Below are 139,235 nucleotides of genomic sequence, written 5' to 3'. Positions count from 1 at the left end.
CGTGGCACGGTGTATCGAATGGCGCGGAAGAAAAAACGTATGCAAACGTGGAACAAAGAATGGAAGGAATGCACGTAGCGGTCCAGATACCTGTCGGCGATCGAGCGAGTCGAGAGGTTCGCGGCAGCCCCTCTTTTACATATCGGCGAGCTATACGCTCGCGATAGATGCGATGTGGCGATATCGCGGCGCCAACCACCACCGTTCACGTATCGCACCCGCATCCTTCTTTCCTAAAACGTCCGCGCGCCGAGAAACCGGAGGAGAGCAGCGGAGAAAAACGGAGAGACGCTGGACCGACGAACCACAGAAGCCAGCCAGAAATGGACAAGGACGTGGAAGAGGAGGAGGCGAACAAGAGGGAAAGAAGACGAGGAAGATGAGGAAGATGAGGAGGAAGAAAAAAAAAAGAGAGGAAGAAGAAGGAGAAGGGGAGCGGCGGGGTGGAGGCGAAAGAAGATTGCAAGGGCAGATGGTGCAAAGATCGTACCATTGTTTGCTTTCTGACAGCGATAAGTTCACAATAAAGTTACATTCGTTTCCAAGTAAATGTCTGTCCTCTGTTTGCGTCTGCTTCATCTTTCTTCGTTTTAACCAGTCGAGTATCCTGTCTCGGTCGCATTCTCGACTCCTCTGCTCGGTACCGCGACCGCGTCGAAGCACCCTCGCATCCGACGATAACCATAACTCTCTTCGCACCCGCGCGTCTTCCGCTTCTTTTTTACTTCTTCTTCCTATGGGCTTGCCTCGCTTCGTTCCACACGGTCCTCCCGCGTTGGGACCTTTTTCCTTTTTCCTCGCGAGTCTTCCCCTTAATCCTTTTCCCTTTTCCCTCCCTGATCTTCGAGCAGGCAGCATTTCGAATCGAAGTTTTCTTAAAGTTCGCGTTTCGCGTCATCCAAAATGACGCGAAGAATAGCGCGTAACGAGAGGGTGAAGCACGACCGAAACGACTGACGGAAGCTGTAAGATCGGAACACTCGGTCGTGCGTCTGATCAACGCGTTGCGTCGCGCCGCGTCGCGTATCTAACACTCGTACGTGTATATACGCTTAATATCGCTCGATTAGCCTCAATTAAACGAACAGTTAAATACACATTCCGCGCATAGCGAAGTGTTCGCGAAGGCACGCGTGTCGAATCGAGCCTCCCTCTTGCCACCGTTCGAAACCTACACCCTTCCGTAAGTTTCTTCTTCCTCTCCTCTCTTTCTCTCCCAATATCTTCTCTACCTTGATCTCGTTACTTTACGCTTGTATTTAAGTACGTGGGACACGCGTAAATGTCTCCCAACGAGATAGCACATCGACTCTCGCAAACCACTCGATCGTAGTGCGAATTCTAAGGCGATGATTACGTTGGCGATTCAAAGCGATCGATTAAAGAACAAGGAGAACAGGAAAAGAAGCTATTAGATATTAGATATTAGATCAAGATTTGACGATCAAGTAGCGATATTAAGGACGGAGGAGTGACACAGAAAATGTTTTGAGGTCGTTCCAGAGGACAGAAAGAAAGAAAGGAAGGAAGGAAGGAAGAAAGGAAGGAAGGAAGGAAGGAAGGCAGAGCGAAAGGAAGAATTGCGTACGAAGGATGCATCGGGTGGGTAAGGTGGTCGCGTAGCGGTTGGAAGCCTGTTTCGAAACGTTCGACGCATTCCGAGAAACAAGCGGTCGTTCGTGGGAATAATTTAAGAACGGCTCGCATCTGCGCCAGTTATGACAGACCGAGCCATTAAGTGGTCGTGTTTATTTTTAGAGGGAGCCGAGCTAGCGTAAAGTGGAACTCCTAATTGTTCTCGTTAACGCTCCACTCGCATCTGTCTGAACCCGTGAACTTAAGACGAGGATCGAGTAACCTCGATGTTGCGACGTCGTCGCGGCCGATCACGAGTTTGCTCGCGCGGTGACGAACAGGCGTCGTTGCGTTAATCGATCGACGAAACGCCGAGCTACTAGAACAGCATAAAAATATGCGCGTATCGCGAGCCTATACGCGATTTTGCAATCGACTCGACTGTTTTTCCTTTTTTAGTCTAACATCGAAGGATCGCATTTACGAGTTGCTCGTTCTACGCCAGAACGTACAAACAGACGATTTGTCGAACGAAAAGACATTTTGCGTAGACGATATCTAGTTGCGAATCCGGCGAATCGTCGTGCTCCTTTGTTTTGTCCGACGCTCGGTATATAAAAATGCGATTGTCAGAGACAAGAACGTGCGAACGTGTAATTAATGCAACGGAGTAGCAGCGATCGTGGGGAAAATAATCGAAATACGTGTGGTAATCGGTACTGAGAAGGCGGTCAGCGCGAGGTTGAACGACGCGTCGATTCGTAACGCTTGAACATATCGAGAATCTATAATACGAACATAAAGGCGGCTCGACTTTTGAACGGTAACGTATTCGTTCGCGTTCTCAGGGGTCGCGCGGTCACCCTAACTATAGTCCGGAGAGCTTTACGCGTGGCGCAGAAAGAACGAGAGAGACTCCGTACGAATAAACTCGGTCGCATTTCGCAGGCGCACCAGAGGAAAAAACGGATTTTCTATTTACGATGACCATTTGGATTTTCTCTCCGCACGGTAGGGAGGGGTCCGCAAGAGAAGGGAAACACGCAGCCTGTGATTTCGTCAGCTTTATACCAAAATTCCTGCATAAAGGGCCGGCTGGCTAAAGGACAGGACACCCCTCAGCTTTATGCCATTATTACGTATGCAAGTGTGGCTCGATTCTCTACCCTAGAGCGACGGTAAAATATCTGTCCGAGTCTATGCTTTCTCCTCTCTTCGTTCGCTCTTAGTCGCTCGCCTATGTAACAATCCTGCTATACCTATCGGAATTTATCCACTCATCGAACGCTTGCACGATCGGTCACCAATGACGTACACATATTTCTTTCGGTTTCGCGTACCGTCGCTGTTCCACTAGCCGAAAAAAGGATGGAAAAAGACTGATGTTCGAGAACGCGTTAAACCATCTTTCTCGCTCTTGAACAGTTTAAAGTCGCGAGTTAATTCGAACGAGTAAGGCAGAGGTTTCTTTTATTTATTCTGTTTATTTGGTTGCGTTGTTCGGTGACTCGTCACGCCCAAAATAAAGGGACAAGTTGGCTGGGACATCGCGCGAGGAGGTCGGGTTAGTCTCGTCCTCGATCGTCGGGTCGCACCACCGCTGCGGAGAACTTTCCGATACAAAGCGTTCACCGTGCGGAATATTCGACGATTCGACGAGAAAAGAAATTGGGCCAAGGGTCGAGGAGGAAGGGAAGGGCCTTTCGGATTGAATTTTCGACCGAGTTTGAAAAGGACGATGCCTCGACGATACTTCGAACACGAATGAAATCATCGGTCGAATCGAATCGTCGAAAGCTCGATCGTTCGTTGTCGCCGCCGAATTACGAAAACAGGCAAAGATAAGCGTCCTCGATTATTCGAGGTGCTTAAACAAAGTGTTCATTCGAGAGTTTCTTCCGATAGTTTCTCGGGAGAGAACCGTCGACTCGTGTGTCCACTCGAGAGTAACGTCGAGAATACGAGCGAGATATACTTGGCCTGAAAATAGATATTTTATTAAAGGGCCGACAAGGCCTGTCAATGGCAGAGATGTTAAATTAACGCAAGACTGCGGTAAATCATTCGCGAAAAATGTGGAGCGACAAAGAGCATGTTCTTTAAATTGTAAACAACTACCGTCGAGAACGCGTGCTAAGTTTCCCGAGAAAAAGAAAGTTAAAGACGAATAAACAATTTATTTTCCATCAAACCTCATCAGCCGTCGTTACAACGAATTATAAAAATCAAGTTTCAAGTTTACGTTCTAAAGAAATAGTCCTTTGGGATGGAAAATAAAAAATACGTATGTTTTTCAGTCCTTTATTAATAAAGAGCGATCAAAGCACACTTGATAATTTAGAGTATAATCGAATACAATCGACGATATTATGTGCGTTTAAACAATTATTTTAACGTTCGCTGCTCGGTAGTGGTAGGAAAAGAAATATTCAACAGACGAAAATAAGAGCCACCCTATTTTCGTTGCTTTCCTCGAGATCGAGGGAGGTTTGCGGTTCGAGCGACAGCTCGCAAGTTCAGTTGCGAGTTCCGAAAGTAACTGTCCGATAGTAATACGACTTCGTATCCATTGGAGAGTAAATCGCGCGAGCATCACTCGCAAACGATTCAGCGATGCTCTCGGACAGTCACTGTCGACGCAATGAAAAATGCTCTCGAGAATAACTCGCGATAGTTTTACTCTCAAGTGGATACTTCGCGTTACGATAGCCGTATCAACGGTTAATATACACGTATCACGCGTAACGTTGGTTTCTGTTGGTCGAGTTTGAAAGAGCGAGTCGGTTGGTCGAACGGGAACCGTTGGGGAACCGGTGGTTCGTAGGATTTTCGAAGGAAAGGATTCTCGAAGGAAAAAGATATAATTTCGTGCGAATGATAAACATTGTAGTTTACGAGTGTGTCGGCGATCGAGTCAGGACGCGGCGATCGTTTACCAAATACGAGTATTTCCGGCATAAATATGCATGACGGTATGTTAAAAGAATCGAACGTGTTTAAAACGCTATGCAGGGTCACGATGTTAACGACGCGCGATGCACGATTATGTGTATCTACGACGCGACGACGAAAAGATGAAATTATTTTTAAAGGAAGAATTTTCGCCTGGATCTTTCCAATTAAAGAACACGGTAAAAGAAAGATAGGTGTGTAACGCGGCACGATACGAGCAGACGTACATACATATGTATATCGCGTTAAACGGAAGAAAAGCGGGAAACTAATGTCTCGGAAGCAGTAGAAAGGAGAAAAAGTTTGGTAGGAAAGAGAGTTCTGGTTATTATTCGAGATTTCGAGCTGGTCCGCCGAGATATCGTGAATTATGCATGGTCAGGTCTGGGACGCACCGTTGTTCTCGTGTCGTCCGTTCCCATGCATACCATGCATATGTCGAATGATAGATGGACGTGTCAATTTCATCGGGATCTGGTATCGATGCGGGCTATCTTCATCGGCGGGAGATTACGATACGTTTACGAGTCTAACCGCGTGCGAAGGCTCGCGTTCGGCCTATCCAGTTCCAAGTAGAAATCTAGTCATCAAAAGGTTCTTTCTCGTAAGGGGAAGCAACGATGGAGTGAAACGGAATCGAGGCGGGAAATGCGGGAAAACGGAGCGACGCGGCACGACGCTCGAAACAGCTCGATGCACCGAGAAGCCGGTCAAGCTCCTAGCGAGCATCGAACGGCCGTCACACAGCCCGAGGATCCTTCTTTGGGCGCAGACACGCAATTAACTACAGGCTATATTCCTTCGGCGAAGAAGAGAAGGATACGAAGAGAGGGAGAGAAAAAGAGACGGGCGCGAGTACGGTCAGGCCAAAAGGGCAGCGATTCTCAGGCCGGCCGAGCGGAGCATGTCCGATTCCTGCTCGGCAAAGGATCAACAGTGCGATCCGTAAGAAAGGAGAGACACGGCCGAGCCTGACGGGTCGAGAGATACCACCCATCCCCCATAAAAGCTTCCATGCGTGTCAAGCGTTATACGACCACGTTACTATTAAATACGTCAAAGCTTCGTATGTTTATTGCATATTGGATGCCGTGCACTTTGGCTTCTTTGCCGGTCACTATAACCCATAACCCGTAACCCATAACCCGCAACCCGCAACCCGCAACCCGCAACACGCAACTGGCAACCCGCAACCCGTAACTCGAACCGATCGCCGTTGTCATTTTCGAATTTATAGGCAGAGCGTTTCTCTTTTCCCTGCGTTTCCCTTCTTTTCCGATCGTTCGCGTACCTCGACTCTGCTCTGAATTCGCGCGACGCGATTCCACGTCCTGTTTAATCGGCGACAGACGTCCGGCAATTGGTCGGTCGATAAACGGCAGAACGCGATTCGTTCCCGACGATTCTCTTTGAATCGGAGTAAAAAAACAGGGAAAATCGTGCGGTTGTCGCTGTAGGTGCACGCTACCTCCAATGTCGTTTCTCTTTATTCGCGAGATGATTACGCGGAGCGCGAATGAACGAGCACGCGAAACGAAACGAAACGAAACGAATCGGTGAGCAGGGGAATGCGAGAGGGGGGTGGGAGGTGGGGTAAGGGAGGGACGAGAAGGGCGGAGAGGGGAAGGAAAGGAGAGGAAAGGAGAGGAAAGGAGAGGAGAGGAAAGGAAACGAAACGAAGCGAAAGAAAGAACGAAGCGAACGTGTTACCGAACGGTGTTTCAATCTCCATAATGACCGCTCTGTTCCCTTTCGGTCGGAGTGTGCGTCACATGGATACAGACACAAGGAAACCGAGTAGATGCTAATAACGGAGAAGCTCCATACTGTCCGTAGGCATCGCTCATTCAGAGACTTCTTTTGCATCCGCGTTTGTTCATCCTGAAAGAGAAAGCACGAATACGCGCACGCGCGCCTTCTCCTCTCCCTTTCCTTTTTTCTTTGCCTTTTCTGTTTCGGAACAGTACGGCGCAGCGATGTGTATCCATCGACGAGTAACACACCGTTGCCTTGTACGAGCAGCGAATGTCTTCGACACCGTCTTTCGAATTGCCTAAACGTATTTCGTCAAGACAGGTTGCACCTCGTAACGGCTCGTCGTTTCGTACTTGGCGTTTCCGCGACTCGAAGAAAGCTGAAAGAAAACTGCGAGGAAACTGAAAGCAGCGAATTAAGCCCGCTGGCGATCGTGCGAATGCGCGTTTCGTCACGCGCGCCGATTGTCGAGCAAGGACGGTGCGGTGCGGTGGAGAAAGATCGACGCGAGCGGTGCGATCGGCGACGAAGAAGAAGGGAGCGATCGTCGCGTACGCGTGGCAAACGAACAACGAAACGTCGCGACACGGTTCGAATTCGCGTGCTAATCGCGTCCTCTTTAGACGCGTTTCTCTCGATCAACGCGATACCGTATCTAATAAGTAGCAAGTACACGCCGATTCCAAGATAGAGAACAAACGCGCGTCTTAACTTGCTTTTGAATGGATCGGAGGGCGGCCGGTGAACAGCGAAGAATAAAGGCTATAAACGTGCGTTCTCGTTCGCGTTACCGCAGCGGTTAGGACGCGTTCATCTATCCGCGTACGGGTAGGAATTCGCGTCTCTTCCTTTCCATTGAAACGAGCAATTCTCGAAAAGCGTACACGCGTAGACGCGGCGGTAAACAGAGGACGACACGGGCCGGTGAACGCACAATGTGCCGGGGAGCCCGGAAAGACAACGCGAATCCATCATCTCTCTAGGAGTAGAGGCTGAAAGGGCTTTGCGGCACCGCACTCTGTGTAATTGTGGTCCCGGCCCCTGGTGGCCCGGACTACCCCGACCAGCACCCCCTTTCTGGCTTACCGCGATACGTATGGCTGCCCGGCAACCTCCATCCACCTCCGCCAGCTACTCAACCCTGCGCTGCCGTCGTCCATCGGCCCTCGTCTCGCGCTACTCGTCTCTCGCCTCTCGCCTCTCGTCTCTCGCCTCTCGCCTATCGCCTCTCGCATTCGCGCGAGCCTGCATGTTATGTTCCCACAGCTGGTCGGTCAACCATCTTTCCGATTCTAGCGTAGCCAGCCTTTTCGTCGTCGAAACGCGGCGATCGCCGATTCCGTCTCTTTCTTCCAATAATTTGCGACTCGCAGCTGCGTTTCGTTTTGGCAAGAAGGAAGGTCGATTAGGCTAGGCGAACGCGCGACGAACCCGATCGGGGAAAAGCGTTGCCGCGGAGCGGTGGCGGCGCGCGGTGCTCGAGAGATTCTCTCGCCAGACTACCGATCGTCGATGACGCGACGCATGGTGGGGTGTCGAGGTCAGCCCGTTCGAGATACACCGACGACCACTGCGTCGCGGCTCGACCGAGGGCCACCGGGGGTTAGACCTCCGTGCCCTGTAGAGGTCCGGGTCCCCGATTAAGAGGTTCTTCCTTATAGTCGTACCGTTCGCGTAACCAGAAGAGATTCGCTTCGTCTCTTCTTTTTCCTTCCCTCTTTCTCTCCTTCGTTTCCTCCTCCGAGTTTTACTCCGTAGACGGCGTGGCTGCGAAACTCGAGATAGGAAACCACCGACCTCGGCTTCCGTGCCTCTCCTTTTTCCCCTTACTCTAACCCCTTTATCGCATTCGTCTCTCTAACGCGATCTCTCGCCTTATTCGTCGCCGTTTTTTACTCCCATCGAACGATTCCAAGATGGAAAATGTTAAAGTTAAAATTTTTATAATAGAAGTAATAACAATAACGAACAAATAAGTATATGCACCTATCGAATAAAATTTGTATCGTCAGCTAGCTTCAAGGACAGTTTCGTCCAGACGCTATTTCGGCTGCTGCAACCGCGACTTGATCCGTCTTTCATCTTGTCGAGTCGAACGGTTGTCGATACCGACATTGATCCCGTCTTTTATCGGAAACTCTTGGCGATACCAACGCCTCAACTCGACGATCGTCGAACGGAAGTGGCAACGAAGTCAATGGGTTTCTTCGGCTCCACCGTCGACGAAGCGTCGCTCCTACGAAGCTTCTACGATGCTTCGCGGACGGCGGGCCTTACCCTTATTTCCCCTTTCGTTGTTTCTTTGTTTCGTGCGTTTCTCCCGTTGCGCCGGCTCGATCGTTTCTTTGGACGGTGTTCTCGTTCGTTGATTCTAGCGTGGTGGTCGGTTGGCAAGGTTCGGAGTGGCGCGTAGTGTCTGGATGTGCAGCGGGGTTGGCCAAGCTCCGGAGATAGATGGCAGAGTTTCGCGGTACGCGCCCACATAGCGGCAATGTAAGTCATGCTTCTTTATGGGCCGGCCCGTGACCCCGCTACTTGTAAACCGACTAAAGATACAGAAATAACCGTCGCACGGCGCCGTACAGCTCTTCTTCCACCGACGGTTTTTCATCCTCCTTTTCATCCGTCTCTCGGACACCGACAGAGAGATCGTTGCCGTAACTTATGTAGCGCAATACGATCGAAACGACGGAGTTGCGAGGGGCAATGTCATCGGCGGTGTAACCGCCGTTAGCGTTATTTCACCTTATTTGTCGCGCGACGATAATTTGTCGTTTGGCGCAAGAAGGCGCGTATTTACGCGGACAGGATCGATTTACGCGTATCGATGCATCCCCTGTCCGTGGAACAGAGCGTCTCGTTCCGGAGAGCTAAAAATTTAACGCGACCGTAGGAACGCGTTGTCGAGTGGATCGAAGGGCTAGGAAATCGAAAATGAGACAGTCGCGTCGCATCGCTCAAAGAATAGGGTCGCTTGTCTCTTGTTACGCGACAACGAACCTCGGCGGTGCGTAGCGCGTCGGTGCATTCGGTGGAAACGTTCGTTTCTCGATGGAGCACCGATACGACCGAAAGAGAAAGGACCTGGAATCTCTCGGCGCATCGTATCGCACCGTATCGAGCGGAGCCGAGTGGAGCCAAGTCGAGTCGAATTGAAATCGAATCGGATCGAACCGAAGCAAGCCAAACCGAACCGAACGAAATCGCATGGACGATAGCGGACCGAGTGGACGCGCGGTACGATATTACTGGCTGCTATCTGTGTCACGCGTCAAACCGATACGCGATCAATGATATCTCTTGCGTAGAAATGCCTAACGGATCTTGACTATTCATCGCTCTTACAGGTATATCGGAATCGAAGCATACCGTTTCTGTTGTCTGTCGCTGGTCGGGAACGAGTGGAGAAATTTCATCTTCGCTCGCGTGGATGGGAAGCGAGCGCGCGAAAACGTCGAGAGGCGAAGCGGGGCCGGCGTAAGAGCGCGATTCCATTAACATCGTGAGCACCGATATAGGATTTCGAGCGCGGTTACGTGGCGAGGCTTTCGTCGAATCGATTCTATCCAACTTCCCCGTGAAATCTGTCGGTTACATCGCTACTATCGTGGTTACTTCGCGGCCTCAAAATAGTCGACTCGTCGACAAGATCAACGTCCGCCTGCCGCTTGCTGGCTTTTTGGCACGATTTTCAGAAAGGGGAACCCGATGTCACGATCGACGTTCGACGCTTTCGTGGCAAGAGCCAGGTGAGCAGCATCGATGGCTCGTTGTGGTAATCCGCGCCATCAGCAGGGTTCGAGTGGTGCTCTTCTCGGGGGTACGTGTCACCGTAACCGAACGTACCATCTTCAACGATATCGAGCATGCGGGCCACATTCTCGTCGACCGCAAACTCCTCGCTCGGACGTGCTCTTTTCGAGATACGAGAGGAAACGCTGTTTCTCCGACCTTCGAGAACGAGCCTCGTGTATTCCCGCCGCGACGACGACGAACGAGAGAATCGCGAATTCCTCGGCGTTCTTTCCTGATCGTCGGTCGCGGTCTTAGGTTTCCAGCTTAGGCTGGAAATCGGGAATCGCGCGTTAAAACGTTAAAAGGTAAGAGACGGCGAATACACGGAGAGCGAGAAGAAAGGAACGGAATGGAACGAAGATGGAAAAGAGAAGCCGAGGGAGAGCCGACAGAGATATCTCGGCGATTCGGCAATATCGCGCGGTCGACAAATTAGCGCTAATCCTAGGTCGTTAGCAAGATTGATGCCAGGATTTCACTTAAGGGCGCAGTCGAAGGGAAAGTTTCGACGGATAGCGGTTGGTCGTATAAGAGACGTAGCGGTAGCATCCTCGTTGTCATTGTCGTTCTCCTCGGGTGGTTGTAATGAAGTGGGTGGACCGGTGACTGGCTGGTATAACACGAACCGAAGAACCCCGAGTGCTTCTAACCGACATACCTATATATGTAATGTATGTATATGTGCGTGGTTTCGGAGACGTTGGCCTCGGAGACGAAGGAAGCGAAACGAGCAAGGTTCGGGCAAGAGGGTCGTGAAAACCGAGGGTACGGAAGGAAAATGAGCAAAGGGGAAAGAGGGAGCGGAAGAGAGACGGCAAGAGCGAGAGAGGGGATGTATCGAGAGAGTCGCACGATGACCACGGATCAATCCACCCTTGGTCGTCCACTACCCTCGGTCCGAGCTCGGTATCTTCTGTGACACCCCCTTCTCCCCTTTCCACTTCTCTCCTTCTTCGTCTCTCTCCGAGAACCACGGAGGAGGCTCGCGTCTCGAAAAGTCGGTGTACGTTGCGAGATTATCTATACGTAGCTATCGACTTCGTGGTGGAATATCGAGCGTGCGTCACTCCCCCCTCCCCCTCCCGCTGGCAACCTTCTTCGACCACGGTTTAAACGCAGATCCGGGAACGCGTTCGTCTAGAACGGAACTGAGAATCTCGGAGAGCGCCACTGGAATCGAGAGACACCGAAACGTTTCGGAAGTTGGTATCGAATCGCGTCGGCTGAACGTCGAAGGAGAGCGCGGTATCGTAGAATTTGAAAGTCGGAGGTTCGGGGAATGCGAACGGCTGACAGGCGATCTCGATTCGTTCGATACACGGCGAGCGGGTGGGAGGGGGGGAGGCGCGTCCATGAATTCGACACGGTTCGATCGAGGGAGAACGAGAGAAGAGCGAACCGATGACACGCCGCCTCGGGCGAAGATTTCCGAGAGGCTCGATCGGCCGGCCTCGTCTTTGCTCGCTCTGCCTCTCTATTCTCTATCTCTTCTCTCCTCCTCTCCTCACCTCCTTTTTCCCTTTTCTCGCTCTCGACTTTCCTCTCTGCTCTTCCGTTTTATTCTCATCTCGTCCCTTTTCTCTCCTCAAAGACCTCTCTTCTCGTTCGTCCGTTCGCTTTAACTTTTACGAGCATCTTCTACCGAGGAGTCCCGTAATTGCCTGTTTAGCGGTAACCCTCCGGCCGACTCTGCCTCCCGGTACCGACCGACCGCGTTTTCAACGAACCGTCGTCGCGTCGTCGCGTCGCGTTCTGTCGAGTGCTTCTTTCTTTCCCTGCTCTCTTTTCTTCCTTTCTTTTCATCCTTTCGCCCACCTACGCCTCTCGCTCACCTCCTTCCTCTCTTTCCCCTTTTCCGATCCGTCGTCACGGTTATCGACCTTTTGTCAAATTGCTCCGAAATTGTCTCAACGAGATCGGAACGGAGAACGCACGGATAACACGGGAAAAGGTAAAAACGAAGGCCGTGGTGCGACAGAGGGGTCGGGTCGAGGCAGTTTGCGAGTCGGTCGCGCAGTTTGCACGGTTTATTACGGCTAATTAATGGAGTGGACGGTGGTGCTAGGGGTGGTTGGCGTAGGAGAGAAGGCGAAGCAGCGTGGCGCGCACCGGATCCGCGTTCGAACGTGCCAGTTGCTCCATATCTGTCACGAGCGCTTTGCGCGAGTCACGTTTACGGCCGCCAGTCGTAACGGTTGTACGTGCCCACCGCGTAATTGATTCGTCTTGGTGCAACCTCTGGGTCTCGGCGAGCTCTCCGAGAATAACGATGATACTCTCTCCGACTCTGTCGACCGGCGAACTCGTCGTCCCGTCAAACTCGATTCGTCGAACGTCGGCCGACTCTTCCACTTTCGGTTTGTCCGCGTCGACGAATCGAGCACGGCCGTTAAAAGTCGTAGCGGAAACGCCGGGAGGCGGGATCGTCGTCGCGCGAGAGTTTGACGCCGATTCGTGGACCTTGTCATATTCTCGCGACTCGCGGCGTATCTCGACGGAACGCGTCGTAGCGGATCGCGACGAGACGCGAGCACCCTCTTTTCGCGGAAGCAGTAAAAAATCTGACGTTAATATCCGGACGAGGAAAGTTGCGAGGAAACTCGGAAGCCTCGTCCCTTCGGCGAAAAGCCGTTTACGGAGCGAAAGATACGCGAAAGCTCGGAGGCCTGAGCGAGTCGCGTTACGGCAGCGAAATTCGCGAACGTTGAAAACTGGTAGGATCGTTGGACGATCGGCCGGGTAGCGACTACGACGAAGGCTCGATCGTTCCGAAGATATTAGGCGAGGCAACGGGGTGAATATGCAAAGTACGTTTTTCCTGGAACAGCTTTCTCGGAGAGTCGGAGGGAAGAAGCGCGACGGGGGTGGAGGGGCGAGCAGCGGCAAGCGAGAGAGATCTCGGCTCGGTCTTGGAATCGGTTTACGAGGCTCGTTAAAATATTAGTCAGGCGTAAGTTCTTGGTGACACGCGGCACGATTCGCGCTTCCAGCCTCGAGCAGGCTCTCGTCTATGCAAAATAATCGTTTCTTAATTGCAGAGTAATTGCAAATTCGAGAGGGAAGCCAACGCGCTCCTTCCTCTCCACGAAGCTCTCTTAAACTGTCGCCGTCTGTCGCTTCCATTATTCTCACGAACTTGGACGCTTAACCTCTCGAACGTTGGAAAAACTACCTTCGACGCGCCGTTCCTCGCTCCCGCGTCCTACGACGATCTCTCGCTCCTCCTGTCTCACTTCGCCTCGCTTTGCTCGCCACCTGTAAAAACTCTCACGATCCACGCTCGAAGCGAACGGTTTTTACGTACGCGTACGCCGATTCGTCGAATCGAAGCGGCTTTCGCTCGTCGGCGTTTCGCCGTTTGCATCGCGAGAAATCTATACGACGACAAGGCGATCTACGTGTGCCAATGTTTTCGTGGATCGCGAATACGAAAAATTCCATCAGCCAGCTTCTTCGCTCCCACCTCCCGACGAGAGAACCGGGTTGTCCCCTTCGCGAGGAGTGGCGTCGCTCTTGCACCCTGTTCTTCTCTCTTTTCCTGGCGCGGATAACACGTTGCAGTCCTTCATGCCGGTCGGCAGGAACCCCGTGAACAAACGGGCCGCCAGCCAGCCTTATCTCAAGACGCTTTAATGTGTTTAACCCAGCGAAGATAGTGGACAATTTATTGCTCCCTATTTTAGGCGTACTCTCTCCCTTTCTCTTTCCCCTCCCTTCCGCTTCTCTCGTTCCTCTGCCAGCCGTACTCTCGCGCCGTTTCAGCGTCTTTCCTCTTCGTTCGCGGCTCGCCTTCCTTCCGCGATCTGCTTACCACTTTTTGCCTCCTAGACACTCCTTTTCCTACTCGTCTACTCCGTTCCGTTCCGTTCCCTTCCGTTCTCGTTCATTCCACCTTGCGCGGTTTCCTTCCACCTCTACTCCTGCAATCTCGTTGGAAAACTCGTTTCGTTTATACGCGAACCTTTGTACGCGTTCGTGTTTCGACTTAACGGAGCATGCAAAAGACCGAACGAAATCGAAGGCCTGCCTTTGCTGTATGCCACGAACGACAGATGTTTTTCATCGTGCAGCGCAGGTCAAGGGGATTCTAAGCTGTCTCGCCGAGATTTACTAGCCAATGATAACGCTAGAAACACGTGCACCATCCGATACCAGTACTCCCGAATTGGAAACTAAAAGTTCCTCCTATCGATTTCTTTTTCCTCTTCTTTTTTCCTTTCTTCCGTTACCTTTTTCGTTGTATCTAAACTTTGCACGTACGTGCGTACGTACGTAGAAGAATGGAACTCGGTTTTCCATTCACGACCGATACACGGTTCGACAAATATACGACAAACTTTACGTCGCCTTCGCCTATTTCTTTATTTACGGGTGTATAAATTCCAACCTTGAAATACTTGAACGCTTCCAATGGAAAACGCTAAGATCCCTAACAAATGCACCCTGGTTTGTCACCGACGAAGTAATACATCGTGACCTCGATATACCCACAGTCAAAGAAGAAATAACTAAATATAGCAACAGATATAGCAAAAGTGTCAACAAACATCGGAACTCCCCAATAACTAAATTACTTAACACGACGGACCAGTTCCGCAGACTAAAAAAATACTACCCGTTAGACCTAAGCATAAGATTTAATTAGATATTTATATCAAGTAACAATTACTTATTTATAATGCTTATCTATGATTATACTTGTCTATAATAAGTATTAACTTATTATAAATAATCAACCGTGTCACTGAGCCACGCCAGAGAAAATTACTGAAAATTCTCAATGCGAGAATTGATCGTAAATTAATAATAAATAAATAAATAAATAAAAAAACGAATGTATAATTTGTCTTTGTGTATTTTATTATATATCAGCGCAGTTACAAGCAGTCGTTGTATACCTATATTGCGTGCCTCGTGTGTTCGTACGAGGGGAATCGAAGCCAAAGAATTCCACCGATTTACGAAATTAATTCGCGTTCATCGTCGTACGTGTGGTAGAAATGATTACAGAAATGCTTCGCATCGTAGAAACATCGGTTACGTAAGAAAGAATAAAATTTTGTATAATCGCGCTTTATCGATCGGTCTTTGTAAACCATCTACGTCGAACGTACTTACGTATATTTCGAAGATACGTATGTTTCTATCGGGATATGTTGGAAAAATAACGATGGAAACTAAGAAATGGACGGGAATAGAGACGAGATAAACGTTGTTATATGTAGCACGATTCTTACGTCATACGACGAAGCCGAGTTTTGGTTTCCGAAGTGTCGGAGGATGGTAAGTAAAGTCGAAAAGAAAAAGACGCGTACAGGTCAAGTCGATAAGCGTTACGAGGTCGCGAGCGTGATCCGAACGAGTACCGCATAAATGGATGTTTTTGCGTTAATCTCGCGCTACTTCGACACACGTCGCGTCGTGTCGCGACGTCGTGGCAAACGCGTCCGCGACCTTTTCTCCTCGATTGCGCAACCAGCCGCGTGGTCTCTATGCGAGATTTCAAATCGCTGCGCTACTCTGTTTCTCTCGTCCGCCACGATTATACTATGTCGTCGCGCGTTCCATTTCCTTCGTTCTCGAGGCGATGCTTTCTTCGCCGGATATCCGAACGCGAGTTTTTAATATCGCGAGTTTCCTAACGAAGGAAAGAGAAACGAAGGGGACCAGCCGACGCGACAGGTCCGAGTAAGCGGAATCGGACGAGAGGCAACGCTCGTCGCACTTTGACCTGCCTCGTAAAAACGTTCGAGTTACCGACCGGTTGCAGCTGCGACCGATGCAAATATCTCGATGAGAACACGTTGGATGCGATTCAGCGATGGATATCGTTGTCGGGAGACGACACGCGACGCGCGACGCGATACACGGCCGATTTGTTAATATCCCGATACGTATAGAGCTTTGGCTCGGCAGATGGCATCGAAATGAGCATCGCTTGGAAATTTCTTTCGCCAATTTGGAAAGAACGCGGCCGGACGCGTTGGAAGAAGAGAAAGGAACCGCGAGGGTAAACGAGATGCCACGCAGCTGTGCGTTAACGACGTTGCTCGCCAAACGCGAAATTAACGTCGAATCGATTGCGATCACCGATCCATGGCGGAAATCCGCCGCGTTTCTTTCTTCTTTTTCCTTTCGATACAATTTATTTACTTGGATTTTATTTCACATCCGCATGAATTTGCTCCATTTTGATCTATTTCCAACTGATCGTAATCCAGATGTCATCCGAGTACTCGCACATCGATTACATCGATTTCGATTCGAAGCTTTCCGTGGACGGATTTAGCAAGCTTAAAGGTAGACAGCGATTTTTGACGATGATCAGATATTTGGTCGTTCGAGTTGCCGCATTGTCGTGGCGATCATTACGTTTAAAAGATACGAAACGCGCGGCACGTGACTCGGCTTGATGAAAATGTTAATCATCGGTTCCCCCCTTTGTTCCGTTACGCTCTCTCCCTCTCTCTCTCTCTCTTTCTCTCTCAAACTTTGCGTCTCTTTCTCGGTGCTCCCCTCTCTGATCCGATACCCTTTCAATGACTCGGTCCAGAGTTTTGACGATGAATGAGCCGTCGGTCCGCCCGGTGGATCCCGGTGCGCCCATACGCGTCTCCGGTTACCTCCGCGGATTAATTATGGGGTAGATCAAAAGAGCATGGCGACCACAAAGCGGGTAATGGAACGGGTGGTTCGTTTTCGGGCGGGCGCGTTCGTTCGCGTTTAAACGCCCCGGCCGAAAGCATTTGGTGTACGGCTGGTTAAAACGCCGACCGCGATTTACCGCGAGAAAAAATATCTACATCGTCTGGAATCCTCTTCGAGCTCGTCGAGCAGCTCGAGTTTTTCGTTCTCTCTCTCTCTCTTCCTTTCTCTCCCCGCTGCCGCTTCCTCTTCTTCCTTCGCCCTCCCCTTTACCAAAGATTATCGAATCCTCGGGACTTTGGCGCGAGCGAGTACCCTTGACTTTTAGGTTATCGCCGAAAGAGGTCGAAAGGTCTACCGATAGGTTAGAAGAGTGGAACGAAAAATCGGAAACAACACTTTTAGTCTGTGCGCATTAAGCTTATTTACGTAGCGCGCGATGTACATATTTTCTGCTCTCCGCTTCTCCGCACGCGTACACGATCGTGTCAACCGTGTTCCCTCCAAGTATGTACGTTCGATACTTGGCTTTTGTCGACAGGTAATACCCATTGTCGGCATCCTCGTACGCCATCGTCGACGAAAATAACGCTGCGATCGCGGCAGATAGTTTATCGGCAAAGATCGTACTCGAAGCACGTTCGGCGATCGCGTAAATTTCTAATCCAACGATCGATAGATGCGATCGAAGTAAAGAGAAATACGAGAGAACGAAAGTAGGGTGGAAGCCGAACGAAGCCGGCACGTTCCGTTTAGAAGCTAGCTCTAGCGTCGCTCACGGGCTCTTAATCCCTGCGAATTTTTTTGCCAAGCTCTCTAGGAAAAAGGGAGAGCCGCGCGAAGGCGGCCGTTTGCCGTCTAAAACTCGGTTTCGCTGGCGAATAGGATTTTCAGTTTTCGGATTAGAACGTGGTATTATTTTATTTACAGTCCACTGGTCTCTGCGAGGACGAAAAGTTTCACGACCGTATTTTCGGGCGTTCTTTTCTTCTTTTCGATTCCGTTGTGCCGGAACGTGGTGGCTTCGCAGCTTTTGTCGTCGGGATTTACGCGCTCGCGTCCAAAAACGCCGATAAACTCCGGTGTCGGACGATCGACGAATACGCCGAGATTCTATCGATTCTTCGCCGTAATCGCTAAAGAATAACGTCGCCGTACTTGGAAAACCACCGTATAATCGCGCTCTTCGTTTCCCCCGAGTCTGTGGCGTTCGTCGAACACGAACGATAATGCGAACGAATACCGCGTTACATCGAGCTGGAGATAATTGTTTCGTAAGGACGTTGAGAAAGATGGAAGAACGAGGAACGAGGAAAAGTCGGTTACGTGGCGTATCGCGATCACGCGTTCCTCGATATCCGTCCGAGGCTGTAGGCGTTAGGTTTCGAACGGGGCTAACACCGGCGAAACCGAAATGGTTCTCGGCGACCGCGACCGCTCGGAAACCTCTCACTTTCGATGGATATTCATCGGGGAGCAAAGGCGAGCGCCTCCAGGCGTATTTACGAATTCATACCGCAGATGCGCATAATGGCGCTGATTCGTGACATTTGATTAGAGCATTGTCGCGACTCACCCCACGGTTACTCCCGTCGATTTCTACCTCTTTTGTAACCGATGGTGCAGTAGTGGCATGGTGCGCGACAGAGCGGCATGGTAGCGTGCGGTGGCGTACCGCAATCGCGACCCTTGTATCGGCTTCCGCTTCTCGCTCATTCAATAGACCACCACCGGTTATTATTTTCCGATTCACCGATCGTGAAGATTTTCATCGTAACCTTTCGCCTCGAAATCACGCACCGCCCACTGCTACCGTTCGCTACCCCTTTCTAACGTATCCTGTCACGCCATACCGCATCGACGCGATACCCTGCAGCTAGGGTGCAGCCAATCGCTCTCCCATTGCCAACGCGAATCGCCTTCCCACGTAATACCTACGGAGTAGGTTGAAATCGACCGACGTTTACCAAAAATCGTTGGCGAAAGTCCTAAAGGACTGCGTACTTTCGACTAATTATTCATCGAACGGTATATACCCATTTCCTCGAAGCGTTCTTCCCCCCCCCCCCATTTCTTCTTCCTCTCTCGTACTCTCCTCTCTATTTGTCCATTGTCCATCCAGTCGTTCGTCCATCCATTTATCCACTCGGACGGCTGGCCGTCCTTTCGTTCTCTCTTTCTCCCTTCGTCTCGATCTAGTTCGTTGATCTCCTTCGGTTCTCGAGTCTTCGTCTTACGCTATTCGGCGTCGACAGAGAGGGAGAGAAGAGGAAGAGCGTATCCTCGCGTTATAGTTAGGGTAGTCGCATCGCCCGCGGGTTGGTAACGAGGTTACGGACTCATCTCCTACTCGACCGACGACGACTCGAGCCCTCGGTTCATCAGGCCACAATATTACTAATCAGCGCGAGAATTGGCCCGGGCGGATAAGTGCCCTTCGGATTGCCAATTCACGGTGCTAGTCGGAACGTTCGCTGCACTGCAGATCGGCACGGCCGAATTTTCGCTTCAGGTGCATTCGCTTCGTTTCTTCCTCTCGCGTGATCTTTCCACGGCGTCCCTCCGTTACTTTGCAACGATAACCCGACGAACGCGGCAAAAACGAGAACGGTGTACCAGGTGTCGATTCGACAGGCTATCGATTCGAGAGTTGCGTTTCTCGGGAACGTGGCACAGGAAACGAGCAAAGATACGAGAGCAGTTTCGTGACATCTTAATGTATTGTTGCCAAGGGGATCGTTAGGCGTAACTAGACGTGCATCAATTCCGTTTGCTGATCTGATTACGCGTCGGCTAATTACGCCGAGTTACGGACCGTAATTAATAGTCGACTATGGCGAGAACGTCTTGCTTTCCGAGTCACCGAGGGTTCGGCTATCGACGCAACGCCAAGGAAGAAGGTTACGCGTTACGGTTTTACACGAGAAATCCGACTACGAAACTACTGTTTCGCTTCACATCGACGCTTTAATTCAATCCCTCGAGCTGTAGATTATTTCCAGGAACATGGTGAAACGATAGATGTGTTTATTAAATTTCTACTCTCCCATTCGTTATTGCTAACCATTTCGTCAGAAAATAAGGAAAATTACGTTTGGCATTGGCAAAGACGTCATCGGAATTTATTTGGATACTCGTTCGCTGACCCGGCGAATCGAAACGTGCTACGCTTCGTAGTTGGGCTAATTTCGTGATAATAAACGACGGATGAAATACGAATGTTACGAGCTCTAATCGGGATAAAATAAATAAACAAAAATACGTATCTTGTGGAAACCTTCTCGATTTTAGATTTCATAACGCGAAGAACGGGAGAGATAGACATTTGAGAATAAGCGATAAGCGATTAATGGAAATAGGACGGAGCACTCGAGACGGAATGGCCTCGTTCGTAAAACTTAAGGGGTTAAAGAAAAAAGTCGTGAAGCGGATAGGTCGACGGGAACGTCGAATTTTTATCGAAAATCCAAAATCTTCCAAACTGGATACTACACGTATATCGCGCTCATTTGCTAAGAGAAAGAGATAATCTTCTAGCCGATTGGTAGTTTGGTTTCTACTTTACATACGCGTTTCGTATCTCGCTAGCCGGGATTTTATCGACGCTCCCTGTTCGGTGGCGTTCGTCGTGGAACGACTCTGACGAGATAAGAAAGTAAATTACGACATCGATAAAAATCGATATCGCACACGCTCGTAAACCGGTAATCCGGCTTCACCGTTTTCAAGACTACAGTCCGATCGTAGATGGATGATAATTAGAAAGCAAGGAACAGTAAGAGCGCGCCCTTTTCTTCGCTCAAGTTAAGACGACTGAAAATACCATGGAGATCGGTTCGATGGACCGAGTTTGTCGCCAAACGACGCGCCGCATGTGGTTTGCCAGCGAAAGATGTTTCGCCAATGCGTTCGATATGCAGTTGGAAATAAATAAAGGAAACGAAAGATAGACGAGGTAATGGTCACGTTGCTCGCGACGAATTCTCTTTGATCGCATTTACTCAATTAGCATAGCCGCGCCAGCTAACGCACATTTCCTACGATTACCATTATTTCCTTCATCGGGATGCTCGTCATCGGCCGACGATCGATCGCCTAATAAATTCTCCATGTGATTACGAATCGCTGTGAAACGAAGTCCAACGAAGGAGGAAAGTTGAAAAGGAAGATGAAAAGGTCGTTACGTTCTTTGCAATTACAATATGTATATATATGTACGCACGTACGTACAATAGTGTGCGAACGAACGTAACCGGGTGTACGGACGTGTGTATTAAATTTCGGATAATCCAGAAGGATAGTCTTGGAGCGAGGTAATTAATGTGCATCGGGTATTCGACGAGGAAAACGGGACGAGCCAGAAGGAAGGAAGACAAAGAGGAGAAAGGCAACGAAAGAAGGGACCCTAAGGATTGGTTTTCTCACAGTGAGTCGTCGTCCCGTGGCCGAAAACCGGACATCTGGGCATGGGACAGCTGCGTGACCATAGACTCCTCCGTCCCTCTAAAGTATAAACTCTAAATCGGAGGAAGCTTCCACGGGGGTGAGACCGTTCCTTCTTTCGCTCTACCTATTCTCTGTGTTTATGCTTATGATTATTTATTACGGCGTATGTATATGCGTGCGCGTGGAAGCTAACGTAGCAATCGAGCCTTTGCTTCCTTCTACTCCTCGATGTGTATTTTATTCATCTATTCATTCATTTAGCCAACCACCGACACACGCTCTATGGCACGAAGAGTAAAGAAAGTTGCACGTAAAAGTAAAAATAAGAAGAACAAAATGCAGATATGTAAGAGAACGAGGAAACACGAATATGCGTATAAGGAAAAAGATGGACGAGGAAAGTCAAATTATAATTATACGCTAGGAGTTAAATAATTACCACGCTGATCGCAAGTTATAGTACGATTCGGACTATAGTCGTCGTTTCTTCGATCGTTTTGAGGCCGAGCGAATCGTAATCCGCGAGACCTTCTGCGACGTTCTCGCCCCGATGAAATCGTGAAACATTTGTTTATAATTCGTAGGTTTCCCATCTGCGCAGCCGACTCGTTGTCCACCAGCTATTCGTTTAACGTAGTCTCATGATTTATATTCTCGTTCTTCCGAATTCGAGACGACTCCGAAAGAGGGGAGAACCGAAATACCCGTGAGACCGCGTCTTTCGACGCTTGTAAATATTCTTCGCGCGCAACACACACCCGTCGATTTGTTCAGTTTCGGACGCCTTTCGCTGTCTCCTCGGCTGGTCGAAATAATAACGATCCATCCATGTTTTCACTTTTTTGCGAATGCGATTAAAATACGTCCAAAGGATGAAATCGCGAGTTTTTAATTCGAGCCGCTCACGGTGAATTCGATTCGAAATTGAAGCAAAAAGCCTATCGACTTCCCCGAAAGGGAAAAAGAGAGGGATGGAATCCGAAACCCGAGACAGGAACACATGCTGGTTCGTAAAGTGGCACTCGGACCCATCGACACCGCCAGGGTTTCGGTGCTCCAAGTGCGCGTCGTCTACAGCCGGCTAGTTCGCTCTTAACCACGAGCTTGTCCTCCTACGCATCGCCACCACCACTGCCACCGCTATCGCCACCGCAAGGTGTACGATTACTTCCTCCTGTTAGTTTACCTTCCGCTGTGCTCGCGATTCTTCGCGTGCGATCGACTCGTCCATCCAGCGCTGCGTGAATCTCGAAAGGGAAAGCGATCGCGCGCGCGCGCGCGCATGTACTCGAAACAACTCGTTCCATCGCATCGGGGGCAACGAAACGAGACGCACAAACTGGAATATCAAACTTTTTGTCAACGACGGTCGAAAGACTAGACGAGAACGAGTTCTTCTAGCCTTCGAGTCGGGATGTCCCGGACGCGGCAACTCGTTTGCCGACGTTTCGCGTTTCGTGGGATTATGCGCGCTACGAACAAACTTGATTTCGTGGCCAGTTCCCCGAGCAAAACTCGTATTCCCATCCAGATTCGATTTCCGGCTGAGAACACGCAGCGACGCAACCACGCGATTCGATCGCCACTGGTTCGAGAAAAGCGTTGGCAAACTCGTACGCTCGTCCTGGCCGGCGCGGCTATTAAGCTTACTATCACGTCAAGATAGTTTCGGAGCTTGGAGTTGGCCCCGGTCAAAGCCCGAAACTCGTCCGGAGAATTTCCGCGCGTTTCGTTATCTCGGAGACGGTAGAGGAACCGGCGAGACGATTTAAACGGCATAAAAGTAACGGCGAAGCTCGAAAATCGCGATTCCCGATTGGCAAGATGGACGACTTTGAATTTACGTTTACTCTCGATCCGTTAAGAGGTAACATAACGGACGAGTCAGAGGTAATGTCGCGGAAGAAAGTCGAGCGGAGTGCGGCAAAGGAGGAGAAAAATGGAATCGAGTCGATCGTGGGAGTGTATCGTTCTCCTATTTAGCGTCGTGGTCGAGTTCTCGAGGGTAGCGCCCTCGGATTCGTTTTACTCTCTCCCTCTCCCTCCGCCTCTTCCCATTTCTCTCTCTCTCTCTCTCTCTCTCTCTCTCACTCGCTCTCTATACGTACAGCATTCGGCCAGCAACATCATCGGCACGACGACGGCCCGAGTTTTCGAGAACGAAACGCAACTAGAATAGGCGGGGGATGTTTGGAAGAGGTTCGCGCGACCCGCAAACTTGCGGTTGTCTCGCCGCTGGTCAACGCCAGTTTGTCCTGGACCCTTCTAAAATGGACACGATGTTTGTTTGTTCCGGTCTCGGTGTCACAACACACCCACTACAGACCACAGTAGGGTGCTAACTGCCCATTATATATACTATTACCTGCGGATCCCTGCTGGACGCGATCCAGCTATCTGTGAGCTTTGTGGTCGCACGGCCCGTGCTACGATTCCTACGGCACAAAAGGTGCTGTCGTTCGATCGATTAACCACGCACCGCTTTTTCTTCGATCGGTCGATCGATCGCGTTCCCTTCGTGGGAAATCTTCCTCTTTTCGCGACGTATCTCCCATTCGTTTTCACCTGTTACACGATTCACGATACATTCGTAAGAATCATAAGTAAGTAGCATAACCTACTTACTTTTAACATTTACACCATAAACATCGGCATACGCGCTTCTGCGTATTTGATATTGATGGCTTTCCGCGCCACTTCCCTTTGCGTCGGAGCTTATGTATCGAGTATTAATCGATTTCGATTACGCAGTGGGAATTCCCAATCGCGCGATATCGACGACAAAGGCGGATACGATCATCCGCGACTCCGCGCTTTCGTTCGTGCAAACTTTCTCTCGTAGATTCTTTAAGCCGTGGATACGTCTGCTGGCTTCTTTTTAGCGATAACGATATCTCTCGGTTGAACGAGGAATTTGGTTCAGCGCGCGTTCGACGTTCGACTCGAGCACGAAAGAAGCAAAGGAAGGAGAGAACGGTTGGAAGGAGGCGTTCACTGTCACGCGACGTTCCTTCGTACTAGGGAAGGAATTTTATTTGCATCGGAAATAAATTTATTAGGTACGCGCGGTCGGATATGGGAAGGTCGATCGAGTGTCCAGTCGGCCTGGTCACCGGCTCGTCGGTCTTGCGCTGGAACTCGTTGTCCGGCTGCGCAAACTTGGGGCTCGGACACCTCTCGCTCTCTCGTGGGATCGAGCGACCGACCCTCGGACACGCATCATAAACGTTTTAAACGAAATTCGGGAAAATTTAAATTCGACGAAAGAGGGTCTCGTGGAATCGAAGAACGAAAGACAGAGGGGGAAAAGAAATCGCGGTCAGCTTACGAACAGAGGCAACCTGCGGTTATCCACTGGCATCGGCACCGGCATCGCGCCACCGGAACCAACCGGGGGTAGTCACCGATTTTAATTCCAAGCTCGGTGACCGCGGTCGACCCTATTCTATCGAATACACTTTATACGGACGTTCATCGATGCGAGACGAAACGAAGCGAAACTCGTATAAAATTTGGAATCGAACGTCCCGCTCCGATCGTTGTCCGCGTAATTTTCTCTTAGAAATATATCGCGAACGTTTCTAGGGGTTCGTCGTTCGAAACCTTCCCTACGATTTATTTCGCACAAGAAAATATCCTTGGATCTCGTCGTTTCGTCGTTGCATCGTGCTATCGTTCGAGGTATATGACGTCGAGTAAATCGTAGGTTTTCGGCGGCCAGTTTAAGACGTCTGCTCTCCTCCGGATAGAATTAGTAAAACAATACGCCATTATCGTGCCATGTCTCCGGAACAAGCACCGGGAATATCAATTCGACGAATCGCTAGAAATCTTTCGTGGCTCGTCGCTCGATTAAATTCCATTTCGTTGGCAATGGCAATCATCGCGGTATTCAGCCGAATCGAAAAATCGAATTATTTTCCCTCTCACCGTCGCGTCTCTCTCCTTCTCTCGCGCTATTTCGTTAATGCGCGTATTCGTTTCTTTTCGAACAACGATTCTCTCGCGACCGAGGTTTCCACGTTGCACCGTTGCGAAGAAACCCAACGATTAAACCGTAGCGCGCGTCGACTTAATTTTTTGTATCCGCTGGAACTCGTAACCCTCTTTGCTTCGGAACCTTCTCCGTTCTTATCTAAACCGTTGCGACAGATATACGTATCCGGATAGATGGACCGCAACGCAACCATAATCCATCGACAACGATGGACGGGGTAGCGATCGAAGTAATTGACGTCGACAACGAACAACGAGGCGTTCGTAATCGGTCGACCGATTTTTTTCAGCAGATCAGACCGTCTGTACCTGTGCAACGATCCGATCGGAAAGACGAAAGTCGTCCGTAGCTTCGTTTCTCGGCAGCTGCCGCTGAGAACGGAAGAAAGGGAGGAGAGCAGCGGACAGGCAAAAAGTAATTAGACAAGTCGATAAAGATCGGTGAAAAGCAGAGAAAACGCTTTTAAAGAAAAACCGATGTCCGTATCGAGGGGTGTCGGTAATTTGGTTAAATGAAAGAGATAAAATAGAATATATAGCTCCGAACGTCATCGCAATGACGGAAATCAGTCGCGCGCAGAGATACAATTTTATTGTTCAAATAGATTTATAACAGCAATATATTCGATACACAGCTGCGTAAGCTTCGCGTGGAAATTTGAACGAGCGCAAATAAAGAAAGAAAAAGAAAAATTGGCAATGCTTTGAAAGAACGAGACATTGTTCTTCGTAATCCGTGGAAAGCGTTTAGATTGGTCGAACTCGATCGTCGTTGACGATGAACGCGAGACTAGTACACCCGATCGCTGCTCAAAGACGGAGAAATTCTCGGATTCGGAAGACTTCGCGTCGCGATTTCGACTCGCGTTCGTAGCGGCGACGATAGGTGGTTGGGGGACGATCGGAGACGGGCGAGACACGAGGCAACGCGAAACGGCGGGAAGCCGATTCGTGGTAGGGGGTAACTCGTTACAAAGTACTCGTTCGGCTTTTAATAATGCACTTCCGTGCACGCTGGGAGATCTCGAACGAGAGCCGATCACCGGAGAATGGAACCGAATGGTTTTCGTGGTGTCGGCCCTCTCATCGCCGTAGCAACCACCGCGTACTCTCGAGCAGCACGGGCCGGCCGAGGGAGCGGGAGACCAAGGGGGAGAGAGAATTTATCCGGGGTTGAGGTTGCTGGCAGAGTGGGATACGGGGGTGGGAGAGGCAGGCATTATGTCAGATCCCGCGGCATCCCGCGCAGAATACGCTACGTTTCGAGTGGCTCGCATCCTTGTCGAGAGGCGACCGACCGAGCTCCGGCAAACTCGCTTCGAACTTGACGCCCCGCTGTAAACGAGCCGAGTCGTCGAGAGCCGATGTTTCGACGGAGAAACCGAGACAGTTGCTGCGTTCGTACGCCGGACGAAGACGAGCAGATGGCGAACGCGAACGAGCGAGCGAGCGAGCGAGCGAACGAGCGACAGGGAAGCCGAGAGAAACGAAGAGAGGACGAAGCGAAGGGACAAGCGTGCGAGCGAACGAAACGTAGACGAAGACGGCGCGGCGGCGGCGGCGGCGAAGGGGATGACGGGGTCGGGGACGGAGACGAAGACCGAGTCAGGAGTCGGGACGAAGCGAAACAGGATCGGTGTCGAGGTGGAGGGAGGTTAGAGGGGTTGGTCGAGAATCAGGGGCCGTGGAGAATCAAGGGCCGAAGCTGGCCCTGTCCCACCGTACTCCCGGCGCTTCGTGAACGACGACACATTGATGGAAAGCAACCGACCGAGCTGGATTAATTCTGCCGGATTAGCGGCTTTGCACCGAATTAGGCACCGTTAACGGCTAATACGATCGTCGAGCTGTACGACCGTTGCCTCGCGAACGACGTCGACCGATTCTTCGCGCGGCCGTTCAGCCCCCGTCAACTTGCCGAACGACGACTCGGCGGTGGATTTCCGGCGCAAAGTGTCGCGCTTGAGAACCGTCTAATTGTACAGCGGTCGACGATCGATCGGCTCGCGATTGGACAAGTTGCGTGGCAGTGAAATCGCCCGGAGAACCCTCGGACGTTCTTCGCTTCGCAACTACGAGGAAATTCGCTTTTTTTTTGCTTTTCTCTGCGCGTCTCGTTGCGTGACACTGCAGAACCTAAACGAGATCCACGCTGGTTTTTGTCGCGCTCGAGACCGGAGTCGAGTCCTACCACGGCCCCGTTCAATTTTCCACTCGATGCCTCAACGATCCGTAACGACTTTGTTACTCGGAACTGCGCTCCTCGACGCGACGAAAAACGGTCGGTCGACGAACTCAGTTCCGTCGTCGATTCTAACCTTCGAAATCTTCGATCTCCCTGTCATCTTCTCAACGCGTCGTCCGATCGTAGCGTAGAGAGACTCGGCGAGATTACACGCGACGCGCTACTCGTCCAGCGATACGTTTTCCGGTATCGGACTCTCGACGAGCGATCGTGGTCGCGCGATACGCGACGCCGTTGCACGCGGAGCCGAGAGGGATGCTGAAAGAAACTAACGTAAGCGGAGGAGTCGGAAGAAAAGGGAGAAGCGGAGTGGATAAAGCGAGAAAAATGGTAAGCGTCGGAGAATCGAGGAGGAAAGAGGGGAAAAGAGGGGAAAAGAGGGGAAAAGAGAGGAATGAGGGAGGGAGGGGAAAGAAGGAGGGCCTCGTTTTTCATTTCTTTCCGTGAGCACGGCGGACAAAGGCCATTGTGGAGGATCCTATTGTGGAGGATTAACGTATGCACGCGTGTACGCATACGTCGAGCCGATATGGATGTGCGCGCCCGACCGATCGCGAACGCTCTCATCGCATCGTCGAGGAATCCGGGCTGACCCATGGGCGACGCGTTGCATATTTATACGCCGGAGGAAACGATCGCTGCGGCTTCCTATCTTTCCGGCTAGGTACGGTCTTAGTCGCCTTTTATTTTTTGCAATTTCACCGGTTTCCCCGTCTACCATAGTCGTTCGGCAGGTGTCGAATCTCTCCGACGAGAGCATCGCGCGTGCAACGTCGATTCGGTGCAGACAGGTACGCGAACGACGACGATGTATCCGATGGCCTTCCGGTTCTTCCGGAATTCGACGCGATATCGTCGAAGGATACGTTGCCGGTACAAAGATTCGTGAAATTTTTTCGAACGATACTGAGGCGCAATGTTTCGCGATAGCTATCGCTCCGTTACGCCAAAATTACGCGACAGATGCTGCGATTATGCTTCGTCTAATACCGCGGCGAGTATAGCGTGCATCGCGTCGTGTCGTATCGGATGGAATCGAAAGGAGGATAGCCGATCGGTCGGACGGAGAAGCGGCGGGGCGGAGTGGCGCGGCGTAACGTTGCTGGCAGGATCGCGCGAGCCCGCTGCCGCGATGCCGGATGGACGGAGGAGAACGGACAGACAGGAGTGCAGGTCGCGATGTAGCGTGGCACGGTGTATATGCCATATGGTTAATGGCTTCCGCGTTGCTAGGCATCATCGATAGCACCGACGCGACGTAGCGGTGTCAAGGATCGCGTTCGTGGCCCTTGTTATGGCAACGGCACTTGCCTCCAGACGAGCGCGCACGCTGCACACTCTCTTCGGAGACTCGCGGAGAAAGAATTTCCATCTACGACGAGCGAGTACGTACCTACGAGAAGGATCTCTGGAAATCGCGATTCGAGCGACCGACAGACGCGTTGGTCGAGGACATTTCTGGGACGAATGAGCGAGACGCCGCGCCTCGCTTCAACGGGAATATGGCGGAGGGGAGAGGGAGTATGCAGATTAATCCACCGGCATTAATCCACGTTCAATTAATTACCCCGCTGTGACGCAAGAGCTTAGCTACCCCTAATTAGGCGTGTCCGCTAGTCTCGCGCGTTCCAGAGTCGAAACCTTGCACCGGTTTCGTCGCTTCTTGTCCGCTCGCGCTCGTTTCGTGGGACGGTGTCAGCTGCTCGCCAATTTGCTAACGCGAAACCACCGACCGAGCGACTCTCGCATTTATAACGGTACAGTTTCAAAGCGTATTTCGTGGCGCGCGAGACTCGCCGTTGCTCGTCGCGTCCTCGAAGACGTTAGAGGTGGCCAAAGTTGACGAAGTTAACGCGGAACGCGATCGAGCGAGTGTTCGAGGGGATTCGAGGACGAACGCTTGTCGCCGACGAGCAAGAGAGAAACGGACGCGTATTTCGGCGTCTAGAAAGACGCTGCGGCGATGCTCGAGACAATTTCGCCGCACGATACGCGCCACGTCGTATTTATGGTAATCCCGTCGATGCGTTTTATCGACAATAGAAGAACGATACCGCAAGTATTAAAAGCCTCCTCTGTCAACCCTTTCTTCGAGCCCTTGGTCTCTCGGGGGATGCACCCTATCATCGGTACACTCTCTGTCCTTCCCGGGGGAGACAACGATGCCCGTTCGTTTCCTCCCCTACTCCCTCGGCACTCTGGAGCTTGCTTCTCCGTCTACCTCGCCACCCTACTCACCGCACTCGGATCTCAATCGCTCGCAAAAAATCTCATTTATCCATTGTGCGCAGGGCGTTAGTCGTGGCGCGAGAACGGAAAGTAGCAGAGAAGAATCGAGAGACGAACAGGCAGTAAGAACGGAGGCCTACCTGCCTTTCCGTCGTTACCTGCCCGTTTCTTTCCAACTACGTATACCTCGTCCCATCTCGCGTGGCCGACGCGACGCGCTGGCTCGTGCGGCTTTCGGAGTCGGCCCGTGTTGTAAAACGCGTCTATTAACGTATCGCCTGCCGCCTTTCATTTTCACCGGATCGGTGGCATCACGCTGGGTCGAAGGTCGATCCTTGCTCCGGCGTCGAACGTGACAGGACAAGCGCCAACGACAAACGAGAACGATGGAGAAACGAACGCCACCGCGACGTTGGACGATCGTCGACGATACGATACGATACGATACGATACGACACGACACGACACGACACGTCGAGTTACGCGCTTTCACGCATCGAACGCGGACTCGCGCTGAAGGAAGAACGTCACGTGGTACGAAAATATAACAGGATGGAAAGAGGATGGTAAGGAGATTGGAAACGTAGGAAGGCCAGAGACAGAGCGTAGGCAGGAGACATGGAAGGAAGCGAAGAAGGAGACACGGAAGAGGAAGGGACGAGGTGAGGACAGCAGGTGGGGGAGTTTTGGCACGGGGTGCGAGTTTCGAAATCGCTGGTTCGTAGCGCGTCGCCTCTCTCCGCGCGGTTGCACCGCGAGAGAACCGCAGGGATGCGAATGAACAGATTAAGGGATGATCCTTTACCGCGGTAGGGCGTCCTGTCGGTGTCGCTAACAGGATTGACGATTAACGTGTGGGTGGTTAGTATGCAACCGTTTTCACCGTCCCCATTCATCGCCGGGACAAAATCTTGGTCGGATGGGAAGCCGCCGATGGTCCGTGAATATTTAATGACGCTCGTTGCGCCCGTTTCCCGAGACAGAAGTCGCGATTGCCAGCTAAATTCCGAATGCCTGGTTCGTCGAACGATCGTAACGAAGCTACGGTATGGTGATTTTCGACGAGACAGCTTCTCCTGCCGAGCTAGCTGTCACGGTTATGGCCGATTTCGACGCACCCTCGGGGAACGCCGTTGATTAATGCTTATGTAATTCATTGGGTAAGACGTTGAAGGTACGATCTCGCTGTTTCCAGTGACCCTCGCTCTCCATCCGTTACCGTGAACAGGTATACGAAACAGGCTGGCCCGGCGAGGCCCGACGCGACGCGACGCGACGTTCCAGCTAACGGGGCGGTTTTTGTTTCTCACACGAACCAAAGGGTACGATACCTATTGTTTGCATCTAGCACAGAGTAATTACCTTTCAGGATCTTTTCTCGGTCGTTCTCGGCACTCCGCATCGTCGCCGTGCCTCGGTATTCTCGCAGTCGGTCGAACCACCGGGGCATCCTTTATTCTACACCGTTGCCCGCCGCTCCCCTACCTACCTCCTCTTCGGCCGATCCGCTTTTCTTCCCTTCGGCATTGCCGGGTTGAGCGCGCGCGACCGTAAATTCCGAGTCTGTCCGATCCGTGCGTCGAAACACGAAAATTAACCGGTAGCGGCGTAAAATATCGCCTCGTCGCGTCGCGTCAAAGGCTTACGAACGAGCATGTCGTTCGTTGCCGCGATCGGCGGCACGGAGCAAGGAAGAGCGAAGAGCGGAGAAATTGATCGGTAGAGGAAGATGGACGAGGACGAGACGCGGCGGGTGCAGGAGCGGCGGCGAGAACGAGCGGATCGCAGAAGCGTAGAAGCGTAGAAACGTAGAAACGTAGAAGCGAGCACGGGTCACGGTAGCGGATTTTCGGCGTGGAAGGTCATCGTATTGCCGGCTCTTCCTTTGAGCGTGGCGCACGTTAATCAGTCGAGTCGGAGACGAGCCTCGGAGGATTAATTAAGCCGTAATTACTGGACAGCCTCTCTAGTCGCTAATGGGCAACCTGATATCCGTGAAAGGCCGCGTAACGCCGCGTGAATAGGCCCCCGAACTGCTGACCGTCAGTCTCTCCGATGATTATCGAGTCTGACTCGATGCACCGGTGTACATTCTATCCGCAGACTCTCGATTCGATGGGTTCGCCCGCCTCCGCGAACCTCCCCCGAACGACTCTCTGAGCAACGCAACGCGGCCAAACGTATCAGCCAAATAACGGACGAACACCGGTGCTAAACACCGTCGTCGACCGTTCAACGTTCCACGTTTCCGATCGAATTTTCCGGCTACGCTCGTTCGATCGTTATTGGAACACGCGGTGGTGCGTCGGGTCGCGGTAATAGTTGCCTTCTTTTTCCACACCGGTCTTTTTCGCGTCCCCTTTCGGTGTCGACGTCGACTCGCGTGCTCGAGAAAACGTACAGGTGAACAGGTAGATGACAAACAACCGTATCCGCTTACCGTTTTCTACGCGAGGGACTCGCCTCGACGAACGAACCGTGCTCGGTTAAAAGATTCATGGACCAGAAAAACAGCGGAGTTCGGGTACAGGTACGGGTTGTAGTCTGTCTTCGGGTTCGCGCCGTGACTCCCGTTTGGGGAGCGAACATGGACAAAGGGTAACGCGCGGCCCTGTTATCGCCGCCGTTGCTAATTACCGCGTCGAGTGGCTTTTAACTCCGCGCCTTTCAACCGTCCACCGAACTCTTTCTCGGTCGTCCGACCGAATTCAACTTTCGCTTTCCCGTTCTTCCGTTTTCCGTCTTTTCCACCTCGTCCCTCTACCTCACATTTCGCGTACAAGCAGAAATAGAAATATTCCGCAGCGAAGTCGAAAAAGCGTGTAAAACGGGGAAAAGAAGAATATATATCTACATATATATATCATCTATATATATATATATATATATATATAGATGGTCGATTGTCCGTAAACGAATCGCACCGCGGTATACACACGATATCGCGCGGTACACTCAAATTTTAGGTTCGAGCGAGTTTCTAAAGCGCGTAACCAGGGAATGGGTTTTTAATCAGGGTATTCCGGACAATAGGTCCCCCAGGGGACTCCCGCCACCCTCGTAGTACCTTTCTTTGCCGTTGCTGCGCGTAGGTGCTTTCGATCACCCTTCCTCCGGGATACGTTTTCATTCTCGAGCGCATCGTATGTCATTAGTGTCGGGTATTTCCTTTCCGCGCAATTAATTCGTCGTAGCGGCGCTTTATAACGCGCGCCTTCCAAGCGTCTTCTATTTCGCGATATCCGACGTTGCTTCGCTGTTGCACGACGACGACGACGACGACGACGACCTCGTTCCACCGGCCACCGTTTCCTATACATCCTTGTAGACTCTCCGTTCGACAAATCCTCCACGACGTCGAATTACGCATTTCGAATTCTTATTCCGTTTGCAGCCGCGGTCCGCCTCGTTCGAATTCCCATCGCGTTGCGCTGGCTAGAAAGCACGGATTGAAAATGGATACGAATCACGGGGCGTTAATACGGTCGTCATAGAGACGAATTCACGACAACGATGTCGTCGGTGGAGAGAGTAAAAACGCCAACAATCGGTATCGGCCATATGTCAGGCGGGTAACGCGGTTGACGCGCGTGTGCACGCGCGATCGAGGGGAAAACGGTGCTCGTTTCCTTTTGTATAGTTCGATGCCATTGCCGGATGGAACGCGTCCTCCCTGCTAGTCGGCTTCTTTCAAAAGAATCGAGTTTCGACCGTCGCTATCGGTCTGTTGGAAAAAACGTACGTACGATCGATTAGCTAAATCGGCATTTGCCAATTTGCCAGGTCTACTCGCGAAGACGAAGAGCGCTGCTTCTCTCTCAGCTCGAATGCTATTTCTTTCGCGAAAATACGCGTCGAGATTAGATAAAAGCGCGTAACGGGTGCGAGGCACGGAGCGCGATCAAAGCCGTGCCGTACCGCGTAATCCGCAACGCGTTTCGCCTGGCTGTTGCTCGGATCGGGAAAGAAGGAAGAGTACGGCGATGAAACCGGCGAAAAGAGGAAATCGGAAGGAATAAGGGAGAAGTAGGCGAGCCGGTCGGGCAGACGGCATCTGCGACTGACACGGTCGTCGATCGATACGCGAAAGCGGGTTTTCCGTGAAATTTTGCGACTCGGTGAGCTCGCACGATCCGAAAATCGAGCAGGCTGTCAATAAAGCTGTTTACACACGAGAAAATTTCACGGGAGATTAATGAAACGACAGAAAAGTTTGGCGAGCCTTTAAACGGTCAGTCGATGTTTGACACGAGACCATTAGCGTGCCACCTGCGTTACGTTCAGCGTATCGCTTCTCTTTCTTCCGACGGGATTACGAAACTCGCCGCCCGACTTTGAATCGTTAACGATCCCACGGACGTTGTTCGTCTCGGGCTTGGTTCGACGGTTACGGGTAAAATAGAATAGGCTGCAGCCTGCTTAATGGATGATCGTCGCCGACCGATTTCAGACATTCTCTGCGACTCTCTGTGAATTGCGAACGATCCAACGGTCTACGAATTTTGTCGTCTTTTCGACTGGACGTTGCACGCCGTCCGTTCGAAGGATCGTCGGATCGCGTCCACTTTCAATTTTCATCGTGTCGCGAGACTTCTCTTTCTCCCTCGTCAATCCACTTCGTTATCGGTTACGGGCTGGGCAACGAGTTTACTCGACGATCGACCGAGCGACGAATAACGTGTGCGAGCGAGAGTGATCGACAAAAGAGAGATCGACCATAAATAATTAAAGGACAGTTGGCGATTTGAATTTTCGCGTGAGACCGGCTACGAAGAAGGTCGACCCTCGAAAAACCATTAATTTATCGTAAACTCGAACGTCCGGAAGACATCGGTGCCAGGGGGCCGTTCCCGGGGTAGTCCCTCTCTCAATCTTGACCCCGGATAATCGTGGGACAGGTGATCCCGAACCAGCCAACTGACCAGCGTGTCCGGTCGAGTTGCAAAGCGATGCTTCGCTCTTTCCCCTATGCAAATGCTTCACTCCCTTTCCGGAGGGGTTTCTCCCTTCGGGGGAATCGTTTGATATATCGCTCGATCTCCGATAGAAACGATCGGCCGATTTTCCACGATAATTTCCGCGCTTTTCCAAAGACTCTCACCATCCTGGCTCTACCTCGGCTTCCGATATCCTTCGTTCGATCGTCTCACCGTGCGGCCGGTGCGAGCGAGACGACGCGTTTCCAAAAGTACGTCAGTACACGCTTACGCTCGTAATCGGAATTTCCGACTTCGCAAGATCCCCGAAATGTTCGTCTTCCGGCGTTCCTTCCGTCGGACTTTAACCCGCCTTTTACGTTGCTTCGCGTATTACGCGTAATCGCGATCGCGCTGTGAGAAAACGTACCCTCTCGGTCTGTGTCACCCTTTGCGAGGTGTTTCCCTCCTCCTTCTCCGACAACGACGACAACGACGACAACGACGACGACGACGATAAAGCGAAGAGGCAATAAAGGAGGAAGCGTTATTAGAGCCCTGTCCTTTGGTCGAGGAAGAAGCAGTTCGCGAGCAACCCGAGTCGACTCGCCTCGCCTCGCCTCGCCTCGCCTCGCCTCGACTCGACTCGACTCGACTCGACTCGACTCGACTCCGCGCGACTCGACTCGACTCGACCGCCAAGGGGTTGAATCGTTGAACCTCTGGAGACGAATCTCCTAGCGGGACGATTCTATTCTTTCTCCGGTTTTCTCTGGCAGTTGCACACCCTCGACCACCCTCCTCTCGGCATTCTTCGTTTCTCCCGGACGAATTGCTCTGCCGCTCGTTGTGCCGAGTTCCTTGGCTGGTTGGTTCGTTCGCGTCGGCTCATAAATAAATTAATTAAGCGGCAGTCGACTAACAGATAATGTTAAAATAATACGCCGACGGGACAATGAAGATCGCCTTCGGGCGCTCTTTGGACGGAAACGGGAGCGCGTATATACCTTGTAGCGGTTCTTAAACTCGCTCCTGCCGGAGTTAATTTCGCGGCATTAACAGTCGAAAGAGTGCGAACAAAAGGGCTCGGGGAGGGTAGGGAAGACAGATAAGGGAAGGAAGGAGGCAACGCAGGAAATATGAACACACTCATAATGCAGCCGGCTCGAGCGGCGCGACCGCGACCATAACCACCGCTCCGAGCGAACAGGGATTCTCCCCTTTGTCGCGTTCTCGCCTTCCCATTCCCGTTACCTCGTAATCGTACCCGAGCCCTCGCTCCCGTGTTTTTTAATCCGATTTTCAAACTGCCGCTAGTTCGCCCCCGCCGCGACCGAGACCCGTAGCTCGGCCAGCGGCAACGACGGCCAATCGCTAGTTTCGCGAGCTGCTTGCTCCTCGACCGTTCCTACCATCACCTTGTTCGTCGTTTACCGCGAAACACGAAACTGTCGACGAAACGACGAAAATCAGGCGGTCGCGCCGTTACCTTGGAATCCCCAAAAACGTACACCGAGACACGGAAGTAGATTCTCTTCGTTAAGCGACTACCTCCGTCGTCCGTTATCTACGATTATCAACGAAACGAATGTTTCGAGCGGCGTTTCGTGCGGCGTTCGGTTCGCAACTTTCGAAGAAGGTCGGCGTTCGCGAGAATTTGCTGGCGAGATTCGGGTAGCAGGGAGGCCGCGGTGGTCGGTCGGCGTCGCGTTCAACGCAACGATTTCGATAAATCATGCGGAGAGCGGCGGCGTTAACGTTGGCTGGCACTTTAAAAGCATCGCGCGTGTCAGGTTGAAACGCGGAGAAGGCCGCGCGCGCGTTCCGACTGTTTTAAGGACAGCGACGTGAGGAGGGGAGACGAGCCGACAGGGGGCAACAGAAGGAACAACGGAGAGAGGAGACTGGTGGTTTTAACGGTGGAGAGAAGCAGGGACGACGGGAAAAGGGGCGAAGAAACGAAACGAGGGGGCTCGGTACGTTTTCGACGTACAAAAAGTAATTATGGGATGGTTTCCGGTAATCATATCTAGAGCGCATTGAACGAGCGCATTGTTCGGCCACCCCTTCACCGATATGCACTTGTACGCGGCGCCAACCCCCACCCCCTCCCGCTCCTCCTCTGCCCCCTATTCCCAGTACCCAGCCATCCAACCCCGTTCCCCGTTCCCGTCCCCCGTTCCCGTTCACGTTCTCGTTCCCCGTTCTCTGTTCTCTGTTCGCGCGACTCTCGTTCCCCGTTACTCGCTGTTCGCTCCTGCGTCTCTCACCCCCGCCCCGCAGCACGATTCCGTGCGACCACAGATTTACCACCCTCGAATCCTTCTCGCGATATACGCGATACAGATTCGCCGACGCGCGAATCGCGACCATTAGCCTAACTCGTAAGCACACCTGGTCGTCTGTATCAGTGCGCTCCGTTCGGATTTTTCCTTCGAATCTCTTTGCTCGGCGACTGTCGTGGAAATGTACGCGCTTAATCGAACGGTTTGCGCGATAGGTATCAGAGAACGCTCGCGTTCCTCGCGGAAGAAGCATAGTTGCCGACCTATCTGCGCGATTTTTCCCGTTCTCTTCGGTTTCCTCTCGATTCGCAGGTGGAAAGAAGCGGCAAATTCGAAGACGTGGTAAAATTTAGATGCAACGAAATAAATTCGCCGGGCCCGAAGAACGACGAGGACGAACCTCCTTGAAACAGCGCCTGCAGAATGCGACGTCGTTGACCTACGACAAAGGCGAGTTTCATTGGTTCGATGGGCCCGACCGAAGGTGCATCGCTAAATCGATCCGAGAATATCGTAGATAGGCAAGTACGTAAGGTATTGGACGAAACCGGCGTACGAACTTTCGTTCGAAAAGGGTTGAAAGAAGAGGAGTCATGACCGACGTGCGTTAGGCCAGAAGCAACGTTGCGCGAAAGGAAGAAGGCGGAAGGGCAGGCAGGGAGGAGCAGAGGGCAAAAAGCGGAAGAACGGCAAGAGCGGAAACACGAGGAGACAGAGACGCGAAAACGCAAAGGTGCAGGTCCGCGACCCGACTGACCCTGCGTCGAAGGCCCGGTCGTCTTCGAGGCTGTCGGTCTACCCTACTCTGCCGTCACCCTTACCCTCACCTCTAGCCTCGGGGGTGGATTGAAGCGGGCCGGCCCATTTTTCGCGCCCCACTTGACTCCTCGTCCCCATTGGTCGCCGCCCTCTTGTCCCGTGACCTCTCATCCCTCGCTGTCGTCCTCGTCGTCGTCGTCGCCGTCGTCGCCGTCGTCATCGTCGTCGTTGTCGTCGTCGTCTTCGTCGTCGTCGTTTGCCGGCTCGTACCGCGCTTTCTATCCAACATGCTCGTCCGTAAAACAAGTATCCAAGGAAACCGAAGGAAATTGGCGAGAGACGACCAACGGCTCGGTTATCGTCTCGGCGTTACGCGACGCTCGATGGCTCCGTTTGTCCTAGGACGTTGGCGCGTTTCCCCACTTACCGACCAGCCAACCAACCGATCGTCTTCCGTCCGATCTTTCACTTGGTTTTTCAACCTCGAGCGACTCGCCCCGTCGAAATCGTCCGGGGATGAAATTCGACGTTAGAAGGTTTCGCGACGACCTAGAACATTCGACTTTTACCAAAGTCCGAGTTGACAGGGATCGCGAGACGAGACGAGAGGGACGTCGCGCGAATCGATCGAGATCGTCCAACAGATAGGTAAAGAGATCGAGAGTCGATTTCGGTTAGAACGGATTCGTCGCATCGATCGGGATCGCGAGGGCGAGAGGGAGAAGACGCTCGATTTGCAGCGATGCGTACGAAGAGATCGGCGTGCAGATTCGACCGGTGGTGTACCGGCTGACGGAGAAAAGAGTCGCGGGACCGCGCGATGACCGGCGAACAGCGCGGTTAGAGGGAAGAAGGAGAACCAGAGGTTGGCCGGACGAGGGAGAAAGCGAGAACGAGGTCGCGAGAAGAGAGCGAGAGAGCGAGAGAGAGGGAGAGAGAGCGAGCTGGTCGGTGAAAGGGAAGAAGAAGGAAGGAAGGCGCTCGCGCGCGCGGTATGTTCGAGCCTCGAGGAAGCAGCGACGAGAGAGAGGTGGAGAGGAAGAAGAGGAGGTTGCGTAGCCTCTTCGGCGGCGAGCGTACGCGGAAGGACGCGCCGGCAGGGTGAAGAGGGAAGGAGAGCGGTCGGAGGGCGCGAGGGTAGGGCAAGTCCGCAGCCAATGAGAGGCGCATCGGGGCGCGCCCGGGACTCGACCCCACCTTCGGTAGTCATGGCAACCGGCGAAACCCGCGAGAAACCCGCGAGAGAGTTCGCGCTGGTGGGGGGCAGGTCGGTGTCAGGGGTCGTCTTAGTCGGCAGTCGGTCTCTGGTCGGCCCCAAGAATAGTCGTATCGAGGCGGTAGTCGAGTATCACCTCTCTTCTCCTCCTCCTGCTTGTGCCGGCACGAGCGCACTCGTCGACCTACAGGCATACGCGCAGCTTATCGACTGGGTTGCGCGCGCGCGAGCGCGTTCCTTCTCCTCTTTCTCTCTTTACCTCCTTCTCGTTCTATCCTCCTCTTCTCTCTCTCCCCATCGCACCACTTTACACGCCAGCACGCTCGTTCTCCGTTCCTCTCTACCGCGGTGGCTCTCTCGCGGTTCCGCGTTACCTCGTGGCTGCCCTCCGTCGCAACCGCCACCGCCACCTCCACCTTAGCCTCCTCCTTTTTCGCCTCATCCTCCCACCCTGGTTCGCGCGGTTCGCGATCTTCGTCCTACCGCGGTGCTCGATACCGCGATCCTTTGGCCTCTCTGCCTCCGTTCTCTCCGCGTGTTTCCTCCACCTCTCCGGGCATCCAGCACCCACCCTGTGGCGTGCGTGGAGCACACACCCTCTCCGCCCTGTGACTCGGTGGCTCGTGCCACCGCGCATCCACCCAGCGTCGATATACCACGATACCGCGGATACAACGACGCGAGGATACGCGGCTGATCTACCGCGTGCGCGCGATCGCGATCTCGATCTCGATCCCTGATCCCCGATCCTCGTCTCCACGACTCGACCCTGCGCCGTTGAGACGCGCGACCCGCTCACCCGGAACGAGTCGGTGCTCGGTGGTGTCCAAGTTGCGTGTTTTTCTCTCTTCTTCCGGAATACCGTTGCTGCCGCGATCGTCGCCAGAAACAGTGACAAGTGCGAGCGCGTCCGCAGGATCGCCACGAGATTTCGCCGATCGCCGGGCTGTGGATCGCGACCTGGTGACGCGAGATCCTGCGAAATCGAATCGCGGTCGATCGGACCAACGCGACGGTAGTGATCGTTCGATCGGCGCGCATCGCACGGTTCGTCGCCGTGCCGTTCCGTCGCCGCGTCGGAACCAACGACGATCGCGCCGCAGTCGCGACGGTGAACCAGCGAGGATGTCACGCTCGGGATTCAGATTCCCGACCTTCTCGAGCAAACTCTGACCAGTGCGCGTGTGTGAGTGAGCAAAAGTGCGTTGTCGTGAGTTGTTTGTTGGACCGTGATACGTGGTCGAGGTGGTGCCCGCGCATTCGTCAAACTCTCGTTCGAGGAAAATCGGCGGAGGAAAGCAGAGCGGAAGAAGGGACGTAACGAGAAGGCAGCGAAGGCGGAGAATAAGAAGAAGAGGAAGAAGAAGAAGAAGAGGAAGAAGAAGAGTAAGAAACAGCAGCAGCATCAGCATCAACAGCAGCATTAGCAGCAGCAGCAGCAGCAGCAACAGCAGCAGCGAGGAGAGCGAGTAGGAAACGGCGGCGACGAGGGGTGGTCGGCGGTGGTCGCGGCCAAGAAGAGGAAACCGGCAGGGTGGTTCGAGGCGGGACAGGAGGCGCTGACGCCCTGGCGACTGCCGGGGTGGTTTACCCGGCCGCGACAGCGACGTTGTTCCCTGGCCGGGTGTCAGCTGGACACCACCACCCCGAGTTCACCACCACGTTGGAGGTGGGGTTCCCGGCGCGCGGCACCACCGCCTCTATGGCGTTGGTAGCCGCGCCGCCCTCGTGGCCCTCGCGGGACCCCGGGGCCAGCTTGGCCGCGACCGGTGCANCCGCGTCCGCCGCGGGCCCAGGCCCGATACAAATCGCTCCGCCGCCCCCGATGCCCCCGACTCACCTGACGCCCTCCGCCACGCCGGAGGACATTACCTGCCTCGTGCCCGCCGGAGCGGTTCTCACGCCCAGGGACCCCCTGCCGCCCAGCACCACCCCCGGAAGCCAAGCCAACAGCTCGCAATCCGGCAGCTCGCAAACCGACAAATCGCCCAACATCGAGTGCGTCGTCTGCGGGGACAAGAGCAGCGGCAAACACTACGGCCAGTTCACCTGCGAAGGTAAGTCGTCGCGCCACGCCCGCCACCGTCTTTCGTCCTTCGCCTTTCGTTCGGCTTTTTCCATCGCGTCCGTGCGGGTGGTTGGTTCGCGTCGTGGAGCGCGGCCCGCAGCCCGTTCCGTGTCCCGAGCCACCGACCACGAAAAAACAAAGACTCGCCATTAATAACTCGGTAGGGTGTTCCCTGGACACTGGACACGCTTACGCGCATGTTACGAGCCTAATAACGATGTAATAGGGCTGAGGAAACGCGGCAGGAGGAACCGACCTCGGCTCGCAAGGGAGTACGAGAAGGAGACAGAGAGGGGAGGGGGGAGAGAGAGAAGAAGCAACGAGAGCTTGCGACGGTAGAGAAGAAGCGGAGGCATAGGCGGAAGGTTCGTTTCGTTCTTTCTCGGTATTTCGAGGATCGTTTGCGGCATGGTTCCCGAACGACAGCGTTTCGCGCTCTTCGATTACGACGTTCGTCGCGCTATCCGTTTATTCGGACGACCGTCGGATTTCGACCGCGTCGGTGTTTCGTTCGCAGAAAGGTCCGCCGAAGAGAAATATCGACCGAACCGATGGACGAGGGTTAATCGTAATGTATGGCACTGTCTCGGAAATCAGAAGTTACGCTTCCTCCCCACGGGCTTAGCTCCGACCGACCATCTCGTCTCGTCTCGTCGGATCGCGTCGCATTTTCCTCGTTCGCCCCTCTATTCCTGTCTATTACTACCTATCGGGGTAATTTTTACTCGTGCGAGTGATTCAACGCGTTCCTACGAGTCGAAAATTCGCGAGGATGGACGTCTCTGTTCCCTGAACGCACTCGGGGAACAAGTGCGTGGCACCTGGTTGCGAGGTACGAGGGCTCGGGATGATTAGGGTGCCAGCGTAGGTACCCCTTTTACCAGTTACCGAAACTATCACGCCTCGTTGGGTTTTAGGATCGACGGATCGCGCCCAAGTTCACGGAACCTGAGAAAGGCCTGCGTTTAAATACATGTAAACGTGGACGCGGAAACGAACGAACCGAGGATAAATCTACGAGATCGCGTCGATCCGACTACCAAACTCTCGTTAAAATTCGCGTCCCTCGATTCATTCGTCCCTCACGCTCCTACGGATACAAGTTTGCGCTTTCGTATTCTAGGAAGGCGAGCAATGCCACGTCGCGCCGCGTCTCGTTCGCTCGCCGCCAACGAAACATCGTGTAGCTGTTCGAGTTTAACGTATTTACATCGTAAACCGAGGAAAAAATTAGTCACGACGACGCGTTTACGAGTCTCTTTACGGTGACGCGGTGCCCGTCTCTCGGAAAATATCGTTCCGAGAATGACCGAGAACCAGTTTGGAAATAATCTTTCCGCGAGATCGTTTCCTCGTATCGAACCAGCCCCATCGACCCCGATCGTCCAACGATCGATACGACGGATCGACGCAAAGAGACAACGACCGAAGCCGATCGCTAGCAACGCCGAAGGTCGCGTGTTTCGCGTGCGACGAGTACGAAAAGCGCAGTCACGCGACGTCGCTCCGCGTAAAGCCGGTGGCACGGCGGCTTCTTGCCTTCTTCGTCGACGTCGAGCCATTGCGAGCGATCGGATCGTTGGAAAGTTATCGGCGACAGGTGTAAAGCGTCAACGTTATAGACGTTTGTCCGATCTTCGGCACGACTATCGAACATCGTATTGGCCACCGATTGCGAGGTTAAAGAGTCGAACGAGCTCTCGCCTTCCGGGATATCGTAATGCCGTGCACGTTGACGTTAACAGGGGCGCGCGCGCGCGCGACGATCCCTCGGCGATCGCGCCCAGACGAGATGGAAGCAGGGCGCGCACACGTCGACCGTCGAATCGGGCTCGGAGACTGGTTCGTTAATTGGCTCGGCATGCGCGATCGGCGTTGGTCGCTCGGTTGCCGCGAAAGGAGGGCCCGATGACGCGTTTAACGTTTAAAACGCTACTAAAAATAATGCTCTAATGGGGATTAGCTGTCGCGCATCTGGTAGCTATCCCCTTTCTCCTGCCCTTTGGCTGTCCGCGCTCGTTAATTTCCAACAATTTGTGCCGGCTCGAGCTGCGCGAAGATTCGACGCGTGGAAACGTAGGATTCGAGCGGGTTAAGAGTCCGTCTGTTAATTGAACGGTCGAGTTACAGCGGCGAGTCCTCTCCCTGCCTGGTGTTCCAATTACAGTCGCGCTAACGATATTTACCATTGTTAGGCCGAGGCACTCGGTCGGTGCCGGCCGCTGTTAGCGGGGGCGCGATAACGCGCTTAATCCGGCGATAATTTCTATTCGCGGTAATCTTAATTACCCACTACCACCCTCTGATTTTCCCCGTGGCGTCGATTTCGCGGCCAACCTTTCGCGATTTCCTTGCCGTTTCGCGATGCTTCGCCCCCTGCGTCCTCCTTCGTTCCCGAACTGTCGCAAAGTCGATCGGACCGAACGCTGCCAGCTAAATCGCTCTCGATTCGCCCGCAAAGGTCCTTCCTCGTCGCGATCGCGAACAAGCCGCGGCCTTGCCGTGGGCCTCTCAAACTCGTAACTCGCATCCGGTACTGCGGTAACGGGCCAACCGCACGCTGTTTAATTACGGTGTCCGCCGATCGTTTCGCTCGATCGCAACTCGCACGGAACGATCCTGCCCGGGACTTGGACGGTCGCAAGGTCGCGCTCGATTCGCGCTCGATTCGCGCTTGATTCGCGCGGACGCTGCCGAGTGTACCTGCACCGTTACGAGCGGCAATCGTAAATCGCGCAGCAATCGTAATATCAACGAGCACCGTTAGCGATCCGCCGCTGCTTTCACTTTACATGCTTCTAGCTTTCGTAAAACTTTGGTAGAACGGGATTGCCTTCGAACCTTACGCAGCGTAGCGCGACGTGTTTCGACGTTCAATCGCGAGTGTTCCGTTAGAGCGACGAACGTTCGAAGCTCGTTTTTCTCAAGTTTTCGTCGACTGTTCGTCTCCTCTCGATTCCATTCCGCCGATTAACCAGATATCGACGCGTCGAGGGACGATCGCGCGACGATTTAACGGCCACGCGATTGGCCCCGACCATCGACTACCGCGCTGTTTATTGAGATTCATAGAAACATCGATGGACCGAGATACGCCACGACGCAATGCCTTCCGCATTAGACGTTCATTGGCGTAATCGCGGTGATTGTCGGCGATCGCTTTATTACGACGAATTGATTTTGATGTCAACCGATGTCAAACGGTCGCGAATTATCGTCAATTTGTCGCGTCTGTCTCTGAACGCGATCGATCGAAACGATCGAAAGATCGACGGCGGATCGTCGTCTCTCCTCCACCATTCGCCGCTCCTACGGCTTCGAAAACGATCGTCCTGCTGCACGCTCACTCGCCCAACTCCGCCAGAACGTTTCTCCTTTGTTCGGATACGCGTAAATCGATGGACCGTGGTGTTCCGTGGCGATTTCGACAACGGACGATGTTCGAACGGTTCGCACGATTCGCTGCCTCGGACGAATCCGTCCTGTGGATTTCCCGAGATTAAGTTGGAGCAACGGACATTAATCTGCCGATTACAGCGGCTCGGGAACCTCCCATTCGCGGTACCGCGTCTCGAACAAGGTTCTTCGTCTTTCGTTATTGCGCAATAGTCGTTCGCGGTTCGACCTCTAAGGCTACCTCTGCGATCGTCGCACCCTTTCCGCTCTTTCTTCCACGATCTACGACACTCGCGTTCCACCCTTGTCCGTCGCGTCCGTTACATCTCGGATTTCGCTAACCGACCAACGCCCGTTAAACTTGCCTATGTATCAGTGCTCCGCCAGAGATCAAGAATCCGATATACCCGGCTTAAAAACTTACCCCTCCTAAAATCGACCACGATCCATGCACGTTCCAGTTTCATTCGACTCGACGAATCGTGACCTGTCGTCGACCGAGGATTCGAGACGGGCCGATCGGTCGCGCGAACGCAAGCGAAGCACGTGATATCGGACAAAGTTGGATCGGTCGGTCGATCGGTCGGGCAAAAGATGACAAACGATTCTCGTCGAGCGATCGAGAACGACGCGAAGCGATCGCGCCGATTCGAAACGCATCGGAAAGGCGCGTTTCCATCCGTAGCGAACGACAATTACGATAGAATAGTCTAACGTCCCCTGTACCCTAGAAACGCCACTTTCATCCCGGTCAACGTCGAACGTTACCTCGAACAAAAATGAAGAGGATACGCGTTTTACGCGCTGAAAATCGGAGCAAATGGACAACGACGCGAGATTTCCTATATGGAGATACACTAGTTAAGCGATAGGTAACGCGAGATATGTAACGGTAGTGACAATAGCGATCCACAAAAACCGATGAATTCGACGAGTCCGGCGAAAGAGGCAGGGAAGCGTGGTCGAAAACGGGCAAATCAATTCGTCTGTGTCGTCGTGGTAATCGCAGAGATAATGAGAAGCGAACGACTCGAACGCGGTTCAATCTTTGTGCCTTGCGATATAAATTTGGTAGCGCACGCTCAACAACGTTCTAAACGTCCTTGGTTTTTTGACTTCCCGTCGATGACGGCGCTAATCGCCGCGTCACTCCAGACCGTGAAACACAAACGCCGTAATATAACGCATGCTTTTCACGCGTCACGATGATAACGTTGATTTTTGTTGGCCGGAGTTCGAGCTCGTTTCGATCGAGTCATTTCCTTTACGTAACCGAACGATTCTGGCGAATCGTTTCGCTTTTGAATCATTCGAGATCGTAAAGAGAACGTAAACGCGTCGCCTGTTTCACGCCACCGAACTTCGCCGAAGCCCGTTCATTTTGCCATCGACGTCGTAATTTCGGGTCAACAAAGACGCGATTCCTCGGACCGAGCGTTTCCTGAAAGATGCTCGTTGTCTGGATCGCAGTAATTGCTCGCGACATGCGAGTAAACCAGCGTTTAAGACGAGCCTCGCGTTCGTCGCGAATTGGACGTTGAAACGGGTCGCGTTACGGGCTGGACGAGAGGAGCGAGGAGTTAGGTTTAGGAGGAAGAGGGAGAAACGAGCGATCGACGAAAAAATCGGATCGCGCATCGTTGGGTTGGTGCTCGATTTTAGCGAGTTCGCTTTAACTCGGTGGAAACTATCGCAGGAACGTGCCGCGTTCCCGTTGTTGCGGTAGGAGCAGTGCGGCAGCCAGCGACAGATTTCATTGACTCGTTTCATTAACTTCGCAAAGCGGTGTTTTGCAAAATATATGCAATTAGCAAATGATGAGAATAAAATCATTAACGTTGAAATTTTCTTAATGAATTATGGATTATCGCGGGATGAAAATGCGTCTGCCAGTTGAACAAACACGCGAAAAAAGTCAAGCGGTTTGTCTGAAATCGTTAACGTCGAAGCTTCTTATATTAATCGATCGCAGCACAGGACGCGAGAAAAACATAGCCTTTTTGTGGTTTTGCAGCGGGACAAATGCAATCTGCCGGCCATGCAGCGAACGTCGTCGCGTCACGAGCCACTGGGAAGCGCGCGGTGATCTCTTTCCTTTTCCCCGCCAAACGATCCAACTGTTTGTAACTAAATACGACTCGTATATGAAGTTTACTTCGTGGAACGTCCAGAAATTTTTGTTCAGGTATCTTTCGTGTTTTTTAATAACGATCCTAATGTCCCGTGTCGGCCGTCCGGGATTAACGCCTTGCACTTGGATTCGTTTAACTTTATTCTTACGTCACAGTAACGAAGCACAACTTGTTGCGGGCGTGTACAGTTTCAGCCGATTAATATTCGCGAAATGCCGTTCGTTTGCACGCTACGCGAGTTAAAGAAATTGTAACAAATAACGGTGGAATAGGATACTGTACTGTACTGGAGGGAAAAGTCAAACAATTTGTAATTGGTGGGAAATACAGAGTGGCAGAGGCGTATACGTAATTCCGATCGTTCTGTAACGTTGCAACGATCGTGACAGAAACGGAGCTTGGCCATTCGAATCGTTTCGAATATAGGTGGCTGGCGAAATGAGAACGAAGAAGAGGAACGCGGTTTTCACGAACGTGGTCGTATTTCTGATAACGATAAAAGTTCCAAATGACGATGTTGATAACGACGAGGATGACCGGTATAAGGTCGAGAATGATTACGATGAGAAAGCTGAGGGAACCCGGCCGATAATCGCTCTGAAGGGGAATAAGACTATCATCGCTTGTTGTAATTTACGCGTAAATGTTTCATTGCTGTAATATAAGAATAAATTAAATCAATATAAAACCGAGCCGTTAATCCCTCCCGGTCGGCTGACACGGCACATTAGCGTCGTTAAAGAAACTTCAAAAATACCTGAATAATATGTTTTCAACGTTTCAAGAAGTAAAGTTCGGAAAAGGAAAGTGACAATCGCGCTTTTCGTACGGGACGTGACGTACAAACGTTCATTCTTTCGGATGGCCGGATTTGCCCTGCTGGAAGACCGAAAGGCTATATCTATTTACGTTCCGCGCTACAAACGATTAACACGAGAAGCTGTAACGTCGATTCGTCAAAATGTCCAGTGTCAACGATTTTACTTGATCGAAACGCCGCTGTCGAGTTTGATTCCGTGCGTACTATATATGGCTGAATGGTAGTGGACTAATGTCGATGGAAACGACGATGAAATTGGCGAAGCATTTCCGTCGCTGGTTTCCGGATTAAGAAGCGATCGGTTGGCGCACGATCGTCTCGTTTTTCGCGGTTCGCGGAGAGATCGAGCGATGGCAAGAGGAGGAGTGGGGAGGGAGGGAATTTCGGAGGGAAAGCCCGCCGCACAGCGCGGATGAAAGACGAAAAGGAAATTTAATTCCGGTTTCGCGGTCTGAGGTGTACACCCGCAAGGGGCTTCATGTTGGGGGTCTCTGGTTCTCCCTTCGAGTCTTACGGTTACTTACAGACTTACGGTCTTATGCTTGGCATAGCCCACCGCGTGCAGGAAGAAGCCAGACATTCTGCAGCCCGTTCCGCGGGCTAATCGCCCTAACGAGATCATATTATATTATTCCGACTTTGCTAATCTTTATTAATCTCATTTCCCTGGAAGTCGCGTTTACTTCTCGACCGTATTGTTTCCCGAAACAACGACGACGAACGCGAGTGCGATCTCGTGCCACCTGGCAGACGCGATGGCGGACCGATCGAGAGAACTCGACGGCGCTTTTCGTTTTCTCTCGTTGGTGCCGACCGGTCGACGCAGCACGACGATCATCGAAAGTTGGAATTTGGCGTAACGCGAGTGCACATCGCTGGAATGCGCGTGCACGCGAGCGACGGCATGTACGCGGACCGAAGCGGAGCAGAGCAGAGCGCATGCATCGAGCGTAGAATTACGAACCGCGACGCATCCCGAACGCATCCTCTGTGACCAATTATCTCGCTAACGAAGCTCGCGCTATCTACGCACCACTCTGCTCGCCGAACAACGCTCCGTCCGACGACTAATTAATTATAACAATGTCGTTAATTTTACGCGGCCGACTCGAAACGTTACTGACCGAATCGTCCGGCCACGCCGCGCCGCTTGCCGTCACTCTCTTCATTCTACTCTATCCGCTTCCTTTGCTTTAATACCGCCTTTATACCGTCTTCTACGTCCTTCTCTTCTCTCCTCTACCCTCCTCTTCCATTTCTTCGGTTTTCTTCCTGTTTCTATCTAATCTCGATTGGTTTCGAACAGCCGTCAGCGAGGCCCTCGCTTTCCGGACGTAGGCACGCCATTTTTGCGCGGTTCCAATCGAGCGGTTAGTCGCGCGAACGATCGATGATAGACCGGCAATCTTAAAGACCGTTCGCGAGGATACTTTCTACCAGGCATCGTACGAAGGAACGTCGTCCGAAGCCGGAGTACACGGAATGAAATGGCAGCAAACGAGTCGGAGCAATGAAAATTCAATGACGCGAGCAATTTGAGCTCTCAAGGGCCGCGGCGAGCTACAATCTGAAAGTATAAACAGTGGTTGTTTCATCCTCTGTCATCCTCTTTTTCTTCCTCCGCGTCTCTATCTCCTCCCCTGGCCTCTTTGTTGGCCTCCCTTTCCGAGAGCTGCTCAGTTTCACCCTTTCGTCGAACCCGTTCCTCTCACACGCGCTACCACGGTGCGCATGTGCAATGTCTCTCGGTGGTTGACTCGCGTACCGTAATCGCGTAATTTGCGTGTAACGATGCAATTTGTAGTTACGGCGACCCCACAGTCTCTTTCGCAACGTCGTCGACGACAACGATTACGGCTACGACAAAGATGAGAGTAGCAGCCGCGACAGCGGTATCGGCATCGGCGATTCGCGCGATCGCGATCGTGCGTCCTAACGTCGAAAGCCATATCTTCTTTCGTTCGACTCGTGCGAAATCGCCGGATTCCGTGAAACGCGACGGCGAATTGTCGTTGTTGTCGTTCTCCTCCTCGATCAGCGCATGGAAAATCCTGTTCCTCGATAAAGCTGTAACAAACACGTCCAACGTTTATCCACCAAGCGAATAATCTAATCGTTGTTTTTTTCCTAGCAGCCGTTGTCTTCTTTTTTTTTCAATAGCCATCTCTTTCCGATAAGAATGCGACGACGCGTCCATCGAAATACCGTGCTTGTTACGTTTAGACGAAGGCCAGCAGGATAGAGGCCGGTCGATTCGATCGCTCGATAAATCGACAAATTTTGAAACATAGCCGCGGGCTGTCGTCGCCGCGTATCGTCAACGATCGGTGCTTGGGCTATGGCGGAACGAACCTCGCGAGTTGCTCGGTTAGGTTTTTCTTTTTTGTTTTCGCTTCGTCAAAGGGAAATCGGCGGGATCGAGTCGTAGAGAGAATTTTGCCGGATCGGTCGAGCAAAACGCCTTGACCCAGTGACACGAGAGCGTTAACCGCGATCCTGCCCCTTAAACGATCGCAGCGTCTCGTCGTCGAGCCACGAACTTTTTAAAGCTAGGCGAAATTGCGGAACCGGTTCTACGAGTAGGCGCGAATGCCTCGCTAATTAATTTCCTCGTTAATACGCGTTGCCTCGATAGCAGCAACCTCCTTTCCTCCGGCGAAGAAAAATTAAAGCAGCTGCTATCGCGCGACGTGCATTTTCGTTGCTTTTCGTTGGCTGTAACGAGCAGCGTCTACGGAAAAATCGCCGCCGAAGAAGACGTCGACCATTCGAAGAATTCGTTTCGAGCGTGCGCGTAACGGATCACGGTGAAAGTCGATTTACCTCGGAGCAAAGGAAGAACACTCGTCTTCTTCTAATAGTCGCGAAACAGATTTCATGGCGGGAGTAAATCGAAGATTCAAGGTAGATAAGCGATTAAGCGCGAGGTCGCGATCGCCGATGAGAATCCTCCGCAACGGCAAGGGTAGCCTCTTTATCGCGTGGTCGGCCGTTTTCACACAGAGAACGCTTTGTTGTCACGATATGAATTGCCTCTTGATTGCTTCCAAGTACTCGCGGTGCGTCTGTCCGCTCGTCCGTTCGCCCGACTGGCCGTTTGGTCGCGTCGCGTCGCGTCGATTTCCTCTGTTCGCGCTATTCGCTCAAATTCTCCGATTCCTATCGCGCGCGTGTATCGGGAATCGAAAGCTACGCTTCGATAGCTCGATACGCGATAGAAAGCGCGAAAGAGGACGGAAATTCGATGGAAAGGTAAAAGATGATTTGCCGAGAAATTGCGATGACTTTGCGCGGAAGGGCCGATGACACGGGCAAGCGCGGTTCGATTTAACGAGCAGCAGCGGGCAGAGGTGCCGCCGCGTGACAGATGGACAGGGCCGTAGTCGCGCGTACGCTAAACAGGTTAAAAGGGTGATTCGATCAACGGCTTCGACGTTGCTTCTCCGACAGAGATCGGCCGATATCGCGTAATTTTCGGTGTCCCTGTCGCTGTTACCATCGTCGGCGTTGTCTTGCTTTCTCGTTCCGGTTGCGCGTCATCGGCCGCGTAGATCGAACGCGAACGCGCTCTAGTCGCGAGTACAACGGGAGGGGACGAACGACGGAAAAAGAAAAGAGAGATTTTAATTTGTAACTTTGCCTCTTTTTAGGATGCAAAAGCTTCTTCAAGAGAAGCGTCAGGAGAAACCTAACTTACTCGTGTCGAGGAAATAGGAACTGTCCCATCGACCAACACCATAGGAATCAGTGCCAGTTTTGTCGATTGAAAAAGTGCCTGAAGATGGGCATGCGCCGGGAAGGTACGTACCGAATGATTTCGATCGCATCTCGGTCCGATCGAGTCGCTCGCTCCCTTTGGAAGCGATCGAGGGAATTCCGTCGAAGCGAAGCGACGCGCGCGTTAAAATAGAGCAACGGCTGCGAATCGCGCGCACCGCTGCGCATCACCGTCCGTCCGTAAGATCAAAGTTCAACGAGGCGGAAACGTTTCTATTTATTTGCTAGGGATTCTCGAGGCATCGAACGAGCGGCAGCGGGTGCGAGCGCTCGAGCATCCTTGGAACTCTGGTCGTTTTAACGCGGGACAAGTGCGCGTATTTATATCCGGACGCGTTCTCGATTCGGTCGCGCTCGAGTTCCTCACCTTCTGCTTTCGGGCAGCGCGTCGATACCGATCTCTTCGTCCTCCCCTCTCTTTCTCTCGAATGCACGCCGGCACCGGACGGTTTCGTCGACGCGACTCCACGTTTTCCACCTCTTCTCCCGTTTCTTTTCTCTCTCGCTCTTGCGCGCCTTCCGTCCGATCCAGCGAATTAAAGAGAAACGCGTAGATCGGGATCGCACGATTCGCCCGATCGCAGCCGCGATCACGAAAACCCCGGAAAGATTCCCACGCCTTTCCCTTTCCGAGATTCTTCTTTTTTTCTTCTCTTCAACTTGTTCGTTTACGTGGCGATAACATCTGACCTTGCTGGAGCACGCACGAGCTGGTGACCGACGCGGACGGACGGACGGACCGACGGACGGACCAGGTGTACTTATTTCCGTCCCAAGTTCTGCCGTATTCCTCTTTCTCCCCGCGGCGATTCCACCGCCCCTCGCGACCCCAACGGCATCGCGACCCGGCGCATCGAGTCGTCGCGTCGCCGGCCATCGAATCTATCGCCGAATAATTCGGACAAACGATTATCCCACGTTTCCTACGTTCCTCGCGGTACTTGTGCGTTCGCGCGATCCCGGCTCCTCTAGCCGGTGGTAGATACCATCTGACCTTGTTCGAGACGTACGTGAGCGAAACGGTCGTCGACACGAACGGAGTCAGGCAGCACGGTCCGAAGGAACATGCCGATCCTAGGACACGTATATGTAGCTGTATATCGCGCCCTGAAGCGGGCCGCGACTGTCAAACGAATCCGCGGTGCAAGACCTCGCTGCGTTCCGACGGTCGATCTCGAATCGATCGCGAATCGATCGCGATTTTATAGCCCTCAGATCTGTTGGTCGAAAGTATGGAAGCCAGGATCGCGGTAACGTGGCGAGTAAGTGGCCGAGAGTGTTGGTCGCGTTTTTCCCACGAGACGGCGACCCGAGTTTTCTGCCCTGTCGCGGTAACGTCCGCTCATTATCCAGGATGATGCCTCGGCTTTTGATAATAATTCGAGACGACGTTCGCTAGTTCGCTCGCAGAGCACGCAACCGTCTACATCTACCCACTCCACCGACGTTTCTTTTACCTCGTGATTCCTCGCGAGCAAAGGGAAAAAACTGCGCGAGGGAGAACGCAGAGGTTAAACGAGCGAGGAGGAGCGGTGGCCGAGAGGAAACGGGGCAGTCGTGGCGAACGGTATGGGACGGGGGAACAGAGTAGAACGGCTAAGGCGAGTATCCAAAGGATGAAAATGAACGAAGACGTGGTCGTCGTCGTCGTCGTCGTCGTCGTCGTCGTCACCGTGACGTGATCGTCGTGATCATGACGCGAAAAAGGAACCTCGTCCGAACGTTGACGATGGATCGGTTAACAACGACGATGCAGCGACGTCGAATCGAAAATCGAAGAACATCGTCGGCGAGAGCGACGTGGACGAAGACCGGGGCGAGAAGAAAACGCGGCAGAAGAAAGAAACGAAAGACGAAAGGAAGGAGAAGGAGAGGAGGTAGAAGAAGAAGAAGAAGAAGAAGAAGAAGAAGAAGCAGAGAGAAGAAGCGTCGAAGGCAAAAAGTACGCGCGCGGCAGAGGCTGTTTCGAGCAGCGAAGCGACCCAGCGAGCCTTTGGCGCGATGCGGCGAGGAGAGGCTAGGAGAGGCTCGGAGAGGCTCGGAGAGGAGAGAGGAGGCGGCGCGAGGCAAGACGCGGTGAAACGGGGCAAGGTAGGGGGCTAGAAGAGGTTGCGGCCGAGGGGGCTGGCGGGCAGAAGGGGCTTCGCCGGGGCAAGAGGGGGCGAGTCGGTGGTCCGAGGTCAGCGGGGTGCATGACCTTACCTCGGGGGCCCCTTCCTTCCGTGGGGCCCCCGAGGCAGACAGGATGCGCTCAAGATTACCCCGCAGATACTGTCCGCGATGATTACAGAAATCTAGGAAGCCGCTCAATTTAATTAACCCTTAATTGCGACTGGCCGAGAAGAAGGTACGTTTAGTGGAACTGTGTCCGTCCGTTCTTTCGTCCTCGGTCTCGCGGTAGCTTGGAAAAGGGATCCTGGCCTCGCGCGTACTTAACTTACTCGATATCGTCGTACCGCGGCAAATTCTCCAGGGAAAGCCGAAAATCGGAAAACGCAATCGCCTCGGCTCCTTTACGACTAGGATTAGTTCGTAAAACGCGACGACCCGTGGGAACACGGAACGGCTCCTGTCGAGCGTCTTACGCCGTTTAAACGTACGGCAAGAGCGCGAATCGCGAATCGCCTCTTCACGTTGCCCTTTGCCGCGCGTTTCCAAGATCCTCCGCCGGAACGATGTTTTCGCGATAGTTTTCGCCAGGCAAATATTTATCCGTCGCCGGACGGATCGCGAGGATTCGCGTAGAACCTCTATACAGAGTAGAGTCGGGTAGAAAGCTCGGTCCCGGAAACGTCGGACGCGAGAGTACAGGATCGTCGATCGAGCGATCGATTAAACGACGCGGTAATTGCGCGCAGGGATCGCGGGTGAATCGGTGTTGTTAGGAAATTCTCGATAGAGGCCGATATATCTGGTGAACGACTCGCGTCTAGCAGGAGATACGGAGTCGGGTATAGGTATAGAGACGCCGGTGTGCCAAGGTGGATTTCACTTATCTCTCAGCGTCGAAGCACGCCGCGCGCGGTATGCCGATGCAACGACGATGCCCATTATAGCCGCATTAACTGAAATTAGACATTGTTTCCCTTGCCGGGTTGGAACGATGCAACAATGGGAGGACGACGAAGGCGGATGGTCGGGCTGCTCGAACGAACGTTCGGGGCAAACCAAAATGGATGAGAAGGAGGAAAGGACGAGAATGCGAAAAGGTTGGAGAGCGAGCGAGACGGAGCGAGATGGAAAAAATTACGCGAAGCCGACATACGGGGAGGAGAGAGCGTGTGCAAAGTCTACTCTTTTATCTCGTGCCGTTTCTTTTTCGTCTTGCGCTTCGACTCTCCTTCTCTCTCTCTCTCTCTCTCTCTCTCGCTCTCTTCCTCTCCCTCTCTCTGCTTTCCTCCCTGTCCCTATCCTCCATGTACACCACCTTTCTCCCCAGTGTGCGCCGAGAGGAGAGATTGCCGATATTACGGCAGGGTCAGGATCGTGACTTTAATCAATTAGCGAGGTTTCTCGGACCCGGGAAATGATTAGTAATCCGACTGACGGTCGATTCTTGATCCTTCGCACACGACGCAGAGGGAGATTCTTCTTCGACCGCCCTGCGCGCGATATCTTCGGTGCTCGAGTTCGCGTACGAACCTCGGACCGCGATAACGTCGGATATAAAAGCCTGGTCCCTAGGGAGTCCGAACGAAAGATCGTCGGTTCGCCGGCCATCGAGCCGAGTTTGATAAATGCCAGCGTTCGCAAGATTTTTCCTCGACGAATCAACCGGGCCGATATCTTGCACGGGAATAGCGAACCGCGATAACGGACGCGAGCTAGCCTATAAACCATAGCTGTATCTACGGTTAACTGCTACTCGCCGCTTACCTCGCTCGATCAGACTCTTCCCGAAAGTTCCACTATACTTCGTATCTATCGCGTTCCATTTCCAAAGAACGTTTCGACGCGGCGTCAGCTCCGCCAACCGATCGATCCGCCAGATTCCGCGAAGCTACGTGATTCTGGTTGGCGTGAACGACTTTGACGGGATTCCAAACCGGTGACGGTTCCTCCGATCGACGACCATCGCGCCTCGTTTCCCACGCGAAATTCCCTTTTCACGCTCTTCGTTTGCGCGTCGATTCGAATCGTTAGCAGCGACGCAACGGTGGTGGGGTGCGAGGTTTGCAAACGTACGGCGGCGATGCGCGAATTACGCGATTACGCGATCCGAAACCAAGGAAAAACATTACGAAGCCGTTACCTAGAGACGAAGCGAACCGTTCGCCTGGTCGTATTTGCCTACCTGCATAATCTCTTTGCGAGCATTAAAATACAAAGAAGGCGCATTACCATGATAAAACTATCGTTGGGTCAAGAGTACCTGACACCATTCGTGGGGGATTGCGATCGGAACTCGAGCTCGTTATGCATATTCAGAACGGTGCAAGGTCCACACCGTTGCGCCTATTACCCTTTGTTCCTTCTGCCTTCTGCTCTACTGTTGGGGAAATTTTCCTTTCGTCCCGCGTCTCGCGCGGCTCCCCTGTTTTATTTATCGTCGCGCGACCTAACCAGTCTGCAGTGGCGTTTCGACGCGTTTGTCAAATTTTCACGACCATCGTCCAGTTCCGTATCGTCTGTTTCGTATCGTCGAGCGTCTCATTCTCGCGGAGAAAAACGCGCCCGCGATCCGCTTCGAGCGAGGAGAAACGACCTTCGAGACCGGCAGAGCTCTCGCGCGATCAGAATGTGAAAGTTCACTCGGAAAAGGCGGTCAGCGCTACGTTAGTCAGCTTCGCGCACACCCACCGACACGCTCGGCTCTCTGCTCTCTACGTTCTATCTCTTTCGCCCTCCGTGTATAAGTGTATACATATATTCCGTACCTTTGACAGCCAGAACGGAGACATCGACGCGTCTCTATTCGCGTTTCCTACTCCACTTTGCATCTCGCTCGCTCGCTCACTCGCTCATTCCTCTCGCCTCCTACTTTCTCTACCATCTAATCAGGACCGCTGCGGCGCGATGCATTTTCGTACGCTTCCCTCGCTTTTCTTTCATAGGCGAGCGCGAAGAAACGCGTAACGTACAACGTAAAGTTAGCTGGACGGACGAGCAAGACCGTGGCTAGAAACGGACGAGCGGAACGTGGATAACAGATTTTCGATCAATCGAGATACTTTTCGCCAACGCGTCGTTTTATTCGAACGAACGTGCGTAAGCGATGATCGATCGCGAGTCGCCAGCAAGAGGGACCCGGGGAAGGAAGGGGAGACAGAAGGAGCGAGAGCGGAGCGAAACGATCGAAGAAAACCTAGGAAGGGGGATCGGTACGGGCAATTATGGCCGGAAAAAGGAGCACGATGCAAATATCAACAGCCGTTAACTCGTAAAACTCACCTGCCTTATACCGCGAACCAGTCCTCGATAGACGCGCGCGGACACTCGCCTAGCCCAGACGTCTACGAGGAATTTCAGCCGAATCGCGCGTTAATCGTAATGTTCCAGTTGCGAAATCGTTTCGCCGCCGAGGAAGCTCGTCCGACGACGACGAGCGGCCAACGAAAGGCTGCTCTTCGTTGAAAGCAACGAAGTAGCACGACGCGCGTTCGTTCCGGATAAAAGTCGCAGGTATCAAGGATTTCCGAGGGTCACGAAGGGAACGAACGAAGGAGAATCGGAGTGAATCACGTTCCGAAAGTAGTCGCCACGAGACAAGACGAGAGCCGGTCGTCCGCACGGGGAAAGGGGCCGATTTGAAAGACAGTAGGTCAAAAGAGCGTTCTGTCGGCCGCGAGCCGGAACGAAAGAAGGACATCGCTCGAAGAAATTCTTACGCCGGGAGACTCCCACGCGATCGACCGCGCGCCTCTTCCACGGGCCGATTCGAGTGCCGGTCTCTCGGGTCTCGAAACGTAAACAGAGCGGCACGTACCGGAACGTCGCGAGTTTCTCGCGAGAAAAAGACCTTCTTCGGCCCTGATCGATCGCTATCGATTCCTTCCCGAACGAATCAGCGAAACGGACGATCGTGCCACAAGGACCGCGTTAGGTGTTCGTTGCTTCGCGAATCGAACACGAGCGAGGAAAGACGAAAGAGTATAACGAATAACGAGGCGCGTACGCGATTCTTCGTCCGCGAACGGGTCCGATCTCCGGACGTTTCCCGTTTCGATCCGCTCCCGCGTTCTCATCCCGTTCTCGTTCGCTGCCCTTCCGTTTTCTCTGCCACTCGCTCGTTGTATGCCATCCTCGCGAACTTAACGTTGCTCGCATAACGTAAGATCGTACCGTCGAATAGCATGCAAGCGGAGGCCTCGCCGCGAGCAGGCACCGTGGGAATGTTAGGCGGGCCCACTGGCCCCGCGTGCTGCCCCCTCTCTTTCCTCTCCTCTCTTCCTTGCCTCTACCTCGACCTTTTCTCCTATCCGTTCTCCTATTTCTTTCCTTCTTTCCTCCTTCTTTCCTTTCCCCTTCTTTCGTTTCTGGATGCGTCTAACCCTTTTGTAACTTTGTTCCATCCTTTCCCTTTCGAATCGTTCGTGGCCAGAATCCGTGTCCATGTCCGTGTCAGCGTCAGCGTCAGCGTCCGCGTCCGCGTCAGCGTCGGAATCTCGACCCTTTTATTCGTACGTTTATCCTTGCCGTTGTCGCCGAATACCTACGCTCTTCTGCAGCCACCAATTTTCTCCATTTCGGTCCTTGGTCCGTTTAGCAAGTTCGTGGAAACTCTCGGTAACGAGCGACTTTGCGTTTTTACGATCCGGCTTTGTCCTAACGAGGCTGCGCGAAGAGGATCGGAAATTTGGGAGATGGCGAGATGGAAAGCGCGTTGGTCTCGCGCGGGTGGCTAACCGTTGATACGGCGCGGCGCGCAGCGGCGACGGGAAAGAGAGGCGCTCACAAGGCCTAGGGTAGTCGCCGACGGAGCAAGGCGGTAACCTTCTTTCCGGCGAAATTATCATAATGGCTCGGAACAGAAGCATGGCCCGAAGCGACCTCCGCTCGCTCGAAAACTGCCCGGACGATGCATGCTCTCTGGCTATCTTCCGCGCGCGCTCGCTCGCTCGCGCTCGCTCGCGTACACGCGAAGCGCGAAGAGAGGGAGAGAATCTAAGAGACGACTCTCGAGAGCATCGAATATAAGCGCGTGTGCTTGCTCCGACTCGAACCCACCTCGGTTAGTCGGTTGCCGTTGCCCTGCCGGGCCAACGTCGACTATACACACACTTCTATACCTCTCGCACGGTAATTACGTGACGTATTAATACCAGTTATTCCGCGTCGACTGGTTCTCTGCCCGTCTCGAACCGCAGGTGTATTTCGGATCTCTCTCTTTTCTGCCTACCTTTGCATCCTCTCTCGCTCCCTCTCTCTCCCTCTCTCTCTCTCTCTCTCTTCGCGTCCTCGTCCCTTTTCCTCTTTTCTTTCTCTCGGCCTGACTTCGATCCTTTTTCCCTTCCTGTAGCGGCAATTCGTCCTTCCCCGGATGATGCCCTGTTTGGCAACGCGTTCGTATCCACCTACGGAGAGTACGCGGCCATCCTAGCTATTAACGGGATAGTTTGGAACGCGAAAACGTCGGATCGCACCGTGAGGGAAAGACGATCGCTCGAACGGAGGAATATCGGTAGGGTTTCGAGCAAGTTGGAGATTCGAGCAGATCGGAGAACGGCGATTCGCGCGGCATCGCGTTGGAGCGAGCGAATACCGCGCAGCGGCGTGCGCGAAGAGGAAAGACAGAGGAAACGAGCACGCGGCGAACAAGCGGAGGATCGAAATTGAACGAGGCGATGCGATGGAACGTTAGGCGAGCGGTGAGCAGCAAGCAGCGAGCGTAACCTCTCCGTATGTTGGCCGGTCTCGGTAACGGGACGACGATACGGAAATCTTAATAGCATCGACTCGCGGCACTTCTCACCGGCCGCCTACTCTTCGCCGTGCCACCTTCGAGCCGGAACTGTTGCCCGCGGGGACCAGCACCCGCTTATTAGCCGCGTAAAAATCACTGCACGAGATGTTGCGCGTTTCGACCCTTCCGTTTCCTCTTTCTTCCGCCTTCCGCTTCTCGCTCGGCACGTTCCACGCGTTCCTTCGTAAGCGCGTGCAGACCGTTCGGTCGTGAACGCTTTTCCAAGGAAGAAAACCGACCGTGCAACCTCGTTGCGAAGATCGCGTCATCGCCAAGGAGGCGAGGCGACGCGTCGAAGGGTATCGCGAGAAAACGTAAAAAATAAGAGAAAAACGGGTGAAAGGTGGAGCGAGAGTGGGAGCGAGCGCGAGGGAAAAGGAGAGAAAGAAGTAGGCAGCGAATAGGTAGGTAAGAAGCCGAGGTAAGGAGCTCTCTTCCCATCATTAGGCCGTTTGGTTGCGGGACCGCCGCAGGCTTTTACGTAGGTGTTTATTTATCGTCGGAGGCTGCACGCGGAGAATTAGTACCGGTCCGTATAATCTCTATTTGGAGTAATTATCTTACAAACGTTAATGGATCTTCCGCTCGATCGAGTCGGAACGTAGGACGGGTCGTTTCGATTCCGTGCAAGTTTCATGCAGCCGTGTTCAAGGCGGATAAACGAGTGCACGAGAGAAATTGTGCTGCGGACGAGAGCAACGAGCGCGATGAAAACGCCAACGGAATGTTTCGAATTTTAGCAGCGTATAGGCGTGTAAATATAATCGGCGACCCAATGACCTCGCGGCGACGTTCATGTAGGTCGATATCCTGGCTGTCACCGCCAGCGTTCCCGTCTCCGCGCCAACGGTGCAGCGACCGGACGGGCGATCGCGTCGTTTCCACCGGCACGCGTTTCCACGATTTTACCGCGATCTCCGTCGGTGAACTTGGTTCCGAATCGCTGCGAGTTTACGCGGAACCGCGATTCGTCGACAGTTCGCGAAAGAAGCTACACGCGTATGAATGGAAAGTTGGAAATGCGGCGGTCCGCTCGTCCGAGTCGGCGAGCTGGTCGAGCGTGACGCGCCAAGGATAGGTCGTATCGTTGAATCGCGTGAAATTTCTAAGCCGTATGTCATAGCAGGTAATGAAATTCCTTTCTGCGCGCCGTTCCGTGCGCGCGATCGTCTTAATCAACGCGCTGTCATGTCGCTACGAACGAGAAGAATTAGCATTTTAAATCACGCGCTCCGCGGGTGCTCTTACTCTCCTTTTTCTGCGAAGCGGCCCGCTCCCCTCGCGTTCGCATCCACGTCCAGCTCCGAACCCTTACCCCTGTCATTCCATCCGTTTCCTCTCGCGCGCTTTCATCCTTCCATCCCTCTCGGCCTTTCGTTTTCAACTGTGCGTCGTTTTTGTAATTCGTTTATCATCGAACGCGTACGGAAGATTGATCGTCGTTTCTCGATGTTTATAATTATTTTGAACGATGCTCGGTGCTCGACGCTCGTTGCGCGTCGCAACGCAGACGGATATTCTTCTGAAATACGGACGCGCGTGCTCGTGTACGCGTTTTCAACCAGCCAGCCGATGCATCCTCCTCCTTTCCTCCTTTCCTCCTTTCCTCCTTTCCTCCTCCTCTCCCTCCCCCCTCCTTCCCCCTTTCCGCCTTCGCCTCTTCGCTCCGTCCTCGTCTATTTCGCTTTCCTAACCTACCTCTCCCCGTTCCTCTTTCGGCCGTCACGGGCCTAAGCGCTGACCGTTCTCCGTCGAACCGCGCGCGTCAGCATCATCAATCCACGTCCGACGATTTCTCTATGGCCGCGCGGTCGTCTCCGCTTCTCGCGTTTCGTTCTCGCGCACCGTCTTCGATTTCGTGGAGATCGCCGGCTCTCGCGAGGCGAGACGCAGCGCGAGAACGCGCGACCAACACAATTTTTTCCAGCTCTCGAGCCGCGATCACGGCTTTTAAACGCCAACACGTTCCTCGATCGTCCGATCGACGTGGACTTTGCTACGTGACGAGCACCGACCGTCCCGTTTACGATAACTTTATCGAATTGTTGCCGAGCCGTTTTTTTCCGTGAATTCGCGTCGATTCTTCTCTGAAACCGTGGCGAAACCAGCAATTCACAACGACGATAACCAACGTTACATCGATATCGTTACACCGATGCGACACGAGCGCTCCGCATTCCACGTTCGATCCGACGCGTTCCGCATCGTCTAAACGCCGTGGTTTCTGCCGCTCTCCTCCATTTTCAAACAAAAAATCCACGCTCTCGATAACGCGAACGAACGTTCGCGACTGTTCGCGCCGCTCGTTCGACCTTTGACTAGCTGCGGGAAACTGCGAGCCGTTGCCACGATACGAAGAATTTCGCGATCTCGATAGACTTCATGGACGACGTTCGTCCGATCTAGTCGTAGGAGGAGCAATCGCGTACGCGTATACGTTACTTGATGCTTAACTTACGAGCAAAGTTAAGTCCGTAGAGGCGTTATCATTGCGTTTGATTTGAAGTTTGCCACACGTAGTTACGAATCTCTTGTCCTTGTCCGTGAAGTTTTCGAATCTTTTTGCCATACTAATCAGTACCCTTGGTACTGTTGGTACCGATCGGACCAATTTTAGAACACGGTCGTCTCAGCCATCGTCGTCGCCAACGGCGTTACCGTTATTTCTCGTCCAGATTCGATTGGTCGATTTTCCTTCCGCCTGCCGCTTTCGCGAGATCGATGTACCGACGATAAACGAAAACCGGCGTGGCGTCCGGTTAACCGGCTGGACGCGCTCTGCGAATTTTCCGCGAATTCTTTTCCGCTCGAGCGAGCCACGAAACGAGTATCCGTGTTCGGGCCGGCTGGTAACGGTATCGAGTCGGCGTAACATCAGCGGACTGTACGCTGAACTCGCGAGCCCTCTGTGCACTCGGCGATGGATCGGTAAACGAAATAACAGAGTCTCGCTCGTTCGGATCGCTGGAACGATTCAAGCCGGCATTTCGCTAACTGGAAGAAACCTTCGGGTGGTTTAACGATCGTAGAAATCGGTGATTCGGTACCGTACGAGTGGCAGAGCTGTTAGAACTCGTAAACGATGTCTCGAAAGGGTCGAGCCTGAAGGTCTTTTTAGTCGGCGGCGAAGCAGGGTGGCGAGAAAAGGAAAGAAACTGGAGAAGAGAGAAGCGGCCGAAGAGGAAAAGATAGGAGAGACGGTATTCGTTAGCCGCGGGGCGGAGGTTGGAATTCAGGCGTTGCACAGCGGGGTGTCGTTGCTCGAACAGTCCCGAAGGAAAAATAAAGACGCAGTATCCGAGAAAGGATGCAAAGGGGCAGAGAGGGAGAGAAAGAGAGGGGTTAGGTGGAAGGCGGGCAACGGGGGGAAGGGGAAGTTGCGCGAGAGCGCGATCGTGCGTATGCACTTACCGGAGGAAGAGAGAAAAGCAGAGAAAACGACGAAGAGACAGTCACGCGTACTTAGGTACGTACCGTGCAAGACGATCTTCCCATCCGTCCGCCTTTCCTCGTCGATTCTCTTTTCATCTCTTTCGATGCCTTTCGCAGCGAACGGTATTCCACGGACCTTGTTTGCCTAGAGTCGCGCACGGCCAACGAGGCTTCGATCGAAATTCCTGCCGTGCCGAACTCCGTCCTTCTCGTTTCCTTGTTTACGCTTGGCTACTGGTACGCCGGTATCTGGTCCCGCGCGTTCGTCTTTGCGCGATATTCGCAGGCTCTTAGAGAGGAACATGCTCTCGCGCGCGTTACTCGCCACCAGGGATTTGCCAACAGGGTCGTCCAGCGACAGCGGCGTTAGATGCTGGATCGCGCGAGATCGTGACGGGATACGCGGAAGCGTCGTCGGTTTATACGGGGAAGATCGGCGACGGAAAGAGGTCGCGCGAAGACGAAGAAGAGGATCGAACGATTGACGTAGTTGGTTCGTTTGTTGCAGCCGTACAAAGGGGTCGAGTGCCACCGTCGCAGCCATCGCTACCAGGTTTGCCGGGACAGTTCGCCCTGACGAACGGTGACGCGGTCGCGTGTGCCAACTTGAACGGTCATTCTTACCTCTCCTCGTACATAAGTTTGCTGCTGAGGGCAGAACCGTATCCGACCTCGCGATACGGCCAGTGCATGCAACCGAACAACATCATGGGAATCGACAACATCTGCGAGCTCGCGGCGAGATTGCTGTTCTCGGCGGTCGAGTGGGCCAGAAACATCCCGTTCTTCCCGGACCTACAAGTCACCGACCAGGTTGCCCTGCTCAGGCTAGTTTGGAGCGAGTTGTTCGTGCTAAACGCGAGTCAGTGCTCGATGCCTCTGCACGTGGCGCCGCTGCTCGCCGCGGCCGGTCTTCACGCTTCCCCCATGGCGGCGGATCGCGTCGTCGCCTTCATGGACCACATCAGGATCTTTCAGGAACAAGTGGAAAAGTTGAAGGCGCTACACGTCGACTCCGCGGAGTACAGTTGCCTCAAGGCCATCGTCCTCTTCACCACAGGTAAAGCAACCGCCCTAACTCTTTTCGATATCGACGTAGCCTCGATTCGCGGAGGTTTCGATGCGCAGATGCCCGTCCCGGCGGAGTTGACGGCACCGGATCCAACGACACCGGATAGGCCGTCTTCGTCGTAACTGGCGTGGCGTCCGCGCGCCGCGATACCATCGGCGCGACACGGAGGACGGCCCTGTCGCGACGTATCACGCGCGACTCGCGCTGCTCCATCCTCGACGAGCTTAGAGAAGCTTAGAGAAAGGGGACAATGCTCGGCGCGGCGTGGTTCCAGCGGCCGATGGCAGGGCCGCCGGAAGAAGTCCGATCGCGACGGTCTCTTGACGCGCGCCGCTCGTTCGTAGCTTCGTCTAATCGACGGCAACAGATGTTATCGCGACTCTACGGCTACGGCTGTCAGCCGAACCGCGATTCCCGTTCCAGCCCCGGACGAGATTCGCCGACGCGAACCGCCGACACAATACCCGCCCGCTCGTCCACGTTGCGTCGCGCGATCCTCGTCCAACGACCGAGACAATGCTCGCTCGTACCTCTGCGCTGTCCCTTCGATCGTCCCGTCTCTTTCTCGCGATACGTCTTCGTTCGCTCTCGTCTGCGATTAGCCGGAAAATCGCTCATCGATCGTCAGTGTCGCTTACGACACGCGAGCAAAGAATCCGTTGCCGTTAAGTTTCACCGTCGGACACGTTGCCGTCACCGCGTTTCCCATTGTCGCTTCCTAATTATCGTCGCGTCCGTTCGCTTATCGTTTCCGCCGTCGTATCGTTGCAACGCGTAGTACTCTCTCGAATTCCACAGCAATGGTTCGTCGAAAAATCATGGAAATATCAAGGGCGAACGAACGCAGATTCTTCGCGGACGGAAACGCGATCGCTCGCGGGAGCATCGCGCTCGTTCGATGGACCGATAGATCTGCGTTGGGTGGGCGAACGCGTGTGTCCGCGAACGATCGAGCAGAAGGACGAGCGGAACGAACGCACACGCGTTCGGGTTTTAGGGGGAGCACGAGGTCGGCCCATGCTAAACCGTCTCGTTGTAGATACGGGACAACCGACTATTTATTATCGTGCTATATGGCCGCGCTTACCTCGGTTTAGCTTATGCTAATGTCCCGTTTCTCGAGCTTTCCCCTTCCACCCCTGCGTGCTCGTGCTGCCCTCTTTTTCTTCTTTTTCCTTCGCCACGACGAAGGACCCGCTTCTTCTTCCCCCTTTCCCTTCCCCAACGACTCTTGTTTCTCTCGTACGACGGACCCAGCGTGGATCCCTTTGCGGTTCGTGGCACGCGGGACCCACTTCTCTCTGCCATCCTCCGGTGTCCGAGCTCCGCTCCGGCTTCGAGATTCAGCGAGATACCTACCCCAGGCTCCGACGCTGCACGCTCCACGCTCGATGCATACCGTTGCGTAACTCAGGCGAAATCTCATCCGGGCCGAGCCGGATTTCTTATCGCGATTCGCGATTAGTTCCGTTTCCATTCTGCAACGCGCCGTTCCTGTCTTCGCCAAACGGTACGCGTATTTTCTCGCGATCAGTTGCCATTTCCACGTGGCTCGTTCGTCGAATAATCGTCGGGATCGATGACTATTTCGAGGAGCAGCCAGTGCCTTTTTTGTGCCTCGTAACCGCGAATCACGCGTCTAATTGTTCGAATAAAACGGTGGAACGGGGGCACGCTACATAAAGTACGTTTAGTCGGCTAGATCGACTACGTTCCAACGGTTCGGCTTTCTCCCGTGCATACTCGGTGACGCGAAAACGCGTAACGGGCGCATCGATCTGGTCTCGGTCTCGACGCGTTCCAAGAGTCATTCCTGGCAGACGTTCTTCGACGGCCAACCGAATGGCACGTCGGGGCGAAGGAACGGCGCACGGCCGGAAAACGCAGCTTCGGTACGCTTCGCGTCGGATCTCCTCTCGTTCCAGACCACCCCGTAGAGACATGCAAAGTCGCGGCGCAGATATATTTATGCGGCAGGGCATTGCGGCGAGCTACGATACCTACGTGTATCTCGATGGGAAACACTCCCACGATTATGCGGCGTACGATGCAATTTTGCCTTTGCCTCGGCGAACCGGTGAGCAATCGGCGACCCACGTATTCGCTACTACGCGCTTTTGGCTTCTACTTGGCGTCTCTTACGATGACCGCGGCGGAGCTTACCTCCCTATCAACGACATAATTAACCAACGGTACACAACTTTCGACCGCAAGGAATCTGTCGGACGCGATCATAAGTACGCGAGTACAAGTTGCTCGCACCAGGCCTCGATATCCGTGGAACAGCGGGCGAAACACGCCGCGATACGTCGGCCGTTGTGCCACCGTTTCGCGTTCTAGAAACGTTCGAACCGATGGAAATGGCGAATAGATTTCCGCGCGGCGCGTACGCGCGCGCGACAACGAGGAGGCTAAAGAGCACCGCGAAGCGGACTCGCAAACGGGGACACCGCGGAGACGACGCGAGGAGAAAGTAAGAAGGATCGTGGCTCGCTGCGACTCGGCGAACCGATATAAGCAAGCGGCCAAGTACGAGTACGTTCTCGTTGGACAAGACGGTCGGCGGGGGGTAACCGGATTTCGAGCGGTTAGTCTCTCTCGTTGAAGCCATTCTAGCGACCTGGCATAGAGACGCACGACGGCGCTAATCACGCCGAAACCTGGAACCATAGACCGACGTGGCTGCGAAACGTCGAAAACGCTCGGAAACGGATCGCCGAAACGAAAGGCTCGGCGAGGAAACGGAGGTGGACCCGATCGGAATGTCGGCCGGCGGCGGATCAAAGTGGAAGCGAGGAGAGAAAGACGAGAGAGAGAGAGAGAGAGAGAGAGAGAGAGAGACCGGTAACCCAAATCGAAGGGAAATCCAGCAGCGACGGGAATAACGCCCGTGTCGTCGGAACACGAGAGCGCCGATGATCGCCTAGCCGCGTTTCCGTCACTGTAGTCGCGTCCCCGATCCTCCCGGCGTATTATTGACGCGTTTATCGTTGTCGTTATTATCGCCGTCTGTCGTTCGCGCTCACCTGTTAACCTCGGATAATTTATCGACGCGGCGAAACCGTCGAGAGAGCGAGAGGGCGAGCGAGAGAGAGAGAAAGAGAGAGAGAGAGATGGGCTAGAAATGGAAGGGACGCGACTCGACTCGATGCGATTCCGCGTTCTTCGCATTCTCCGCGTCACGGTCTAATCAGCCTCTGTCACTGCGGCGTCCGGGCTTCGCGAGAACCGTTCGACTCAACTTGGGGGCCGGTCGATTCCCCATCGAGAAGGCGTGATAAATTCATCTAAAATTGCGAAACGACTCTAGCGATTGCGAAAAGCCACATATATATATTGTATGTATATATATTTATGACGGATGATATGGTAATAGTCGAGGCCACGTCCTCATTAGCGCACATAAGCGTAAACGCTTTACAAGATTTTTTGATCGGATTTTCTGAAACGACGCGAGTCGACAGTATTACGTGTCCGATTCGCAGGCTGCGAATGAACCAACGAGGATGAGTAACGGGATGGGGGAGAAGTGCCCGTGTGAATCTGAAAAGAATAACGAATCCAACGGATTTAACGAGGATGGACCGTGATCGTGGTCGGTAACAGACATGCTCCGAGGCAATTTGCAAATGGTACGACGAACCTAAGAAAACTCTGCTGCAACCATCTCGATCGGACGTATATATTTTAACCGGTTCGGCGATCGGAATTTAGAAGAGACGCTGGTGGATTTGCTAGAGCGGAAGAAAATCACGAACGAACGCGCTGTTATATAGGTACAGTGGGCGCGAAAGAACGGAGAGAACGAAACGAGGAAACGAGAATCGAAGCGCAAAGGGATGAGTCGTGGAAAGAGAGGGCGCGTTATCTGCGAACCCGGGACCACGAGTAGCGAGTCGCGGTCGGTTCTCTATCGGGCGCATTGTTGCTCGGTGTCGAGTCGGGGTCGCGTCCCCCAACCCTTGACTTTGAGCGTTACCCATTTTCCTTTTATTATCTGCCCTCTTTGCATCCGCGCGTCGACGTTCCGCATCGCGCACGCTCGCTATCGCTCGAAACGCATCTCGTTCGCGAAACCTTCGTTCCTTCGATTTTCCACGCGGAACGAAACGCCACGCCGCGTTTTAATTACACGTCGTCCCGTCCGTTCGACGATGCAGCCGTTTTCCCAGTTTCCTCCGGTTCTTTACGCTGTTCGCCGACTCGCGGAGACGAGGGGGAAAATTGCGAGATCTCGCTGGTCGTGGAACGGAGGGAATCGCTGGAACAGAGGCGAGAAACGGAGGAAGAAGTTGACCGGCCGTACGATCTCCGTGGTCGGTCGCGTAACCCTTATCGGCGTATCGCAGGGCAAAGGGTTGCCCCGGTATTAGAGTAAGCCACGGTATTAACCTCGGAGTTTAATATAAACGACGACGGTAGCTGGGACAAGGCGTCGTTTCGGGATGGCGAGGGTGGCCACGTGACCGGCGGACAATGCGAGCCGCTTATCGACGTCCTCGGCCGAAACGAACCCTCGCGGCTCCTCCTCGCTCGTACGTACCCCTCCTCGGTTACCGACCCCCCGACCCTAAGCCCCGAGTGCCGCGCGATCACCGAGCCACCCACGCTTAACCTCGTACCGCGGTATTACCAGGCCGCTGCTCGGCCGACACCTCGCTTTTCCGTCCGTATTTCCGTCCTTCCACTGCCCCGAAAACTCGTTCGACCGTGATATCGGCCGGCGACGCCGTCCGCGAAACAAAGCGTCCATCCTTTTCACCGATTGCAAGCTACCGCGCCGACCAAAGGGTGAATCCGCGAGGCTGCGCCGGAATTTCACGTCCTTCAGCGTCCTCGTACCCTCGATCTCTGTCAGTCCGCCGATACGTCGACGAGCGAACGCCGACTTTCGTCCGCTCCGGCCGACGCCACGATCCAAACGCTCCTTTTTCGCCTTTAAACCCGGTTTAATTTCGTTTCGTTTTCTCGGTCTATCCGTGGTAACGGCGTTCGTTCGAGACGCACCTCGCGAGCCACCGAGTCGCGCGAAATACGTGGAACAGGCTCGTAAGCTGTTGAAAGGACGCTGGACCGAGCGTTCTTTCGTTGGAATCGACGGGCGGGTACGTGCGAGAAATTGGAGAAAAAAGTAGAGGAAGAGCGGAGAAGGGAACGTTGCCCGGTTTCGTCGAACGGTCGACGCAACGCGAACAGAAGAAGACGGGATTTTATTTAGGCGCAAGCGTGTTTTATGGCCCCGTTTGACACGGGATGCCGTTAAATATGCGACAGACCGTGCTCGTTTCTCCCCGTCCCGTCGGCCAGCCTGCCGGCACACCCCACGCGTTCTTCCCCTTCGCTTCCTATTCTCGCCGATGTCTCTGTTATCGTTCCGAGGATCCTTCTATTAACGAGACCGCGCTGCCGTGGCAAACACGCAGGAATTTCGACGTTCGAAAGACTCGTTGGCGCGTTTCTTCCACTTTCGTTCGCGCCCGACGCTCTTTCCTCGAAGCAGCGCGTACCGCGAGGCGCGAGGCGCAAGACGAAAGGCGAAAGGCGAAAGAAGAAAGGCGAGAGAAAGAATAAAGGCGCCCCGAAGCCGCGAGTCGCGGTTGTTTTTTCCACGGATTCCCGAGGTCGTTAGCGTCGTCGAAACGGCTCTAAATTAAGAACGAACGCGGTCCGAATTTGTTGCGCGTGCCAATTTGCACGTTCGTTTGTTTGGCCGATCGAACGAAGCGGAGGCCTCGAGAAATTCGGCGAGAGTTGGCCGTTTGGCGCACGACCGGAATTCCCAACGGAATGCAGGATTGGCAAAGGTGGGACGTGGCGAGGCTGGAATTTAACGCGACACGAGTAAACGCGGGACGAGTAAAAAGTGGATCGAGTCGCGTCCACAGTCGCACAGAGTAGAACGCGGAGGGGCGAAAGGACGAGTGAATCGAGTGGCGGCTAAGATAGCGGCGCGGCGTGTGGGAGAGGACCCGTTGGCGGGTGCACGCGTGGCATTCCTAGTCCCACATGCCGAGCGTAACCGTCGGAACGTAGTGGAACCGCCACCGCTTCCACCACCAGACAATATCGCGCATTCACAGATTGCGCTGTCAGGCGGTCGAATAATATTCGGGGTGACACGCCATGTATCCGCTATGCGGTACGCCGACTGGCCTGTATGAGTCAGCATCCCCTAACCGCGCCAACGCTGCCACGCCGCGTCGCTCCGCACCGCGCCACACCGCGCCACACCGCCGCGTCACATCGCTCCGGGCTGGCACAGTAAGGGGGGTCGTCGGTGGCGAAGAAACCGAGGCAAGAAAGGGAGCGACAAAAAGAAAGATCGAGGGTGAGAGAGACGCGGCGAGGAGACAGGGGGGAATCGGAGGAAAAGGGAAAACAGCGAGGGAGGGAGAGACGAAGCGCATCGGGGTTCTTTTTCGGTTCGAATCAGGAACGAACGAAATCTCGTGCTACGGTACCACGTGTCCGTGACCGATCCAATTTTTTTTCTCCACGCTTCGATACACGGATACTCGCTCGCACGCATACCATGCCCACGCTGTTGCGAGCAGGCGCCCGCGTTCTCGTCTCAATCAGGAACATCTCGAACTCGGTATTGCCTTTGCCAACGAGATTCGTCACGCTCCACGCGCTTTCAACCTTTATACCGTGTGTCGTCTTTGTACCGTCGCTCGCAACTCGTCCCAACCGAACCTATTTATTCCGCGTAAGCGTCGCGTCATCTCGATACGCCAGTTCCTCCCCCGACCGATCATCGCCGCCAAACATCGTCCGCGTAGAAATCGCGAAACCCCGCGGACCGACCGCCGCCTCTCCCTCTTCCTCTTCTGCTGCTTCTTCTTTTTCCTTTCTCCTCTTCTTCTTCTCCTTCTTCTGCTGTTGCCCGTCCCCCCCTCCCACCGTTCACTTCCCGTTCCTCGATGCTGGACTTTAATTAATCCGATTTACATCGAGCCGCATCGGCCCTCCACGACCGTGACAGAACCCGGTGCGCATACCTTCCGTTACTTCCTAATGGGGCACTCATTAGGAGGGAAATAGCCTACCGAAAACGTCCATGCTGCTGAGAATTACACGGACCGCGCGCGTCTGTTACGCCCCGAGGACGAAAGGACGAAAGGAAAAGAGGCGGGGGGGGCGGGACGGGGGACGCGCGACCGGTCGAAAAGCGTAATGTAATTAAAACGCGCGAAAACGAGCGGGTAATTGGCGATGACCGCGACGAACGAGTACCAGCCGGGGAAATTGGAATTCGTCCGCGGGCAGCGTGTAACTATTTCGATGATCGGTCGAGCGAGCGGAGGCCACCATCCGCGACCGGGATATCCCTCGAGTTCCGCGCCAGTGCTCGGAACGCGAGGCTTTCGGCGGCGCTGAAGTGTCAGGCCACTGATAAGCCAAAGGCATTAATTTTACGGGCGGACCCCTTTGCTCGTGCCATGCTCCCTATCCAACTAATACAATTACGTTATAACCCCGTGCCGAGTCGATCCTCCACAGCCCCGACGTCGTCGTCTCTTTCTCTCTTTCTCTCTCTCTCTCTCTATCTATCTATCTCTCTATCTATCTCGGTCTCGCTCCTTCTCTTCGCCCCCTTCCGGTCGCTCGGCTCGAACGCGCCCTCGTTCGTCCTCGATTTTCTACGCCGCAAAATTTGCTTCGCGAAACGGACTCGCGGTCGACAATCGAGAACTCGATCGTGATCTCGATAGAACGGCGGCGGGCCGATCGCGCGCGCGCTACGACGCTTTTTCTCGCGGTCGAGTCGCGCCACGGGGACGGACGATCTACAGAGTTTTTGCTATCGCGTTACGGAACGGGCGTATGCTAAACGAGCTTACGACTAATTCCCGGATGAGATTCTGCGGGACGGACCGTGTCGAGTCCCGCGGTCTTGAACGGGATTACGCGACGGACGAGACGGTGTTGTTCGAGCCGGGAGAAAGAATCGCGCTCGTTTTTATCGGCGTTGACGCGAGACGATGCCACACGGAGAAACGCGAAAAGCACAGCTCGATGCCCCGAACGCGTCTAATTACACGGTCACCTTTTTCGCGTGCGTTCGTTAGCCGTGGCGCGGTTTCGCTCCCGTCCGCCAGAGATACGGTCTCTCGATCGTCGCGAAAATCACGCCAAGAGAGTCGGCCGAGGGAGAAAAAGACAGCGAGCGCGTAGAAGGGGTTGGAGGAGAAAGAGGAGAGAAGGCAGAGAGGACAAGCGGGTCGAGCGAGGGTTAAATAATCTGATTAGCTGGTCTCACTGACCGTCGAGCGAAGTATGGAAATGAAGGGCATTCATTGGACAGCGGCTAGTACATCGACGGTTGCGGGGATCGCGTTGCGAGCATCACAGGAGGGTGTCCGAAAAGGGTGACAAAGTTAGCCGGGGGCTCGTTGCGACTGCGTACACCGAGGCGTACACGGGCCGGTAGACTCGCGACAATTAACTAACGAGCAGTTGACACAACTTATCAAATCGTATCGCGTCACGAAACCAACGTCACCGCCACCAGTGGCGCGGCGCGACCGTGTTGTTCGCTTATTCCACCGAGACTCGGTCTTTTTCGTCGTGTACGCACCTCTTTCGGTCGCCACGCGAAGGAACGTCCGGTCCGCGTTTACGAGGACGAGCTTGGCCACGACGGAGCTGTCCTCGCGTCACGCGTGCAACGACAGGTGAAAATCAACGGAACGGCGAAACACGGCGGGAATGTTAGGGGCGTGCAACGTCTTAGGATTTTACCGTGGATGCACGCGATTTCATAATCGGCCGTGCGCTCGAAACACGCATCGCTGACCATCGGCACCCGTTACACGCCTTCTTTTCCCATGCGGTTCGATAAACTGGTTCTCTTTTCGTCGCTGTTTCTCGCTTCTCGCTTCCCGCTTCTCGCGCTGTTCGCCTCTTCGTTCCTCGCTCGCCACGAGCCTTTGCTCGTTTTCCCCTTTTTATTTCCCTTTTCCACTGCCGCGAGACGCTCTCGTTTACTTTGGCCGTTTGACGAAAACTCGACTCGTTCGTGCTTCTGTTTGACTTTTTAAATATTCGCCGGAGCGGCCGCGAACGCGCCAAGGACTCGTGCGAAGGAAAGGCAAGAAACGCGAAAAAGAGCGAAGACGGAGGGAAAAGAGAGACGCGCGTGTCGTGGAGGTACCGTAGCGCGTACGTAGGTGGGCTTGAATGAAAGCGCGAGAGTCAAAGGCAGAGCGAGAATGACGGTTAATCGTAACGCGTGGCACGCGGCACTCGGCACTCGCCGTATATCGAGTTTCGCGGTCGTCCCGGCAGCGACGAAACGGCACTTTCCACTTTCCAGTCGGCCGTTTCCAAGTTAATCTAAAAGCACCCTTCCTTTTCGCAGAGTACCGCGCTCTTTCGACGGCCCGTTCTCCCAGTCGCGAGATTCGGCCAAACTCGAAATCAACGTTCCACCTATCGACCGTCTCTCTCTCTCTCTCTCTCTCTCCGGTTACCGAAAGTCGGAGAACGAACGCGACGATGCCGATCGTTTACGATTTTTCTAGCGTCATCGCCTTTTTTGCCGTTACGCGAAAGGTAACCCCGCCACGGGAAAAAACGAGCGGACAGGTGAAACGATAACGACGTCTGGCTGGAAACTGGCCCGACGACTAAATTTTCCTCTCCTTTCGGCCTTGCGCGACTTTCCCCCAAGTCGAGTTCCTCCTTCGAATCGAACGACTCGGGGAATCGTATCGGTACGGCGAAGATTCATCGCGGGACTATGAGTTCGAATAGGTTCGGAACCGGTAAATCGTCGTCCGGGAAAGACTCGAAGGGTGGTGGAGCGGAGAAAGAGCGACGCGCAGCGAGAGACGAAGAAGGAAGGAGAGTACGGAAGGTAGAAACGAGGTCCCGGGCAGTCGAATATCGTAGCTGCTTCGTTGGTTCGTCCGTCCTTCTCTCGGACCGTTCGCTCGGATCTCTCGAGAGATCCGAGATGAGAGGGCAGGCCGACTCGGATCCCGCGAGTGGATAATTATTAATCGTTATTTTCGCCAATCACGGCCGTTTATCTCAAAGCACGCAACGCCAATTATCTATCGGCCGTTCGAACGGACGAGGAAAGACGAAGGAGACGACGTGCAGTCGAACGCGAGGAGAGAAAAGGAACGCGCGGCGAAATGCCGAGGAAAAAGGACGAAGCCGGAGAACCGGTGAAACAAAGAGGGTAGAGAGCGAGGGCGAGAGAAAGAGGAAGATCGACTGGATAGGACTAGCTAGCGCGGCTCTTACGTCGTTTAGCCGTATTCTCCTCTTTTCGATGTTCTCGATCGCCGCGCGTTTCACGCTGCTCGGCCAGATACATCCGGTTCCATCGCGTCGCTCTGCCTCCCGTTCGTCGTCCTCTGTCGTTTCGCCTGCGTATCGCACGCTCGAAAATCACGGTCGCCGCGCGAAAATGCTCTAGCGTCTAAGAACTAGAAACCTATCGGTGTCGTCGTCGTCGTCTTTTCGAGAGTCGGATCGTCGAAAAGTCGCGTTTCCTTCGCTTTCGAGAAAACGCCGATATTATTATCGCTCTAATATCGATGTCCCCCCATTGCGAGAAACCTTTCGCAGATACAACTCCTCCTGCAGTATTTATTGTATACAGTTATTTGCATACGGGAAAATGTCCCATTACGGATCAGAGTTACGATACTTTGGAAATTTTGTCCGAACAGTACGCACTAGTAAAATAATCGACTCGTATCGTTTGGGATAACGAACGTGAAGGCTTCGCATAATAATTTCTCCTATGCCGTCGATGGGTTCGCGCCTAAAACTTATTGAAATCAACCGGCGTTTCCTAAAGGTGTAACTCTCGAACTTTGTTATCCGATCAGAATGAAAAATGTCGCGCTGCCGAACATGCCAAAGATCCTGTCGATATTCAGAGTATATCTCTCCTTGTCACAGCCGAGTTCCCGCTGCAAAAATCCGACAAGAATCAACTATAATTACTCGGAGAAGTTAGGACGCGCCGTTTCTCTTAACGTCAAGACTTTTTCGAGTCATATCGACTCGACTAAATAATCCAACGGCTGCTGTACCAGGTACAACGAATTTCCAACATTTAACGCAGCTCCGTGTCAAGCAAAATTTCTCAAGCATCGGATCAAGCTCCGATCCGTAACGAGACATTTCCATAAATGAATAGACGTTTCAAATAAATGAATAGACAGATAGTTGCAAAGTAATTTCATCTTTAATAAGTAAGAAACGAGCGGAGAGGAGCGGAAGGGTGTTTTTTTTTTTGCGAGGGAAGAAACGCAGAGGCCTTCGAAACGACAGTTGCGAGACCCGTGGAAACGACAGCGATACACGCTCCACTTTGCTTACGAAGCCAATCGTTCGACGTCCGCCGTTCCTCTGACGCAAAACGTCGCGTGATTTCACAACGTAAATTCGCACGCGTCGCTATTTTTATCGCCTAGTATTCGTCACGAGCTGTGGCCGATTTCGCGGTACCGGCGGTGTCGCGAGACGGTAAACCGGTTCGTTTTTTCGCTCGTTTCGATCGAGAAACAACTTTTAGTTACGCCCGTCTTTTCGACGGTGTAATTTTTCGAGCGAGAACGCTTTCTCGTTCCGGCAGTGCGATCAGCAGCAGCAGCAAAGAGAACCCGATGAAACTTGTCACTTAGCCGGCAGGACGAAAACCCCTTTTGGGCCAGGAAGGGAATCGCAAAGTTGCGGAGTAGCGGCGCCGGCCGCCGTTTGTTCGACTCGAAACGAAGTTTAAAACTCAACCGCGCCGCCAATCTAATTCCGTCGCGGAACCAACTTTCGTCGTTCTTGGGTGCTTTCGTCGCCGAGACGAAGAAACATCTCGTGCCTAGGAACGAGTTTGCTTTCGAATGAAAGTCAACTCTGTCGGAGAGAGAGAGAGAGAGAGAGGGAGAGGGAGGGAGAGAGAGTGGCCGGATCGAAAGTCGAAAACCGTGATCGTAGCTGGAAAATTCGGATCATCGCGTTTTCGATTCGAAAGAAATGGATCGGACGACTCGCGGAACGCAGCGAACTCTTCTGGGAATAAACGCGCGTGGATAAAAGATCCGTCGTGCCGATTTCCAGCTAGGCATTATGAGAGAACGCGGTCTATAGAGAGCAGAGCATCTTTGAGCACGTCGAAGAGTTTCGAGCACAATGCGAACCGAACGAGATCTCAGGACCGCGACACAATACCGGGTGAACGGACGCGCGACTGTCGCTCGAATAAATATCGATCATACCGATGCCAAAAGGAAATATTATTTTCATATTCGGTGTGCACGTTGCGTCGCCTTTTTGGGACGAACAGCTGTCCGTTTGCACGCGGGGACAATGCGGTCGCGTAATCCAATAACGGCCGACCCTCGACCGCTGCAGCCCGACCAACGTAAGTCGAGTCGAGAGTAGAGTGGAAGAGATGCTGGAAAGTGTTTGACTCGCAACACGGACGGGACAAGGGAAGATGGACGATTGGCCGGATGACTCGTCGTTTCGGAATAACGCGACGCGACGCGACGCTACACGACGCGAAATTGCGCGTAGCGCGTCGCATCGCGTCGCCTTCCAAATCGAGCAACGATCGGATCGGCCAAGCGAATCGCGATAACGCGCTCGAGGATAACCGGTTATGGAAAGCTCGGCCGGTTTCTGTACTCGACGTTTTGTAATAACGAGATATTAAGGTAAACGGCGACGGTATCTCGTTAACGAGGATAGTCGAGCGATGTTGGGAGCACGCGCGACATCGAACAAACAGGTAGGATTACGGATTATTAGTGGCGGCCGTGGCGCGTACAGCACGCAACCTGCGGCCTCGTGGCCTCGTCTCTGTCGCAATGGACGCGGCAGAGCGACGGGGCGAAACGCTCGCATACGGCAAATCGGATAATCCGGGCGACAATAGGTCGGCAGGTTAAGCGTGTTTGCTCTTCTCTCGAAGACGCGCTCGCGCGACAATGGGGCCTGCGAGAGCGCTTTTCGTGGTTCGAGCGGAAGGAAAAAAGGCCGCGGAGGGAGAAAGAGCGAAAGAAAGGCGACTGGTCCGGAAGAAAGAAGCCTAGAGGGCCGTTACCTATTCCGTGGAGATTGCGAGCGGCACGACGGTACGGAGGGAAGGGAAGGAAGAGACGATTTTCGGCGAAAAGGAGGCGCGCACGAAAGCTCGCTGGCCCGGATGGCACGAGTCGCAAGCGGGCCAAGTGCACGCCCGAATCGACCACAATGAGGCTAATCAACCGACGAGTGTACACACAATCGACAACAAACCGTATATATTCTTCGACGACGAGGTCGGTCGAACGGTCGCAAGAACGATCTTTATCTCGGTAGGTCGAGTCGCCTCGTTCCAGGCTCTTTGCGCCCATCGACGTTTGTCCGGTGAAACTACTCGGCCGAAAGAGACGGACAGCCACCAGCTGTCTTTTCTCTGCGAGCAGCCGAGAACGAGCCGCGTCGAATCGCGCGGCTCTCCGTCCCGACGATTCCACGGATATTTAAAATCGGTTAAGAACGTCGTCTTTCGAACGCTATCGTCCGGCTAATTAAAATATTTCCATCTCGGACGAGGGTCGGGTTCGTCGGTAGAGGTTATCGCGATCCACGTTTCGCCAACTTTCGCCTGGAATCGCGACAGTCGGTGCGCGTCGACGCCACAGCGACAGCAGAGTGTCCGAGGAGCGGAGAGGAGCGGAGAGTAATAGCGAGAGGAGGAAGGAAGAAAGAAAGAAAGAAAGAAAGAAGAGACGGACCGGACGGCCGGAAGGAACGCGCAGCTGCCAGAAATCGACACGCCTACGAGGATTCGGGTTTGAAGAGGAAAACAGCGTAGAATGGATAGACGAGCGAACGGTCGAGAGGTCGTTATCTCTTTCATAGGGCGCGGAAAGCGAACGATTCGACGAAAACACGGCCCATTCTTTGGCCTGGGCACGCTCGCACGCTTCGACAATCTCTGCTCCAACGAAGAACCACGATGCCTCCGATGTCGTGGCATTACGCGCCTGTCAATGTACAAATCACAGCCCATTTACTCCATTGAAAGCTGCGCTCGTTTAACGACACTTGGACAGGAGGTTGGGTCGTAAATTTTCACGGAGGAATCTCTCCTTCTTTTCTCTCTCTCTCGCCTCTCTCTTTCTCTCTCTCTCTCTCTCTCTCTTGCCCTCGTCTCTGCTCGTTCGCCCTGCGAACGAACTCGCTTCACCGAGAGGAACGTTCGGATCGTTGGAAAAACGCGCGAATATCGCTTACGCGAAGCGCGTGGAAATCTCCGACGCTGCCACGAGTCTTCGTCCCGATCCCGCCCCGTCTCATCTAGGTATAATTGCTCGCTTCGAACTCGCGACGCCAGCGGAATATCACTCTCCTCTGCGCGCACCAACCGTATCCTCGCCGCGATAAAGACAGGTTGCTAATCGAGCGGACGAGAAAATGCCACACGAGGGTTACTTGGACGTCCCTTCGTTTTTCTGTGGCGTCCATTTTTTTTCGCCGATGATTCGCGTTCGATCGGTTTTCGTTTTCGCCGCCACTAATACGCGAAATAATTCCGCGCAATTTCCGCCGATCGCGACGAACGATTCGGCGATTAATCGGATGTCGTTCGAAAACGCGACTCGCGATACTAGACGTTACAACGTGTAACGAGTACGCCAACATCGATGCGTCGATACCCGCGTACAATAGGTGTAGCAAAGAGATAACGAACGCGAGCGGAACGAGTCGCGCGTTGCGCGGAATTAATTTCAACTCGATGGAAATTGAATTACATTTTTTCCACGAAACCCGGTGAAATTCCCGTTTAAAGGTGCGTTCGTACGGATCGTAATTGCAGGAAATTCGATCGGGTGCGCGCCGGAGATTGGATTATCGCTACGACCAAGTTTAATTCGCGACGTAACCGCTGCCTGCGCGGAACAACGCGTCGCGATCGTTGGAAAAAGATGGATCGCCAACGAAAGCAACGAGAAAGAAGGAAAAGTGCGTGCGAAAGTCAAAATATTCGGCGATTTGGATGCCAACGAGTCGCCCGACGACCGAACCAAACTCCAGGCAAAGAGAGTCGAGGAAAAATCACGATCGCCTCGACGCCCGACGAGTCGAGCCGATCCGAGCCGATCCGAGCCGATAAGTCGAAGCCAAGGCAGATCGCTGAATCCAACGATTCGCCTTCTTCTCGAACGCGACCAACTTCTCCACTACCATCGGCTTCGCCTCTCGGAACCCGTTCGTTTAATCGCCGCGCAAACCGCAATTTACGATAAACCGTCGGTAATAGTCGACGTGGTTTCGATGGACGACGACCAATAGACGTAATTTATCGCGCGGTTCGGGATAAACCCCACGTTGATGGAACTGGTACTCGGTCCAATTCGAGTATCCTCGGCCGACTAATCGACGCCTGGTCGCGCCGAGTCGCGCGTAAACTATCTTTTCTCGGACTCGCGGGTCCCGGCGAGCTGGGGCACCGAGGTGTGACCACCAGGCGCGGCACTCCACAGACCGGTTACTTTTTTCCATTGAAACGCGTCGACGTAAATCGGTCCGACTGTCCTTTCTATCGGGCGATATTCACGGTGAAGCGGCCGCGTCGCCGCCCGTATAAATCAACAGCGAGAACCGCCAACCGAATACCCGCGACGCGCGACCGAGCTAAGGGAACGGCACGACCAAATGTCCCTCGATCGTCGATACGCGCTTCCGTTGCCGCGTCGTCGTTGCTCGCTCGTGAGGAGGAATTTCGAGTTCGTGCGAAGATCGAGCCGGCGCGGCCACAGTTCCGTCGATCGTCGAGGTTCGACGCGATAAAGCGAGTACGCGTCGCATGGCATGGCACGGCGCGGCACGGAACGACGTCGAGCAAGTGGACGGAGAAGGAGGGAGGAGGTAGGAGAAGACGGGAGGAAAGGACACAGGGTCCGAGACCCCCCACCGTTCAATGAGAGACATTTCTCATCATTTTCCATTCAGAAGGTCTGAGTTATAAGCCCGCTACGTCCTCTATCCTGGCACAATCGTTCGATTTATTATGACCGCGAGAACCGCCTAATGAATTTAATTTCATATTTCACGGCCGGTAAGTAGCCGGGGGACGACGGCGTCGTGAATCGCGCAAGGGACGACGGGGGCTGCCGCGTTTACCCGGCGATTTAGCTGTTGCCTGACTCCGTGGGCCATCGCCGGCCGGTTAGCCGTCGACGAAAAAGAAAGGATTTCGGGATCGTATCTGGAAACGGACGAGCGGGGGTCGCTCCTCTTCCGGAAGGTATTAGGCTGTTCGGCTCCGATATTTCTCGAGCTTTCTTTCGCGAGCTTTACAGCGCCTGCCTAACCCGTCGCGCGTTCTCGCCCAGTCCCTCTCCGCCATGTATATCTCGCGCCAACGTTCCTCCTGGAACTCGGACACCCAACGCGGCGCATAAAAATCAAACGACCAGCGACCGCTCGCTTGCATTCTTTATCGCGCCGCGATTTATCGTACGGTCGAGGCCGACCGTTACGAATGGCACGGAGGGCAAGAGTCGCGACGATCGAACGAAGCAAAGTCCAGCGCGAAGTGGCGCGTTTCGAGAATCGCCTGGTCTCGAGGAAGAAACGCGGTCGAAAAGAAGCGCGTGGTTTTCCGGCTTTCGCTGTCGGGCTGGCAGAACGGCCGTCTCCCACTCCTTGTCGGCGCGACGGCGAAATAACGGTTGACTCGCCGTTTGCCGCCGGTGGCCGCCGCACCGCGCCGCAGGAACGATCCGCGGTAGTTAAGTTATTAAATTTATCTCCTCCAGCCAGACTAAAAATCGCGGTGATTTATTATTTTTTGCTGCTTAACGACGCGGCTACGGAATATGGCCCGGAGTAAGTACGTCTCCCCAGTTTCCAGACTCGTTCCTCTTCTTCTGCTCGGACCGCGCCACGCCGTTGCGCGCCTCCTAGCTCGTCGGCTTTTTTCCGAGCAAGCGGCCGACCCTCGGGATAACTCGCCGCGATAAATTTCCCTCCTCGCGGTTCATCGTCGTTCTCCGGCCGCTCGCTTCGACGAACGAGAACGACTATCGCGACCGACGGCTCGCCGTCTCTCTCTCTCTCTCTCTCTCTCTCTCTCTCTCTCCTCTCTGACATCGAGGGTGTCCGCGATCGGCGACTTTGGCCACGATTATTCGCAGTTGCGGGCGAAACGAGAGCGAAACGAGAGCGAAACGAGAGCGGAACGAGAGCGAAACTCGGTCCGAACGTCGACGACTCGACGGTGCGCGAGTAAGTGGCCGAGACCGGACGGCGGAAGGTGGCGCGTGTGACGCGGCGAATACGGGCGAATAGAGGCGAGTAGAGGCGAGTAGAGGCGGGTAGAGGCGAGTAGAGGCGAGTAGAGGCGAAGGGAGGCGAGACGCGGTCGTAGGTTCCGCATTCTTCGAGTAGCCGAGAGCGAGAATGCAGGCTCGTCCTGTGGATGAGCGCGGTAGTTGCACCTTGACGCGATGCAACCGCGACACGGTTCGCTTCGCTTCGCGCGTACTCGATGCGCGAGGCACGAGAAGAGAAGTCGGCAGGGCTTTTCTCTCTTTTTCTCTCTTCGCAGTTTGGTCTACGGGTCGACTAAACGGAGTCGCGGCAGGGCAAACGGGCAGACGAGCGAACGAGCCAGCGTGCGAGCGACCGACCGACCGATCGACCGTTCCAACGACCGTGCGACCGAACGACCGACCAACGGTCGGCCGACTGACTGGCCGGTGCAGAGACGCGGCGAGGGCTAGCTAGCTGGTCAGGCAGCCTTCGAGCAACCGAGTAGGCAGGCTGATGCACGCGTAGCTTATAAAACGACGGATTCCCTCGAGTATATCGAGAGACTCGTTCTCGCGCACGAACCTTGACGCTAATGGCATGCATTACCGCTAATAATAGTCGAGGAAGGAGGAGAACGCTCGGCGAGTGGGATAGAAACGGAGATAAACGCAGACGGGTAGAAGAAACGAGATACATGGAGCACGGGCGTTTGGAAAAATTCGCGCGTAATTACGACCGAACAAGAGGCAGAGAAAAAAGAGCACGAGCGCGTGCAAGTCCCGCGCTTCCTGTTCTCTCCACGCTTTGCCGTTTCTCGCCTTGTTCTGTTCGAGCTGTTCGCGCGACGCGGAAGCCGGTGCGCACGTTCCTATCGCTCGGTGGTTTCTTCGCGATCGCCTCGTTCCTCGTTCGTTTCCTCTTCCCGTGAAAATACAGCAGCGCGAGCGAAACGACCCGCGTCGACGAGCGATCGCTTTCGCGAGTGCATCGCGCTTAAAGACGCGCTTAGAGACGCGCTTAAAGACGCGAGCTGACCACGGTCGATACCGTTACCGCGCGTCGATGACCTTTCGCAACGTTCGGAAACGAACGCGGCTACCGTTTTCGAACGAAACGAAACTACGAATCTCGGAGACGCGTTCGCGTTCGAAATTGCTGTTGGAAGCTAACGTAACTGGGTAGGTACGGATCGGTCCGTGACTGGAATAGCCAGCGTGGTTATCAAAGAGAATCGACAGACGGAAGACGGTCGATCGCAGGTGACGCGAAGCAGCTGGCGGTCGGAGATGCGGAGATCCGGAGACGGAACGCGGGGCAACGCGAATCCAAGTCGTCGAGAAGCTGCACGGTCATTCGAGCTAACTAGCCGACCCGTTCCAAGCAAACCAACTCGACTAATTGCAAAATTGCGTGGCGCGTGAACGACAACTAACGCGATTCCTCGATTCGAGGAGCCTAGTAAGTCGGCGAACGAGAGTTCCGACAAGAGGAAAATATGGAACGGCGGACGCGACGCGACGCGACGCGGCGCGGCGCGAACGGGATCGCGAACAGCGAGGTAAAAATCCGTGGATAGGTGGTCCACGGATTATTTATTTGGTCGGCGGCCGTTATTACGCCGAACCGTGAAACCACGGAACGAGCAAAGTGGCGAGGGAGCAGAGGGTATATCGAGGCACGGGGCAGCGATATCCCTCGTGCCGGTAGGTTGCGACCCCTGCTGCTGCGGCTGCTGTCGCTTCCTGGGGGAGCCACGACCCCTCGTACTTGGAAAATAATTCTATTAGGTTATATCGCGGTCTGCGTGAATGACGCGAGCACGCTTCGCTCAAGGGTGGTCAGGGAGTCTGCGGTTTGTTACGAGTAACCAGGGTCGCTCCGTTCTCTTCGCGCAACGAATCCGCCTCGGGCCTCGCGCTTCCTCCTAGATTGCCAGCGAATCTTATTAAGCCCCTAATTACGTCCAATCTATCGCGTTACCAGGCGTCCGTGGAAACTCGCTTCCCTCTCCCCTTCTCCTATTCGTCTACGTATCTATCCATCCGCCCGTCTATTCGTCAGCCCAGACTTTCCCAACCTTCGATAGGAATTTCCTGGTCGTCGAGCGTTTAACGTTCGTTCGGATCGCGCGAATATTTCCGGCAGACGGTAGACGATGCGCGATCAGCCCTCCTTCGCTCTGCTGCGACGCGTTTCCAACGTTCTGGGTAGGAGGCGCGTATGCTGGGTGCTCGGTCGTATATCTCGCGCGTGTATAAATCAGCGATGGGCGGAACCGACACGGAGAGACACCGTAGAGGTTGGAAGGAAACCCGTCTCGCGAACCACCGGCTCCTTCGATTTATCGCCGGCTAAGGGCAAACAGATTCGCCTTCTTTTCCCCTTCTCCGTCCACATGCTCGCGTTTCACCCGCGATAATCGTCTTCTTTCCCTTCCGCCCCCTATTTACGCGCTGTGAAATCCTCCTTCGTCGGGGGAGGACACGGTCGTCGTTTCCTCGAGACGGTTGCAAGCCGGTGTAGCGGACAGGGCGAACGGACCGCCGGAGAAACAGACACGCTGTGCCGGCTCTTTTTCCCACGAGCAATTAGAACCAGGGCAATTTCAGCCGGCCAATCGATCTCTAGCCGACTGGTTCCGGTTCTAAGAAGTAGGACGAGCCGAGTATCCTCGACCACGGCCAACGTCTGCTCCGGTCTGCCTCCACTTCGCTTTATCGCCACTCGACTCTGTCGACGTAACAGATTCGACAAGAGCGTCGATTCCGTCGTCGCTCTGCCATCCTCGCCGGAAGCGTATCATCGACGCCAACGACTTCCAACCGTTTCGAAGCATCGAAGATCGAAACGTACTCGTACAGCAACGTTGATTTGCTCGACGGTGGCTCTCGATCGGCTACGAATCGCCGCGCTACATCTCGCCGCGACGGAACTGGTTTTCTAGTCGGTTACTCGTGACTGGCCACGGCCGTGTTTCGTAGTTACGCGCAAACTTTCGTTGGCGCGGTGAAATTTCATTAACGCCGGCGAGTACGCGAGGCCGGGCGAGAATAGAAATCGTTGATTCGGTATTTTTTAGTTCGTCGCGAGAGGATGGCCGGCGGAACGGGTGTCCGGCAACGCGCAGCGACCGTCGCAAGAAGACGAAGAAATCGGGAGAAAAGGGAAAAGGGGAAAGGGGATGCCGAGAGCGCGAGCAAAACCCACTTAACCCGTTGTATGCCGCGCGTCAAAGAGGCGGTGTTGCTCGCGTCGATTCGTCGACGCGTCGCCCCCTTCCCCGAAAATGGCATTACTCTGGAGGAGAAAGCAATCTCGGAAGAGCGCCGCGAGAAAAACACGCTTCCTGACTATAAAATATTCCGGCAGGTTATTTTCTCGCGAGTCGTCTGCTCGCGAGGGTGAGCCGGAGCACGAGGGTGACCAACCCTTTGTCGCCGCGGCAAAGTATCTTCGCGACGATTACGTTCTCGTCGCGATCCGCTTTAACAACGACCGGAAGAGACGAGGGAGCCTATAAAGCCGGCCGTCTCCGCGCCGCGGGGCGATAAACTCGATCTCGGCCGGCGAGCGGCAGATGCGAGTTCCGCTAAGGTTGGAGCGGCAAAACGCGATTCTTCCGGCGACCACGATGCCTAGCGTTTCACCGCCGCGAAATCGGGCCGTCGTTCGAGAGGGCACGAGATCGAGCGACGCGAGCTTTCGCAAATTTTCCACAGAAGGAAGAGACGACAGGCGTAAAAAGCGTAGAGGAAGAGGCGTCAGAGAGAGAGAGAATGAGAGAGAGAGAGAGAGAGAGAGCGTGCGCTGGAAGGGGGATGACGATAGGGGGAAGAGGAGAACTCGGAGGGAGAGGTCGCGCGGGAACGAGAACGGTCGTAGAGCGCGCTGGAGGCGAGGCCTGACATTTGGTTACTGACATTTTCACCCCGGGGTTGACGGCGGGCAACCCTTTGGCGTTACCCGCGCTCAATCACTCCATTGTCTCGAGCGGCGCTCGTTTTATGCTCGCGTCAACGCTTCATTATGGGGCCCCGGGTCCGGTCGACTTGGCTTCTATAGCCCACGTGCTCGGCACATTGTCTATCCCCAAGAATATATTACGCGCCCACGCGATCGCGAACCTACCGCCTCGCACCGCCACGCCGCCACGCCGTAAGCCGTGTACCGGGACACGTCTACCGCTCCGCTTCGCGTTTCCCTACCTCCGCTACCGAGAATTCTTCGGCAGCGTTTCGACGACAACCACCGGAACACGAGCGAAAGAGTATCGATTCGGAATATCGTGTCCGCTTCCTCGAGAATCCGGTCTTTCTCTCTCTCTCTCTCTCTCTCTCTCTCTATTTCTCTCGCTCTCTCTCTGGTCTCGAAATTTCTCTCACCGAATCGGAGGATCGACCGAAACGGCACGTGGAAAGGGAGAAACGCGTTCGGTCGCGGTCGACGGGGTGTAGCGTGGCACGGTGTGTGCCATGCCATGGTGTGGTGTGGCGTGGCGTGGAGCGGCGAGACATACGAGCAGACCGGCCAACGCGGCAATTAATTACGGTGTAAAGTCGCGGGCTGTTCGTATTCGATTAATTACCGCGGGTACCGCGCGATCGGCGTCCGCATAATTGACATTGTTGCCGCATTGTTTACAGTAGCCAGTGAATTTATCGATGGTGGAAGGAGGCGTAGTAGCGTTGCATGGCATGGCATGGCATTGCTCTCCCGACCGCTCGCTCTCCACCGATAACCGGTCGACCGTTTCGTCGGTTACCTCGCCAGGGCCAATTCCTTTTTTTCCCACGTTTCCCCTGGATCTCGATAGCTGGAGAGACGAGAGAGCAAGCGATTTTCGTTTCGTTGGGTATTTTTCCGAGGCGACGTTCCGGTTGCTGGCGCGGAAACGAGATCGGGAAAAGGTCGGCGAGGCGGAGCGGGTATCGGCCACGAAAACTCGACGGTACGGGCGTGCGAACCACGCGACCAGCAAAAAGGTCAACGAACGCCCTTCGTAAAGCGAAGCGAAGAGAACGGGAAACGCTGGTACGCTCGATGGACGATCTTTCGTCTTCGACGGCCTGTCTCGGAGAGCCTTTTGCCGAAACATCGCGCGTCTTACTTTCCGTGCTATTCTGCTCTTTCCTCTCGTCTCTTTCCTTTGCCCCGTACGTCGAGACAGGTACAGCCAAGGTCAAGTTTTTTGCCCCCGCCGTAGCGCACCTCCTCTTCCTGTTCCTGGTTTTCGTTCCCGTTCCTCCCGTTTCCCGCCCTTCTTTGTCGGGCCGTGTGGTTGTCCGTTTTTTCTAGCGGACGGGAGCGTTCCCGAGCGACGAGAGAATAGGCGCGACGGCTCGAGCGATCTCTGTTCCTCTCGAGGCTGCGATCGTCGGTCCTTGTCCGGATCCGTCGTGGGTTTCTCGGTCTGTCGGTGCGGCGCGGCGTGCACGTAACACCACGGACCGGTTTCGAGAGCGGCCGCGGGGGCTAAATGTCAACAACGGCATAACGGCCCGGTTAGAGGATTACCCCCGGTGTTCGCCCATCGCCAGAGGGTAACGCCAGACAAAAGGTCGTGAACTTTCCGCGTGTTATAATCCGTCTGAGAGGGTTCGCGGCTTCTCTTCTTACGATCCTTCTCTTCCGATGCGTGCGTATCCACGTGCTCGCGTCGCGATCCTCTACCTCTACAGCCTACCCTATACGCGTTTTCGCAACGTCTGTTCTGGAAAATCGAAATTCTCGCGCGCATGGTCCGGATCGCGATCGCAGAGAAAGAAAGGAAAGAACGAAGGGAACGTGTCGCTAAGGAGGGTAAGAAGGGCCTCGCCGGTCCCAAAGATTCTCCGCGTAACAGGTAACGCGAACGCCCTAATGGGATCGGCATCCGAGTCGTTAACATGACAATATAGATGCTAAACGGTACGCTTATAGGTGTACCGTTTTGTAAGTAGCAGCCAGAAGGCACGTACGACGATTAAATGCGTGTCGCGTCGGGCCGATGCGTACGGCCGATAGGGTCGCGAGGCATCTTGTCTCCAAATACGAGCCTTGTTATGATAATCGGTGCTCACGCCCTGTTATACCTTCCACTCCCCTCGCCGCGCCGAGGACCGCTTCCCTCCGTCCCCCTTCCGTTACCTTCGCGTTTTCGAAACGAGAGCTCGTCTCGTACGAATTCGCTGCGAACGACGCGTACGAAGAATCGATTTTTCCTGGCCGCGGCCGTTCGACTCCGCTCCGACGGTCCGTCCAGACGGAATTCCTCGTACCGTCCCAACTACCGCGATCTCCCGTCTACGACGAATAAATCGCATCCACGGTCGTTATCTTTAGCGTCGTGCGCGAGAGGAAGTACGAGGCGCCATCGCGTCCATCAAACTCGTAATTACCAGCGGGAGACCGCTTTCTCCGAGCAACGGGTCATCTGGACGAATTTTCGATGGATCGGCGTCCGATGACGAAACGGCGGTCGATCGAAAGGCAGAACGGCGTGTAACTGGCGCGAAACGGCACTCGATACGCGCTAATCGAACCACTTGCTTTCCGTCGAACTCGTTCGTCCACGCTGTTCCAACGCGTTTCAATCGTCGTCTGTTTCCGACGTCTCCTCGGACTGCGAAAACTCGACGGTATATTTAGAAAAATTCGTTTCGAGACACGATCGATACGGCTTCTTTCTTCGGCTCTTTCGTCGATATACCCGACCGGTCTGTATTGCGTTCGGCTTACGTTATCCGTGGCACTCGTGATAATCCCACGATTTTGCGAATCAGCGACGCGACTCTTCTCGCGAGCGAGGGAACGACTATGCCCGTCGCCTCTCCGTCGATGTCGCGTACTTTTACTTTCTCTCTCTCTCTCTCTCTCTTGCTCCATGTCCGATCGATTCGGTCGGTGCGAAAATTTCGCACTTTCTCTACGCGGCGAAGACACGCGGATTCGCGTATTCGCGCTTGCACGGATTATCGGGAGGACGCGAGTGCACGGGCTCGCGCGCGCCGATTCGCCTGTGTACCTACACGCGTACGACGAAGGCAGCCGGAGAGACGAACAACGCGGAGAGGGATCGGCGCAGCTCGACACAAAGCATCCCCCGAACACCCTTTCCAAGTCGGAGGTGACGTCACTGACAATGGAAGGTCGAGCTGTGATTAAAGATCGAGAGACTCCGTAAAAACTCCTTGAAAAGTGTAGGAACGAAGGAGAGAGCGGGAGGACAGGCGGGCCTACCGGCGTGAAATATTGCCTGCGCGGCACCCGACAGCTATATGACGTTTCCGAAGGGCATGAAAGAATCTCCGCCTCTGTCTATCGCGCTCGCTCACGCTATCGCTGTCGCTATCGCACTGACCACCGCCGCCTCTTCTTTCTACTCGCGGTCTATTCTCTTGGCCGGGTTCGGTCCATTCCCTCGAACCGGGTCTCGTTCTCTTTAAACGCAACTCGCCCGTCCGCTCGTTCGCCGGCCGACGGACCGGTCGACGCGCAACGCGGTGCAAAGAAATTTCGGAAAAGCGCGACACGCGGCGACGAGGTATCGCCGGCTGCGCGAGTCGTCGAAACAGCGGACGACGGAGGGAACAGAGCGAAGGAACGTCGCGGCGATGAATTGAAAGGGTGGCGTAGTCTTGGGAGTTTAAAATCGGTTAATTTACGGCGAGGCTGGTCAACGAGGCGCCAGGGCATTTAACCGGTTAACGCGAGCGCAGAGCACGCGGGGTAGGAGAAATCGTGATCGAGCGACGAAGAGTAGAAAGAGGTCGTGGCGCGGCGTGGCGAAGCGTGGCAGCGAAGGGAGAGGAAAGGCGCGGAGAGACGCCACTCGACGCTATTATTCGAATTGATGCGGTGAATTGGCGCTGACGACATCGGAGCGCCAATCCGACCGTTTGTTTATTGGCCGCGCGTTGGCGGATCCCTTGCGACGCGACACGACGTATGCTTTAATTGAACCCTCGTCGATGATCGGATCGCGAAATTCGAGAAACGACGCGACGCAAACTGCCACCGGCCACTGTCACCGGATAGAAGCTATCGTCGAATTCCTTGGTGGTCGCCACGTGCGCGTAATAGCCCATTACGCGTACGTATGGAAATAATGCGATTTGCATGCCCAAAGAGAGCTCGCCGTCCGTGCACGAAGGAGGGTGAGCGCGGGGATCGTGACATCGATCGTTCGAGAACGAACGATTCGCACGAAGACGAAGGTTCTCAAGGGACGGGGGACAGAGAGGATCTGGTTGCGCCAAGAATCGCGTAAAAGATTCAGATCGAGGACGACGACGAAGACGAAGACGATCGGGCGGTCGATGCACGCGCTCGATGGGAAGAGGCGCGACGCATCCGGCCGGATTTTCGACGGCAAGGAAAACGAAACAATGGTGGCGCGTAAAGCGCGACTGGTTTCGCGCGGAAGGGTGAAATCGAGGGACACGGTCGTCGTCGTCGTCGTCGTTGCCGCCGCCGCCGCCGCGTGATTAGTCCGACGTTCGCACGGGCTACGTCTCTCTAGTTGGCACGCATTCCAACCGAACGAATGCCGGCTGGGTCTCATTCGACTGCGTGTCTGCTCGCCCGAGGCTGACTTTCGCAGCGAACTCGTCCACCCGTTTTAAATCGCTCCGAACCACCGCGTCGACGTCGACGTCGACGTCAACGCCAACGCCGACGCCTACGTCAACGTCGTCCAACGATCGACCGTTCCTCTTCTCCTCTTCTTCGAACCATCTGACCAAACGTTGTTCCGATTCTGTTTCAGATGCTTGTGGATTGTCGGACGTGGCGCATATCGAGTCCCTTCAGGAGAAATCGCAGTGCGCCTTGGAAGAATACTGCAGGACTCAATACCCGAATCAACCGACGAGATTCGGCAAGCTGCTTCTTCGATTACCCTCGCTGAGGACGGTGTCGTCGCAGGTGATCGAGCAGCTGTTCTTCGTTCGGCTGGTCGGGAAAACGCCGATCGAGACGCTGATCAGGGATATGCTACTCAGCGGTAGCAGCTTCAACTGGCCGTACATGTCCACGATGTGACATTCTGTCTGGCGACAGCTAGCTTCCGCGTAATACCCTCGCGCCATTTCCCATCGCCTCGTCCCTCTTCGACGTCGTCGTCGTCGACGTCGTCGTCGTCGTCGTCGTCGCCTCTTCGCCTCTCCGTCGTACGAACACCGTCGCGCCGCTTCGAGCAACTTTCCAACGATTCGCCAAGCATTCGCGGCTCCCCTGGGCTCCGGAACGGTGTCGAGGAAACGAACCGCGCGCGACGATCGGTCGAGTCGGCGAATCTGGACGAGGACGAGCGAACGAACAGCGATAAAGACGCTGGAAGGTCGCGGTTCCAGCTTTTTCGAAGCACGCGATCGATCGCGCTACGGATGAAAGGAAAGGCGCGAGCTCGCGTGTTTCGCCAGACCTTTTTCTCTGGAATTGCATCGCGTCCCGGCGCTCGAGGAACCGGGAAAGCGTTCGGGCTCGAACGCAGGAAAGAGAAGAAACGGGGGAATTGAGACGAGCAGCGGTATGAAAGGGGGAAACGCGGCGCGAAGAAATCATAAATTAGCATTTGTAATCGACGGCAGGGGATCTGGTAGATCCTTCGCTGGCCGCTATCTCGCATCGATCTCGCGTCGAGTAATTGCCGTTAGTCGAGTCACGCCGAAACCCTTAGTCACTCGTTTCGACGTTTCGTCGTCCGCGTTCGTTCCACCTTTCTTCCACCGTCTTTCGTATTTCTTCTTTCTTAGTCGGTTCTCGCGAACCACGCTTCCCGACCGCGTTTCGCGCTACTCCATCGAAATTCACCGAAACGACCCAATTACACGGACCACTCTCCGCGTCTTTCCCTCGGAGCATCTCGATTCCGTACCACGAGTTTTCGAACGCGTGATTTCTTCTCTTTCTTAAATACCGTCTACGACGTCGCGGACCGTCTTACCGATTCGCCGGTAACTAGTAACGCGGTAGCAATCGTTTTCTCCAAGGGAGAGAAGCTCGCTTTCCACAAACACAGAAAACAATCTGCGAATTATCGTCCGATCGGTGGTCGTTTTACCTCGTCGAGATAGTCTTCCGTGCAAAAGGTTTTCTTTCCTCCGCGTTGCGTCTCGCGACTCTGTAAAGTTCATATCGCGCGCGAAACGCGCGTTCGAACGAATAAAATTGGCGAGATCGAGCGGAATCCGCGCGAATTCCTTCTTTCCACCTTACGAGACGACGAGGCGAGCGATCGCGTCGCGTACCTATCTTCCGGTCGACATCTACCTCTCGATCGACCACTCTCGCTCGTATCCGTTTTCCGCGGATTGCCTATCGCGTGCTTTTTCGCTGGCCGAACGACCATCTCGTTCGGCGAGGAATCAGCGGGGCGATGTCCGTTCCGATTCGGTCTCGCAGTTTACAGGAGTCGCGATCCGCTCGAAGAACGCGTTCGGAAACGACGCGACCAGCCGAAAGCGAACAAATATATTTTTCTTCCGCGAATATGTTCGACCGATCGCTGGTCGCCCGTCGTTTGATAAATTCGCGATAGCGCCGACAGCGACAGCGTCAACGACGGACACGGTAAGAAACGATTGCGGGGAAACTCGGCGAACGCAATGTGATATACGCGTACGTCGAAATTGAAATCCGATTTCTCGACACACACACGGTGCTTTTTTACGTTATGAATACTGTACGCTAGCCAGGCTCGATGCGCTGTACAGAGTTTGCCGAGACGTCGAACGACAAATCGTTCGAAACGAGCGAAATTATCGAATAGCGCGCTACGTTAAGTATGTGGCGATGTCGAACTCTAGTTACTTAGACAACCATTTAAGGGTATATGGGATATTTCTAATATTTTTAAGCAGCGATCGTTTCTTAAATGCGCACGCGCACGCGCACACATACAAACACAGGCACACACAGGCATACACAGACACACATACACACACAACAAAGAGCGAAACAGCAGCGCGTTTCGATAGAAATCCACGAAGCGAACGCGGCCGAGGCGAGAACCGAATCGACGATGCGAACGGGGTTCGCTGTCCTCGAGACGCGTTCCCTTCGTCGAACGCAATTTTTCGAGAATGTCGAAGGATGTATTATATCGGATACGAATTACGTTGTGGTTGAGTGTACGTAGACCGAAATGACATTTATGTAGCGTTATGTATAAAGGCGCGAGAAGATTTTTGTATAAAACGTGTACATAATTAATATATATGCATATATATATATATTATATATATCATATATATTATACATATATATAGTATATATATATATATAAAATATATAAAATACAGATATAAATACGATTATAAATACGAACGTAAGCGCGAATATAAACACGAATATACGTCTAAATGTAAAGAAATATATATGTCAGAATTACAGAGTTTTGCACGTTCAATCGAAACGCGCCCAACCAATGCAATGCAGCGAAAGGAGCAGAGCGTGCGAAGCGAGGCTGCGTCGTAGGACTTTGCTGTCGACGAGTCCAGGTAAGCCTCGACGAACGGAGCGAATTCTGGCGAGAGGGACGCGTCACGTTGCTCGTCCGCGTGCGTTTCCGAACATTCCCGCACGATCGTCTTTCCATATGAACAATCGCCGAGCGCATTTTCCCTGACGCACGGCAGTGATTTCTGGTCGACGCGACGCGACGACGATGCATCTGTCTGCGAACGCGACCCCGAGTGCCCTCGCTCGAGGAACGCGACTCGTTTCGGTTCTTCTTTAACCTCTTTTCCTTTTCCCGTACCGTTCGCACTCTCCTGTCAGCTCGGTTGCCTGCCACTCCGGACCGTCCTCCGCTTCGTACGCCTGTACGCCCCTACGCGAGCGACGCTACCTAGTTGCCCCTCTTCCACGTGCTTTCTCTTCCCATTCTCTGCCTCCCCCCCCTCCCCCTTAGTAGTCGGAGTGAAAAAGCATTTTTCGTTTTCGACCGGTGCAAACCACGTGTCTACGAAGGACGATCCATCCGTATAAAAAGGTTTCGCAGGTGTTGGTTGCTGCGAGATCGGGAGCATCGCGAGGCGAACGCATAAAACAGGGATAAATCACGCGAAGGATGCCGAGCACGGCTAGGGCGAAGGAGCAAAAACGAAGAGATCGCGAGCGACGGTGTGGCGTGGCGCGCGGATAGCCTCGAACCAGCCGGATGCTTAGAATTTCGATAAATCTAACTTGGCAGGAGAAACAAACGGCTCAGGGGGAGACTTTTTTCCGTGCGAGTAGGTACCGTCGCGGTTTTTGGCTCTCGTTCAAAAATCTCGCTTCTTTTTTCGTTCTCCGACCGCTGTGCGCACGGTAAACGATGGAATAACGCGAACGAAATCGCGCTCGATCGAAACGAGAGCCTGAGGAAGAGAAAGCTGATCGCGCGGATCGTTGCCCGTCCCTCGTCCTTCGCTGTTAAGAGGAATTTTGGACCGAGTCCAGACCGACCAAACGTTCGAATCGATGAATCTCTTTCGATCGTTCCTGCTACCACGGTGGATACGTGCTTACATACCGTGTCTCGTCGCGTTCGATCGCTCGAGTCGGGCCGACACGCGGTTTCGATCAGGCTGAACGTCGAACCCGCGCTACGAAATCGGCCGGAGCAGCGATATCGCTTGACTCGCGATTGCGTCATCTTCTATTACCATCCGCCAGCCACTGCTACGCGATATCGATGGCTGGCGGTCGCGTCACTCCGATCGTCGATCCGGCTGCGCCGGATTCGAGTAAACCCCTTAAGCAGGCAACTGTTTCTCCTTCCTCTCCCCCTCCCTCTCCTTCTGCTTCTCCTAATCGTCACCGATGCCGACGATGACGAACGCGTTCGACGCGGCGACCAAACCGATTGTCCGAACGAAAGGAACCTCGAATTCGTCGTACACTACGCGACCCATCGAAATCGCTTCCGCGTTCCTCTTCCGTACGTCGTTCGAGTGGATGCGAGTTCGTTGCGTTTAGAGCGGTAGCTGCGGCCCACGCGTCACTCGCGATTCGTTGGACGAAGCGTAGCTCGGCTCGATCGCGGACAGGGTGCGTGGACGCGACCACGAGGCCCGTTCTTAACGAGCTCGCGAGTCTACCCCGTGCACGGCGAGCCGCGTAAACGAGAGGCGGAGCAACCGCTTGCAAGAGGTCAGAGGCCACTACCAATCGCAATCTCCCGATAACCACTCTTCTCGCTGTAACTCCTCTCTCGTCGGATATACGCTGGCCGTCAGTTTTTTCCTTTCCACGCGCTGCAAACGATGCGTGGATACGCGAGCGCCGCCCTCTTCGCGTCGCTTTTCCACCGTTCCATCGGCGTTCGATCCCGCGAAAAATCCAAGTAGTCGGACGACTATTCGTCACCGCAATCGATTCAATCACATTTTCCGACCTCGCGCGTTCCGATAAACGACACGTGTCGCGGCATCCGCATAATCGTTCGATTTGTACGCGTCGCTCTTCCGTTCGTGACCATTGCCGTCGACCGACGTTAAAAGGTTCGCCTTCGCTTTTCTCCTACTCTCCCTTATCGGCTTCGTTTTACGCGAAGACAAATAGCTTCTCCTTTTTTCATCCGCTCCATCGTTTCCGCTCTGCACGCGCACGTGCACGCGCTCGTATTTACCTTTAACTAGTCATTCTCCCGATTTCAATTTCTCATTTCCACTGTTCGGCTACGTAATCGAGATCGAATCGATCGTGCTACTCGCGACGAACGACCGATCGAGTTTCTTCGAGCTATGCTGCCGCTTTTCCCCCTTTCGTCGTCTTTTTCGCGCTTTCGTCGCTCGCGAACGGTAATCGCGCCTGAAAAGTCACGATTTTTCTGGTTTTCGTCGTTGCGTCGCGTCGTCGCGATACCTTCGGTCGAGAACGAAACGAGAAATTACCACGGTACATACTCCAAACGTAACCGCGATTATCCCATTAGCGCCATCGATCGATAGCTCTTCGAATCTCTTGCTTACCTCGTAAGTCATCGATCGACTATCGTCTTCCCGTCGATAGATTTCAGGATGTAGCAGAACCGAACGATTCAAACTTACCGTTAGCAAGATCTTCGTTTCCACGCAGGTGGTAAAGATGGAAAACTTCACCGTCGAATTTCCTTTACCTTGATTCGCCTCCTGTTTAAACTCGTAAGCGAGCAAGTACCCGTACTTGGACTCGTTTAACTATCGTTCGGTGTACTTATGTAAGTATGATAAGCGGCGTAACGGTCTCTGATCCATCTCGTATGTTCGTGGGATCGTTGTAACCGATCGAATCTCTCTATATTGGTTTCTCAGGTTATTTTTGCGCGCATTTCATTTACTAAAAATTAACCACAGTTGATAGCAGATCGAAACTTCCGCGGATAACATATCGGTATAAATTCCGTAGTGTAAGCACGTTTAAGTTTTCATGTATAATGTATCTGCGTCTTTACGTGATCGAGATTTCGCAATTCTCTTATTTATTGTTGGAAAATCCTCTTACGATAGAACGAAATCGTCGACATCGATGTGCAAAGAATCGACGCAACGAGAAATCTTTTTTTAAAGAATGCTTTTCCGTTCAAATCGTTAACGCATAAACGAACCAAGGACGAACGCTTGTTATTTATCTACAACGCGATTCTATTTATATAGCCTAACCGTTTTTCTCATTTTCTTTTTTGCTCTACGACGCGAACGTGGTACGCGACACTACGCGCTAATAATCCGTCTCCTCCGAAACATCGGATAGAAATGTTTCTCGCGAGCCTTCACACCAGCAAATTTGATCGCTGCTGCGTTACCGTTCCAATTATTACCGCTTTGTCTCGCGCAAAATCGTATAAATAATCCCAGCAATTAAGCAAGTAAATGCGTTGCTGTTTGAATAAAAAATGTAATTATCCCTGCGAGCAGAAGGCCAATCATTTACGAGACGTTGACGGACTAAATTGAAATATTTTTTACCTTTTCCCGTAATACAGTACGTAAATACGTAAGGTTCTCCCGTTCCGTTTAAGCGCTCGCTTATGGATTCAAGGATCAACTTTTTTGAACATCGATTTCATTCGCGGTACTTCCATTCTCCTCTCCTTCGCACATAGCCGTACGAACTTTCTCGCCGAGGAACAACCCTCGAAGGGATGAACGCCACGATAACGTTTTCCTGATGATGACGGGATAAAAGCGTTTGTTCCACTATGCAAACCGGATAGACTGGGTGGTGCCTGTGAAAAATCAGCAATCGGAATACGTTCGGCAATGTCGCCGTTGGATCGATCTAAGATAATTTCAGAGACAATTCGGATGAAGAAAGAACGTCGAGACAAAGATACGGATCTAGAAAAGCAACGATAAACGGTCTGAAAAACGCGAATGCTCGGTCGAATCGGTACACGCGATTCAATGAAATAACCAATGGCTAAAATAAAAAACAATTTATTAACGACAATATCTATAATTACACTGTAATATATCGCGCATGAGAAGCAGTATTCCACTTCGTATGTCGCCTATATTTCCCCGTTTCTGTTCGCAGAACTGCTGCATGTCAGACCATCGATCAAATCGCGCAAACTTACCGTTGTAATAAACGAAAAACGTTCGACCGGCTCTGCGATTTCGAGTTCGTGTTGTCGTCTTGTTCGTTTGAACGCAGATGCGGAAAATCAATCGGGATGATCGTGAATGCGAACGAGGAAGCGAATAGAAATCGCACAGTAAAAACGAACGATAGGACGAAACACTGCTCGGTCATCGCCTTGCATCCTGTCTTATTTAATTATTTATTTTTCATGCGCAATAATAGTATAGAGCGATTTACTTCGTATCACCTGTATCGATATATCACGGTGGTTTGGAATATCGAATCGGATAGCTGAGATGACGTCTCTAACGCGAGAACGTCGCTTGGAAAGAGACAGCGAGTCGAATAAAAGTTCCGATGCGAGAAGTACAATGTTGCAACGATCGTTGCGATTCCGACGATGCAGTGCGTGATTTGACGCGTTCACAGCCGTTGACGTAAAATTACGTCATGTGTAATATAGGTATGTAATATAAATAATAAACATTCTATTTAGACGAATTTTACCTCTTTTAATATTTTTCTTTTCAAACTATGCTATCGATATCAAGCCCTTATTTATTTTAATGTGTAAAACTACCGAAGCAGAAAAAGATGTAAATATTCTTCTCTACCGCAACGTCCTTTCCTTCTTTCCTCTATGTTAGCCGGACATCATGACGCATTCCCGTTTATATATATATATATATATATTTGTATACTTTGAGAAATTCGACTCTGGAAATATACTTCATTCGACTTCGTGACAACGACATTGGAAAATAAATTTTATGATACAAAGCTGCTGCAACTAGATTTCCACGCACCTACCTCTTTCAATTTCAACGAATTTCAACGAAATCGTTAGACGAAAGAGACGATGATCGATCGCAAGCCGTAAGATATCACGTACGATCGAAATTACTACACGATCGGAGACGATAAAGTAAAACTCGTCCGAGAGAAAGTGATAGCGTGATCGTTCCTTTTCGTCCAATCGAATATTCTAAATAATTCTTTCGCTGAAAAGATTTCACGAGATTTAAAGTATTGTGAAAATGATTACTTTATTTATTGACACGTAACCTATTAGGAATATAAGACGGCAATTATCGACACACGCGAAGCCGATTCGATCGATTAAACGAACGAGGACATATCGGCGAAAAGAGAAATGGAGATTTGCGACGAGAAGAGCGGATTCGTCTGGAAATACGGATCGATCGATTACAAAATTTGAAAGCTACACAAACGTGGCGTTCGATCGAGACGAGACAATTTTCAAGTATCGCCGAATTCGCTACTTAGCTTGCATTTCGCATCATACGTGTAATTTGTCACGTGACGAATCTTTCGTCAACGAATTCTCTGTCGATCGTTTTTCGATAGGACGCCGAGTGTCGATGCATCGGAACGTTATGCGAACCCTGACAAACTTGCTTTTTATCGATTCAATGGAGTGCGATCAAACGAAAATAAAAATACCAACAGAGTAACCGATAACTCTAGTTTGGACAAAGTACAATCTACGCTCAAACGTTCGAAAACAGTCATTTCCTTATCTCAATTTCCATTTAAAACGACAGAAGTTCGACGCGACTATATGTTATATGACTATATAACGTTATATGCGTAACTTATTGTATCGAAATGAATCGCGCACGCTGATACTAACGCGTCTGAAAACACTCGACAGAATCAGTGTGTTGCTGTTGCTTAAAGCCATGTTCCTAAGCGAATAGGTACAGTGATATTTATACGATACGTTCGACGGCCAATGTATCAAATATACGTGTACGATAGTATCGGTAATATTCTTGTTCGGAAAAGAAAAGGCAAAGTGGTTGCTTGTATCGATTTTTTCAAATGAATCGATGTTACGAGATCGTTTCAAACGGATCGTCCAATTGTACGCATCGACTAATTGCGAACTTTAAACTTCTCGGACTAATTTAGCGTTCCTTCGTGTTGTTATTATTATTATTATTATTATTATTATTATTATTGTATTATTATTATTATTATTATTATTATTAGAAATCGTTGCACGCAAACTACAGCGATACGAGAGACAATTAATTAAATCATCTGTCAAAGTCGAAATGCAATGTTGTAATATACTTTGATGAAATATTACTTGATTTTTTTATTCGACACACAATTCGACCAACGCTACGACTCGAATGCTTCGTAATATTTACAACATTCATCGACAAAAATTATCGTACAATCTATTGGAGTTTCCTTTGAGGTACGTTCACAAAAAAATCGTTATTACAAGTAATCGTCGTACAAGTATGTAAGCATACGTGACGTCACCTTCGGTAAACTTTCAATCGCAAACGTTTATTCCTTTTTCGAGTCGATGTGTTTTCATAATATTCATCTAAATTTCACAGATTACACAATTTTCCAACCTATTTACGGCGTTTCGTCTTTAACGCGCACGTATTCTTGTTTGCTCAGGGCATCAAACATTTGCTGCATCGAAGGCATCTCGTGGCTATTGTTTTATTTTATTTAACTCTCTTTTCAAAATAAATAAATCGCGATTACTTGGTTCGTTTACTCAGTAGCATTGGACGCCAGAGTATCTCTATCGGTATCAGAGTATCTGAACTCGACAACAACAACCGTCTCTCTCCCTCCTCTCGTCCCTTCTGTATCTCGTTCTACTCTTTACTCTTCTCCTATAGTTCTGCTTCCCTACTAGTTTTTCGATTCTCCTATCCTCCGATGATTTCCAAGTTCCTAGCCACCGTTTCTTTCACACGATCCGCACGCACGCGCGCTCGCGCGCGCGCATACACACGAATACGACGCATCCTCTATATTACACTTGCACACCTTCACCTCCTGTTCTTTGTTTTCATTTCTACCGGTGCAAAAAATAGTGTTGCTATTATACTTTTTACTTCGTGTTTCCTGCGTTTAAAAACTGTCGCACTTCATAAATCTAAGCACTCTGTATCGTAAAGTTATACATCGAAGTGTGTTCATTTCGTATGACGTAAGGCTACTCGCGCTTCGAGCATCAGAGCGTGGAGCACCAACCGTGCACCTTATCAACGTCCAGTTAAGAAGCAATTTTACGGAGAATCATGGTATCCTCGTTCACAGAATCAAAGGTAAACACCTTTGAGATACAACGATAATCGCGTTCTAGCCAGCCTTTTCTCTACCTCGTAATCCGTTTCTAGACACAACACTTGCACGAATGAAGTACTTGTTTCGCATGACGCGAAGCGTTACGATCGTTTCGTGCTCCACACTCGTACGCAAGGAGGTGTTCGCCGACAAAGACGCACGAAACTAATGCCTCGTAAACACATACATATAGGTGCAGCAACATTGCGTTGCGTGAATTTCGTTAACGGATATACGCCGGATCGTACTAGGAAGGAGCAGATAACTTTGATACAAGTACTATCAGCCGGTACGCGATACGTCTCGAGCGTGCGCACATACGTAGGTACTTTCGTACGTTACCGCCTTAAGGTTATTTATTTAGAAGTTTTCTATCTTATTTATCATTAGTACTATTACTAACGCGGTGCCCTGGCTGTCGGTAAACTACATAATGCATAGCTATATTTATATAGCTAAATAAATTAAATATATGCATATAGCTATATTTGAAATGAAACTACATTCATCGACTGAGATTGTGTTATGCACCGTACACGTGATTCTTTTCCACCTCCGTGTGCAATAGATTTTGCATAATCCAATCGCTAGTGCTACATACTCGGGCACCAACCTCTTAAACGACGTTACGATCCAGTTCGATAGCAAATGCAAAATAATTAACGATTACACGAGCGAATCGAAAGTAAACATTATTTCTCGTTTAAAATTCAATGTAAAATGGAAATGGATAACAAAAAAAGAAATAGACAAAAAAAAAAGAAAGAGAGAGAGAAAGAGAGAAAAGGATGACCGCGGAAACCTGGCACATCCCCGTGTAATTGTTTCCATTTCAATCAATGTAAAATTACTATAAAAGATATATGTATGTACATCGATCACTAAATTACATCAATTAGCGTTTCCTTTCTCTTGTTCCATTACTAACTATGGTTTACCCAGCGTCGCCTTCTGTAGTTTTTGGGTTGGGCTGCGCGTGTGTATACGTGTTAGGAACCTTAATAAGGCAACGAAGGAGCCCTGAATTTTACGAATGTATCCGTTATTTTCCGTTTTTTACATTGTTCAAGCTGCTTTTAAAGCTTTACAATTTTCATAATGCTCAGGCACGAACAAAACCGTTTGTTAATTTTCTCTAAGAAAGAGACCCGGTACCTTGTATGATTCTCCTTCTGCATGCCCTTTATTCTCTATATATCGTAATTCTTCTCTTATCCAATCAGTTAATTAACTGCAATACATTTTATTTAATAATACATCATATGTTGATACAAAAAACTACAAAGCACAAAAATTACGCAAAAGCTTGTGCCACGATACCTACACATTGTAATTGGATTGTTCCAAATTACAGCATTTCATAGCGAAAATATATAATTACATGTAAATAACAAATTAAAAAATGTTCGTCGTACACCGATACAAATTTCCGAATATTCGTGCGAGATGCTATTGATCGATATAAAATCTGAACTATCTAACAAAATCTACGAGGTTAAACACATGATCGATCCTGTTGAATATTTCACCAATTATTTTTCGTGCAATTCCTGCACGCCATCCAGACAAAAGCTCTCAAAAAATATATAAATATAAAATACCTTTTTTATACCAACAAATGTTTAAATTTTTCGGACGAAACGTAAGCATAATCGAACAGAATACAACATTCGTAAAGTTCAGTAATCATTAACAGACAAAACGGTAATTTGTATACAAAACTTTTAAACAATATTATATCACAGTACTAGCTATAAATACAACGTTTAAAAGAGAGCTGAAAACGAGAGCTAAAGCAGTGCTTCGTTAGACAGAGAAAAGACATCGACCGAAACCCTATACAAAGATTATACACATTCTGCGAGAATCACGGGACCGAGGCTCCATCTTTGCTCCTATCATTAATGCTTTTACTATAAAAAGAAAGACAGAGAAAGAGAGGAGGGAGGAAGGGAGAGAAAGAGATCTTATTATGCTACGAATCGAAGATCGGATGGAAACAGTATTCACGATAGAACGAAAAAACAAACGTGTTTTATAATTGCGACATCGCTAAAAACGTTACAGTGCGCATGAAAATATTTCGGTTCTTCCTTATCACATGTGCAACGATTTTTGCACCTGCTCGTCTCCGGAATATTTATCACTCCGTTCTTTCTTTCTTTCTTTTTTTTTTTTTTGTCCTTTGTCCTAAAACAACACGACGTTTTTTATCGTCTTTGTCATGTTCTTCCTTGCCCTTTTACGTCTTCTTCCTTTTCTCCTTCTTCTTTCGCATTTTCATACGATAACGTGTACCTTATGTACGTACGTCGTGACTATTTCTCATCACGTATGTACATGTAAAAGCGTCTGACTGCCGATGATTGACTGGACCGTATTCAGAAGATAAAACGAATCAACCATCCGTCCGAGATGCCGTTGATGACATCGGAGGGTACGGGTTATGTACCAAGGCCGGAATTCCAGTTGCGTCAGGCTGCTGACTGGTCGAAACCGAGCAAGAAATAGAGTGTTGCTATTTCTTGGTTGGCGTGCCTCGTTGCGTCAAACCTTCGAATCGTTTGAACGTGTAATTAATGAATACCCAGTCCTTGTATATTACCTCCCCATCTTGAGGCATTGGCGCGGATGCTGTAATCGACGAAAAAAAAAAAAAAATAGATGGAGAAAATTACATTCGAGTTTACGTTACCGGGTAAGTAATCGTACCGTTCTTTATTTTCTCCTGGAATTGGAATAATAGTACGTCGTCATAAACGTTTAGTATTATACTTACGTATCTCCAATTTCACGTCGGGAAATTCGTCGAAATTGGAAGTATCGTCGATAGAACGTACTTCGACTGGAATTGCTGCTGGCCTTTCTCTGATATGTTCCCAATCGACGCCACGGAAGAAAGGGGCTAGTTTAAGCTCTTCTATACCTCTTTGCGCACCTATGGGCCATTTTAGAAGAATCGTATGAGTCGTCCAACTACTGTATAGCGAAGGTATTTTATCGACGTTTGAACATAGTATATCAAATATTAACCTAATCTTCTATCGGCTTCGCAACAAAACCTGATTATGGTATCTTTAGCTTCCTCGCTAATGGGAACTTCTGGCGGAAAAACTAAGGTCTCCCTCCAATTCATAACCTTCCGGTAAGTTTCTTGGGGATTTTCACTGCAGAATGGTGGATATCCTGAAAGTTATCGATAAAATTCTGTAGAAAATATGGAAAACGAGCGGTATACGCGTTCTTCTTGCTAAAATCGGGAATATCGTGCATTTACGGGAGCAGAAGCTTCAGTACCTATGAGCATCTCGTACATGATAACTCCCAAGGACCAACAGTCACAAGCAGGTCCATAACCTGTTTGTAAAAATACTTCCGGAGCTATGTAATCGGGTGTTCCTACTGTACTATAAGCCAAAGCTCTCCTATTTCTTTTCCAGCTCTCTGCTCTTCTTTTACTATCCATCGCGCCGCCACTTCCGCTTCCGCACGATGTCACTGTAACAAGACGATTAAACGGTGATGCTTCGAATAAGAAGAATAAGAATAAGAAGAAAAGGAAAGGTAGAAAAAGAGGCGTACTGAAATCCGAAGGCTTTGCTTGACTGAGATCTCTGTAGAAATCGGTTCTATGGGACTTTTTCAGACCCGTACATAATCCAAAATCAGAGAGTTTTATATGACCTCGTGCATCCAATAACAGATTGTCCGGTTTGATATCTCTGAAAAAAAAAGGGATATTATACCGGTGAGTCTGTAGCTACATATCGCTTCGAATCGTTACTTCCATTAGTTTTCGTAACATTGCATTTTACCTATGAATAAATCCCAGTTTATGTATAGAATCGATCGCTAACGCTGTCTCCGAAATATAAAATTGCGTGCACTCTTCGGACAGCGTATCTTTCTTCATCAGCAACGTCATCATGTCACCTACAAGAACACACGTACTTCGATGATTTTGTTGTTTCATATGATATACATGATAAGGTGCAACGATCGGGATACTAATCGCAATTTAACGTAAAATAGGAAATGGTTGCAAATATTTATCGTAACTGAATTACGTAATGAAATCAAGGAGTGTGTACGTGTACGTTTTGTAGCAATAATTTGTAAGAAAGAAAAGGCAACGAAACAAAAGAAAGAGAGAGAGAGAGAGAGAGAGAGAGAGAGAAAACAAGACGTAAAAGTGTATACTAGCGCGAAAACTATAATTGAAATGAAAGCTTACCGCCTGGAAGAAACTCCATGATTAAATACAAATTTATAGGATCTTGAAAGCTATAATACATTTTTACGACCCATTGATGATCCGCTTCCACTAGGACGTCTCTTTCCGCCCTGACGTGCGCCACTTGCTCTTTCTCCAGCATGTCGGCTTTTCTTAAAATTTTCATCGCATATACGTGCCCGGTATCCTTCTTTTGCACGAGTCTTACCTGTTCGATACACAACGACGACAACGAGATTAAAAACAGAGATTATCTTTGAGAATCGTTCGCGTTCTACGCGTTTCTTTTAGAGAGGAACAGTTTCTCGATCACGGCAACGTCTTAATTAATTTATTATCCGGCTTGCCGCAACGAAAATTTACCTCTCCGAAAGCACCTCTGCCGATAACTTTGAGAGGCTCGAAATCTTCGACGCCAAGTCGGGAACGTTTCAAACGGAGAAATTCAGTTTCTTTCTGAGCATGCTGCAACCGTTTCTCCTGCTTCTGTTGTTCCGACAGACCTTCGTCTTTCAACGATTCCTCTAGTTTCGCGAGCCTTTGCTTTCGCTCGATGTGCTGAGCTATCAGATTACTGTAGTAATTCTCCAACGTTACCTAAAGCCAAACACATATAAATGTTGATAGAAAAAGCAAACTATCCACGTACAGACATATGGTTCGCATATAGCGAAAAATGGGTTAAACAATCTCTTACTAGGGTAATGTAAATGAAAATGCCATGGTTAGCGTGCGTTTTTCCTACAAATATCTGTACGCATCGTTCGAACGTTAATTTACAAGCGTTTGAAATTTACTACGCGAGGATAAGAAATACGGCGAATGAAAAAGGAAATGCGAGATTGTCAGTGAGAGAAAGAAAGAAATTACCTTGGCCTTTGTAGCTTTGTCCAATGTATGGCCGCTGAAACGGATCGTGCTCTCTGTGGCCGCCATCTCCAGCACCCCTGTAATACATGCAAAAGGAGGTCACTGAGTGCCGCACACCGATCTCCAGAAGCGAGGTCTCGTGCCGTGACAATGACACAAATCCTCTCGCACCGAAACCCTTCGATCTAGTTAAAAACGGTAATGCGAGGGACCAACGACCGAAATTTCAAAATTTCCTCCATTTATTGCACGATCGTCGGTCGTTGTTTCGTAAAGATATCTTGCCAAAATTTTATTTATAGAGTTACATCGAAACACGTTGTGCTCTGGAATCGATACGATCGGCGAATTTCTGTAAAGAGACACGTAGAGATAGTCGGTTCGTCCACCGTGTGTCGAATCGTCGGCCGTCTCGAAAGCAACGCGAACGTTCTCTCGCGTAGAGCAAAAGTTGACTAGCCTTGGAGTTTATTAAATAATGGCTGCGGTGAATGATCGTGCAACGTTCGGTGGAGACAGTGTTTGCGTACTGGAGTCACGGAATCGAAAATCTGTTTCTCAGCGGATAGTACAACATCGATTAATTTCCTTCGTATCGGTTGCTTTCGATGATGTCACCTAACTCCAACGGTGATATCGAAGAAGCTTTACGCGTTAAAAGGTTCGAACGTTCGAGTCGGGGGCGAACTGGCCGCGGTACTCGAAACAACGGTCACAGGTACTATATCTGAAATGAAACTAAACGAGAAACGTTGATACATTTTCGTTCTCCGTTTCACTCGACCATGCGGTTTATACTTACGGGAGAACAACGTCGCTGTTCCCTTACGATTCCGCGAATACGAGGGCCATTTTACTGGAGATACGAGAACGAACACAGACGCGGCGATACGAATACGAAATCGAATCGAAGAAATATACGTACCGAGATATACCGAAGAGATCGAACGGCGCGATTCGCCAGCTTCGCGTACGTCTCCGGTACACTCGTCCTCAAGGTATATTTCGCGATTCGATCCTCGCACAACTAGGGAGTAGGTACAATGACGTCACGCGCTGATTACATTACGGTCTGCAAGGCCGCATTAAACTATTCTAGAAGCCATACTTTGCGCGTCTCTTGCGTTCGGTCTGCAAATAAAGGGTAACATAAGACACGCGAACAACGTTCTTCTTGCGCCGTTCTTTACGCTAGCCGGCTCTTCGTTGCGACTTTTGTCATTAATCTCGTGTTCTCTTGCCGCTTGGAATACTAAGAAAATCTTTCGATCGCCCAGACTAACTCACTCGCGTTATCTTTGATAATTCCGCTTTAAAATCCGATAAAATTACGACTCGTTTCGACGATATTTGAAACAATGTCAAAAATCACTAGATACATTTATCGCAATACGATGTGGAAAACGATTACGATCGATTTATAAGATGCAGATCAAAGATACGCAACGCCGTTGATCGTGTACGGCTTCTCTTCGACACTGGTTGCGTAAAACGCGTACTACCGTTAGCGTTTTCGTTCCTAGCCGGATACGGGTAATTTCGTTTTCTTCTTTCACCAAAATCGTTTTGTGACGTCGAGACGACCTTACCGCGGCAAAATCGCCATGAAGCGACGTAGATATCATCGACAATTGAACTGAATCGAACCGCTGAATTGGAAACGGCAAACGGCACGATGATAAATAACCTGTGCACTGATAAATAATACAATAGATTTGCGGACAAACGCCGACATTTCGAAAACTTTCGAGGGAAAGCGTTTCCCGTTTCGATTGCTGTACGGACAATACCTAATAACTCGTTAACGTTAAGAAACCATCGTACAAGAAACCGCGATGTCACGAATAAACAGGTACATTGCCAAAACGAACGATAAAAGGCAACGGAATATAGCGTAGTATAAAATTATCGGAACTTTGGATATTACGTGCACAACGTCGTTGAACTTCGGTTAGAAATCGTGTGAAAGCGAGAACGTTGATTGCATCTTGCTATAACGACCTTCGATCGAGTCGAATATAGTTTTAACTATCAGCAACGCCAGTAACTATATATGTAGATACATTCACCTTTTTAGCTATGTACTTTGCCATATTTTTTTATATTGTATCGAGTACTGTGTGCGCGAAACGTGTATGGAATCGTGACGTTGTAATCCTATAAGGAAACCGATAAAAATATGAATTAATTACTTATTTCCTTGCTAAACTGTCCTTTCCTTATCTCGTACGTCGACGATTCTTTTCCAAATTGAACGATCGTCTAAACGGCCTTGTACTTTACAGCAACGTTTAATCAGGGAATCGAAGCTCTCGAACTTTTAGCCAGTCGCTAAAGCCTCTGATATCACGCGCGCGAAGAAATTACAAGGCAGAAATTACGGTGATGATGTACGTGGCACACGACAAGTTATCGACAAATATCGCCGGCATTATCAAATAAAGTTAACATATCATCGCAGATGGTCTTACGTTTAGATCGTGCCACTTACTCTCGGAAAGGCGCGTGCACGTATCAAGAAAACGCCGTCTCACTAATATCCGAGATGTTCCGTCTGGTCTTCTTTCGTTTCGAATTTCTTCCGCATCGCGATACACCATCGAAATTCCATTCTTTGGAAATTGAATTAGAATCGATCTCCTGTTTACAGTTCGATAAAACGAAATTTTTATAGATTTTTATAGAGAGCATCGACGACGGAACGCAACATCTCGAAACATCTTGCAACAAGCGTACAAGTATGCGCGTGATGCGAGAAACTGGACGTGTTCGAGTAAGAACATCGAGTAACGTTGCGAGCCGTCTACCGCATTACCGCAAGTTGGCGTAAGTGGGCGAGCATCGAGGTTTTTCGACCGGAAACGCTTGCCAAAGCATCTCAGATAAAAATCTAAAAATTTCCTCGTAGCTTTGCCTTTGAGGCATAACGCTTTCACAAATAGGGTTAAACGATTCCAACAGCTGTAACAATTATTTTTAACGCCATTTTCGGAAATTGATCGACGAACGAACGAGGTCGTCGAATGAATTATTTTCATTCTTCGAAAGTAACAATCTGATCGACGCTGATCGACTATTGCGGATAAAGAGAAACCGTTTCGAGGTAGGAAGCGAAACGCAGGTGAGATAATACGCAAGAATAAGCGTAAGTTTATTCAGCCTCAAGGGCTATTGTAATATTCGTTCGATCACGTCGATATCGTAATATTTAACTTGAAATTACTCTGAAATTGCTTCAAACATCAAGTTCGTCTTTTGTTCGTTAATCGCATATGTATCGATCGCAACGATCAAACTCGAGAAAGGCAGAGAGAAAAGAGAAAGGGGAAAGGAATGCGCGTTTTGTATTGCTACGCGTCCATAATTACTCGCAGCGTTTGTTATATTTTTATCGAGCTCTGACGATAATTCGCGTAAACTACGGCGAAAAAAAGGGAAACATGGGAAAACGGGACAGCCAAGAAAAAAGCGCTACGTTGGGGAACTACTAAAGACTAGCTGTATGTATGTATGTATCGCGTGCATATACGTATCACGCGTTACGCTACGAACGAACATACCAACTATCGAGAGCATGAGTCACGTATGCGTAGGCGTCGGTGGTAATGGTGCTTATCGGCGTCAGCACTTTTAAAGATTATTTACATTCGACGACCGTGTAAATAACGAAGGCGATCGAGCACCTTCTTCCTTAGCGCACACGTACGCTACTGTGGCGAGTAATTGCGGAAAACCGATTTCTTTTTACGTGATCGAATTTTACGGCGTTCAAACGGCATGCATTTTCAAACACCTCACGTTTTCGCGACGGTGAATGAACGGGTAATGCCCGCCATAAAAATCCTGTGTAGATATTCTTACAGATACTTGCAATTCCAATCGTTCCTGTTTGCAAGATGCTACGAAAACTGCGTACGTCGATACGCGCGATTCCATAACGCGCTAATCACTCACGCGTACGATACTTTACTTTCGTCTCTTCTTTTCAACGCTGCCACAACTCGTGTTTTTCCTTCTCCTTTCTTCCAAACTCTCGTTTATCTTCGCGATTTGCTCCGAACTAGCCGCTCCGTGTTTTCTACCGATATTTTCCTCCTATCCGTTTTCATTTCTTTTTTTCCATTTCGTCGCTACCGACACTCGCTGATTCGAACCTTTTTCATAATTCATCGTCATTTTCTCCGTTCTCGATTCCTAAAACTCGATTCGAATTATCTTTTACTTTTTATACCTTTCGTTTGAAACTTCTTTCCCCTTTATTTTCTTCCGCTATCTTCAAAGACAAACTTCGCAGTAAGTAAAACGAAGCGCGTTAATTGCGTGGAAGGGCCGTATAATTTTAACCAACGATAATTCCCTGTAAATATACAATTACGAATATCTGCTAAGAGATAAAAGCGCTGCTACAATTTGTTCGCTATGATTGGTTTGAAAGACCAAGGAATGTTGAAAGACCGACGTCACAGTTATATACAACGAATCTAAAAAGCAGTAGCGGTACCTAAATTTATCTCGAGGATACACGCGGCGACCGCTCGGTGCAGCATCGATCGATACTTTGCTACTAAATTCGACGAGATTTCGTTGAAGATTTCGTTTTCGATACCGCTGTGTGTGCTCCAAAAAAAAAAAAATATCTCCAAATACAACGCGTATATAACTAACGTAGAAATATAGAGAAAGACGAACAAGAAACGTCGTTATTAAATTTAATCCGACGTTTATTCGTAACGATTCCGTCGATTTTGTACATAGAATCATTCAGTAATCGATACGGTTACACGTATGTGTGTATGTATACAATCTTGACCGAAGGAAAATCGAAGCAAGACGACTTTGTGCTCGCTTCGGAGCGGGTATACGTACTCTAAGTGGTTGTGTTCGATCACGGTATATACCGGTCGAATTAAATACGAAATACGATTTTTTAGGTCGATATGCATATACATACATTCTTTGTATGCAGTTGCTTCATACGCACTTGGTAAAACGTTATTATTCCGCTTGAAGCTATCGCGCGATCGAGCAAATAATTCAGAACGATGCGGCGAATCGACCGGAATCGACCACTGAACGATTAGACAGTAACCTCGGTGATCAATTTTTCTATTGTTTAATAAGTTTTATTGTCCATGTATTGATTTCCTTCGAGTAGCGCTAAACGAGAATTCATCGCGTGGTATAGCGGAATTAAACAAACGGTACATTCACCTACAAAGCCGAACAACCATACGATTTTCTGAGAAGAGACCCTTTCCGAAGCCCGATTCTTGATTCTGCTTCTTTTCAAACGTGAATTAGATTAGAAGCATCGTTTATTTTCGCGATATCGAACAAACGTAGCGGTGAAAGAAGACTAGCCTGATCTACGTTCCCGACGCGGCCTATATCCTTGCTCGATTGGAAATCAGAGGTCAACGTAGCTTTAGGCGAAACACGATCCAACGATTGCTTTCTTTCAAACGATATTCTTACAAAGCCGTGCTTATTTTCAGCTATCGCCGGCAAGTGCACACGTACGAAACTGTCGCACTTGTACGACCAATAGGCTCGTTCGATGAAGCTCGCCGCCTTGCGATATAAGATATTTTTATAAATATTTCCACTGTTCCGCGCTCTTTCAAAATTAATACATATATCGCACAATTTATAACGGTTCACACGCGATCGATTCTAGCTGAACGTATCGGTTAAACATGTATATACATAATTTGAATCTCTTCTTTTCTTCTTCTTTTCGGTGATTCTCGCGTTTGCATTTTTCAACATTTGCCAATTTTACCGACAGACCGAAATAGTTTGATCGTTGCTCGTATCTGTAGCGTGAGTAGCCGTAAACGATCGATATCGATCCGATCGCCTTATTGGGGTAAAAACAGTCACGTATCGGTTCCATGCAAAGACGTAGCTCGAGGAAAAGCTTTTCCTTTCAGGAACCATGGAGTCGTTGCAATGATTTTCCTACAATCACGTCACAAACGTCTCTTTGATAGTCAGCGGAGACGACCTTTGAGAAAAATAACATCTTCGTTCGATCCGAATAGTTGCGAGATACGAGCGATTTCTCTCAGATGCGTAAGCGTGTTTCGTTCTCGATGAATAAACATTGGTTAGATAGAATTTTAAAAAAAGAAAAACCGTCTCAACGCGCCACGGCCTCTTGTTATTTTATGAAGAAAGAAACGAAAAATATCGAAGGTTACAGTTGACGTTACTTACTTTCCGAAGGGCAGAATTTAATTTTATTATACGATGGTTTCGAAAAGCATCAGCTACGTATATACCAACGTACCAGAACCGATGAGACCACTCGTAGAATAATAAATCGTAGGAATGGTGGAATGGTTGAAAGAACAACAATGGTCGTAGCGCTTGTATATATCACATGTATGTATATCTGTGTCACGCGGATGCCCGAGCCTGAGTCATTCGCTCCCGTTCGCTCGCTCGAGAGTTCGTTGCTCATCGTGGCTTCGTACCATGCCCCGGTCCCGCGTCCCGTGCTCTTTCACCTACTAACGGTTGGTTTACCGTTCTTCGACTCTTACCGAACGCACCACTCTACACGAGCCGCGCTTGCACATCAAAAAGCCCGATCGAACTGACCACCGTTCTTCTTCTCCACCGGGGATACTCGTGCTAATCGAAACGAATGTTTCCGGTTCGAGGAAGACGTTCGCAAGAAAATGCAGAAAATCGAGTCGACTCGCGGAAAGAACGAGTCGCTGCGAAGCGCAACTTCTATCAAACTCGTGGACGTTTGTTTATAGTTTCGAGTTCGGCGTTTGTTCGTGTTTTACGTCAGAGCGGCAGGCGCGGTGAACGAGTTTCACGAGGACGCGTTGTCGCTATTTTAGGTATGCGCGGTATTAGTCGATGCGCAATAAAACCGTCACTTTATGCACTCAAAATAAATCGTAGTTCGAACCATCGTTCGAGATACCGTATCCAAGAGTCGTCGGCTCCAACGGTTCGTCCGAATTCCAAGACACGTGAAACGATAATCGCGCATAGTTGCAGAGCAACGAATAACCAAACTTTCAAATAGTTCTATAATTATGGAACGTTTCGCGAATGCTCGAAATATATCGCGTGCCGCTTTGTTCGATGGCTACGATCGTGTATACGTAACGTTTCGTTCGGTTTTCTTTCCACGGTTTCCTCGAAGAACGCGGACTTTGTGAGACGATCGTCGAGAGTTCTTGGAACACGGTGTCGGCCAGTCACGATTCACGATTCTCGACACGACGACGACGACGAGTCATCAACTAACTCGACGATTTACCGTCGTAGAAATATCGTAACATTACGTAAAAGAGAACGCTGGTGTTGTGTTTAAACGATGCACGTCGCGATCAGGAGAAAAAGGTAGGAAACAACGAAGCAACGCGTGCACCTTGACGCAAGTTAGAACGAGATAGATCGTAAAGGAAGTTAAAAGAAATTCGTACTTTCCTTGTTATCGTTGGCGAAGCGGTTTCACGCGACTGCGCATCATTCGACTCGTCTTTGGTGTTGGTCAGCTACGAATATCGCGTGGTCGACGTGGTATCCAATTTTAGCGGGTTTCGTCAAGACCGTGGAACACGTAGACGTTGGAACGGCTACGAAAACGCATCGAACAAAAGAACGCACTTTTCTTCGTGTTCTCGTCCCCAAAGATCGACGAAACGACGACGACAACGACGACGGCGGCGACGACGGTGACGACAAGCAACCACCGAACGACGGATGCCCACTTCCACGCGATACTCCGACTATACCACGACCACGCGACCTGCTCGTCATTCGAGCTTCTCTCCAAAAACACGGCAGGAAAAAGAGCGCGACGGTTCGAACCGCACGAGACAAACGCAATGAAACGCGTCACACAAGTGCCAACCGGCGACTCCCGATCTCTTTCCCTCGTCTGCTTCTCTCTATGCCCGCCGAGATCCTATACGTACACTATACGACGTACAACCCAAGAGAAACTTCGTGCAGAAAACACTAGCACGATCGGAGGGAAGGGGGGATCGAAGTAGGAGGAGAAGACCGAAAGTGCGCGTGACTACCCCGACCACGAACTACGAACTACGAACCACGAACCACGGACTGCGAACCACGAACCACGGACTACGAACCACGAACCGCGGACTACGGACTGCGAATCACGGATCACGGATCACGGACCATGGACCATGGACTACGGATTACGGATTACGGACCACGGACCGTGACGCGACGATCTAACCAGCCTACCCTCGTCACCTGATCACAGTTACCCACTTGCGCGCTTCAGACGTCTCAGTATTTGCAACCCCGCCGTCGTCGTGTACTCCATTATTTCTTTATCTCTTTCCTTTCGCTCTCTATACAAGTATAATCAAACCCAAACGTTCACCGTCCAACCAATCTTTCCAATTTAATTTCTTGGTTAACGGCACCGATAGGCTTATCGATTAACGCGTTGATCGACGAACCTTCCGCCAATATTTGCTTCTAAGGGGGGCGGGCGTCCTCTGAAACGTCCACATTTTTGTTCACGTGGCACTTTCCTTAAGAAAATTCAACGCAAAACAATACGTCGGTGGTATGCGACGAGTATGCTCTAGCGAATGCTATGAACGTTATACGGAGACATTTGTTAAAAATTTATTTCTTCGTTTAACCTTGTAAATCTGTTTTGCATATGAAGAGTTTACGCGAGTAAAGGTAGGCAGATTAACAAAAGATAAAGCAGGACGGTACAGTGCGACGCGGCGCTCACATTGCCCTCTATCTAAGTACATATAATACATCGTCCACCTCTTCACGTGGGAATATTGATTTCGCCGCGTCAGCTGCTCGCTCAGTTGCTCGACTTTGCTTGCATATTCGTCCACCGTTCGTCCTCCGTTGTTCGCCGCGAACGCGCGCGCGTTTACTCGCCGCTTGCCCAATCTAATTCGTACACTTGTTCTACCACTTTATACGTTAATTTGCATTGCTCATCTACCACGTGTTTCCCACCTCGCAAACGTCACGCGATTATCGTTCGTTTAACGAGCCTGTTTCTATGTCATGATCAATTATTACCTTTTACAAAAAACAGGATTTTCACTTTTTTTAATATTTACCGTACGTGCGAATATTTCAACGGTACGAAACGTTCTAAAATGTATCGTTGATTTACATTTTTAACGCAGCGAATCTTCGTATTTAATCTTAATTTAGATCATCGACGTTACCGAAAGTTAACTTATATTTTCTTACGGAGAAAACAGATTGATTTTCAAATGCATTGTGGAAAATAACCTGTAAAACACGTGTGGGGCCCTGATCCGAGGTCAAGCGTGAATCATCTTTCGTGATTCAACGCGTAAAATGAAAAATTATTGGTAATCGCCATCACGTGGAAGCAATTAATTTTAATAACGATTTATACAAGGTTATATAACATTACTGGCGCGTTAACTGCAAGTTAACGGCGGTGAAAACACTTTCTCCCTTAATTCCAGAGTTATTCTTCTTTTTCAACATCTTTTTTACATTAATTTGAATGAATGCAAAGAATAAGCGGAAAGATCAACGAATTAATTAAATTAATTTCATCGAAATCGTGTTAAAATAACGCGATGTTATAGCATGTGTCGTAATTCTTGTTCTTAATCGCAACATTCTCCAAGAAGTCCTTCGATCGTATTTTCCAACTTTTCTCGATAAGTTTGTCGGAATAATAAATATAGAGACGATATAACGAAGAAATTATACGTCGTTCCTTCGACGATTTCTCTTACCGTGTAATCGAAGAACAAGATTCCGACACTGGTAAATTTTCTAAATTTTGTAATTTACCGGCCATTCTCCCGGTCCAAATTTACACGAATAACGATACTAACCTGAAACATAAAAGATTATACGTAATGATAACTTTATTTACGTATACATGTATGTGTGTGTGTGTGTGTGTGTGCATATCGGCATATCGACGTATTTTAAATCGGTACAAAATCAAAATTTGACATATCGAGTTTATCGCAGCGTGCCCCGAGTTTTCCTCGATTCCTTTTTCACATACTTATCGAGTCGGACGCACAAATATAGACGCACAAAAAGGAAAGTGGAAGACGTTAGAAAATGAGAAGTTAGGTGGATAGACAATGAAGGAAGCGTTACATGGCGAGAGGAAGTGTTTTGGCTACCGTTAGCTTGTCCTATATTTCCGATACGAATATATAATAAGAAGAAGCATACTGTTATTTCGTCAGACCATTCTGTGGACAGTGTCCATTCGTGAGTATGATCGATTTTGACATTTTTAAAGATACACCATCGGACAACGAGTGTAACGATTTACGATCGTAATCGTTGCTTAGAGAATTGAAAATGACGTCGAATTTCGTCTTATTTATCGATAGAAAAGTTCCCTGGTACGGTAAAGTTCTCTTTTCTCTATTCGGTAGCTGTGTTGCCACGGTAACAGCCTAGATTCGAGAGGTTGGGAGATGCGAACCCACAGAGCAGAGACAAAGGGTAGCGCGTGCGCTCATTCGTTGGTCCGCCTACATATTTGTACATCTACACGCTTATATACGTACACGGATACTGGTAAAATCTGTCCAGAAGAAGAACAGAAGAGAAAGAAGAAGAGAACTATCGTGGCTGGATCGTGTCCTTTTGTTACATATTTCCGGTAGCAGGGCTTACAACGGACGTAAACAATCCATTGAAATATACGGGAATGTTCCCGTCTTTGTACACGCGTATAGCCGACGAATTCCGATTTAACAAAGTCGACGAACACTCGACCAATTTCCTTTCCCTGAAAACATACTTGTCGCGCCACTACTCATTTTCAATTTGCGTTCGGCTAATAATTTCCGCGTTCTCGTATCGGATCGCTTTTCCAACATTTGCTGCCTATTGCGATCAATGAAAACCGGGTCAAGCTTTTGCTCGTATCAGGAGGACAGGTAAAGTCAAACGGGGCCATTTGTCCCCGTAATCGCACACGAACAATCTTGCTAACGTTTTACTTTAAATAGCCAACATTAATAAATTTAAACGACCGCTTGCATATTTATCACACAATCGACGCGATATACTCGCAACATAAATTACTTTAAACTACAGACTTCGGAAAATATATTACGGCGCATATCGTGCTTAATGTAAAGAGAATTCAAAGTTCAAAGATCGTACTATGTGTATTACCTCGCGCAAAATATTGTAACCTCGTTGATCGTGCAACGTTTCTCCAAGTATTACTTGTATATCGTTCAACGGATAGAAAGTTTGATTACTTGATAAAATACCGTAAAACAAGAACTAGTCGGTTTCGCGTCAGTTAACGCCGATTCTTTTAGATACATATTTTTCTAGATTTTGCAAACGTATTTTCTCGAAAAGCATTCGAAAAGTGCACGTAGGAATTTCGCGAAATTATCGGAAGATTAGTGAAAGGCGACTATTGTAAGATTTCGAAAAAAGGTTTCACTTTTAATTCTACATTACGTACGATACGAAACGAAACGAGAAGTGGCGAGAATAAACGAAAGAAAGGAATGGGTACTCGATATCGTCTAATGTAAATAAAATACGAATACAATCGTACCTAAATAATAAATACGAAATATTCGAAATTCTTTAAATTTCTACTCCTTTCTTTGCCGTTCTCACATTTCGAATACTTCACCTTGAAACTGATATACATATTGATATACATTTTCACTGATGCTCGACCAACGAAAAAAAGTGAGATTATCGCAAGAATTTCGCGCGTGACCTGACCTTGTCCTAAATTTCATTCCTCCTGAGCCTTTCGAGAATTCAGCAAACCAGCTCCCTCTAGCTAGGGCAGTGTTTTTCAAACTGCAGGATGTGACTCATTGGAAGGTTGTAAAATCGATACAGTAGTTTATATAATACACAGGCGCGAGCGCGCGCGCGCGCGCACTACAATAAAATTATTATCTGCCTATAATACGGCAAAGAACGAATGATCGAAGAAAATATTACGAAACGAAATTGATTAGAAAATCATGAAACGTACGTAAGAGATATTTTGTTTGAAAGATTATCCATATTTATTTTGTACTATTTAGAGAATTTCGTTGATACGAAATCGAGACTCGAGAAAAACAATTTGAAATTAGGAAAGATCCGAGTGCAGATGCGGTAGCAAGGTCGAAGGGACGATATTGAAAACGATATTTTCACCGATAGGTTGGCTGAAAAATGAAACGAAAACGCGAGGGCAAATAGGAAACGAAATTTCCAACGATTTTAATCGATTCGGGCGTATGCATATGACACGCGTAGAACGCAGAAACGCGACATTAGGCATACATTTGAGTAGATTAGCAAGCAATGGATAGCTAGAGCGATGGAAAGTGAAAGTACCTCCGTCTAGCGACCAACGTTTCGTTTCCATGTACTTTATTCGACCTGCTATGATACAACGTATCTTTGTATTGTACGTAATAATATCGTTATGCGAAACACTTGCTCGGTCAAAGCAGACGATTTAGCAAGAGGTAACAACGAACAGTTACAAACAGTTTAACTCGTATGACTAACGATTTTTAGAATTTATCGTAGTTCGTACCGTTAAAAACCGATTATTAAAAGCCGTTATCGAAGATACGCAGCAAAGCTATAGGTAACGCGTATATTTTCAAACATGGCACGATAACCGTTAAAAGCATCGGACTCGTTACGCATAGGATAATGATATGATTCATACTCGCTCGTTAAACTGACCCGAAAGATAAGACTTGGCACAGGTAACGTAGCTGCACATTTGTCCTATCTTCGTCCACACGGTCTTCAACAATTCCGAATTGTACATTGATAATTGGTAACAAATTGTACACTCCTTCTCGATCGTTTCACTTGGTCACCGTTTCCCGCGATTCAAACACACGCGCAACCTTTCGAGCGTACCGTGTCGCCTCGCACAACGCTTGATCTTTTACTTGGCGATATTTGTTCTTTTCGACTGCATAATTTCTTTCTGGCAACAGTTGTGTAACATCGTTACCAGACTTACGTAACGTTTACGCGTTATCGAGGAAACCGTGTGCCTCCATAACGCGAAAACGTCGAACAAAAATGAAACCTACCGAGAGTTAAATATCGACAAATCCCTCTTTTTCTTTCATTTCAACGAATAAAAGCCCGATAAACGCGTGTCGGCAACGTAGCTGTAACCTAGATAATAATAAATCTCAATCGATTTTATCGAGAGATCGTCGGTTGAGTTAGCGAACGACGTTAAAAGAAAGCGCCAACGTTACGGATCTTGCTCGACGAACGTTGTAACGATACTTGTAACGTTGCAGTCGATTCCTATAAATAAGTAATTATTATCCTTGACTCTTTATTAGCTTCTGCTCATCGACACGACCTTCGCACCCGCGATTGATTACGTCACAGAAAATGTACGATCGCGCACACTATACTTACGTACTTCCCTTTACCAACACCAACGTGTTTATTTGCGCGTTCCGTTCAATCTTTCCATCCTCAAACGTGGAAGAAAAAGAAAGGTAAAGACGAATCGCATCGTATGGTAGAGCATGTCAGTTGTATCTCTATCCATCGAGTTACATCGATTTCTTACGCGCCAGGGATCGAAAGAAGAACGTGTTTTTACGAGGTGTAACGATTTAACTAGATATTTGTGTACACCGATGCGTATATCGAACTTAACGATATCCTTTATCTCGCAATTTACCCGTATTCGCGTTAACTGTTTGCTATAAAAGAGTTTTACGCAGATATAGGCATCGTAGTGCAAACTAAAAACCACTATTTCCGTATCCGTCAAGGTTTCGTTGTTCAAGATAAAAGCTCAACCAACGGAAACTTCCTGCTTCGATGCGATATCGATAATCGACAGCTAATTCGAACGTTATCGAGCACGCCAAAATTATCGTTGTTCAACCTTAGCAGCACGATAATATTTCTCGCAAATATGCATAGATTAGCAGCGAAAATGTTAAAATACCAAATTACGCAGTCAATTCTTTTAACGCTTGTTCGACGTTGCATATTTATATGTACATTATAATAAACATTTCGTCGTTAATTAGCATCTATTACGAAGTAGTATTCGTCGCGCAAGTAGCTTATTCCTTTTTGCGAGAAAATTCAGCAACGACGATTTAATTACAACCGATCAGCTGATTTCGTAACAAATATTTGCTGCTCGAAAGAGACTTGATCGTCGATCACTCTGTTCCTTCGATTACACGTATAAATTTTGGCAGCGTCGCTCGCCTTTTCCTTATTATCGGGAGCCATTTAAAAACTGTACAACGAACTGTCGTATAAACGTTCACTTTTGCACACGAGTCGTAAATTCTTAAATCTGCAAATAATGTTTTCTGTCAAGAATTTCAGGACAATCGTAACATTGAATTTACAACGAGAAGAGTAACGTCGCAGAGTTACTTCACAGCAAAAAAAAAAAGATTCGCTCGAGAGGAAAAATTTGGTCACGACAGTACAAGCAACGAAAATGATCGAGCATCGAGAAGAAAGCAAAAGCGCGGAGCGGTGTGTCAGTGACACGCGGACGCGAACACGACGGCGACGCCACGGCGAAACGATCCAGAGAATTGAGAGAGGCTACGAGTCAATCGAGTGACGCGATACGCTTTCGGAAAGAGGTGCACGAAACCCACCGGAATCGGACAGGAATGCTCGAATCGAATATTCGAACGACTGGAGCGCACGTACGCGAACGTAACTTGGTGACCGTCTAACCGAGTGACTGAACGATCGACTAACCGTGGTCGAAGGAACGCGATCGGACGCAAGCGAGTCCGAGTGGATGATACGATGAAAATAGTGGGACTCGATGTGTGCCCACACTGCCCAAGTGCCCACTATGCCCACTTGTGTCCACGCGTCAACGTATGCTCACGCACGTTTCTTGCGTATTCGTAGAACGTGCATCGACACTCCAATTAGTTACATATTCGTTTCACGTTCCAGAGTGTTCCAAATTAAAATCATGAGCATTTTCGCGCGCACCTCTCGTGAACGTTCGGTGAACAGGTCGTCGATTATCGTTCATCCAGCCACCGTTTACGATTACGCTACTTCGATAGCGGAACTATAACGTTATCAAGATTTAAGTCGCAAATTTGACAAACAGATCGACCAAATATCGACAAATTTTACCGTTATTTTCGTCAACGCGGCATGAACGATCGCTCGTGAATCGCGTAATCGTGTCTCTTATAAACATCGTTGCATTATGTACGTTATTCGCATGTACGCTATACGTGTAAATGGATAATAAGGTATACACGTAAGTCGATATGGCATGGAATCGAATGTTAATCGTATCAACGATCGGCTTATGGAAAAACGATGAAACGAAGACGAGGTTGGAACGAAGCGAGGTACCACGGTAGAGAATCAGAAGTTACCGGTTGTTTCGCGGCCCCAATTGTTGCTCCGGTGACGGTAGTTTTACCAGTGACGTCATCGGCGTGAAGGTGCACGCGGTCCTCGGTTAACTGTACCTTGGATCAAAACTCGAGCGGGATTCGTACGATCGAGCGTAAAGCTGCTATAAAATCGAATAAACGTATGACCGAACGAACACGAAAACACGACCAATCGTCAGATCGATCAAAGTAGCGATACTTCGTTTCAAAATTATTCTTTTTTTCCTGATATTTCTCTGGCGGTAGATTTAAGAAACGTTCGTACGAAGTAGAATTTGGAGGACATGACCTACCGAAAATACACTGGTGTCTTCCTTATCCGAGCTAACAGGGAGACAAAAGAGACTGTTCGGATGATAAAACGATCGATCATTCATATAAGGTTTCGTTTATTCAAATACAGGTTAAGGTTAATTGATAATTTCTTTAAATATTTATGGATCCCATATTTGTTTGCCTGCTAAGTCACATAATTCTCTCGATAGAAATACGCAAATGCGTAGAGTTATTCTTTTTGTACTTCGAATTGTCGAAGCGTTTTTCCGCATACCACCTTTGCTGTGGTACGAGAAGGCACCTTTTCGTTAGCACTTTCGTTTGCTCTTTCCATTTGTACAAGATCGTCGTTATTATCGTCTTTATCGCAACGAAACTACTACGTCGGTACATTGGAATTTTTTTCCACCGTTGCTAGCATCGTAGGAATCCAGGTTCTTTGGATAATTTTCAATATCGTGTTTTTGTTTCTTCGCGTCTGTGATCGTGGCTTTTCCAACGCCATGTATTTCCGTTAATTCTATTGCGTTTACGCCACTTTCCAGTTCCTCAATTACGTCGTATTTTGTTTCGGTAGTTAGAACGCCGTTACTTTCGTACGAAATTCTTCTAATTAGAATTCTCTCGACCGAATAAACGAAAGAATACATTGTACACGAACATTAATAAAATATGTACATATTTGAAACGGAAAAAGGCATCCATTGCCGGGAAATATCATGTACGGACGATAGAGGCGCTCGGATTTTTAAATATTTGGACAGAAGTGGTCTATACCGTATACGTTTCACCCAGTGTACAACAATGGTAATTTGAAATGCTAATTGGAAATTTTAAATATCGATTCGGAAGTGATTTTTGCAGCTCGAGATTCAAGGTGCTTCTATAAAACGCGCGCGACCCTGAATACAGCTACGCCAATTGACGTCGACGCTTAATATTTTAATTTACAACCTCGCTATATCATTTCCACCGACCATACCTATGCTGTTCGTACGCAGTATTCCATGTTTCACCGAACGTTTCTTTTAAACGCGAAAGCATATTCACAATTAGGCTGTTGGCGTCGACAGACGAATAACAAACTAGATGCGTAATTCGTTTTAGTACGATCGATCGAGTAAAAGTCCGAGCCTGCTTCGCAAACGATCGAACGCGCATCGTAATACATAATCGTTAGGTTGCTTGCTCGCATCCTACTTTTATCCGTTATTTGCTCCCGTTTCATAGTATCCCATTCGAATAACAAATATCCGTTTATCTCTCTCTTCCTTTTTATCGTATATTTATCGTGATACTAATAACGCTCGAAGAGAGGAACAAAGGCTGTGCATACGTGGTTATCGAGAAACGATATTAAAAAGCACAATAACGTACAGTCGAATAAACGTAAATGATGGATAGCGTGGACTTTGAAAGAACGTTACTTCAAACGAAATTTCACGTAGCGGAATACATGCAGTATCTAGTGTGAAGTATGATCAAGTTGGACATGCTTTAGCAAGTTTGAAGAACTTTTGCCAAAGTCATAGCATTGGTTTTTGGCTATGGTTCCGAATTCCTTGGCTTAATTTTAGTTAACGCGCGCGCGTGTCAAGGACACGATATTATAAAGTACCCTAAAGAGTCATATTATGTCGTTTATCCATTCTTACGCTATAGTTTACGCTACAGAACGATATCTTGTACAAGAGAAAACGTAGAAACGAACGTATAAAGTCGTTGCAAATGCCGACTTGCTCGGAACGTTTCTTTTCTTCTCACAAAGTAATTACACGGAGAATGTTACGTTACCGCCTTTTCACGGGGCAACTTCAAGAAAGTCATGGAAAACGCATTAACTTCCTGAAATGTGTGGTATACCTATACTTGGATACGGAGTTGTGTGAAATTGGCACCTTTAAATGCGAATTTTTACAAAAGAAAAAAAAAAAAGAAAGAAACAAACGGGACTCGTTCATTCAATAGCGAACAAACGAAAATTCCGAGTGGACAAACGTGGACAAATCGCGGACAAAAGAATACTGTTTGTCTTTTGTGAAAATTCGCATCGGAGAGTGGCAACTTTGCCTGACTTGGACACCGGACAAGGCCCGACTCGACCAATTACTATAGATATTTTTAATTACGCTTATGGTCCGACAGTTACGATCTTGCGCCATACTCGTTGCCTTGGTCGCAACGACTTTTGCTCGATTTTCACTCTATTTATCGGATAAAACAAAGTATACAAAATATCGTAATTATTATACGTGGAATAAAAATATCGCTGATAGATCGATAACGAATAATTAAAGTATTTGTAGGATTACTTGGGAGAGTGTAACGAGTATACAATCTCTGTCGCAACACCGACTGTTATACGCTAAGTACGTGTAACAGGAACGCGCAGCAAGGGGTGAATAGGTAAAACAGCGAGCAAGGCGAAAGGAGCAACGCTAACTAAGTGGCAACGCAATCGACTGCATTTTAACCGGCAAGAGAATTTAAGACTCGTTGCGAAATATATTACATATAACGCGAGAAGCCTTGAAGTTTCCGCGTCGTTAATTCAGAGTAGAAGTGAGAACAGAACAGAGAGAATCGAATGAGAAATAGAAAGCTACCCACCCAACTGAGAACACTCGTTTTTAAAGCATATGCGTCAAGTGTTCATCGATTTTTAATTTAAATCCTCGCCGATGATTCTCATATTTTTACGATGTTCGCACAGCATTGTGATTAACAAAGTGTTTTCGTGTTACCCTTATCGACACTAGAGTGAGCAGATAACGATGAAAACAAGTAGTTCTCGCGATATGCACGACGATTGATCGTACCCATGTACATACTGCCGGATAACGCCAAGTACATATTTCGTGTTTCGTTCTATCCTGCTCTATCTTATACTTTTGTGCGTATGTGATATCAAAATCCAAATCTAACGTCTGAAAATTTCGATACAAGTTAAATTATGTTATTACGATTGTCTACGGCTGAATCCGATCCCATCTCCGGTATGCGTGACTTTTCGACAACAGTCGGCTCTCGGTAAAATGCTAATGCTCTTTAACACGTTGACTGCCAGACGAATTTTCCATGGTTTGCCCAAGGCGGCGACGTGAACTTTTCATTATGCGATGCATATTATGTCGAAATATTATTTACAGCAAATAAAACGAGTCATAAAATCATGCTCGAAGCGTTTTTCGTGGCGAGGGCTACCGGTGACCCCCACGGCGTTGTAGACGATTATTACGATTGTCCTTTTTTCAAACAATCGTACTTTTAATATTCGCTGCGTCGCCGGTCACCGGTGACCCCCATGGCAGTCAACGCGTTAAATGTCGATGTGTATCGCATGGAAGTTCATCTCTAGTATAGAATGACGAATTCTTCGGGATAATTGCTCGGTGAGATTGCGGACACGCTGTTTGTTTTTTCCGTACAATATCCCAGTAACGAAATACGGTATATCGATATATTTGTTTCTCGTTCTATCGACCTTATTGAGTTTTTCATATTCCATGGTCGCTCGAGTTTCGAGAAAGAAGAAACTGTGCCACGAGATCGACGTCGATCCAAAAGTTTGCTTCCAATCTGTTACTCGAGCGCGAGCGAACAAAGAACGCGTGTGGGACAAGCAACTTTGCAAAGTTACAAAACTGACAGATCAGGTAAGCTTGATCGCGTTTCCCTTCGACGACGAAACCTCCTCTGAGATTATAAAACGACGCAACGATAAACGAATCGTTTAGAAATGTAATTTTCCGACAAAATTTACCAACAGCTGTAAACTGATGTTGTGCAACTTGACGAGGCGACAGAACGATTTGCACCATCGTGACACACCGTACAAGTAAATGCTCGTAGTTAGAAGTATAATTATAACGATATTTAAAAATAGAATATCATTCGTTAAGCAGTTGCTTTCAGCGACAACGTTATACACATTAACGCATCCTGTTCATCTCTATTCCGAAAATAACAAGATTTTAAAATCTTATTCGCTAACGGATACGTTCCGTAAATAAGAACGAGAAAGTATAAAACATAATTTCGTGCGAGCGATGCGAACACTGCTGTACACGCATGACAATGGTTGCTTTGTTCGCGAACGAACGCTTGGGCAGACTGTGTAGCAGACACATCGTCCATGTACATTGTACTTACGTACAACCCCGTTCATAAGTATCCGAATATTTACGTATTTACCGATTTATATCTTATGAACGAGAGCGTACGTATAATATATGCCCAACAGGTCAAGCAATCCTCGACTTCGCTTGTAAAATTATACGTATATATTTTGTTTTTGCGTGACACCAATTCCCAAAGAAGAAAAAGCATGTTATATCTACCGTTACATCGAAGAGGATAGACCGCACGAAGAAAATCAAACCAAAATAGTGCAAATGGGAAGGGATCGCTGTGTAAACGCTGTGATTTCTCAGATGTCGACGATGAAAAGCTTGAACGATATTTTCACCAACTAATTAGAAAATACTAGAGATGTATAGTCGGTTGAGCCGACCATCCAGACATTTTTATAATCGACGAGTAGGCGGCAAAAATGGCCTATCGATCGGCATTAAATTTTTAATATTTCCTTTGTCTTTTCAATTTTTTTAATTTTAATCTTTCTTAATACGTAGTATACTTACTTGTGGCTATACATTTGTACGCGATATAATTATTACATAGAAAGCTAAAAATAATAATTGGTATTTATTGAAAGGAAGGAAGTAAGTATTCAGCAATTAGAAACTTAAGTCGTTATTTCTTAATTCCATCGTAACAAAAATTTCTCAAGTCGACGAAACAAGATGTAATAATATAAATATGACGATGTTAAACAAATTTCTCTTTGGTTTCGTAATATTAAAGAAACATAAAGACGCGTTTTATAGTTTTATATAGTTTTATACGTACGTGGATACGATATAGAACTCGAACTCTCGAAAATATTAAATTCGTTAATTTTTCCACAGAACTTTGTTTCTCTATTTAACGATCTTATTTCAAATTTCGAAATACCGTTACACGCGAGCGTGCTTCGAAACTTAACCGTACTTTCAATTTCTTGACACATCGAAATTCGTGAAGGAAATCACGCAGCATTTTCGAATATGACGAAACGTGATAAATCAAATACTAATTTTTATTACGTAAAATCATATTATACGTTATATCGCGCGATTAAATACGCTATATCGTACGATCAGATACGTTTCCATTCAATGAAATATATCGTCCTAGTTGCTCTTACGCGATTTAATAAAATCGAGAAAAATATACCTTGAGAAAAGTACGATGTACCTTCAAAACGGAGATAGACGTGAGAATGTTCGTGTTCGCGTAGAAAAACAATTTAAAGCAGGTGACACACTCGACGGTATTCTTGCTCGAGCACCTATGTGTATGTAACCTCCTTGAGAGATTACAAGCCAATGACCTCGTATCTGATAGCGTATTGCGTGACAACGAGTATTCGACGCAAACGAACGTTTCTTCGCGGAAGGAAACGTTCCTTCCTTTTCACCCGCTGTTAAAACGTTTTACGAAAACTTGATCGTCGATTTTGACTATCGTTAAACTAAACTAAACTAAACTAACGAGATACGTATGTCACGTGTACATATAAATGAGACAATTTTTGAGGTAATTATTTAGAAAACCGACGCGTTCTCGACTTTCGATGATTCTTCTCGAAACTAAGACAGTCCGGCGGTAACGTATATAGAAAGGAGTCGTTCAAAACGTTGATTTCTACGACATATTGAAAGATCATGGAAATCGAGAACGCGTAGCTCGCGATTTTGCGTTGCTCCGAGTAATATGTAAATCATAGACGATATGTTTCCCGTACGACGCGCGACAATAAGCATTTGCAAGGAAAAATTGGCCTCTCTTTGATATAAACTTCGCAAAAACTAATACTCGTGGCTTATGAATTTCCCGGAAGCGAGCATTGTCTCGCTACGAAGAGAAACCGATCGTGATTCGAATCCCAACTTCCACTTTTGCCCGCAACGTTGCCAGGTGATACATCATACGTACTCAGTTTCACCCACGCGCAAACAAGCTAAGAATTACACAACGCGTAAACGCGACATCGTTGAAAAATCTCTTCCAGGCTTTCTCGTATAAACCGACTATGGTAACGAATCTCGTACGGAATATGTAACATCACGTTGAGTATCGTAAGTTGCGATTCAATTACGAATCAAGACAAAGTACGGCACAGAAGGTTCTTAATTGCTCGGCAAGTTTGAGAAAATTTATCGATTTATCGATTGATATTTCGTGCAATGTGATTAAAGCCAGTAAGGTGGTACGTATCGCGAGGCTGTAGATGAAGAAGACAAGTAATGTCGTAAGTTTCTAGCAGAGACGTTGCTTTGATATTCTGTTTGATCGTTAAACGAAAAAATTGCGTTTCTCAAGAACGGTTATTACCTTTACTACCGTAATCGATAGACTTTCCTTCGAATATCTTAGACTAATCCATAGACCAAGATTATAAGCTTCAGAATATTCGGTCATTGAATTAAACGTCACCGATCGCGAGAAAATAATAATACATATGTATAAAGAATCCGAAGCTTGAACATAAGTGTTAAATTTACAACGAGTATGAATAAGTCGCTGACACCGATTTATAAATAGATAAAAATGAAAGACTGAAAGAAAATGTGAAATAAATTAAAGAATTATTAACCGACGTTTAGTCGGAAATAGCGTATATCCATAGATATCGATAAATATCTAACGGGTCGGTTGAAATACGTAAATAAATAGATATAAAACTGGTGCATACATTACCAGTAAATAAGATGTAACAATCAAGGCGATTATAAATGGCAATCTTACGTAACTTGTTTTTCGCTTATTAGTCTAATTAGAAACTCGGACTATGGTACGACTCTGTTATCGTTCGACATCGTCGTTCCTTATCCATAACTCGTTCTAGATTCGAAATTTATTTGCATTAATAATTTCGTGTACTTGACGGATACGTTAGAAGGCATGTAGTACGAATTTTATGATTTTCGCGTCTCTGAACGCGGTATTTCTTAAATAACGAAAAACAATCGAGCAACACCTGACAGAACCGTGCTGCTTATTTGCTTCCTGTTAATTGTGCACGATTATAAAGAGAAAGGACATAACAGAGAACGCGGTTATTACGAATTCTACGACATGCCGTTGCCAGCAACGATCGCGACCTGGTTTGCACACCAAGTCTAATGTTTATTTATCAAGTTTACTGTTCGTCCTCTTTCCGGCCTAGTTATCGTGTCGTGCCACGTTTGCCGGGGAGTTTGATTCTCAAGAATAATCTTCTTTTGTTCACGAAACACTCGCTGTTTTAGGTAGCGTTATGCACATTTGTTTCAAGGAAACATCGTCACAGTTCAATTCGACGATACATCTGCTATATGTAATCGATTAATACACATAGCTCGACAGTTTGAATTACAAATTTGTACGAAGATCAAGATGCTCGTCCGGCTTTAATACAAATTTCGTTTCATTTGGTTCAGTTTCCAACGACGATTAATCGGAACGGATAAAAACGACTTTGGGACGAACGAAGGAGATGCGACGTTCTTCGAGTAAACACCGTGCAAACACAGCGCGGGTGCTTCTCTCGCGTATAAGAGAAAAACGCCGTAGAAAAATATAGATAGACTGTTGAAAGATCGTGGAAACAATGGAAGCCCCGTTAATACGATTCTGCGTTCGTCATGGTAGCTCGAGTACATTGCACCAAATACTCGACGCATCGTTAAATACCAGGAACTTGACACTGATCGTTACAGAGATTGTACGTATACTTGGCATAAATGTACGGCTGAAAAAAGTTATTTTATTCCACGCCGATTAACTAATTCAAACTGATAATAAAAGACGTTAATTAATGAAATCGATTCACCAAGTTCCCTACTCACTCCTTTTCCAATCTCTAATATTATTGTAAACATCGTAACGCTTTCGTTACTGTTAATCGATCAAATTGCTCGCTGAAATATAGTCTCGGACGATGTACAACACAAGCGTCGTCCTGAAAGTAATGCTCGTTTTGAAATAACAACGATACGAGCGTAGTTTTATTATATATAATTAAATATATTCCAATACAACTACGATCCGTATTCCAACACTTGTCACAACGTGAGACGAATTTCTGTATACCTTCGGGAAATGCATGCGTTATTCGCCCAGAAACTCTTTCAATTTTGCAAAAACGACGGTCATCGGATCGTTCGATGCGTCGATGATCACTCGTAATGAACTCTCAGACACGTTTCTCGAGGTCTTTCGTAACGACAGACGAACGATCGGAACACTTACGATCACATACAGTTTCTCCGCGCGTACTGAACTCCCGCACCCGTCGTCTTACGAATAATTCAAATATAACCTTATTACCGTAAACTGCCGTAATTCGATGATTCAAATGGTGAATTGCCTTCGAACGAACGTATTAAGTATCGAAGAAACGTAAACCGTTATCGGCGGGATTTTCAATTTTCATCGCCGAATTTAAACTAAATCGAACTATGACAAGCTCTAGTTAAGTACTTGTAGATGAAATCTTTATTTTAAATAGGAATATCGAGCGACCTTCTACAAGCACGTTTCATCGTTTTATACAGCTTTTATGCGCAAACGGGTATCACTTCCCGAACGACCATCGTAAGTACGCACCTACGCGTTACGAAGCGAAAGGTTGAAAGAACAAAGAAAATTCGTCTGGTCCTTCCTTAAACAAAGATCGAGAGTTACGACGAGTCGTAAGAAATCACAGTTAATGGAAATGCTTTTGTATTAATAATCGTACATGTATTCAATTATCCGCCACCGTCGTGAAGCGTACATTTGCTTGGTAAGTAGGATCTTTTTATTAATGGCCACTGCCGTGTGTACGGAACACCTGCGATGACTAACAGTACCACGCAGCTAACTATAATAAGACGCGAGTATACTCAAACACTTACGTTATTACGCAGTAACATCGATCTTGCTCTTTACGAGTAGGTACTCGTACGTACAAACGCGGCTACTCTGACTGCAATGGAATCGAACTAACTGTTGTTCCACGCAAACAGATATCGATGTGCAAAAGTCTAGAATTTTTAATAAAAAGATATCACTTGCCGATGGTATTTCAGTCGTCGGGTTATTCACGTTGAAATTCACCCTTTCGAGATACTAATCGTACTCGACCAGTTCATCTCTTTTACGCCGTTTTACAATCGGTTACCTTTACACGATTATACCTTGAACGAATGAAATAGAAAGTAGGAACAAGGAAGCAAGAATAGAAGGAACGCGCGTCATTCGACGAGATACGTACGATAAAATAGCAAGAGAACGGGAAATATGAAAATCAAATTGCAAATTGCAAACTTCGTTACAGGTTTCTTAATTCGTTGACGCGATAGAAAAGAAAGGTTGACAATCGCTTTCGAATTTACCTGATTTTCCGATTGGCGGTTGACCAAGTCTGCTAAACCACCTGAGAAACCTTCTAGCGGTGGTGGCAGCAGGTGGTCTACATCCTTCGAGTATAACAACTCCATTATTGTTGTTGTTGTTGTTGTTGTTGGAAGTTGGACGTTCGGACGGAGATGCTCTGCTGTACGGCGACATCCAAGCTGTGGTAGTGCTTTGGATAGTGGTACCTTTGACGGTAGTAATGGAACTGGTTATTTTAGCCGGGTGCGGGACCCAATCTTCCGAAGCGACGGGCATTTGTCTCGTCCTCTCTTCGGACGAGTGAAAGACAAACCCGCAGAATGGAAAAGTCATTCAAGGTTTTACACCCTTCCGCAAAGATAAGATATTATTTAGGAAACTCGAGCAAATTTCCTATATGGTTTCGGAGTACGTGGCATAGGCGTATCGACGATAAGTTCGGCAACGTACGATCACGAAATTCAATGTACACCTTTTGTTTTTCCTATCTTTTCTTTTTTCTTTTTCTTACTTCCGTAATTCATAACCAACCGGCCGATTCCAATGTTCGACGTTTCCTTTAAACTCGGCCAGCGAGTTTTTTCTCACGACTCGCCAGGAAGAGAACGTACAAGCGTAGGTACATATTTTCTTGTGCGCGCGCGTACCTCAAGTTTCGCGGTCGTCGCTTCCAACTTTATCTATGTTGCTCGGATGTTTGCTTTAGCAGCTAACAGTCACGTGCTTCCCCTTAACTTGTTGCACATACCTCGACGACTCTTTCTGTATTCTAAATGCGCCCTTGCTCGTCCGATCGATCCAAAGTCATGGCTGTTCTGTCGCTGATCCTCTCTGCTGTTCGATGCAGTCGATTACCGTCGAACGACAAACGGAATTCGTATCTCGGTCGAATTTTCTTATTTTTTCTGCAAACGTAATACGGAGAACACGAAGAGGAATAGAAAGGACAAATCACATCGGATTAACTAGTTCTTTGTAAATTCTCCCGACGTCTCCCACGTAATATGCACGTTTTCTTAAAATTCTTATCAAAACGAACGACCTATCGGATTTATTTGGTACGTTATAAGGTACTTAGTTTTCATTGCAGCCTTTCTGAGTAATACTATGCTACCGTGGAATGGTAGTATCCAGGTAAATTATGCGGATAGGAAAAATAGTCTACGCGTATTTAAAATCGAACGCTCGATCGATCGAAGCGACGACTTTTGTTCCCGATGCGGCAACGCTTTCCGAAGATCCTTGATCTTTCCGCGCATCGGAAACATAGAAGAAATACACGGCACGAATTTGTCCTTAAGTAGGATTATTGCACTTTGTCCTACTTCGCTCGATCCAATCTAGTCTCGATTAACGGTTTCTCGCGGACCTACGTAAGAATCTTTTTCGTAGACGTTTGCAGTAATCGAACGAACAGAGTTTTCTACGATCGCGGCATCACAGTCTTCCAAGTATGTATAGGGAAAAGGATGGCATTCCTGAATATCTCTTGTCCCTCCGAAGCGTAAACTCTTGGAGACTACACTGTCGGCAAAGCGTTTGGAGGTCGAGGTTGATCTCTCGCACTGGTGAACGTTGCTCGGTCGGTCACGTAGTTGCCGCATTATCCGTGTTTCGTTGCGCTATCATCAGCGACTACGTATTACCGTCGTCCTCGTCTTCGACGTCGTCGTCGACGCATACGGTTCGTTCATTCGATTCCGATAAGCTGACTCGCCGCCACTCCTATTCTTTCCTTCTTTACTTGCAACGAGCAATATTCCTTTCGATTCCCTCCTACAGCTATGTACGGGACGTACAGTAAGAGAAACGAATACACGAATAAACGAATGTCGTTCGATCGGTAGGATGCGTTCCGACAAACACTTACACGGCAAGCGCACTAATTTTCACTCGGAAATGCACAGGCGATCGAAGTTTGCTACACAACAGGTAGAATCGGATCGTCGATCTTGTCGAGTCACGTCCGAAAAACACCATTTAACCCATATTGAGAGACGTCGTGAACGTAGGCCTCGATTGCACAATTTCATCCGGCTGGCGAGAAATTCAGCGAAGATAAGGAGAAAAACGTAGAGAGAACACGGAGAGAACGTTGCCAACGAGTCGATTCTAACCACACGTCTCTCGACCTGACGACAGACTCGAACTGCCACCGACCAACCGACCGACCACGACCACCACTTCTCTCGACGCTGTCTCTGCCAACTTGCTTCTTCGTGCTCCTCTACCACTCCTCTTGTCTACCGCCGGCCTTCTTCCTTCTACCTCCCTCTTATTTTCTTTCTCTTTTCGATTCGCGTGCGTGTTCGTGTATCCATGCACGCGTATACCTTCACCACGGCGTAACACCGCGACACCCGCGTTACCACTACCGGTACACTGTCGCTAACTGCCCCACCACACCGCTACTTTTTCTTCAGTCAACTCCCTCTCGCACTCGCTGCTTCGTAACTGTTTCTTTATCTTCTCTTTCCCTCCTTCTTCGTTACTCGCGTAGCTTCGTTACTCTTACTGCGCTTTTGTTAACGAATACAGTTCAGAAATGTCGAAACGAATACAGCTGGAGGTATATTTGCGACAACTTGCCGCTCTCTGCCACAGCAACACGTTGTCGTCGTGTTCCGCCGTGCTGACGTTTACGTTGAACGCGTTTCCACATTGCGATACGATAGATGTGACGCGCCTGTGTACAGAAGTACTTGGACGCGTGGACGCGATTCGTAGGCGATCCACGCACGAGTGGACGAACGAAGGTAGACGCGAAAAACATAGAAAATTGGAGTAAAAGGGATAAGCGCGTGATACTCGGCTGATGCAATGCGACTGTTCTGTCAGGACAGTACCACGATCTTCTGTACGCGTGTAATCTCCACAACGTGACTTTTCGCCACTCACCCTCAAACTGTTCCCCCTTGTTTACTTGTACATACGTGTATATTGGTCGCGTAATCGTCCACAACGCGCCATAAAATCTATCATACGTGTTTATCCTTAATCGTTCTTTTTATTCGACTCGTCACGAATCTACGTATTCTAACGAGCTTATTAAAAGCTTATACCAAATAGCGAAATGTCCAGAGTTCAGATATTGGAAAATTGTCCGGCTTGCGGCAGAAATAGCGCCAATGAATTTCGAGTTTGGTGCTTTATTTAAAGGCAACTTGGCGAATAATTAGTCTGAAAAGATGCGATGTAACCACCTACACGATTTCATAAGGGTCGTCCAACGATTTCTTTTTGCGTTCAACAGAACATCGTTTACGTTGAAAATGGAAAGTCGTCTTTATTATTCGGGCGAAGAGCGTAACCGCCCGTTCTAGAGACGAAGTAAAAACAGAAAGCGTGTCCGATCGAGTTCACTGAGACTTCACGCCTCTTTCCTTTCCTCTTTATTCGTTTATACTTTTCGTAAGTTGCAAAAGCTCTTGAACACAATGGGCACAGATATAATTTAAGAGAGGAACTAATTATATTAATTCTATATAATTCGTCGCTTCTGCCGAAACCCTAGTCGAGAAATGTACACAAAAGAACAGTAAGAAATATTATATAATACACGTTGATTAATGACATTCGAAGCGCCTGTCAATAGCGATGTAAATGCATCAAATTTTTCAAACACGTTCAATATTTTGTAAAACGCTGTACAAACATTCAAAGTAAAAAAACCAAAACATTGTATCGTTAAATCGAGGACGATTAAAAGCATCGACTCTCCTCTGTTTTTCGATATTATAACGAATGAGTCGACGTTGTTTAATTTATATTATCATTATGCGTAATTTTGACTCAGATTTTGTATTTCCAGTGACTGAAAATACGGTCGAATATGTACCAGTAAAAATATGCAATTATCGTTAAATCGATAGACCGAGTGTGTATGTGTGTATTCTATTCCGAGATCGGGCATGGAGATTGCTTCGCGCTAATGGAATTAATTTATACGACTTTCTACCAAAAATTCTGAGAGATGTCGATAAACATCTATTATCGAATATGCATTTACGTTTAAAGAGAGAGGAAAATCTAGATGTCTAGCGCGGATGTCGATTGGCATCGTCAGTCAGGAGGTGCGACTGACACAGAGATCCCGGTAATAAATCGTAAAACGGTTGCCGGTACGGGTACGGTATACTCTGCATAAAAATAGAGGCGCCACCGAGGATTCCGTAATGAGCGTAAGTTATGCAACGCATTAAGGACAGTGCCCTCCGTATGCGGATAACTTCGGGAATTTCCGTTTCTGTACGTACGAGTAAACTTTATCAAGAGGGCGATACTTGTTCCAACGCGTCGCTAATGTATTTTGTTTAGCCTTGTAGTTTCTCTCAAAAACTTTACCTCGACCGAATTTTACTCCTCTAACTCGAAATCTTTCCACTTTCCTTTGGTCGCTCGACACTGGCTAACTTTGAGCAAACGCAAGGAAAGGAATTATTTATGTATATATACCGATGAGATCGTCGAACCGTTCGATCCTTCGTATAGTTCGTTCTCGTGGGAAAAAAAGTAACGTATTAAGATTCTGGATTATTTATCACAGACGAGATACGTAAAAAATCCATTTCGTCGCACAAGTGTCCCTACCTTTGTAAGCAGAAACGTCGCAGCGTAATATATTGCGAAGATATCTTCAGCATAGGGTACATGACTTCTATTCGATTGCCGTGTATCGTGTAACTTGGAAAAATAACTTCGTTAACACTGGTGATCATTAAAATACACACTTGACCTAGAATACCCATAGGTGAAACGAATACAAAGGCGAGGTTACAGAAGGTTCGAACGACGAGGAGGAAAAACCAGGATGACAAAGAGAAAGACGTTGTTGGCAACGGTTCAAAGCGCAGTTCGACCTAACTAAAATACTGCAGTGCTCCACTACGTGTCGCATACCAGGTGAAAATATTGCGGAACCGCTAACTTACGAATTAAGAATATATATCGCGTAATCAACGATATAACACAATTATCATCATCGTACTTTCTCCGCCAAGTCGAATACCAACTCACAAATTTCTCAATTACCCACAACTGTTAGAGGTTAACCGAACTAGTCAGATAACGATCGCCAATTCAAATTTCGGTGACTTGAATATTTATATCGTCAGGTCCGATCGTATCAAACCGTAAAAATAAAGACCTCGAGATTTGAAAATCTTCGTAAATAGAATATAACTATATTGCCGATTTTAAAACTTTGAAAATGACGTGGTTACAACAACGCACGGACAGAGGTGGGTAATTTTTATGAAAAAGCTGAATCGGTAGAGCGATCATGTAAATACATCCAAGCAGGATTTCCACTCTAATAACGTTAACACAGTAGTTGGAACGTGCGCGTAGTAACAACAGTAGTAGGAATCAACAATGCTAGACTACGTCAAAGATTTTAGTAATTTTCGTGCAACTAGGCACTACGCGAACAAGCGTACCTTGTTGCTTGCCGTTCGAAGGTACCTACGTTACCAACCATTAACCAGCGACAGCGAACGATCGTGCCCGACGGATAATGCTTTTCAAATCTGCTATTTACGATCGAAATATTTGTTTCATCCTGTATTTTATCTCGAAAAATTGAAAAAATATGATATTCCGACGCAAAATTTTAAAGATAAAAAATAATGTAACACACATCTGTTACATCTATACGTATAGAAAAGCACGATGGGGAAATTTTTTCCCGCTTCCCTTCATAAATTCTGTGGATGCACTTGTCGAAGAAAATCATGACTCGTCTACGATGGAAACTCCTAGCAATGAAATCATTTCCGCGTATTATAGGGAAGATTTACGGGAAGCTACACACTTTCCTTTTTTACCATAGAAATTGTGAAAACAATAGTCCTTACACAACAAATTATACGTCGCACGGCACAAAGAATACTTGTTTCTTGTGATTGTCTTCAGCCTGTCTTCTTTTGAAACAATACATTACAAGATGAATTTTACAATAGAAAATAATCACATATACATACGTGTAATTAAATATACAAAATACATATATAATGGAATTAAATGGAGTAAAATCTGTTTATAGTAAAGAAAAATAGCGACGAAGCAATAAAGTTGGCATCGTTGTATAATGGATTTTCGTCGTCCTTCTAAAGAAACGTAAACGTAAATATACATACATATCGATAACTTTACCTCGACGTTATGAATTTGAACCGTCTTGTATCGAAGCAATCGATATAAACGAAAAGATTTAACCGAAATACCCTTTTCCTTAACGATATTTGCTTTAACGAAACAGATGCTATGTTAGTGACAGTGTCAATCCGTTCCGAAGATGCTGAAAAAGCTTTTTCGTTCAAAGAAAGGAATTATTAGGATAATAAAATAGTAGAACTAATAAAATAGTAAAATAGTTTTACTGGGCCGAGTGCGTCCAACTTTCTCACGTATCGTATGACCAGCTTGAATTTCGCTCGAAAGATCGCTCGCCCGGATTCGTCAAACAATAGAAATAGAATTTGAAATTGAAACCTGTAGTTAGTAAATCAATTTAAATAATAAATGTCTTTCGTCGCATAAAATTCACATGGCGCATACGTATATGCCTACATATATGGCTGGAAATTCTCATGCGTCTGTTCGTGTCAGTTTAGAAACGGCTCTACCAATGTATAGAACATAGCGATCGATGAACGAACCAAGCAGAATGGTCACGCGATACGAAGCAATTTTCAACTGGTTTGTCGAAAAAACTTAGTAGTCTGGTAACGATCATTTTGTTAGTCATGGTTGTAGTTATTCGGCTAAATAACAATAAGAATAATTTATTTATCTACCTACCTTTTCTTCTACAACACAAGATAAGAAATAGAAAAAAATGCTATAATAGTTGTACCTTTGATTTAGTTATCCTCGTACGTACTACCGTTTATCGTATCGAACGGTATACGAATTACTTTATAATCTTTATAACTTATCTTAATACTTTATAATCGCTACAATTAATAATAATCTCTACCTCTACGTTTTACAATTTCGATATCAGACGAAAAAGATAATAGCCAATGAGAATGCGAACCGTTTGGAATTATGAAAACATCGTAGAAAACACTTTAACGTGGCATGGAAATCGTTTAGGCGATTGCTGTAAAAAAATCTGCCGATGAATCATTCCGTTCTGTTCTGACTATTCTGCGTAGAACTTGTATCCATTGTACTGCACCGTCCGTTCGACGTAAAGTAGCGCACACAATAGCCACAAAGATTACCTTTACGCTCATCTACATACGTACGTAGCTGTTTTCGTAAGAACCACGAATCCTGGAGTAAAAACGATAATACTATTTGGACGTAGCTACGCCGTAAAAGAGGTTTTATTTATTCGAGACTCGTCGACCTTCGAAGCCTTGTTCTTTCAAAAGGCGAGTCGGTGCAAGAACAGCCGTAAACGTTTGTCTATTGTTACAAATATGTTGGAATTAAGAAAATAATCGCGATGATTCGAGAAAAGCTTTTTTATTTATACGCAAACGATATTTTATAAAGGCGAAACAATGTGTTTCTCTGCATTCGGAGTAACCAAAGCCGAAACCGAAACCGAAACCGAAACCGAAACCGAAACGTAGGTTAATAATAGAGAAGAGACAAGGAAAGGATAAAGATCTTTAAATTTAATACGGCGATGGTTGGGTGAGAAACGGCAGCATACAGTTCTGTCGCATCGAGACTTTCCACGGTGCTTCCGTGTTATTATAATTAAACGAATTAATGAGCGCGCATTTTGCTTCTTAGCTTTGTTTCAGCTTAAAAGGCGAGAACGTGCAAGATTAACACGAACCGTGGCCAATGTCGATTGCGAATCCGGAAGAAAGATATAAAACTTCTTAAACGTAATTATCCTTCTATCAACTTATATCTTCGATGCTGTACGATTCAAAAATAATCTGATCGTGCGAATAGCACCGTATTTCACGAATTTCATCTACACGTACGTTATATTTGGCATTTATCTATATTTCGGTATATGCGCATAGGCGCGGTAAATTCGTTTTATTTGCACAAACCTCGCAATTCTGACACGTACCTTCTTGGTTGGAGTTGTTAACGTTAGGGTTAGGATGAGAAGTCAAAGAGGACGGTGTCTCATCCTCGGCGACGCCCATCGTTGTTGCTGCCGTTTGCTGATGATGCGTCTCCACTTCTGTAGCCTCTTCGCACCTGCAGAATAAAGACATTCAGAACTTTATCATTCTTCGCGTCCGTGTGCTTAGTCTACGAGTACTTCCAAATGGTCGCTGTTTATGTACAGCAATTGCAATTTGAACGTTAACGATCAAACTACGCGAAATCCGTTATTGTTATCCGGTGCATAAACAAAGTACAATTTTAAATTGTAAAAAAAAAGTTCAAATCTATTGCACGATATGTGTCGGCTAATATATACCTTTCCCTTGATCTTTGCACACGAACGAAGGAAAAGCTGGGGAATATTTGCGTCAAGCCTCCACACATATATATATATGTATATATTCGCCGAAATAGAGCGACATTTCTAAGCAATCGAATTTCCAGCCGAGACAGCATTTTTCACCAATCGCTTTCCCACCTTTGCAGATGGAAAGTGCTTACGTAAAACTTGGTTTTACTTGGAGCGGCAGAGTCAAGGACCCGACGTTAGTTAAACTGTAAAGCGTTACGAGCGCGAACTCGCGTAAACCAACATTTACGTTTAATCGTAGCGTCACGTGTAACATTAAACTCATTGATATCGAACAACGTAAGGAAGAGAGATGCGCGTAAATGTGTCTTTGTCGTTAGTGCGTTGTACGATCCTCTATTTTCGTTACTAATTCCAACATAATCTCAGGTGTTTGATGACAGAGCTGTGCATAATAAGAGACTTTGCAAACATCGAGAAAACGTTGTCCTCGATCGATACACCCGTGACACGATGTCACATTTAAGTAACCGAGCTCTATCGTGTTAATTTTAGAAAACAATGTGTATATAAACGTTGCAACGTCGCTGATTTAACGTCGAAATGTTAATACAATGCGAATGCATCGAGACTTGTAAAGAGTCGTTGTAAAGTATCGGGTATCGACATTTATCGTTTATCTGTCGCGTCACGACATAATTTATTGTCGGCACGATCCTGTTTCGACGCCTATCATTTCTAATTAAAAATATATCCATTCCCTTAAAATTTTCTTTCTTTCAAGGTAACAATCTCTGATCTTTGTACACAGAGGACAAAATCGAAAGTCGGGTAGATGCAAACAACGGTTGAAAATCAGTTGAAAAGGAAGTTCGTCCTGGAGAACTTTTCGGTTGAAAAGAAAGAGAAAAGAAAGTCCGAGTGCTAACGATCGTATCGTATCATGTACTATCTAATAACGCATTCGTACGATAAGACAAATTTGCGCTAAAAAAAAAAAAAAAAAAGAAGAAATGAAAGACGTGGAATCGGTAAGTTGGCGCGATATGACGCGTTCAACGAAATAAGAAAGAGAGGAGAATATCGCGATGTCTCTAACGGTATATTGACCTCTGCAATGCCGATCGCCGTAAACACATATTCTATATCTCGCACGTGACTATGTACTTTGCTCGTCGAGTTTTCACGTCGCAAATCGCAATGCTTCTTTCACATCTACGGTATT

General features: G+C 49.6%; 2 protein-coding genes across 12 annotated transcripts in view; one reads left to right on the top strand and one right to left on the bottom strand.

Annotated features, from left to right (window-relative positions):
* Window positions 1–38,887: 38,887 nt before the first annotated feature.
* Window positions 38,888–96,717, top strand: LOC122568039 (nuclear receptor subfamily 2 group F member 1-A; the record flags this gene model as incomplete). Its single annotated transcript, XM_043727343.1, is given in 5 exon segments — window positions 38,888–40,588; window positions 40,594–40,871; window positions 50,881–51,030; window positions 62,851–63,402; window positions 89,432–96,717. Coding segments are annotated over 5 exon segments (1,327 nt in total), but the record flags the coding sequence as incomplete, so codon positions are not given.
* A 4,630-nt stretch (window positions 96,718–101,347) lies between these two features.
* LOC122568033 (serine/threonine-protein kinase tricornered) overlaps window positions 101,348–139,235 on the bottom strand; it is a 39,625-nt gene continuing 1,737 nt past the window's right edge. For 2 of the 11 annotated variants that reach the window (XM_043727326.1, XM_043727328.1), the window contains exons 2-11: window positions 137,657–137,790; window positions 104,447–104,523; window positions 103,940–104,173; window positions 103,577–103,784; window positions 103,158–103,275; window positions 102,925–103,064; window positions 102,640–102,840; window positions 102,376–102,528; window positions 102,122–102,280; window positions 101,348–101,976 (exon numbers count right to left, since the gene is read on the bottom strand). In XM_043727326.1, coding sequence (XP_043583261.1) covers window positions 101,861–101,976; window positions 102,122–102,280; window positions 102,376–102,528; window positions 102,640–102,840; window positions 102,925–103,064; window positions 103,158–103,275; window positions 103,577–103,784; window positions 103,940–104,173; window positions 104,447–104,523; window positions 137,657–137,790 — 1,540 coding nt within the window. In that variant the 3' untranslated portion in view covers window positions 101,348–101,860. Of the gene's footprint in view, window positions 101,977–102,121; window positions 102,281–102,375; window positions 102,529–102,639; window positions 102,841–102,924; window positions 103,065–103,157; window positions 103,276–103,576; window positions 103,785–103,939; window positions 104,174–104,446; window positions 104,524–105,248; window positions 105,271–105,371; window positions 105,426–106,937; window positions 107,087–107,669; window positions 107,705–110,738; window positions 111,833–111,897; window positions 112,496–117,169; window positions 117,419–129,611; window positions 131,749–137,656; window positions 137,791–139,235 lie in introns of those variants that run through there. The other 9 variants (XM_043727335.1, XM_043727325.1, XM_043727324.1 and 6 more) reach the window with 9 other exon arrangements.

Source organism: Bombus pyrosoma, linkage group LG6 (genome assembly GCF_014825855.1).
Source record: "Bombus pyrosoma isolate SC7728 linkage group LG6, ASM1482585v1, whole genome shotgun sequence".
Taxonomy (NCBI): Eukaryota; Metazoa; Arthropoda; class Insecta; order Hymenoptera; family Apidae; genus Bombus; species Bombus pyrosoma.
The sequence above is the reverse complement of the archived record's forward strand: the minus strand, read 5'-3'. Positions and strand labels throughout refer to the sequence as shown.